Source organism: Ornithorhynchus anatinus, chromosome 3, assembly GCF_004115215.2.
Source record: "Ornithorhynchus anatinus isolate Pmale09 chromosome 3, mOrnAna1.pri.v4, whole genome shotgun sequence".
Taxonomy (NCBI): domain Eukaryota; kingdom Metazoa; phylum Chordata; class Mammalia; order Monotremata; family Ornithorhynchidae; genus Ornithorhynchus; species Ornithorhynchus anatinus.
The window spans coordinates 122,060,379-122,171,240 of NC_041730.1; the positions used below are offsets into that span (position 1 = coordinate 122,060,379).

Below are 110,862 nucleotides of genomic sequence, written 5' to 3' on the forward strand. Positions count from 1 at the left end.
TTTAAAATGACATTTTGCTAAGCACTTCGGTTGTGTCAAACACTGGTCCAAGTACTGGGGGAGATACAAGTTAATAATAATAAAATGTTGGTATCTGTTAAGCGCTTACTATGAGTAGAGCACTGTTCTAAGCACTGGGGTAAATATAGGGTAATCAGATTGTCCCACGTGAGGCTCACGGTCTTAATCCCCATTTTACAGATGAGGTCACTGAGGCACAGAGAAGTGAAGTGACTTGCCCACAGTCACACAGCTGACAAGTGGCTCTGCTTTCCCTCTGCTCCTCCCCCTCTCCCTTTCCCTCCCCTCAGCACTGTGCTCGTCCGCTCATTTGTATATATTTTTTATTACCCTCTTTATTTTGTTAATGAGATGTACTTCACCTTGATTCTATTTATCGCTATTGTTTTTGTCCGCCCGTCTCCCCCCATTAGACCGTAAGCCCGTCAGTGGGCAGGGACCGTCTCTATCTGTTGCCGATCTGTACATTCCAAGCGCTTCGTCCAGTGCTCTGCACATAGTAAGCGCTCAATAAATACTACTGAATGAATGAAAGTGGCAGAGCTGGAATTCAAACCCATGACCTCTGACTCCCAAGCCCGTGCTCTTTCCACTGAGCCACGCTGCTTCTCTAATCAGGTTGAATACAGTCCCTGTCCCACATGGGGCTCCCAGTCTTAATACGCATTTTACAGATGAGGGAACTGAGGCCCAGAGAAAGATAATACTGATAATAACTGTGGTATTTGTTAAGTGCTTATTATGTGCCAGGCCCTTTACTGAGTGCCAGGGTGGATACAAGCAAATCGGGTTGGATGCAGTCCCTGTCCCATAAGGGGCTCACAGCCTCAATCCCCATTTTACAGATGAGGTAACTGAGGCTCCGAGAAGTGAAGTGACTTGCCCAAGGTCACACAGCAGATATGTGGCAGACGGGGAATTAGAACCTGGGTCCTCCGACTCCCAGGCCCGTGCTTCTATCTATCTGTAATTTATTATAATTTAGATATTGTATATATTATATAACATTATATTATATGTAATGTAATTATAATTTATTCATGGCTGCCTCCCCCTCTAGACTGTAAGTTCTCTGTGGGGCTGGGATCATATCAACCAACTCTATTGTGCTCTTCCAAAAGCATAGTAGAGTGCTCTACACACAGTAAGCACTCAGTAAATACCACTGTTTGACTGAATGAACGGCCGTGACTGCATTCTGGATTGTTTCTCCAAAAACCATCAGCAGTCCTACCAGTCCCCTCCTCTCTTATCCCACGGTGGGCTGCAGTGGGTAAGGGATGGAGAAGGAGAATGTGAAATCTTAAAGGATTAGCAGCCCCACTCTGTGCTACTGTTTTAACGGCGCTAACAGAAACGGGGAATTAGTCGGCAAATGTGGTTCATTACTCAGAAAGCCACAGTCTGTGAAAACTATCTCGGGTGACCTTCGTCCTTATGTCTCAAAACTCCACATTGGAGGAGAGCAGATATGATGACTTTTATTCATACCTCTTTTCTTAGAAGCCACCACCGGCAGAAAGAGGAGAAGGACGCTTTCAGATGGAAAGCTAACATTTGTGGGACTAGATAAATACAAGGGACAGTTTGATCAAAACCTTGGGCAAATTACTTCACGCTTCTGTGCTCAGTTACCTCATCTGTAAAATGGGGGTTAAGACTGTCAGCACCATAAGGGACATGGACTGTGTTCAATCCGATTTGCTTGTATCTGCCCCACTGCTTAGTACAGCAGTGTGGCTCAGTGGAAAGAGCCTGGGCTTGGGAGTCAGAGGTCATGGGTTCAAATCCCGGCTCTGCCACTTGTCAGCTGTGTGACTGTGGGCAAGTCACTTCACTTCTCTGTACCTCAGGTACCTCGTCTGTAAAATAGGGATTAAAACTGTAAGCCTCAGGTGGGACAACCTGATTACCCTGTATCTACCCCAGCGCTTAGAACAGTGCTCTGCACATAGTAAGCGCTTAACAAACAAATACCAACATTATCACTACAGTGCCTGGCCCATAGTAAGCACTTAACAAATACCATTAATCAACACACCGAAAAAATTCCACCCCATTCCTCCCAAGACCCCCATCTAACTGATCTTCCTCAACTCTTCCACCTGGAAGCCCTAATTCAGTGTGCTCCTGATTTGGAACTCTTTCACCCTCCTACCGTGTCAAATCCACCAGATCCCAGCTCTCCCCATCTTAAAAGTCCTCCTTGAATTCCCATCGCTTCCAAGAAACTTTCCCCAATGACCCTGTTGTATCGACTATTCAATCAATCAATTGTATTTACTGAGTGCAGAGCACTGTATTATGTGTTTGGGAGAGTACAACACAACAATATAAAGACATATTTCCTGCTCATAGTGAGCTTACAGTGTTGAAGGAGAGACAGACATTAACAAGAATAAATAAATTATGGATATGTACATAAGTGCTGTGGGGCTTAGGGGGAAGTGGTGGTGAACAAGGGGAACAAGTCAGGGTGACAGAGAAGGGAGTGGGAAAAGAGGAAATGAGGGTTTAGCCAAGGAAGGCCTCGTGGAGATGTGCCTTCAGTAAGGCTTTGAAGAGAGGGGAGAGTAACTGTCAGTCCGATATGAAAAGGGAGGGCACTCTAGGCCAGAGGCAGGTTGTGGGTGAGAGGTGGGCAGCATGATAGACATGATCAATGTACAGTGATTAGGTTGGCATTAGGGGGGCAAAATATGCAGCCTGGGTTGTATTAGGAAAGTAACAAGGTGAGGAAGGAGGTGGCAAGGTGATGGAGTGCTTTAAAGCGATGGAAAGGAATTTTTGTTCCATGCAGAGGTGGATGGGCAACCACTGGAGGTTCTTGAAGCGTGGGGAAACATGGCCTGAACGTTTTTCTAGGAAAATGATCCGGGCAGCAGAGTGAAGCATGGACTGGAGTGGGGTGAGACAGGAGGTAGGGAGATTCTCAAGGAGGCTGATACGGTAATCAAGGAAGACTAGCCTAAGTACTTGGGTTGATGAGATAACAGTTTGGATGGAGAGGAAAGGGAGGATTTTAGCCATGTTGTGAAGGTCGATCCGACAGGATCGGGTGATAAATTGAATATGTAGGTTGAATGAGAGAGTGGAGCCGAGGAAAGGGCCAAGGTTACAGCCCTGTGAGACAGGAAGGATGGTGGAGCTGTTAACAGTGATGGGAAAGTCAGAGACGGGGACAAGGTTTGGGTAGGAAAATAAGGCGTCCTGTTTTGGACAAATTAAGTTAGAGGTGATGGCAGGACAACCAAATGGAGATGCTTTGAAGGCAGAAGAAAATGTGAAACCGTAGAGAGGGAGAGAGATCAGGGCTGAAGATGTAGATTCCAGAACCATCCAAATAGAGGTGCTAATTGAAGCCATGGGAGCGAATGAGTCCTCCAAAGGAGTGGGTGTAGATGGAGATTAGAAGAGGACCCAGCCGTGAACAGTTATGGGGTCGGAGGCGGAGGAGAAGCCCGTGAAAGAGACTGAGAATGAGGGGCCCGAGAGGAGGGGAATGAGGAAAGGACTGTTTCAGAGAAGCGGAGGTTGGAGAATGTTTCCACGAGAAGGGGGTGGTCACCAGTGTCTAAGGCAGCTGAGTAGTAAAGGAGGATTAGGATGGAGTAGAGGCTGTTGGATTTGACAAGAAGGAGATCCTTTGTGACTTCTAAGAGGGAAATTTCTTTGGAATAAAGGGGATGGAAGTCAGACAGGAGGGAGTCAAGGAGAGAATTGGAGGAGAGAAACTTGAGACAGGGGATTTAGATAACTCTCTCAAGGAGTTGAGAGAGGATTGGTAGGTGGGAGATGGGGCAATAACTGGAGGGAGCTGTGGGATCAAGGACGGGTTTATTTAGGATAGGGGAGACGTGAGTATGTTCGAAAGCAGTGGGGAAGGAGCCATTGGAGAACGAACAGTTGAAGATGGTGGCCAGGGAAGGAAGAAGGGAGGGGGCAAATGTTTTGATAAGGCGCGAAGGGATGGGGTCGGATGAGCAGGTGGAGGGGGTGGATTTTGAAAGAAGGAAGGAGGTCTCCTCGAGATACTGCTGGGAAGGACGGGCGAGATGAAAGAGGGGCAGGAGGAGGGAGGGATTCGAGAGAAGAAGGGGAGATCATAGGGAGATTTTAGGAAGATCATGCCTGAGAGTTTCAATTTTCTCAATACATTAGGTAGCCAGGTCATTAGGGGAGGGGGATGGAGGAGGCAGGGGAGACAGGGGGTTTGAGGACGGAGTTAAATGTCAAAACAATTCCCATCCTTCACACGTATTTTCTAGAATTGTTTCCTCAGCACTGGTATAAATATATATTTTCACTTATTGATACAGTATATACAAATTATTATTTCAGTTGTTAGGCGTGTTTGTAGTTGATGCTTCCTGATGTGTTTTTACTGCTTCCTGATTATACTTGTTCTTCCTTCTACTTCTGCCATCTGTAAATATTTTTGTCTGTCTGCTTCATTAGATTGTAAGCTGGGGAGGGAGGAGTAAATGTGCCTTGCTAATGTACTTTCCCAAGAGCACAGTATTTGCCTAGCACTCAGTAGGTGTTAAAAAATTCATTCATTCATTCAATAGTATTTATCGAGCGCTTACTATGTGCACTAAATATCACTTAATAATCAATTGATTGGTTGGTAGTTCTTCACAATCACATATAACGAGGAGAAGAATAGGCAAGGTTTTCTCCAGGAGCCTGGTCTGGATTTCAGCGGCATAACTGACATTGGTTTTAGCAGTTGGCATACTGAAGACTTAGACCTGTTCAGGCTACCTTTCCCCTCCCCCATGTAGCCCCACTCTCCCCCTCCAAAAACACACGCGGACTTTGCTGCTTTGTTTTCCCATATCTTAGACTTCTTGGCAGCAGCCAGAATGATTTTTCCCTCAGTTGTTACACCCTCCTAAGTAGAAAGAGATAAGAACGTGAAGAATGGCCTGTGAAGGAAAGGGCCTTCCTACTTGCATACAGCAGTTTAGCAGATTCTGCCTGGGTCTCGATAAAGGAACCAGATTTTTGGCAGTTCGATTTCCCCACCCTTCCCCCTCCAACCCCTAAAGAAGGTATTTTATCATCAATTGGTGACGGAACAAGTTTGGTAGGATTGGTTGGTTTTTGCTTATAGCATTTTAAACCTCTAGTGCCCTCCTACCATAGGCTAAAAGATGGGTTCGGGACTCCAAAGGAGCATTTTTTGGAAATCCTTTTATCTTTACCTTCTTATTTAATTTTGTACATTTGTTTTATATTTCTTGAAAAAAACTGAGTCACTGGCAAGGCTGTTCTGCTCGCTTTTTCTAGTTGGAGAAGCAGTGAGGCCTAGTGGAAAGAACATAGGTCTTGGAGTCAGAGGACCTGGGCTCTAATCCCAGCTTCTCCCTCTGCCAGCTGTATGACCTGGGGCAAATGACCAACTTCTCTGGGCCTCAGTTTCCTCAACTGTAAAATGGAGTTTAAATAATCTAGACTGTAAACTCCACGTGGGACGGGGACTGTATCCCACCTGATTATCTGGGCCCTACCCCATTGCTAAGTTCAGTGCTTGACATGTAGTAAGTGCTTAAAAAATACCACCATTATTATTATTAGTTTGGAGATGTGCCCAGGTGGCTTAGCCCACATTGGCCCTGGCTGCTGTTCCGAGTTCCAGAGGAACAGGACTGCAGGAAAAATTACTTCAGGGGAGGGTCAATAGCCGGTTTTTCTGCTCTCTCCTCCCCAGTCACATGGCTGCCAGCCCACTGGCTACCCCCACCTCAAGCCCTGGTATGGGACAACAGGTCAAATGCCAGGGCAGAGAAACCGGTCATCTGTGTCCCTCTGTCTGTCCACTTATGAGGCCTCCGTGGCATCTTTGGCCCCTCCTCTCATAGGAGTGGAACCTGACAGTTAGTTAAGACCCGCAGGAACCAGAAAAGTTCTGCTTTTGGCTTCTTCTAGCCCATTTTGTGGCAAAGGCCCCAGGGAATGCAGAGTAAAGCATGGAAGTAGAGGGGCGGCAGGATAAGGGCCTATTTCGATTCCTGTCCTTGTTCCCTTCTTCCTCTAATGGACCCCTCTTCTGTCCTTCTACTAATCGACAGGTATGAGGTTTAGCAGCTAGGGAAGACTTAAGGGCCTGAGAGAATGTCAGGAGCATTGTAAGACTCAATAGGTATTTGTAATACAATTTAAAAAAAGAAATTGGGAGATTCGACTAGACTGTAAGGTCACTGTGGATAGGGAACGTCTCCCAACTCTGTTGTACTGTACTCTCCCGAGCATCTAGTTCAGTGCTCTGCCCACATTAAGCACTCAATAAATACAATAGAATGATGGATTGATCTGATGGTGGAACTTTGTGCAAATCAGCAGAGGAAGATCGACAATTATCGAACCGAGGTCAGGCAAACAGGATATTTTTCTGTGAGCTTGCGTCTTTGTGGTTCCTTTTCATTGGCTTAAAGACCCACTCAGTTGACTGCCGGGACCTCTGCCCTCCCTTCTCTGGGCTTTCTGCCCCATCACCGGACCGCCTGGTGTCTGGAGATTACTTTGACACCTCCCCGAGGTGGCAGCGAGGTGGTGATAAGAACCGGGGAGTTTTGCAGGCCTATCCCAGTTTGATGTGGTGCCAGACATTGGGCCCTGGGGGCTAGAGCGGAGATAGAACCACGGCTCCAAGAGTGATGGTCTGCCCACGGGCCGCCATCTCAACATTAAGTAGGCTTTTGAGAAGAGATTTCTGCAGGGAAATCCTCTTCATCTCGTCTCTTTGACAAACAGTCGATCAATCAGTAGGATTTATTGAGTGCTTACTGTGTGCAGAGCACTGAACTAAGTGTTTGGGAGAATAGGACATAACAGTAGAGCAGACACATTCCCTGCCCCGACCGAGCTTACACCAACCTGGCACCTTGACATGCACCAGAGAATCGATGGTGGCCTCACCAGCTCTAGGATCAAAGTTCCAGAAGTGGAATTATGCAGACTGTAAGCCTGTCAAAGGGCAGGGACTGTCTCTATCCGTTACCGATTTGTACATTCCAAGCGCTTAGTACAGTGCTCTGCACATAGTAAGCGCTCAATAAATACTATTGAATGAATAAATCCTATTGAATAGCCCAGTGGAATGGAGAGCAAACGTTTTGCTTGGTTCAGAACAGAAATCATATTTGCAATTCCACAAGGTTTCAGGATGTGAAAGAATAAGAATTTTTTAAGGGAGGTTTTTGTTCATGGAATCTGGCTTGGTTTCCTAACACAAATCTGCGTGACATTCCCGGGGGGGAGGAAGGGGCCAGGGTAAGTCATTCTCTTGATTTCACAGATTGCTCACCTGATGATGCTTGATAGATAGAGACTTCCCTCCAAGGTGGTTATGAGGAGTCCATTTCCCCCTTTTCTCCTTAATTTGGGTCAAGGTCTCAGCCAACTTGCTGTGTTTTGTTTGTTTCTTAAGGTATTTATTAAGCACTTACTATAATAATGGTGGTATTTGTTAAGCGCTTACTATGTTCAAAGCACTGTTCTAAGCGCTGGGGGGATACAAGGTGAACAGGTTGTTCCACGTGGGGCTCACAGTTTTTAATCCCCATTTTACAGATGAGGTCACTGAGGCACAGAGAAGTGAAATGACTTGCCCAAAGTCATACAGCTGGCAAGCGGCGGAGCCGAGATGCGAACCCATGACCTCTGACTCCCAAGCCCGGGCTCTTTCCACTGAGCCACGCTGCTTCGCTATGTTCACTATGTACACTATGTGCCAGGGGTACCAGGTACTATGTTTACTAAGCTCTAGGGTAGATACAAGCTAATCACGTGGGATACAGCCCCATTTTACAGGTGAGATAACTGAGCCACAGAAAAGTTAAGTGACTTGCCCAAGGTTATACAGCAGATAAGTGGCGGAGTCAGAATTAGAACCCAGGTCCTACTGAGTCACAGGCCTGTGCCATACCCCTAGGCCGCAACGCTTCTTAGAACTTGTTCAAAAGAAACATCGTGGCCTTGTGGGAAGAGCACAAGTCTGGGAGTCAGAGGACCTGGGTTCTAATTCTGGCTTCGCCACCTGCCAGCTGTGTAACCTTGGACAAATCACTTAACCTCTCTATGCTTTGGTTGCCTTGTCTGTAAAATGGAGATTAAATGTCAATCCTCCCTCTTACTTAGGCTGTGAGTTCCACATAGGTCAGGCCATGACTGACCTGATTATCTTATATTTATACCTGGGCTTAGTACAGTGTTTGGAACATAGTAAACGCTTAACAAATGTCCTAATTGTTATTATTAGAGTTCATCCATTCAGTCAATCATATTTATTGAGTACTTACTGTGTGCAGAGCAGTGTACTACGTGCTTGGGAGAGTACAATACAACCATAAACAGACACATCCCCTGCGCACGAGTTTACAGTCTGGGGCAGGTTGTGGGGGCGACACGCATCAGTACAAATAAGATCTGCCTGCCCTTGGCTGGGATCCTAACAACAGGAGCATGGCCTAGTGGCAAAAGCACGGGCTTGGGAGTCAGAGGTCTTGGGTTCTAATCCTGGCTCCGCTAGTACAATGCTAGGCACATAGTAAGTGCTTAATAATAATAATAATAATGTTGGTATTTGTTAAGCGCTTACTATGTGCCGAGCATTCTTCTAAGCGCTGGGGTAGAAACGGGGGAATCAGGTTGTCCCACGTGGGGCTCACAGTCTTAATCCCCATTTTACAGATGAGGTAACTGAGGCACCGAGAAGTTCAGTGACTTGCCCAAAGTCACACAGCTGACAAGTGCAAATAGCTTAATCATTATTATTATTATTATTTACTCAGAAGGCTGTTTTTTTTCTTGCCACAGCTTTACCCCCTCTTGTCCCATGGTGGAATCCAGCCATCGGCGGTGATGTGGGGGGCAAGCAAATGGAAACGGCTTTCTGCCTTCCAGAACCGTTTCCCTCTCACTCTCAGCCTTCCCGGTCCTTCAGAGTGTCGACAGTGAGCTGGCTTCGAAGACTAATGAAAGAAAAATGCTTTTTTTCCCCCTTATAGCTAAATAAGTAAGTTCTTGAAGGAAGAAACAACATTCAGCCTCCTGGGACCTCCCAGAAGAAAAAGCAGAGAACTATTCATAGTTTGGTATTCCCGAATACAGGAAACTGCAAATCCAGGGAAGCCTACTTGGAGTTCCAGGGAAAGGAGTCGCTGTCGTTGCGAGCCAGTGTCTTGTTTTCCCAAAGGAAAAGGCTGGGGGTGACCCCAGGTTCCTGGGATCCTCCTGAATCCTGCGTCTCTCTGCAAGTCCCGCCCACCAGAGAGGACCGTTATATAGCCGGCCTCTGAGCACCACTTACTTAAAGCAGCAACCCAGGCACTGCAGGAGCTGAGAATCGGAGAGGGAAAAAGAGGAAGAAAACAATCGCTGCCACTTATGGAGGACCTTAGGGGTAAGAACCCGAACCAGCTCATCTGTATTCTTTCAAAACGAGAACGACAAAAAAAGGAAAAGAAAACCTCTCAAAACGAACTCTCCCATCCTCCTCTTCTCTGAGCAAGGCAGAGAGCGAAGTTTTGAGAAAGTTTTCGGGAAGGAAAAACCTATGTTGTTGTCCGTGGGGCTCTTCAGCAAATTAGAGAAGTGCACGAATATTCATGTGCGATTTGTATTCGGATTTGTCTCTGGGGGAAGTGGGGGGAGGGGGGGATACACATGCAGTTTGGGGAAGATTAAACGCGTGTGGATCATTTAACGCGGGCATCTCTGTGGAATCTCGGAGAGATGCTGTGCTTGCTTCCCAACAGAGCTATTTGTGTCTCCCGGGGCACAGAATTCTCCTGCATTCTTTCCCCATTATGAAATTAGCACAAGTTTCTCAGCTGAGAATTTGGCTGGGACGTTGATGTACCGAAAGCCTGCTGTCACAGTGGGACCTGGGAATTGTATGTCTTGCAAAAGTCCGAAAGGGGCAGGAGGAGAGGAAAAGCGAACAACCAGGGTTTAGATTTCGCCGGGAGACTGGAGAAGTCCCAGCATGGGCTGCATGTGGGACCACCAGAAAGGAGGGGCGGGCGACAGTGAGGCGAGCCAGGTGGGCCTGGGCAAGTGAACTAAACACCTAGTGGGGGCCGTCGAGGCTTTTGACTTGATAGAGGAGGGAAAAGTGTCATCCTTGCTTCCGTCTGGTGATACCTGCCAAGCCGGGATGCTGTCATCCCCAGTGACAGGAGCTGCAAATGGTGTTGGGATGTTTTGGGGCTGGCTGGGGGAGAAAAGACCTCTTTGTCAGAAGGATTTCATTCGTTCAGATGTATTTATTGAGGCCTTATGTGTGCAGATCACTGTACAAAGTGCCTCGAAAGTATAATTCGATTTGTGGCTGGATTTGGGGAGCGGAGAAGAGGGTCCCAACTGCGGAGGATAGAAGTTTGAAGAGGAGAAGGAGGAAAGGAGAGCTGAAAGGGATGATGAGCAGACTCAGATATTAAACAGCGAGAAGTGGCGTGGCTCAGTGGAAAGACCACGGGCTTGGGAGTCAGAGGTCATGAGTTCGAATCCTTGCTCCGCCACTTGTCAGCTGTGTGACTGTGGGCGAGTCACTTAACTTCTCTGTGCCTCAGTTATCTCATCTGTAAAATGGGGATTAATTGTGAGCCTCACGTGGGACAACCTGATTACCCTGTACCTACCCCAGCGCTTAGAACAGTGCTCGGCACGTCGTAAGCGCTTAACAAATACCAACATTATTATTATTATTATTATGATATTTGTTAAGCGCTTACGATGTGCCGATCACTGTTCTAAGCGCTGGGGTGGATACAAGGTTATCAGATGGTCTCACGTGGGGCTCAGAAGCGTAATCCCCATTTTACAGATGAGGGAACTGAGGCCCAGAGAAGTGAAGTGACTTGCCCAAAGTCACACAGCTGGCAAGTGGCGGAGCTAGGATTAGAACCCACGACCTCTGACTCCCAAGCCCGGGCTCTTTCCATGAAGCCACCCTGCTTCTCTAAGCAGGGAGAGTTGTGTTGAGCTACTAAGATTCAGGGGAGAAAAGGTAATGGACTACAAGCTCTCTAGATAAGTGTGCTCAGAGAGCAGACTCAGATATTAAACAGCGAGAAGCAGCGTGGCTTAGTGGAAAGAGCAGGGGCTTGGGAGTCAGAGGACTTGGGTTCTAATCCTGGCTTTGCTACTTGTCTGCTGTGAGACCTTTGGCAAATCATTTAACTTCCATCTGCCTCAGTTCCCTCATCTGCAAATGGGGATTAAAAGTGTGAGCCCCTCGTGGGACAACCTGATTACCCTGTATCCACCCCAGTGCTTAGAACAGCGCTTGGCACATAGTAAGTGCTTAACAAATACAATTAATATGGAAATAGCTTTAGACTCCACTATTTACCTATATGTAATTGATTTTAATGTCTGTCTCCTGTAAATTATGAGCTCCTCGAGGGCAGGGATCTCACCTAAGTACTCTATTGTATTGTACTTTCCCAACAAGGACAGTGTCCAATTCCATTTGCTTGTATCCACCCAAGCGCTTAGTGCCTGGCACATAGTAAGCGTTTAACAAATATCAGTTATCTTCTTATTCTTTTGGGGTACTCAACCAATTATCTGGCTTCAGCTACCACCTCTATGCAGATAACCCCCAAATCTCTTACTAGACTCAATGACCTTGCTTTTCTCTTGCCTTCAGGACATCATCACTAGAGAAAATAACCCTTGCCACACCCCTGTCCTCACCTACCCTACTGTGAGGAAAAAAATGTTTGGATCAGTGATTATGTTGTCTTATTTTTGTCCGTCTGTCTCCCCCGATTAGACTGTGAGCCCCTCTTTCGGCAGGGATTGTCTCTATCTGTTGCTGAATAGTACATTCTAAGCGCTTAGTACAGTGCTTTGCACATAGTAAGCACTCAATAAATACTATTGAATGAATGAATGGCTTATACTCCGGTATTTATCTGTCTGTAATTCATTCAATAGTATTTACTGAGCGCTTACTGGGTGCAGAAGCCTGTACTAAGCACTTGGGAAAGCACAATACAACAATAAACAGTGACGCTCCCTGCCCACAACGAGCTTATAGTCTAGGGGTGGGGGAGACAGACATCAATACAAATAAATAAAAGTACAGATATGTACATGTAATTGATTTTAATGTCTGTCTCCCCCCCCGAAGATTATGAGGTCTCTGTGGGCAGGGGTGGCGTCCAACAAGTGTATTGTGGTGTACTTTCCCAAGTGCTCAGTACAGCGCTCAGTAAGTACCATTGATTAAGATATTGATTTAAAGAAAAATAGAAAGCCATCACTACACTAATCAATCAACCAATGGTATATATCGAGCACCTACTCTGTGCTAAGCACTGTAGTAAACGGAAAGAGCAACAGAAGGAAGATATTTCGTCCCTCCTCTCGAGGAGCTTCCCATCTAATGGTGGAGGCAGGTGACATCCAAAATTATGTGCAAATAGCAAGAGGAGGATGAAAAGCAAAGATCAGATATGACAGGATGAAGTGTCAGACCAAATCACTGAAAATACAATCGAATGGAGTCCACTGGCGATTCTGCCTTCTATCTCTGGCCGGAGAAGCGTGATTTTCATTCATTCATTCAGTGGTATTTATTGGGTGCTTAATAATAACGTTGGTATTTGTTAAGCGCTTACTATGTGCAGAGCACTGTTCTAAGCGCTGGGGTAGATACAGGGGAATCAGGTTGTCCCACGTGGGACTCACAGTCTTAATCCCCATTTTACAGATGAGGTAACTGAGGCACAGAGAAGTTAAGTGACTTGCCAGAGTCACACAGCTGCCAAGTGGCAGAGCCAGGATTCGAACCCGTGACCTCTGACTCCCAAGCCTGGGCTCTTTCCACTGAGCCGCGATACGTCCTGTGTGTAGAGTGATCTGGGGACCATCCTCTCCTGACATTACTTTATGGTATTAACAGAGAGAGTCTAGAGACTCTAAGGTCACCGTGGGCAGGAAACATACCTACGTATTCTGTTCTACTTTCCCAAGTGCTTAGTACAGTGCTCTGCACACAGTAAGCACTCCATGAATACCATTGACTGATTGATTAATTGAATGTGTAAAAGTGCTGAGGAGGGCTATGAGTACCCCAGTGGTTAGGGGAACATTTGGCTGATGTGACCTGGGGCGGGTGGGGAAGGGGTTTGGCAGGATGTTATGGAGTCAGAAGAGGGAGAAAAGACCTCTCCGTCAGAAGGAATAGTGCCCTCCTGGCAAAGGCAGGAACGGTGAGCCGATCCGGGGAGTGGGGAGAGGTCCGAATCTTCAGTACTCTCCCAAGTGCTTAGTACAGTGCTCTGTACATGGGTTCGAATCCCGGCTCTGCCACTTGTCAGCTGTGTGACTGTGGGTGAGGCACTTCACTTCTCTGTGCCTCAGTTCCCTCATCTGTAAAACGGGGATGAAGACTGTGAGCCTCACGTGGGCCAACCTGATTACCCTGTGTCTACCCCAGCGCTTAGAACAGTGCTCTGCACATAGTAAGCGCTTAACAAATACCAACATTATTATTATTATTATTGTTACAGCAACCCCTCAATAAATACCGTCCGTTGACTGTATTGTTCATTCCTTCATTCAATCATATTTATTGAGTGCTTAGGGTGTGCAGAGCACTGGGCGAAGCACTTGGAAAGCACAATTCAGCAGTAAAGAGAGACAGTCCCTGCCCACGCCCGACTTACAGTCTAGAAGTGGGGAGACAGAGATCAAAACAAATGAATAGGCATCAATATAAATAAATGGAATTAAAGACATATACACATCAAAACAAGTACAAAGGCATCAATATAGATAAATAGAATTAGAGATATGTACATATAGACACATATTTACACAAGTGCTATGGGGCGAGGATGGGGGGTAGAGTGAAGGGATTGAGTCGGGGCGATGAGGAGGGGAGGGGAAGCTGAGGAAAAAGGGGGCTTAGTCTCTTAGGGACTTAGTACCATCCCCAAGTGCATAGGACAGTGCTCTGCACACAATAAATGCTCAATAAATGCCAATGATTGATCGATTGATTGATTAGTAATCAGGGAGAATTTCTGGGTAGATTCCCCATCTGCTGCCAGGGAGCCAGAGCTATTCTCCTGGCTTGGTAGTCCCCGCTCCCTGCAGAGAGGGGCCAAGGGGCTGGGCCGGGAGAATCCCCTGGTCCGACTCCAGATCCCCAGAACGGGTTGTCCGGGGCACCCCTCAGTGCCCCGCCCCGAGCCCAATAAAGCCAGCACTTAAGCCGGGGCAAAGCGTCCACAGCGACCGGCCAGAGCTGGCGCCGGCAGCCCCGTTAAAGAGCCCCGCCAAGTCCGTCCCACAGGCCGACAAAGATTGTTTATGGATGGTGGAAATAGGAGGAATAACAAAGATGTAGCAGGGAGTACTATAACCATAATAGGATAAATAAATAAAAGTTACGTTTCTACACAGGTGCAAAGGTGAAGAATAAAAAACTCTAAGGGTCGTGTTGTGTTGTGAATTCATGGGGGAAGACTTCCTGGAGGAGGTGGGCTTTTAAGAGGCCTGTGAAAATGAGGAGAGGTGAGGTGTAGAGGGAGAGGCCTAGGCAGGGGAACAGCATGAGTGAAGGTTCAGAAGGGTCACTCATTCGATTGCATTTATTGAACGCTTATTGTGTGCAGAGCACCGTACTAAGCGCTTGAGAGAGTACAATCCAGTAATGAAGAAAAAAACCCTACTCACAACGAGCTCACAGTCTAGAAGTGGCGGGGGGGGGGAGACAGGCATCGATACAAGTAAACAGACATCAATATAAATAAATACAATTACAGATCTATTCATAAGTGCTGTGGGGCGGGGAGAAGGGGGAAGAGCCAAGAGGGAGAGTCAGGATGTCACGGAAGGGATTGGGAGTGTCCACTTGCTACTCGCTTTTTCAGCTCCGGTCCATAGAAGGTGCTTGGGGATAGCAGAGGGAATCTTGCCCATCCCAGTTGCAATTATAGGATCGAACACAGACCCGAGGTCTGACAAGCCTTTAGTTTGTGCTTCCAATCTTTCAGAGAGTGTGGCCGGGACAATGGAGGTGGCTTTTTTTCCCCGATACAGAAGTTCTGCTGATCTGCACCCGCAAATTTTTCTTTCCCTATAGCTCATGGTGGGAACCAAGAGGCCTTCCTGAAGCAGTTTGGCTCTGTGGAAAGAGCACGGGCTTTGGAGTCAGAGGTCATGGGTTCGAATCCCCGCTCGGCCACTTGTCAGCTGTGTGACTTTGGGCAAGTCACTTCACTTCTCGGTGCCTCAGTTACCTCGTCTGTAAAATGGGGATTAAGACTGTGAGCCCCACGTGGGACAACCTGATGACCCTGTGTCTACCCCAGCGCTTAGAACAGTGCTCGGCACATAGTAAGCGCTTAACAAATACCAACATTATAATTATTATTATTGTTGTACTCGGATGTTGCACTCTCCCAAGTGCTTAGTACAGTGGTCTAAACATAGCAAGCCCTAAACAGATATCATTCATTGATTGATTGCACTGTTCATCCATTCAATCATATTTATTGAGCGCTCATTTCCTTTCAACCCTAATTTCCTTTTCTCTCATTCCCTTACACGTCACCCTGATTTGTCTCTTTATTCAACACCCCCCCCCCCAGCCCCACAACCCTTATGCACATATCTGTAATTGGTTTATTTATATAAGTGTCTGTCTCCATCTCTACGCTGCAAGCTCACTGTGTGCAGGGAATGTGTCTGTTATTTCATTATACTGTACTCTCCCAAACACTTAGTAGAGTGCTCTACACACAGTAAGCACTCAATAAATCCAACTGATTGACTGTTTGATTGAGCAGCTAGGGGAGTTTGTGCTTTTCAGGTGTATTTTCCTGAGGAACTGTTGCTATGGAGTCAGGGATCCCTGTGGAAATATGACCAGGATGCCTCAGACTTGGGCATAAACAGGAAATGCCTTGTGTGGTATTTTTAATACTATTCTTTAAGGGCTTACTATGTGCCAGGCACTGTACTAAGCATTGGAGTAGAAACAAACTAATCAGCTTGCTCACAGTCCATGTCCCACACGAGGCTCACAGTTTTCATCCCCATTTTACAGATGATGTACAGAGGCACAGAGGAGTTAAGTGACTTACCCAAAGTCAAATAACAGACAAGTGGGAAAATGTGTCCAACCTGATTAACTTGTATCTACCTCAGCACTTAGTACAATACCTGGAACATAGTAAATGCTTAATAAATACCATTATTATTATTATTCTTCTTCTCATTATTACTTTAAAATTAAAAGGTGGAGCCAGGATTAGAACCTAGGTCTTCTTGACTCCCATTCATTCATTCATTCAATCATATTTATTGAGCGCTTACTATGTGCAGAGCACTGTTCTAAGCGCTTGGAATGTACAAATCGGCAACAGATAGAGACAGTCCCTGCCCACTGACGGGCTCACAGTCCAATCAGGGGAGACAGACAAAAACAATAGCAATAAGTAGAATCAAGGGGATGAACATCTCATTAAAACAATAGCAATAAATAGAATCAAGGTGATGGACATCTCATTAACAAAATAAACAGGGTAATGAAAATATATACAGTTGAGCGGACGAGCACAGGGCTGAGGGGAGGGGAAGGGAGAGGGGGAGGAACAGAGGGAAAGGGGGGGGGGAAAGGGGGCTTACATCTTGCAGTGATCTCTCTTATCCCAACCCCCTAATTCAGGCTGACCTCCTTCTTATTCCTTCTGAAGCCCCCAGGGGAGTCATCACTGGGAGAGCTCAGGTCAGACCAGATATTTTACCCATCAATCAATGGTATTTATAGAGTGCTTACCATGTGAAGAGCACTGTCCTAAGCACCTGGGTGAGTACAGTACACTAGCGTCGGTAGACATGATCCCTGCCAGATGTGTTCAGTCCAGTCTGAGCCGTGAGACCCGGGCCTGGCCCAAGGGAGTCCGACGTCACTTTGCGGGGAAAAACGGGTAGGAGAGGAGGTGTCTGTTGCACATGCAAGGTTGTCCTAGAGGCTGCTGGGATATTCATATGTGAACGTACGAGGGAGGGGCAGCGGTGCCCCTCAGCCTCGAAGCTAGAGGCTGGCATGAAGGAAGGAGAGGAGGGAAGGCTTGAGGGTCATTCTGCTTGTTGCCCTGGCTGGACTTGGCCCCTTGGCTAGTCAGTCAATCAGTCAGTCAGTCATATTTATTGAATATTTACTGTATGCAGAGCACTGTACTAAGCGCTTGGGAGAGTACAATACAATAACAGACACATTCCCCGCCCACAACAAGCTTACAGTCTAGAGTTTAGCTGAGATCTGATGGCCAGTTTAAGCCAAGCCCATCATCCCTCGGTCATCGACCCTGACACCTCTCTCCGGCCCCCCTCTTTTAATGGTATTTGTTCAGCGCTTACTATGTGTCAGGCACTGTACTAAGCACTGAGTTAGATACGTGATAATGGGGTTGGACACGGTGCATATTATGGGGCTCACGGTCTTAATCCCCATATTACAGATGAGGTGTACATCCCCTTGATTCTATTTACCGTGATTAAGTTGTCTCGTTTTTGCCCGTCTGCCTCCCCGGATTAGACTGTAAGCCCGTCAGTGGGCAGGGATCGTCTCTATCTGTTGCCGAATTGTACATTCCAAGCGCTTAGTACAGTCTAATAGTTTGAATGAAATGTTCTCGATTTCCTATTCATTTCAGAGGTCTACCCATTTGTTCTCTCTCTGGATCACTTTATCAATTGATGGTAATTATAGAGCATTTTCTGCATGCATTCATTCATCCATTCATTCAATCGTACTTACTGAACTTTTACTATGTGCGGAGCACTGTACTAAGCGCTTGGAATGTACAATTCGGCAACAGATGGAGACAATCCGTGCCCAACAACGGGCTCACAGTCTAAATGGGGGAAACAGACAACAAAATAAAACAAAGCAAAACAAGTAGTCTGGTGTCAATATCATCAAGATAAATAGATTTATACAGAGCACTATACTAAGCATTTGGGAAAGAACAAAAACAATAGGGTTGGTAGATTATCCCTCCTTACAAGAGTCTAGAGGGGGAGACGGACATTGAGATGCATTCTAGTTAGGGGAAATGAGGAATACATACCTAAGTGCTATGGAGCTGAGGGTGGGGTGAACGTCAAATGTTACTTCCCAGAATAATCTCGGGTTCAAACACAGTGTAAGTAACTTAGGGGAGGGTCTGGGATGAGAGAAAGCTGGATAACTGAGGGAATCCTCCAGCACCAGGGCAAGATTGGCTCAGCTTCAAGTTGCCCTTGGGTCAGGAGCCTCTCTGTCACCCAAAACCAGTTTTATTTTTAGTGGCATTTGCTATTTTCCAGGCACTGTATTAAGCGCTGGGGTAGATGCAAGCTAATCCTATTGGACACAGTCCCTGTCTTACATGGGGTTTTCTCTTTCTCTCTCTCTCTTTCTCTGAGGTACAGAGAAGTTAAGTGACCTGCTCGAGGTCACACAGCAGACAAGAGGTGGAGCTGGGATTAGAAGCTAGGTCCTTCTTGACTCCCAGGCCCGTCTTTTATCCACTAGGTCATGCTGCTTCCTACTAGGCTATGCTGCTGCTTCATTGCATGCTGCCTTTGGGCGGGGGATAGGGAGGTGACAGAATCTCAGCATTGGTAGGATTGTCAATCAATCAATGGCAATAGTATTTATTGATTACTTGGTAGAGTAAAAGGCAGAGTCCCTTCCTGGAAAGAGTTTACAGTGTAAGGGAGAAGCAGATCCAGATTAGAGACAGTAGGCAGGGAACCTCTCTAACAACTCTGTTGCATTGTACTCTTTCAAGTGCTTAGAATAGTGCTCTGTATGCAGTAAGTGCTCAATAAATATAATTGATTGATTGATAGAAATAGGAAGAAAAAGAGACTGAAACCTGCCTGCTGGGTAAACTTGGACAAATCACTTCACTTCTCGGTACCTCATTTTCTTCACCTGTAAAATGGTCATTAAATTCTTGTTCTTCCTCCCCTTTAGACTGAGAAACAGGCATTGTGTCCAATCTAAAAATCTTGTAACTGCCCCAGAACGTCATATAGTGCTTTGCACCTAGTAAGTGCTAAACAACCACAATTTTATTATCATTATTATTATCATATAATTTTATTATATTATGGTATTTATTATCATATATTACACTATTATTGTTATTATATCAATATGTTTCCATCATTATTCTATTAACATAATCAATAATATCCTAGTGGATATTATTATTGAATGATTAACTGTGGGGAAGAGGTCATCTTCATATATACATGAGGGATTTATCTACATTTTCCTTTGCCTTTAAATCCCTCAGTTTCCCTTTCACCATCATCACCACTAAAACATTAGGTGAGCACTGACAGCCTCTTTAAACTTCCCAACGGCCTTTAAATGGAGAATCTTGTCCTCGACTTAGGGAGGGGAGGAGAGGCCACGCTACTCTTGACTCTGAATGAAAATCTTTGTCCCCCTGATCACCAGGAGCTTATAGTCTAGAGTGGGAGACAGACATTAATACATTACAGATTTATACATAAGTTCTGTGGGGCTGAGAGTGGGGTGAATACCAAGTGCTTAAAGGTCACAGACCCTAGTATGTAGATTCATTCATACATTCAATCGTATTTATTGAGCGCTTACTGTGTGCAGAGCTTTGAACTAAGCGATTGGAAAGTACAGTTCAGCAACAAATAGAGACAATCCCTACCCAACAACGGGTTCACAGTCTAGAAGGGGGGAGACAGACAACAAAACAAAACAAGTAGACAGGCATCAATATAAACATCATTAATAAAATTAATAGAATAATAACTATGTACATATTTGCACAAGTGCTGTGGGGTGGGGAGGGGGTAGAACAGAGGGAGGGAATCAGGGTGATGGGGAGGGGAGGAGGAGCAGAGGAAAAGGGGGGCTCAGGGAAGGACACTTGGAGGAGGTGAGCTTTCGGGAGAGAGAGTTGGGGAAAAGGGCTTAACTGGGGAAGCCCTCTCGGAGGAAATGTGATTTTTAACAAGTCTTTGAAGACGGGGAGAGTGTGGTCCGTGGCATATATGGAGGGGGAGGGAGTTCCAGACCAGAGAGAGGACTTGGGAAAGGGGTCAGCAGCGAAATCAGGGGACACAGAACAAACTGGTGCTGGAGAGTGTGTGGGTTGGGCAGAAGAAGGAGATCAGTGAGGTAATGTAGGAGGGGAGGAGGTGAATGAGTGTTTTAAAGTGTTGGCGGGGAGTTTCTTTTTGATGCAGAGCTGGGTAATAATACTACTACTAATAATGAGATTTGTTAAGCACTTACGATGTGCCAAGCATGCTTCTAAATGCTGGAGTAGTTACCAGGTAATCAGGTTGGACACAATCCCTGTCCCACATGGGGCTCACAGCCTTAATCCCCATTTTACAGATGAGGGAACTGAGGCCCAGAGAAGTGAAGTGACTAGCCCAAGGTCATACAGCAGACAGGTGGCAAAGTCGGGATTAGAACCCATGATTTTCTGACTCCCAGGCCCGTGCTCTATCCACTACGTCATGCTGCTTCTGGTTGGAAAACTGCTGTGAGGTTCATGAGGCGTGTCAAAGAGGCATGGCCTTGATTAGAGTTTCCTAAAGCTAACAGCGTATTCCTCTCCCTATGATTCTTTAAGAAATAAGAAAAGCCGTCCACATGGAGAGTAGCACTTTCAGCTCGACTCTATTCTTTGAGCAGGTATCCCATTTTTGAAGATGATCTTTTTTCTTCGGATTTTTGAAATTTATTGAAAAATGCCCCCTGAGATTTTTTTCAATGCAATATCGTATCTTTTTCCATTGAATAAGCATAGTCATCTGATAAAATGGGGATTTTCTTTTTTGATGTGGGTAGTGGATAAAGATTTGCAATTTCTTTCTGCTTTTCATTTTGTTGCTCAAGAGAATAAATCCCTGAGGCTGGCAGAGAGAAGTCGTAAGGAAGAAAGAATAAAAAACGTCTGTCTGCCTGTGGGCTCAGCTGGTTGATATTACAGATCATGGAGAGGAGGATTAGGACATCAAAGGGATGAAATTCCCAGGAAATAGGAAATCCCAGAAAGGAGGAAGAGTGGGATTTTTTAAAATGTAAAATGGTGGTATTTGTTAAACACTTATCTTGTGCCAAGCACTGCACTGCGCCCTAGGGTAGATTCAAAATGATCAGATTGGACCTAGACTCTCATGAGACTCACAATCTATGGAGAAGGAAAACAAGCACTTAATCATTACTTTACAGACGAGGAAATTGAGGCTCAGACAAGTTAAGTGACTTGCTCAAGGTCACACGGTAGGCAAGTGGCAGAGCCAGGGTTAGAACCCAGATCCTCCGACTCCCAGGCCCGTGCACTGCTAAGACAAAGACAACATGGCCAACCTGGTCGTTGCAATTGCCCCCTTCAGTAGATGTGAGTGGGTCCTGGTTTTCCCAGCACTCTCTGGTTATAGAGGGCTCTGATCTCTTGAGGGCCCTCTCTTCATGGGCATAACAATAATAACAATAATGATGGTATTTGTTAAGCGCTTACTATGTGCCAAGCCCTGTTCTGAGCACTGCGGGAGACACAAGGTAATCAGGTTGGCCCATGTGGGGCTCACAGTCTTAATCCCCATTTTACAGATGAAGTAACTGAGGCACAGAGAAGTGAAGTGACTTGCCTAAGGTCACACAGCAGACAAGTGGCGGAGATGGGATTAGAACCCATGACCTCTGACTCTCAAGCCCGTGCTCTTTCTGCTAAGCCACGCTGCTTCCCCGAGGTACAGGAGGGGAACTTTAAAAAGGAGGGTCAGTGTCTTCCTCCAGTGACCTTGGACAGACGGAATGACTGAAGAAGGAGCCCATTCCTATGGGGTCCGCCTCTAAATGGACATGGACACTGATTGGATGGAGGCCCCATTGTCATTCAATAGTATTTATTGAGCACTTACTATGTGCACGGCACCGTACTAAGCGCTTGGAATGTACAAATCGGTAACAGATAGAGACAGCCCCTGCCCTTTGACGGGCTTACGGTCTAATCGGGGGAGACGGACAGACGAGAACAATGGCAATAAATAGAATCAAGGGGAAGAACACCTCATTAAAACAATAGCAAATAAATAGAATCAGGGTGATGTACATCTCATTAGCAAAATAAAGAGGGTGATGAAGATATATACATTTGAGGGGCCGAGTAAAGTGCTGAGGGGATGGGACGGGAGAGGGGGAGGAGCAGAGGGAAACGTGTCTGGCAACTCTATTGTACTGAACTCTGCCAAGCGTTTAGCGTTTAGTAGAATCTCTGCACTTGGTAAGTGCTCAGTAAATGCCACTGATGATGATGATGATGGGGCCTCTGGCAGAGGTTATAGCGTTCCTCGTACTTTTCCGTCCCCAGCTTTGGAAAAAGGGAAGGTGGGACTTAAAGGGGATGGCTTGGGTTGGTGCCTTTCGTGTTGTGTTGCCATTTAATTTGATCTGTGATTTAACTGTTGACATCAATTTACTGGAATCGTGGCTGTCTAACCAGCAGTTGTTTTCTTTTCCACCGTACTGTTGTAGTAACCCAGTGAAATTCCCCATTGTCCTTTTTTCCTGTTGCTGTGAGGCCTCCCTCTGGTTCCAATTATATGTGCTCTGCCTTCCAGCCGGATGAATTCTATGAACAAAATGATTCTCTCAACTTTTTATTACCCTATTTATTTTGTTAATGAGGTGTACATCCCCTTGATTCTATTTATTGCTATTGTTTTTGTCTGTCTCCCCCGATTAGACCGTAAGCCTGTCAGTGGGCAGGGATTGTCTCTAGCTGTTGCCGAATTGTACATTCCAAGCGCTTAGTACAGTGGTCTGCACATAGTAAGCTCTCAATAAATAAATACTATTGAACTTCTCACTTTCTACTTCACGGGAACTTTCAAGGCCGCAGGCTTATAAATGGAGCGTGCACTTATATGAGGAGCAGCCCGAAGATGTCCCACTGGAGTTGAGACATCTAGTTTTCATTCATTTCATTTCATTCCTGTTGCCTCCACTTCTTACTCTCCTTCGACTCCCTCTGTGACCTACGATCTGATTTCCACCCTCTTCACTCCACTGAGGTCATTCTCTCCGAGGTCACCAATGACCTTCTCCTTGCCAAATCTACTAGATCCTACTCTATCCTAAACCTCCTTGGCTACTCAATGCCTTTCATCACTGTAGGCCACTTCCTTCTCCTGGAAACACTATATTACCTTGGGTTTTCAGTTACAATTTTCTCCAGATTTTCCTCCTATTTATCTGACCGGTCCGCTCGGCCACCACTGCTTTCCCTGCCTCTGCCACCCACTCCCAAATTGTGGGATTCCCTCAGCGGTCTGTTTTAGGTGCCTCTCTCTTCTCACTTTACTATCACTCCTTTCGGAGAGCTCATTCAGACACCACTTTTACAAGGGTGATGCCCAAATCTACCTCACTAGCCCCGACTTCTCTCTCTGCAGTGTCTCATTTCTTCCTGCCTCCAGGATATCTCTATATGGGTGTCCTATCACTGGCTAAAACTGAACCTCCTCCTCTTTACTCTCAAAACTTCTCTTCCTCATCACAGTTGGCAATCCTCCACAAAAGGACTGTGTATCCCTGAACCCACAATCTTGGCATTATCCATCATTCCTCCCTCACTTTCAAAACCCATATTCAATTGAATGCCAGATCTCATCTGTCTTTCCTCCATGACATCCCCATAATCCACTCCTTCTGCTACAGCCATATGGCTGCCATATTCTTCTAGACACTTGTTTTATCCCAGCCTATTTCATCAGGCTCCTCACAAGTCTCCTCACCTCCTATCCATTCTTCATGCTCCTGCCATGATCATTTTCCTAAAGCATCATTCTTCAGTAGTCTCCCCACTCCTCAAAAACCTTCAAAGTCTTCCTGTTCCTCTCTGCATCAAAAAGAAACTCCTGATCATGGGCTCTAAGGCGCTCAGCTGCCTTTTTCCCTCCTGCCTATCTACGCTCCTTTCCCACTACACTTAAGCTTTACATTTCATTCCTTTCAAGCTAACATAACCACCTTACCTCATCCTCATCTCTCCCACTGCTGACCTCTTGTTCACATCTTTGCCCCTGCCTGGAACTCGCATTTCAAATCCTCCAGACCTCAGCTCTCTCCATCTTCAAAATCCTTCTGAAATCTCAATTCCTCCAAGAGGCCTACCCTAATTAATCTCTAATCTGCCCAGGGCATATTCTTCCATTTCCCCCCCAGACTGTAAACTCATTATAGACAGGGAACATATCTACTAACTCTGTTGGATTGTACTCTCCCAAGTGCTCAATAAATGCCATTGGTTGCATGATTTGCCACACACAACCTCCTGTGGTCCTTAGGCACTTATTTTATAGCCCAGAGGATGACCCACTGGAGTTAAAAGATCTAGTTTTCATTCACTTCACACTATTCCTCTCTGATGTAGTGGATAGAGTACAGGCCTGAGAGTCAGAAAGTCTTGGATTCTAATCCCGGCTCTGCCATTTATCTGCTGTGTGGCCTTAGGCGAGTTACTTCACTTCTCTGTGCCTCAGTTACCTCATCTGTAAAATAGGGATTAAGACTGTGAGCTCCACGTGGGACAGGGACTGTCCAACCAGTGTTACCCCAGTGCTCAATAGAGTGTCTGGAACATGTAAGTGAGCCTCTACCATCCAGTTTCCTCCCTCTTCACTCCAGACCCTATTCCTTAAGCATTGACTCCGGGTTTATATGCTTTTCCCCCTCTTCCTCTTGTTTCTAAATGGTGTTAATGTCTATCTCCTCCATAAGACTATCAACCTTTTGAGGGCAGGGATCCTGTGAACTAACTCTATTGTTCCCGCCCAAGTACTTAGTATAGTGTTCCACGCAATTAGGCACTTAGTAAATATGACCGACTGATTGATTGAGAAGCAGTGTTGCCTAGTGGATAGAGCACGGGCCTGGGAGTCAGAAGGACCTGGGTTCTAATCTCGATTCCACCACTTGTCTGCTGTGTGACCTTGGGCAAATCACTTCACTTCTCTGGGCCTCAGTTACCTCATCTGTAAAATGAGGATTAAGACTGTGAGCCCCATGTGGGAGAGGGACTATGTCCAAACTGATTAGCTTGTATTTACCTCAGTACCTAGTATATTGCCTAGCAAACAGTAAGTGCTTAACAAATGCCATAAAAAATAATCTCAGTAAGAATTAGGTCATTATTCGGCAGGACCTCCTATGGCTTCTAGGAACCTCACCTATAGCCAGAAGGCTGCTGGGTGGATCCCAGTATTTCAAGAGCTCAGCTGCTCCTGAGCAGAAGAAGGTCAATATGGGGCTCTGTACTTCTCACTTGACTCCTTCCTATTTCGCCATCAATCCACACCAGAGGAACAACCTCAATTTCTCTGGGAAACCTGAGGACTGAGAATGTTTGGATTCATTCATTCATTCATTCAATCATATTTATTGAGTGCTTACTGTGTGCAGAGCACTGTACTAAGCACTTGGAAAGTACAGTTCGGCAACAGATGGAGACAATCCCTACCCAACAACGGGCTCACAGTCTAGAAGGGGGAGACAGACAATAAAACAAGTAGACAGGCATCAATACCATCAAAATAGATACATAGAATCATAGATATATACATATCATTAATTAAATAGAGTAATAAATATGTACAAATATACACAAGTGCTGTGGGGAAGGGGGTATCTTCCCTCCTCTATTAAGTTTACCCAAATGCTTATAATGCTGTGTGCACGCTAGGAAATCAGTAACTACTAGGAGGCTGTGTTGCCTAGTGGAAAGAGCATGAGAATCAGGAAGCCCTGCTTCTGATCCCAACTTTGCCATTGACCTACTCTGTGACCTTGGACCAGGCAGATAACTTCTCTGAGCCTGAAGCTTCTTCAACGGTAAGATGGGGATAATAGTATTCATTAGAGCACAGGCCTGGGAGTCAGAGGTCATGGGTTCTAATCCCATCTCCTTCACTTGTCTGCTGTGTGATCTTGGGCAAATCACTTCACTTCATTGTGCCTCAGTTCGCTTATCTGTAAAACAGGGATTGAGACTGTGAGCCCCACGTGGCACAAGGATTGTGTCCAACCCAGTCTTTAATACAGTGCCTGGAACATAGTAAGTGCTTAACAAATACATCCTTATTATTCAATCATATTTACTGAGTGCTTACTGTGTGCAGAGCACTGTACTAAGAGCTTGGGAGAGTACAGTGCAATAAGAAACAGACACATTCCCTGCCCACAGCGAGCTGACAGTATAGAGCGGGGGAGACAGACATCAATACAAATAAATAAATTACAGGTATGTACGTAAGTGTTGTGAGGCTGTCAGGGAAAGAACAAAGGGAACAAGTCAGGACAACGCAGAAAGGAGTGGGAGAAGAGGAAAGCGGAGGCTTCGTCTGGGAAGACCTTTTGGAGATGTGCCTTCAATAAGGCTTTGAAGGGGTGAAGAGCAATTGTCTGTCAGATTTGAAGAGGGAGGATATTCCTGGCCCCAGGTAGGCTGTGGGCTAGGTGTCGGTGACGAGATAGGTGAGACCGAGGGACAGTGAGAAGGCTAGCACTAGAGGAGTGCAGTGTGCGGGCGGGGTGTAGCAGGAGAGTAGCCGGGGGAGGTAGAAGGCAGCAAGGTGGTGGACTGCTTTGAAGCCAATGGTGAGGAGTTTTCATTTGCAGAGGTGGATGGGAAGCCACTGGAGTTTCCTGTGGCTTGGGGTGATGTCCTGAATGTTTTTTGTAGAAAAATGATCTGGGAAGCAGAGTGAAGTGTGGACTGGAGTGGGGAGAGACAGAAGGATGGAAGGTGAGCAAGAATGCTGATGCAGTAATCTAGAGGGGATAGGATGAGTGATTGTATTAACATGGTAACAGTTTGGATGGAGAGGACAGGGCAGATTTTAGTGATGTTGGGAAGGTGGGACCGACAGGATTTAGTGATGGTTTGAATATGTGGGGTGAATGAGAGGACTCTTCTATAGAAACACTCTGGGCCTGTCACTCCCTTCTTCAAAAACCTCCAGTGGTTGCCTATCAACCTTCACATGAAGCAAAAACTCCTCACTCTTGGCTTCAAAGCTCTCCATCCCCTTGCCCCCTCCTACCTCTCCTCCCTTCTCTCTTTCTACAGCCCACCCCACACACTCCGCTTCTCTGTCGCTAACCTCCTCACGGTGCCTCGTTCTCTCCCGTCCCACCGTCGACTCCTGGCCCACGTCCTCCCGCTGTCCTGGATTGCCCTCCCTTCTCACCTCTGCCAAACTAACTCTCTTCCCCTCTTCAAAGCCCTACTGAGAGTTCACCTCCTCCAGGAGGCCTTCCCAGACTGAGCCCTCCCTTTCCCTCTACCGCTCCTCCCCTCCCCTTTCCGCCCACTCCCTCCCTCTGTTCTATCCCATTCCCCTCCCCACAGCACTGTTGTATATATATATAATTTATTACTCTGTTTTATTCATTCATTCATTCATTTGATAGTATTTTTTGAGTGCTTACTATGTGCAGAACACTGTACTAAGTGCTTGGAAAGTACAATTTGGCAACAGATAGAGACAATCCCTGCCCAATAACCGGCTAACGGTCTAAACTTATTTATTAGTGATGTGTATATTTCTATGATTCTATTTATCTATGTTGACGGTATTGATGCCCGACTACTTATTTTGTTTTGTTTTGCTGTCTGTCTCCCCGTTTTAGACTGTGAGCCCGTCGTTGGGCAGGGATTGTCTCTATTTGTTGCCGAATTGTACATTCCAGACTCTTAGTACGGTGCTCTGCACACAGTAAGTGCTCAATAAATATGACTGACAATGAATGAATGGAAGGATAGCCCCAAGATTATGGACTTCTGAGACAGGAAGGATGGTGGTGCTGTCTACAGTGATGGGAAAGTCATGGGGAGGACAGGGGTTGAATGGGAAAATAAGGAGCTCTGTTTTGGACATGTTAAGTTTGAGGTGATGGTAGGACAACCAAGTAGAGATGTCTTGAAGGCAGGAGGAAATACAAGACTTTAGGGAGGGAGAGAGAACAGGGCTGGAGATGTAGATTTGGGTATCATCCACATAGAGGTGGTAGTTGAAGCCATGGGAGTGTTTGAGTTCTCCAAGGGAGTGAGTGTAGATGGAGAAAGAAAGGGACCCAGAACTGAACCTTGAGGGACCCCCATAGTTAGGGTGTGGAAGGCAAAGGAGGAGCCTGTGAGGGAGACTGAGAATGAACGGCCAGAGAGATAAGAAGAGAACAAGGAGAGGATGGAGTCAGGGAAGCCAAGGTTGGGTAACGTTCCCTCCCTCACACGGATGTTGTGAGGATAAAATGGGGCGATTACTGTGAAAGTACTCTGGGAAAAATTTACAAGCACTATAAATAAACAAGATATTATCATTGTTGATTTAGTGATTGGGAGGAATCCCAGTGGACAACTGGGTGGCAGTGAGTCCCATGAGCCACTGCTGAGTCAGTCCCAGAGATTTCCTCAGCTCTAGCCTCTTGCTGTAGAAGGTCATGAAGCAGCGTGGCCTAATGGAAAGAGCACGGGCCTGGGAGTCAGAGAACCTGGGTTCTCATCTCTCCTCCACCGCTTACTTGCTGTGTGACCTGGGAGGAGTCACTTACCTTCTCTGTGCCTAGTTGCCTCATCTACACATTGGGGATTAAGACCGGGAGCTCAATGTGGCACACAGGCTGTGTCCAACCTGATTGTCCTGTATCTACCCTAGTGCTTAATACAGTTCCTGGCTCAGAGTAAGCACCTAACAAAAACCATTTAAAAGAAAAAACCCAACAGAATAATATTTGCTGAACAAAATGAACCAGCTGGTTAGAAAAGTATGTTGTGAGTGGATCTGTGTTTATTTGGAATGCTCTTCAACTCGGTTAAGGGAAAAAACATTAAAAAGGTTTTCAAGGCCAAAATATTGAAGCCAAAACTCTGGAAGGCTCAAAGCTTACCTAAGTAGAGTTTTAAGCCCTTAGTCAGAGATGGGATCAGTCCTGAGTCCCACCCACTGCTCGCTCGGTTTTTGTGTCTACATCTCCACATCTTCAGAGCAAAGACAGAGTAAAGGCCATGACCCCATTTATGCCAGTGTTTCATAAACGATCTGTAGGGATGACAGTGGAAGCACCTGGGCAGGGTGGTTCACGTCTGATGAGCCAAACTCTCCATTGATGCCATGGAAAGGCAGTTCCAACCTTTGGATTTCCTTCCTCTCATGCCTGGAAATCTGGGTGGTCGTAGCTTAGGATAGGTGGCAGGGTCACAGGGGACATCGTGTCAGGATAGGTTGAACCTTGATAGACAGGAAGCCAAATAGCATTCATCCTGTTTTTGATTACCTGGGCACAACCCAAATGGTTGAGGGAATCAAAGTCACTCCAGGACTCTTAGGAAACTTGAAAGAGCTCCATTGGCGTGGGAAGGATGGTGTCGGTGGATGGGGTGGGGCGGGAAGAGGATCACAATGGAGTTTCCATAAGTTTCCATGAGTTCAGAGAAGCAGCGTGGCTTACTGGAAAGAGCACGGGCTTGGGAGTCCGAGGACGTGGCTCTGCCACTTGTCTGCTGTGTGACCTTGAGCAAGCCACTTAACTTCTCTGTGCCTCAGTTACCTCATCTATAAAATGAGGATTAAAGACTGAGCCTCATGTGGGACTACTTGATTACCTTGAATCTACCCCAGCGCATAGTAAGCACTTAACAGATACCATCATAAGTTAAAAGAGTGATTGTTGAGGGGAGAAAGCCCTGAAAGGAGGCCCCTCTCCAGAAATGGAGTTTGAGGACCACAGATATTAGAAAGAGAGCCTCTCCTTGGGAACGAATCATGGAATTGCAACCTCATTAAGGGAGTCTCCTTGTCCCTCTCCCCATCTGTGTTCCCTTGCACTCCTGGAAGCAGGGAGAGCAGCCCACACAGTTTAAAAGCAGAGTCGAATATGGTCCCAAGCAGTATGACAGAGAGGTAGTTTCAGGGAGACCACTGTAAAATACTGACCAGCCTGGTGGGCAGCAATCAGGAAGGAGGTTGCTGTCCCCAGTCAATCAGTCAATCCTATTAATCGAGCCCTTACTATGTGCAGAGCACTGGACTAATACATCAGAATTAGCAGACACGTTCCCTGCCAATAATGAACTCCCCAAGCGGAGATTTAAGAAACACCAGGAGTCCAAAAGGCAGCCTCAGAAATAGAGCTGTAAATGGCAAATGTATAAGCAGAGCAAGGACAATCTCTACACGCACACAGTGGGGAGTGAAGTGCCAGTCTCATATATCAATCAATCAATCAATTAATGGCATTTATTGAGTGCTTATTCGATGCAGAGCTCTGTACTAAGCCCTCTGGAAAGTACAATGCAATAGAGTTAGTAGACATGATCCTTGTCCTTACTGACCAGAGAGAGTGAATAAGCCCATCGTAGGCCTCGCTCTTCCCTCTGTCAATCAGTCAGTCAGCCATATTTATTGAGCGTCTACTGTGTGCACAGCACTGTAACAAGCACTTGGGAGAGTACAAAGTAACAATGAAACAGACACATTCCCTGCCCACAAGGAGTTTACAATCCATCTTCGGTCTGGTCTACACTGATCCCGTGGCTTCCGGGGCTAATGACAGTTTCAGGGATTCAGGGTTGGGACCAGGTAGCCTTTAGGCCTCCCACAGTCTTGGCTGATTTTTAGACCCATGTGGAGTGGGCAGAGAGGGTTGTGAAGGCTGAAGTGAACGGGGGTCCATGTCCTAAGGGTGAGCATCTCCTTCCTCCCAAGACTCAGTACTAATGTTCGGGGCTGGAGCCATCCCTACAAATGGCAGAGGGAAATGTACTCATCTCCCATTGGACCTACTCTGTACTAAGCACTAAGAGAGGACAGTAGAGTAAATAAAGCTGACTCCCACCCTCAAGGAGCTTACAAGCTAGCACGGCCCTTCAGGCCTCCGTATCCCGGAGTTTGATTTTCGCCGTTGGAGCTTAGGAGCGGTGACGTCGGCCAGTGTCTTAGATAATCATGAACTGTCCCCTTGGGGGCTCACTCTGCTTCCTTAATCTGTGCCACCATTTCCCTGTCCCTTGTCTGGATTCCTCAGTCCTAGCCCAGAGCAGGGACATAAAGGTTGGAGGAACGGGATTCTTTAAGAGGAGATCACTTTTCATTAAGTGACTGAGATCGTCTACCTATCTCACTTCTAGTCTCTTGGGGAACTCGCTCCCGTCCGGCTGATCCAACATGAACAAATGAGCCAGCATTCGTCCATCCATCCACTGTCAAAGCAAAAACCAACAGCTTTGTCCAACTTTTCCAAGTTTTCCCGGCAAAGGTGGTTGGAGAAAGAAGGGCTAATGAGTCTTTTTTAAAGAATGCTGCTCCTTTTCCCTTGATTGACACCATCATTAGGGTAACCAATCATCGGGTTTTATATTGGGCAGTTTGGTTTTCAGCTCATCTGTCATCTGTCTGGTATGGATCTAAAACCAGTAGTAGTAATAATAAGCGCTTACGATGTGCAGAGCACTGTACTAAGCACTGGGAGAGAATACATGGATAGGGTTTAGAAATGGTCCCTGTTCCTTAAGGGCCATGCAGTCTGAAAGTAAGAAGGGGAAGAAGGGACTGGCAACAGATACATAAGGAGAGATGAAACAAAACACTAACACAACACAAAGACAAAAACAAAAATCAGTAGGATGCTGTGGACTTTCTGGCTCCTCACAGCTCAAAGTCCACAGCACAACCACAGCCCCAGGGATCATTTCTTATTTTTTATGGTATTTATGAAGCACTTACTCTGTTCCAGGCCCTGTACTAAGCACTGGGGTAGATGAAAGTTAATCAGGTTGGACACAGTCCTTGTCCCTCATGGGGCTCACAGTCTTAATCCCCGTTTTACAGATGAGGTAACTGAGGCCCAGAGAAGTTAAGTGACTTGTCCAAGAAGACAAGTGGTGGAGTCGGGATTAGAACCCAGGTCCTTCTGACAACCAGACCTCTACAGCAGTGGTTGTCCCAGTCTTTCCAAAGTGACTTTTCCCTGTCCTGCCAGGGTGGGGCCAAGCAGACTGGGATGGAGGTTCCTTTGACATGGAGGAAGGCTTTAATGTCCAGTTTTGTTTTTTTTTTATTTTAAGCATCCAATCTCTCTCCACCGTGGCTCGTGCTGCCAAGTCCCTCAGTTCCAACTGGGCGTCCGTGTTTATGGGGACTCAGGAGGGGAACGCAATGACGTTGGAACAAGAGATGAGGTCAAGGGTTCCCCCAAGGGAACTCGGCATATTTCCACAAAATGACACAAATGCCATTGTTATATTATGCTGCAAAACAAGCATAATCCATGGGACATCAGGCATGTCTCGATGTCTGCTATTTTCGAGTGAGGTCAGCAATCCCCATGGCGATCGTCCCCAAAATACAACTCTCAAAGCCCACAGTGCGCATGGCAATCTAGCAGCCAACTTCCCCTCTGCCCCAACTTCTCCCTGCCTTGAAAAACCTTTGGGCGGTGAAAAGAGCTTTCACTGGACAAAAAGAGTCCTTCTCCCCTGTCTTGCATTTGCAGTACACATTGGGAATCCATAAATATGTGGAAAAGAGCATTCACTGTCAGGATAAGGGAACTCCATGTAAAAAGGAGACTTGCCCTATGCTCAGCTACACTGGACAGGAAGGGGAGGAGGCTTTGGTATTTGTTCCTCATTCTTCTTCCCCCCACCTCACTTTCACAAAGCTGCTGAGGTCCCAACCTCTGTTTCTTCTGCTGCCTCCCCCTTGGTCTCTTCAGCTTTCTTGGCCCCTTTTCCATAATGATTCTCCAATCTTTGCATCTGGTGAGCCTTTAGGATGCCTTCCAGCTCACAAAAGATGGTTGAGTCTTCATGCCACTGAGCAAAGGAGGGAACAGGGAGAACCAGGGCTTTTAATAAAGATAATATTAATAATGATGGTATTTATAAGCGCTTACTATGTGCCAAGCACATAGTAATCAGAGTAATCAGGTTGGACATGGTCCCTGTCCTACATGGGGCTCACGATCATAATCCCCATTTTACAGTTGCAGTAACTGAGGCCCAGAGAAGTGAAGTGACTTGCCCAAGATCGTACAGCAGACATAGCAGCATGGCGTAGTGCTTTGAGCACGGGCCTGGGAGTCAGAAGGTCAAGGGTTTGTCCAATCCTGGCTGGGCCACCTGTCTGCTGTGTGACTTTGAGCAAGTCACTTCACTTCTCTAGGCCTCAGTTCCCTCATCGGTAAAATCGGGAATGAGTCTCACTTGGGACAGGGTCTCTGTCCAACCCGATTTGCTTGTATCCACCCCAGCATTCAGTACAGTGCCTGACACATAGTAGGTACTTACAAATACAATATTTATTATTATTAATTATTAAGTTGCAGAGCCAGGATTAGAACCCATGTCCTCTGACTCCCAAGCCCATCTCCTGCCACTAGGCCATGCTGCTTCTCAAAAGCCTTTCCTCTTTTGTAGTTCAAGAGCATGGAAACCTAGTTCCGGAATCTCTGTTCCCGAGCAAGGTGCTCAATAAAATGTCCACAGTCCCAAGAGACCCCCTCAACTCAGCTAGAAAAAACCAAGAAGAGAGAGGAGGTTTTGCTTTCAAGAACCGCTCTGCCTCTTTCACTACCAAGCAGCTGTTCAGACTTCCAATCCAGAGCTCTCACCTCTGATCTTGGGCTTCAACTTGGAATAATAATAATTACAGTACTTGTTCCAAGCACTGTACTGAAGGCTGAGGTAAATACAAGATAATCCAGCTGAACCAAGTTGGACACAGTCCCTATCCCACACTGGGCTCACAGTCAAAATAGGAGGGAGTACGATTTAATCCCCCTTTGACAAAAGAGGGAACTGAGATATAGAGAAGTTATGATTTGCCCAAGGTCACACAGCAGACAAGTAACAGAACTGGGATTAGAATCTAGGTCTTCTGACTCCCAGGCCCGTGTTATTTCCACTAGGCCATGCTTTTCCCTCTGCCTTACCCTTGTTCACTTTCCTTCAGCTTTTTTACTACTCTTTAGCTAAGCTGTTGAGGTGGAAGGGGGGAAATTCAGTGGATGTGATGACTCAAGGCTAATTTGATCCCCCCTGCCCCCAATGTGACCCTACGCTTATATGCATCCTTAACTCTCACACCTGCTCCTCTTCTTCCTGGTTGGTTCTTCCTTCCCAATCTCTTGGGTCTAGAGGCAGTGATCGGGTTGGCGATGAGGGGAAGGGGAAAAAGAGGGTGCAACTCTCTTTTATTCCCATCTAGAAGAGAACCAGTTTGAAGGAAACGGCTAGAGGGGTATGAGGAGCTAAGGGTGTTAATGGAATATGAGGTGATGAGGGAAGGAGTCATTTATATTAATGTCTGTCTCCCCGCCTCTAGACTGTAAGCTCAGTGCGGGCAGGGAATGTATCTGTTACGTTGTTATATAGTACTCTCCCAAGTGCTCAGTAAGGTGTTCTCACACAGTAAGCGCTCAAGCTCATTGTGGACAGGAAATGTGTCTTTACCATTCTCTTGTAATAATAATAATAATGTTGGTATTTGTTAAGCACTTACTATGTGCAGAGCACTGTTCTAAGCACTGGGGTAGATACAGGGTCATCAGCTGGTCCCACGTGAGGCTCACAGTCTTAATCCCCATTGACAGATGAGGTAACTGAGGCACAGAGAAGTTAAGTGACTTGCCCACAGTCACATAGCTGCCAAGTGGCAGAGCCGGGATTCGAACCCATGATCTCTGACTCCCAAGCCCGTGCTCTTTCCACTGAGCCACGCTGCTTCTCTGTACTCTCCCAAGTGCTTAGTACAATGCTCTGCACACAGCAGGCGCTCAATAGATATTATCTAATGAATGAATGATTTCAACTGACTAACTGACCTACTGACTGGGCAAGAGGAAGTCATATTACAGAACTGAATTTCCGCCACCACCAAGCAACTGGCCGTTCAAAGATAAAGTACCCTGCACAAATCTGCCACTCTTTGGAAGCCTCCACAACCCGCTTACAACATTCTTGCCACCGCATTCTGAGAAATTCATCTCTGGTGCCTCTCTGATTCCTCTCCTACGTTAAATGCTAGCAAGCACATGATTGCTCCTCATGTGTCCCTGCTTGGGTCATGGCTTCCCCCTCTGTTGTCGCCATTGCTGTCCCAGATTAGCTGTCTTGGCCAAGTTCCTGTGAAAAAGAGCATGTGTCAGGGACAATGACTCTTCCCACCTTCAAAGCCTTACTGGAGTCCCATCTCCTCCAAGAGGTCTTCCCAGACAAAGCCCTCCTTTCCTTTTCCCCCCACCCCCTTACTGTGTCGCCCTGACTTGCTCCCTTTGTTTTTTCCCGCCCCAGTCCCACAGCGCTTATGTACACATCTGTAATTTATGTACTTATTTATATTAATGTCTGTCTCCCCCTCTGTTGGTATTCGTTAAGCGTTTACCGTGGGCCGAGCACTGTTCTAAGCGCTGGGGTAGATACAGGGTAATCAGGTTGTCTCACGTGAGGCTCACAGTCCTCATCCCCATTTTACAGCTGAGGGAACTGAGGCCCAGAGAAGTTAAGTGACTTGCCCACAGTCACACAGCTGACAAGTGGCAGAGCCGGGATTCGAACCCATGACCTCTGACTCCCAAGCCTGGGCTTTTTTCCACTGAGCCACGCTGTGTAAGCTCGTTGTGGGCAGGGAATGTGCCTGCTTATTGCTGTATCGTACTCTCCCAAGCACTTAGCACTCCGCACCCAGTAAGCGCTCAATAAATGTGATTGAATGAATGAATAACGCTTTGTATAGAAACTACTGAACATTGCTGCTCAGGGGTGGGTTTGGACTGAATCCGGTGGATGTGGGCAGAGAGGGGGGCCTTTAGATGTCAGGATTGCCTTCGGCGTTCTCTCTCCACAGAGCACCCACCGTGTTGAGAGAATGGACTCGATGTGAAAGAACCACAGTGGTGGGTTGTGAGTCACCCCCACCCACCCTCTTCCCATCCCCTGTTGTCCCACATGTGGGTTATTGTGCTGTCGGAAGCAGGTCGGACGGTTGAGAATTACAAGGGGCTCAGAGGAGGGCCGGATGAGGAGAACGCATCTCTGAGAAGAATGGAAGCTGCCGCTGCTGAGCTGACTAAACCCCGCCATTGCCCGGAAGACACCCGGACCTGATGCTGCCCCTTGTCATTCCCACCCTCTCGAGGGAGCCAGAGCTGAATGGCGAAACACGAACATGGCCGAGTCCGCCCTCCTGAGATGTCGAAGCTAGCCAGATGAGTGGGACCCTCTCCAATGAAAGGGAATGTACTTTGGGGTGAGGCGGTGAATGAGGGAGATTGTCAGAATCGGTTGGTGGGGTGAGAGGGAATTCCTGTCTGTAACCTCCTTGACATCACTGAGCCGGATACAAATCCCCCGGTCCCTGCCAACAGAAACGTAAACCATGGGATTCCACCCTGCACACAAAGTCCCATTGTGTCACTTCAGGGTTGTGCGCTGGGGAAGTCAGAGAAAGAAAAAGACATGGAAAGGAACCTCCTATTTCCTGATTTCACACACAGGAACTCAGTTGGTGCTTGGGTTTTTGTAATCATTCTCGTTCTGAAGCTTGGGGGTTGCTCACTGCTCTCCAGGGTAGGGGTGTGCCTCCCTCAGCTAAGAGCAGCAAGATCTTCCAGGAAGACCTGAATGCCCCTGGCTTCCTCTGACTCCTCAGCTTCCGCTTTCCCCCCCACCAAACCGCCTCAGCCTTGCGTCTTTGACCCGCTCTCGGTGCCGGTTCTTTTTCTACTGACTATTCAATTGTCATTCTATGAGGTTTTCTCGAGTTCAAATTGGTCTGGTTTGGATTTTTCACCCCCTAAAATATGCTTGTCTGACCTCATGAAATGCTCTGGGGAATGACATGTTGAGGACTAGGTGAATCAGGGTCCCAAGAGTTTAGTACAGTGCTCTGCACATAGTAAGCACCCAATAAATACCTTTGATGATGTTGATGATGATGATATCCCTGTCTTCGATTCCAGAATTTGGGGCCCTATTTATGGGTAGAGCAGCAAGCTGCATTTTTTGGATGCAGATGTCCAGAAAAAAGCCATGTTTCCTTTCCATAACGAAAGAGAAATGAGGGGCTAAAGGAAGTAGTATCATAGGCTTGCTCATGCTTTTCCTTTAAGACCATTAGAATTTAAGTTTCTCCACTGGAATGTAACCTCCTTATGTTCAGAGGATGCATCCCTTTCTTGTGTTGTAGTTCCAAAATGCTATAGAGAAGCAGCATGGCTCAGTGGAATGAGCACGGGCTTGGGAGTCAGAGGTCATGGGTTCAAATCCAGGCTCAGCCGCTCGTCAGCTGAGTGACTTTGGGCAAGTCATTTCACTTCTCTGTGCCTCAGTTCCCTCATCTGTAAAATGGGGATTAAGACAACCTGATTACCTTGGATCCTCTCCAAGGTAGAACAGTGCTTTGCACATAGAAAGCAACTAACAGGACCAGATTAAATGCTCCACAGCTGTGTTATTTTTACTCAACAGTCATATTTTGCTAGATCGGATTAAGCACTAGCCATGGATGTCTAGCCATATCTGAGCGATGGTGTTTGCAAATTCCATCATCAGTGGTCACTGCATATAGTTTATACAGGGAGAAGAATGACCTTCTACCCTTGGCTTTCTTAGAGAAGAGCGATGATCCTATTATATGAGATACGCTTGCTTGAGTTTGAACACTCTCGCACAGCCGTCGAACTCTTTCATTGGAAAAAAAGGGGCGTTCCTAACACTCCAAACTCATTTATGCAGCATCATCGTTTAGTCACCTCATTCCAAAGGCTTTGTACTTCCCTGAAAAACAGTTATCTGAGCCCTCTCTCTGGGAAACGGAAGAAGTATCAAATACATGGATAATAATGAGTTATGCCATGCTCTGTCAATGGTACATGTAAGCTCTTATTTGCTTCTGTTGTACTATTCCAAGTTTTTATTACAGCTCTTTGCACTCAGTAGTCATACAGTAGACTCTAGACTCTAAGCTTCTACCAACTCTCATACTTTCCGAAGCACGTAGTACAGTACCGTGCACACAATAAGTGCTCAGTAAATACCACTGATTGAGGGTTTACTTTGGGCTGGGTACTGAACCCCAAACTGGGCAAGGTAGGAGGTTGGATACTTCAGGTCTCTCAGAGTTTTTTGAGGGGGAGGTGTTTAGTGGTATTTGTTGCCAGGCACTGTACTAAGCACTAGGGTAAATACAGGCTAAATGACTTGGACACAATCTGGGTCCCACATGGGGCTCACAGTCTTAATCCTCGTTTTACAAATGAGGAAACTGAGGTCCAAAAAAGTGAAATGACTTGCTCAGGGACACACAGCAGACAAGTAGTGGAGCTGGGACTAGAATGCAAGTCCTCTGACTCCCAGGCCCTATGCTCTTTCCACTATGCCATGCTGCTTCTCAGCCTTCAAGGTCAGAACAGCACTTTAAATTATCACCACCACTCCTAGAAAAGGACATCATGAGCTTATCCCAAATGAAATAACCTACATCAGTAGTGGCCCAAAACATCAGTCTCTTGCTAGCTGAAGAGGCAGCAGTAATTCTTCTCCATCCCAGCTCTCTGCATTCCAAGTTGGACTGCCAGCCTTTGAGGATTCCAAGAGTGCGTTCGGCAGGAACTACAGTCCGGGATTAGAAATGGACTTTCATCCAGCCTGCTCTGTCTCCAGATTCCCAACTTCAGCTAACCATTCTCCAGACCCTCCTGCCATTCTGCTGCCCATCACCCACCTGAACCAGTGGAATCGTCCTGGTGGGCTGGCTCATTTTGGGTAGGATGGTCACCCAAAAGATTCAGAAGTTGAGGACTATGAGGCAGGAATGTGCTGGTACCCCTAAGCATTCCTAAGACAGGTGTTTATATAAAAAATAGCCTTTTGGTTTTGATTGTGATGTCAATGATAGAGAGCTCCTGCAGTGTAAGTGAGCTTGGCTGAAAAGACCAGTGCATAATGGACGTATCCTCCATCACTGTTTATGCTTGAGGATTTGTCCCAATCAAGCCCCGACTCAGTTTCTGAGCCGGGCTTTTGGCATCCTTGAGGAAAACAACTTCTCTCACAGTCACTTAATCCGCTCTCCTGGCTTGCTTGAGCCCCACTTCAGGACACATTCCAGCAGCTGCTTGGGTATCCTGCTGTCATCCATTTGACTTAAACCGCTGCTAGGCACTCGCTCGCTGTGAATCTCTCCCTGCCAGGTGACCGTGTGACTCCTCCCGCTATCTGCCGAGCCATATCGTGGCTCCCTGCTCCAGGTGAGCCCTGTACACCACCAGCTGCTGGACTTAAGCCACTTCTGGGCATTCACTGCCAGTTCTCTCCCTACTAGATAGCCATGCGATCCCTCCGTCTCTCCCACATCACTATTACCTCGGCCTCTCCCTCTAGTGGACCACTAAACGACCTCCTCAGGATCCCGCCCTGGCTCTCCTCCGCAACACCGAGGAGCCTCCATCCTGCCCCGACTCCCACCACCCTAGGGGGATAGAGGAAAGCAGCCGCAGCCTGGAGCCGCCTCCACAAAACCTTGGGAATACCTGGCAGCTGCTGCTGGAGCACTCCCTGGGACTGCGCTGGTGACGGTGGACTCTGAACCGTGAGGAGCCAGAAATCCTGCTCCTCTAGCCACAGAGTCCGACAGATCCAATTTGGTCCTATTTATTTTTTTTTTAGTGTTTTTTGTTTCATCTCTCCCTACGTGTCTGTCACCGGTCCTCTCTTCTCCTTTTTATTATGAGATTTTGAGACTCCCCAAGAGTTAAGGACTGTGCCTAATTCCCACTTGTGTATTGTTCCCCGGTGCTTAAGACAGTTACCATACCCAGTAAACTACCACTGCTCTTATTCCTCCTCGTACCTTCTTCCCTGCATTACTTCACTTCGGGGAAGCTGACTACGTTCCAAGACCTTAGCATTGGTAACCTCGTCTTACCATTTGATGTTGAGCCTGGTGGATAGGTGAAATGGTTTCTGAAGCTGGATGTGTTTTCTGAAATTGGGTCCAGTTCTCTCAGTTACATAGGTTAGCCTTCACAGCAGCCGTATGAACCTTCAGCTTTGAATGAAGCCTGTTATCATGTTCTATCTTTCCAATCAGGCAAAAGCCATCCTAGCATTTACTATTCTAGTTTCTATCCCTTCATCTATTTGTGCACTTTCGGGTAGTGTATTGCCCCGGGAGCAGAATGTTTTAAATTCTGGCTTGTGGATGAAAACCTTTGGTGATTATTGGGTTTTTAGGATGTAGGCTGGTACATCCATTCAGTTTTCTTCAGGCCTATCGTCCGTCCTTCCCCTCTCAGGGTCTCAGCTGGAGAGTTTCCAGTACTCTACCAGTCTCGACTATGGCAGGGAGAGTCGAGCAGAGGCCTTTCCATTCCATTCCTAGCTTGGACAGTGGCTAGCTAGTGGAAGGCAATTTGCTACAAGTCAAAACTCACCTGTGCTGGGCAGCAGTGACATGGGAGTGAGTTGAGGGCGGAGACTCAGGTTTACTGTGCGGAAGGAGAAATGGTAAGCCACTTCCATATTTTTACCAAGAAAACTCTATGGATACACTACCAGAGTGATTACAGGTGAAGGTGGGACGTTCCAGGAGAGATGTGTCCATGGCGTCGCTAAGGGTCGGAGACGACTCGACGGCATAAGACAAGACAATCGTCCACCCCTAATGCTGAGATGGATCTGGAAAGGGAATTACAATCATTAGTCCGCCTTCTTGTGTCTCATCTCTAGAGAATAGTCAATATTTATATCAGTGCTTGACCCACCACCTCAAACACTTTTGAGAAAGCTTCAAGTTGGAATAATTTCCTGGTGGATCTGAAGTGCATTCTGACTTCAGGTTCCAGATCTTTCCCTCCAACCTTGAGCCTGGTGACAGAGAATAGGTTTAACGGTACTGGGCTAACCAGACAACCCTGCTTCGTTCCAAAGTTGGGAAGCAGTGTGGCCTAGTGGAAAGAGCATGGGCCTGGGAGTCAGAGGACCTGGCTTCTAACCCCAGCTCTGCCACTTGTCTGCTGGGTCACCTTGGGCAAGGCAATTAATTTCTTTGTGCTTCAGTTCCTTCTTCTGGAAAATGGGGATTAGACTGGAAGCCTCATGTAGGACATGGATAGTGTCCAACTTGATTAGTTTGTATCTACCGCAGCGCTTAGTACAGTGTCTGACACATAGTTAGCACTTAACAAATCCTATAAATAAGGTGATGGAGAGTCTTGATAATTTCTCAGGTCAACCCAATTTGTTTAGATAATGGCATCAAAAGCTTTTATAAGGTCAGTGAACACTAATAGGGTCTTGGTGTTGCTCTCTACACTAATAATAATAATGGTATTTGTTAAGCACTTACTATGTACCAATCACTGTCCTAAGTGCTGGGGTAGATACAAGGTAATCAGGTTGACCCACAGGGGGCTCACAGTCTTAATCCCCATTTTACAGATGCGGGAACTGAGGCACAGAGAAGTTAAGTGGTTTGCCCCAGGTCACACAGCAGATAAGTGGTGGAACCGGGATTAGAACCCTCATCCTCTGACTCCCAAGCCCATGCTCTTTCAACTACGCCACACTGCTTCTCTAAATCCGGTGTCTGTCACATTATTAAGACCGCATCTGCCGTGTTGCATTTTGGTCTTCATTCGTTCATTCACTAGTATTTATTGAGCGCTTCCGATATGTAGAGCACTGTACTAAGTGCTTTGGAGAGTACAATACAACAATAAACAGACACAGACCCTGCTCACAACAAGCTTACGGTTTAGAGGGGGAGACAGACAATAACATGAATAAATAAATTACGGATACGTACATAAATGTTGTGGGGCTGCGAGAGCATGAATAAAGGGAGCAAGTCAGGAGGATGCAGAAGGTATTGGGAAAAGAAGGAAGGAGGGTTTAGTCAGGGAAGGCCTCTTGGAGGAGATGTGCCTTCAATAAGGCATTAAAGAGGAGTCCAGCAATAGTTATTGTTAGCACAAAGTTGACTACATTCTTCAGTAGTGTATTCAGAAGGATTCCGGGGCAGATCTTGCCTGTAATGGAGAACAGGGAGATTCTCTAATACTTTCCACAGTCAGCTCTCTCTTTTTCCTTCTGGAAGATGGTGATTACGGTGGCCCCTTTGAAGTCTTGTGGCATTCCTTTAGGGTGCCTTATGTTGAGGTAAAGCTTTTGCAGACATCTGAGGATTCCCTCCCTGCCTGTGGGCTTCTGTAGGAATGCCATTAGGTATGGATGTTTCTTCAGGGTTTTTATTGCAGGGGGTACTTCCTCAAAAGTTGGAGCCAGATCATGCCTTCAAATGTATGTAATGGTTCCGTGTGCTCCCGTCCACTTCTCGGGATGTCTTACTAAGACTGTGTCTTAGTAGTCCTCGTAGACAATTATTCTCTTTCTCTCTTCAAAGCCTTACTGAAGGCACATCTCCTCCAAGAGGAGATGACTAAGCCCTCCTTTCCTCTTCTCCCTCTCCCTTCTGGCTGCCCTGACTTGCTCCCTTCATTCATCACCCCAGTCCCAGCCCCACAGCACTTATGTACATCAGAAACTTATTTATACTAATGTCTGTCTCGCCCCTCTAGACTGTAAGATCGTTGTGGGCAGGGAATGTGTCTGTTTATTGTTATATTTTACTCTCCCAAGCCCTTAATACAGCGATCTGCACACAGTAAGGGCTCAATAAATACGATTGAATGAATGAATGAAAGACTTAGTAGTCCCCAAAGGGATATTCACACAAAACAAATGGTCTACGAAAGATGGTCTTAGTAGCCCAGGCTGGCAATTGGGGAAGTATAGATACGAGGGACCCCAACAACCCACCTCACTGCCACTGAGGGCATTTCCCTGCTTCAGAGAAGAAACAGAAGGCAGGGTGGAAGGGTCTCTCTCCCAGTTTGACTTGAGCTGACTGAACCACCTTTGCTCCCAACAGGGATCTTGCTTTTCCACTCGTTACTCAAATGGTGACTTTTGGAGCAGCTAGTCAAGTGGCGGAACTGCTCAAGAAGCTGAATATCATCAGGAAGCACAGCCATTCACTAGAATTGGGGCAGATTGGCGCTTAATGGCACAATGCCCCACTACTCTGCCCGCAGGTCTCCTGAAAGCGGGGATTAGAGGGGCTCCCGGGCTGGACTGTTATGTCATGGTTAGACCAAGAGGGCAGAAGTCTTGAGAACATACAAATTGGGAGATTCCTCCTGCAAATAATCCAGAACTCTGAGATCTGTGCATGTCCTAGGGAAGGCACTCAGGAACAAAGCCACCCAAGAACAGCAGGCAAGGAAGATCAATTAATCAATGGTATTTATTGAGTGCTTACTATGGGCAGAGCACTCCACTAAGCACTTGGGAGAGTACATTATAACAATAAACAGACATAAGGAGCTTACAGTCTAGAGGCCTGTACTAAGCACTTGGGAAAATATAATACAACAGAATTGGGGGACACGTTCCCTGTCCACAAGGAGCTTCAAGTCTAGAGGACTCTCATGCCAATCCTCTTAGAGTAGAAACCCAAGAGTCCCAACCTTATCTGATTGTCTTGACACAAACACCACAGAAGTTTAGATATTCTATTAGCCTGGGTTTCAGTTTTAGTTTCTGGCTAAAAGTCAAATCTTTTGGAACTTTCACAAAAAAATCGATACCAAAAAAAATAAAAAGCTCAGGTTGCTCTCCTGAGCAGGAGGTTCCCTCAGAGGGAACAAGATTTGGTAGAAAGCTTTATATTTCAGAAAAGAACCCCAGATTTTCCATTAGGATTATGTTTTCCATTACGCTGATGGGTGTCTCCATTTTTCCTTCAAGTGGGGTCTTCTCAGAACTTGAAGGAAAATGAAATAGTCCTTCAGTGGAAATCCAGCAAGGATTTCAGAGCTGGTCAGAAGTTTCATTTTCAGAAGGAATCTGTTTGTTGTAAAGGAATCTGTTTATTTTATGGCAACCCAACACCCACTCCTAAAACTTAGATATTTAACCCCTCGCCTCAGCATGCACCTACATATATCTACCTTTATTTGAATGTTCAATAAGTGACATTTATTTTACAATGTCACAATTTCACAATTTCTTTCAAATGTCAAAAAGTGACATTTATTTAGCTATCTCATCCTGATATATGTGTATTATTTCCTATCATATCTCTGTTCTCTCCTTCTGCTTTAATTATAAATACTTTTGTTTGCTTCCCCTATTAAAGTGTAAGCTTCTTGGAGGAAGGAAATATTCGTCTTGCTAATGCTGTAGTATTTTAAGGGCTTAGTACAATGCTTAGCACTCAATAGGTAATCAAATCATTCTTTGACTTAAAGTTGTCCTAAAGTAAAACTGCAAGGAATAGGAACTGAAAAGCAGGAGTTTAGTAGAGAAACCTTCTGGAGAATACAAAAGTAGATATTTGTTTTCAACTTCCTTATAAGATGTGGACTCTCAGTGTTCCTGACTATTAAAGTGAATTATTACCAGAGAGCATTTGGATGACAAATCCCAGAAATGCTTATCCAGCTAATGCTGCCTGCAGCTGATCAGGTCGCTGAAGGGATTTATCACCCTCAGTCAATCAATCATATTTATTGAGTGGTCTCTGTGTGCAGACTACTGTTCTAAGTGCTTGGAAAAGTACAATGTAACAGCGTTGATAGGCATGTTCTCTGCCCACTAGGATCTTAAGGTTTCGAGGGGGAGACAGACGTTAAAATTAGTTCCGGATACGTACGTAAATGCTGTCCAGCAATGCAGAAGGGAATTAGGGGAAATGAGGACTTAGCTGGGGAAAGTGTCTTGGAGGAGATGTGATTTTAATAAGGCTTTGAAGGTGGGGAGGGAGATGGTCCGTCAGATATAAAGGGGGAGCGAGTTCCAGGCCAGTGGCAGGATGTGGGCGAGGAGTGAGTAACAAGATAGACGCGATCGAAGTTCAGAGAGTAGGTTGACATCGGAGGAGCAAAGCATATGGGCTGGGTTGTAGTAGGAAATCAGCTAAGTAACTTAGGAGGAGGCTAGCTGATTGATTGCTTTGAAGTTGATGGTAAGGAGTTCCCGTTTGAAGTGGAGGTAAATGGACAACAACTGGAGGAGTGTCTTGAGGAGTGAGGAGATATGGAATGCATATTTTTTTTTTAGGAAAATGTTCCTGGCAGCAAAGTGAAGTTAAGACTAGAGTGGGTAGACACAGAAGGCAGGGATAATGATAACTGTGGTATTGTTTAATGCTGACTTTGTGCCAAGCACAGAGAAGTAGCATGGTGTAATGGATAGAGCATGGGCCTGGGCGTTAAGGACAAGGACTGTGTCCCAAGCTTGCATCTTTCCCCAGTGCTTTGAACAGTGTTTGGCACATAGTAAGTGCTGAACAAGAACTATTATTATTATTATTATAATGATTATTAAGTGACAGATTGAGGCAATTTTCTGGGCACATAGGATTTAGAGTCTACTAAATTCAAAAAGGGGGCTTATTTTTCTGTCCTGGTTACATGGCAAGCCTCTCCACTTCACATCCTCTAGACTGTAAGCTCGTTGTGGGCAGGGAATGTGTCTGTTATTATGTTGTGTTGTACTCTCCCAAACACTTAGTACAGTGCTCTGCACACAGAAATGCACTCACTAAATACAATTGAAGACGAATGAATGAATTCTTGGCGTAGGCCCTCCTTTTTGGGCCCTGACATGTGGAAAAGGGAGAAATCTATGACAAGAAGATGCCTGGGAATGGATTGTTAACAATAGAGCTGCAGTGTAGCAATGGAGAAGGGCTGAGCCCCAGGCATAATCTCCGTGCAGCCACTTGCTGATGGTTGACTGGGAGGAGAGGAGAAGAGAGGTGTGATAGAGGGGGAAGGAGCTGACCGGGGGTGTAGTCTTGCCCTCCCAACACTCTTCCCCCGTCTCTGCTCCTTTAATAATGTTGGCATTTATTAAGCGCTTACTATGTGCAGAGCGCTGTTCTAAGTGCTGGAGTAGATAACGGGGTAATCAGGTTGTCCCACGTGAGGCTCACAGTTAATCCCCATTTTACAGATGAGGTAACTGAGACCCAGAGAAGTTAAGTGACTTGCCCACAGTCACACAGCTGACAAGAGGCAGAGCTGAGATTCGAACCCATGACCTCTGACTCCCAAGCCCAGGCTCTTTCCACTGAGACACGCTGCTTCTCCAAGCTTTCCAGCTGAGCAACAGTGGCAAGGAAAGGGAATGGTGATTCATTCATTCAATCGTATTTATTGAGTGCTTACTGTGTGCAGAGCACTTTACTGCGAAGTGCTTGGAAAATTCAATTAGGCAACAGATAGAGAAAATCCATAATAATAATAATAATAATGATGTTGGTATTTGTTAAGCACTTACTATATGTTCTAAGCACTGGGGTACATACAAGATCATCAGGTTGTCCCACTTAGGGCTCACAGTCTTCATCCCTATTTTAAGGATGAGGTAACCGAGGCACAGAGAAGTTAAGTGACTTACCCAAGGTCACATAGCTGACAAGCAGTGGAGCCGGAATTAGAACCCGTGACCTCTAACACCCAAGCCCAGGCTCTTGCAACTAAGCTACGCTGCACTTCTTCCCAACAACGGGCTCACAGTCTAGAAAGGGGAGACAAATAACAAAACAAAGCAAGTAGACAGGCATCAATAGCATTAAAATAGATAAATAGAATTATAGCTTTATACACATCATTAATAAAATAGAGTAATAAATATGTACAAATATACACGTGCTGTGGGGAGGGGAAGGGGTAGAGCAGAGGGGGAGAGTAGGGGCGATGGGGAGGGGAGGAGGGGTGGAGGGAAAGGGAGAGCTCAGTCTGGGAAGGCCTCCTGGAGGAGGTGAGTTCTCAGGAGGGCTTTGAGGAGGGGAAGAGAACTAGTTTGGCGGATGCGAGGAGGGAGGACATTCCAGGCTAGAGGTAGGATATGGGCCAGGGGTCGACGGCGGGACAGACACAGTGAGGAGGTTAGTGGCCGAGGAGCAGAGTGAGCAGGTTGGGCTGCAGAAGGAGAGGAGGGAGGTAAGGTAAGAGGGGGCAAGGTGATGGAGAGCTTTGAAGCTATTAGTGAGGAGTTTTTGCTTCATGCGAAGGTTGATAGGCAACCACTGGAGATTTTTGAGGAGGGGAGTGACAGGCCCAGAGATTTTCTGTAGAAAGATAATCCGGGCAGCAGAGTGAAGTATAGACTGAAGCGGGGAGAGACAGGAGGATGGGAGATCAGAAAGGTGATGGGACAGATTCAAAGTATGCCAGGGACATAGAGAGAGTTAGGCAGCGCCCCTGCAACCATCCATCACCCACCCAACATGCACAGGAAACTGGAGGACTCACAGGAAGTGTGTGTGGCCCCCGAGTCAAACCATTCCTGCCATTATTGTCCTGGACTGGTGAGCCAACCTCCCAAAGTTTTCAGTACGTTGCCAAGTTCTTTAGGGTTTCCCGCTTCTGGTGGTGTAACAAAAGGCCATTAAGAAGTTCCTGTCATGTTTCAGGGGTGGAAAGAGGGTGTGCCCTAACAAATCTCCCAAAGAAAGGTCAGTCTTCATTGAAATCACGGTCTATTTTGAGGGTTTTGCTCTTTTGGACAATTTCTACACTGTTCTGCCTGAGGGAAGCAGAGCTAATCTCCAGAACCCTCCTTCTCTGCCTCCTCAATTTAGTGGAAGATGAGATCATTTGCGAGGGCCAAAAGTCCGCATTAAAGTAGTCTTGGTGTTCCAATTATTAAAGCCAGGTAGGCAGCGTAGGATGCAAGATTTCAGGGGCAGGGACACAAAGGCACCCATCTCTCTTCCCCTCTCTTCTAATGCACATTTTCAGTCCCTCCCTCCTTGGTCACCAATTTTAGCTTGTAGACTCTGGAATCCAATCAATCAGTCAGTCGTATTTACTGAGTATTTACTGTGTACACAGCACTCTACTAAGCACTTGGGAGTACGATATAACGATAAGTGGACCCACTCCCTGCCGATCCATCGACTGTTTTTATTGAGCTCCTACTCTTTGAAGAGTACTAAGGAAAGCTCTTGGGAAAGTATGCTAGAGTTACAAGATTTGATTCCTGTCCTCAAGGAGCTTACAGTTTTAGCGGGGAGATGGTCGTAAAATAATTTTCAGAAAGGAAAATATAAGTGAGGTTGATCTAGAAACCTTTTTAATACCCTGAAGGATCTGTCTCAGTGGGGCCTGGGGGGAACACAGAGGGAGGCAGATATGCTATAGAGTCCCTTTAGGAATAATAATATTAATAATAATAATATTTAAGCACTAACTATGTGCCAAGCTCTATACTAAGCGTTGAGATAAATACAAGATAATCGGGCTGAAAGGATCTAGCTTTTTTCAGTGACAACAAGATGAAATCACCCCAAGAATGTGGTGAGAAGCAGTATGGCCTAAGGGATATGGCATGAGCCTTCAAATCAGAAGGACCTGGGTTCTAATTCTGCCACTTGTCTGCTGTGTGAACTTGGGGAAGTCAACTTCTCAGAGCCTCAGTTACCTGATCTAGAAAATGGGGATTAAGATTGTGAGCCCCATGTGTGACCTGAACTGGGTCCAACCTGTCTAGCTTTTTTCTACCTCAGTGCTCAGTACGGTGCCTAACACAGAGTAAGTGCTCCACAAATACCATTTAAAAAATTCAGTTTTTAACTCCTTGCGTCCTTTTTTGCTCTCTAGTTTGGTATTTTAGCAGTGGAATTTTTATGGTTTGCATTTTGTATTTGTGTCCGTGCTTAAGGTGGAGAGCCGTAGGCACAGAAACGAAGAAAATGGTGACGTCCGGGGATCCTGGTAAATATGAGAACAGAGAATGGCCACAGGGTGACAGGCAGGCAAACCGAGAACTTTTCCAAGCCGTCCTAAATCTTCCGGCAGGTTTAGAAACTTGTGAGGTGTTTCTGCCTCTCCCTCTTGCTGGCTCAGTGAGAATTTTACTGATAATTGCGGTATTTGTAGAGTGCTTATGATATGTCAAGCATTATAAGAAGAGCTGGGGTAGATAGAGTATACGCGGCCCAATCCCAATCTTTGCTCTGGAAAAGTCTCTTCCGGCCGGACCCTGGCTTATGCTGTTGGAGAGTTCCACAAATCACCCATTCTGGCTCAGCTCCCTTGGCTCTCTGTGCTGAGACTACTACTGCGAGAAGCAGCATGGTGCAGTGGATAGAGCACAGGCCAGGGAGTCAGAAGGTCACAGGTTCTAATCCTAGCTCTGCCACTTGTTTCCTGTGTGACCTTGGGCAACTCATTTTACTTCTCTGGGCCTCAGTTCCCTCATCTGTAAAATGGGGATTGAGACTGTGAGCCCCTCGTGGGACAAGGATTTTGTGAAGTCCAATCTTCTTGTATCCACCCCAGTGATTAGTTCAGTGCCTGGCACATAACGCATAATAAATATTGTCATCATTAGTATTATTAATAACATTGGTATTTGTTAAGTGCTTACTATATGTCAAGCATTTTTCTAAGTCCTGGGCTAGATTCAAGGTAATCAGGTTGTTCACAGAGGGCTCACAGTCTTCATCCCCATTTTACAGATGAGGTAACTGAGGCACAGAGAACTTGAGTGACTTGCCCAAGGTCACACAGCTGTCAAGCGGGGGAGCCAGGATTAGAACCTATGACCTCTGACTCCCAAGCCCGGGCTCTTTCCACTGAGCCATGCTGCCTCTCACTCTCTGGGCCTCAGTTAACTCATCTATAAAATGAGGATTGAGACTCTCAGCCCCACATGGGACAGGGACTTTGTCCAACCTGATTTACTTGTACCCACCCCAGTTCTTAGTACAGTGCTTGGCACATAGATAGTGCTTAACAAATACCACAGTTATTTTTATTATTAGTGGATGATATTGAAAGGATGGGAAATTGAATCTAAATAGGGCAACTCCTGAAAGGACGGGAAATTGAGTCTAAATAAGGCAACTCCTTGCCAGTGATCAAGGGCGATTCTTTTGTTCTTCACATAGAAGCCTTTCCCAGCCTACACAGATATTTAACATGAATGTCCACTCGCTCCTGGTAAAATGAATAAAGTCAGTAGATGCTGGAATAGTTGGGGGGCAGCTGGTTTAAAGTGTTAAAAAGATCCATAAATCGCACTTTTGCTTAGGAAACTTATGCAGGACTGAGAAGCTACTCCTTTGCCTTGTTCTTGCGCAGGTCAATCACAATATTAAATTGATATAATTTAATATTTAACATATATGGCGATTTGTTTAACAGAGTACCTGGCGGTCCTCATGTACAATGTCCAGATAAGTAACACTAGTAATCTTTATTTGAAGCAGGAGTCAAATAGAAGCAAAGTGGTTTCTAAGTTGTAAGGAAATCAATGGAAGAGCGGAGACAAACACCTTACTCCTCAGTAATCCCAGTTTATAGATGGACACTGCCCCAGTATGCCCATCAAGATTCATTCAATCATTCAATCATGTTGCTGGTCTGGCTGACCACATCTGCCAATAGGTCAGAGGGGAAATGGGTGTTTCTACAGGTTGACCCCCTTAGCATAAGGTGCAAGACACTGGGGGGTTTCCTCCTGAGCTTTAATCATCTTGCAGTTATTATTAGAAATGAGTCACTAGGGAGATTTGTGTTTGCGCAACTCCCATTGGCGAAGGTGGACATAATTTCTTTGTTCTTGGGACCTCTCCGCCTATTTTGCTAGGAGTGGCCAGCCAACAGGACATGCTCCCCCACCTCTCATCTCTTTATCTTCCTTTTTCTCTCTCCATTCACACTCTCGAATGACCGCCCCCCATCCATTCCTCCGTCCTCCCATTTTTGTGGCATTTATTAAGCACTTACCTCATGTCAAGCACTGTTCTAAGAGCTGGAGTAAATGCAAGTTAATCAGGTTGGACACAGTCCTTGTCCCACATGGGGCTCACGGTCTAACGAGGAGGGAGAACAGGCATTGAATCCCCATTCTGCAGTTGAGGAAACTGAGGCACAGGGAAGTGAAGTGACTGGCCCAAGGTCACAGCAGGTAAATGGTAGAATTAGGATTAGTACCCAGATCCTCTGGCTCCCAGGCCCATGCATTAGAACCCAGGTCCTCTGGCTCCCAGGCCCATGCTGCTTCCTTTGGTCAGGGACCATTTTTCCCTTCAGGCTGCCCTAGGCAGGAACTCCAGGAAAGCAGTGAGGAGACTAAGGACAGAGGGGTGAAGTATTGTCTCCACCCCCTCCAAACAAAGCAGCGTGACTTAATGGCAAGAGCCCGGGCTTGGGAGTCAGAGATTGTGGGTTCTAATCCCGGCTCTGCCACTTGTCTGCTGTGTGACCTTGGGCCAGTCACTTCACTTCCCTGTGCCTCAGTTTCCTCATCTGTAAAATGGTGCTTAAGACTGTGAGCCCCATGTGGAACTACTTGATTACCTTGTGTCTACCCTGGGGCTTAGAACAGTGCTTGGCACATAGTAAGCGCTTAGCAAATACCATAATAATTATTATTATTATCTGTCAGACCCCATTACACACCACCCTTCATCACCCCTGTCCTCTTGCTCCCACCCCTCACACTCCAGGAGTTTACTGCCTTCAGCAACCACTTGGTTTATCCTAGCAAGTTGTCTTGTCTTACGCCGTCAAGTCGTTTCTGAGCCAAAGCGACTCCGTGGACGCCTCTCTCCCAAAACGTTCCACTTCCATCTGCAATTGTTCTGGTTGTGTATCCATAGAGTTTTCTTGGTAAAAATACAGAAGGGGTTTACCACTGCCTTCTCCCGCCTAGTAAACCTGAGTCTCCTCCCTTGACTCCCCCATGCCGTTGCTGCCCAGCACAGGTGAGTTTTGACTTATAACAGATTGCCTTCCACTCGCTAGCCACTGCCCAAGCTAGGAATGGAATGGGTATGCTTCTGCTTGACCGCCCCTCCGCAAGCCGAGACTGGTAGAGTACTGGACGCTCTCCAGGTGCCCTTTGGGAAATACATTATGTTCCAACAAGCCTCTGGCCTGGCCTCTTTCTCAACCTCTTCCAGGACTAAATGTAATCAATCAGCTGCCTCACCAGCCTTGTCTGAGGCTATTAGTAGCAGCTGGGCAAGTAGTTTCTGATAGCCTAAAGAAGTTGAGTCTTGAAGTAGGCCTGATGGGAGTGTTGCATTCTTAGCCACGAAGAGGAGGGAAAAATGATCAGGATGACTTTTGGTTTCTCCACAGTCCTAAATTCTAGACTTTACAGGGGGAACAGGATCATTCACTATCAAACAGGACAGGCACTGAAATTCAAAGTCCATCAATTTCCAGATCACTCCTTCCTCCATATCCAACTGTAGCTGCTGACATCTGAGGGGTCGACCCCCCCCGCCCCCCCCCCCCCGGCCGCCATATGAGATTATGGCAATCAACCAATTGTGTTTACTAAGCACTCACTGTGTGCAGAGCACTGTACTAAGCACTTGGGAGAGTACACTATAACAGAGTTCGTAGATGTGTTCACTGCCCACGAGGGTTGACAGTCTAGAGGGGGTTAAAAGCTGAAGGTGCCAAAACATCTGATGTGATTATCTGTGTAGTAAATACCATAATTTTTAATTATCTTCCCACTAGCGTGGGCCTCTACTGACTCTCTCTCTCTGTTGCAACAGAACTGCTGCTCTGCCGATTACTATGTGAACAGCTGCTGATGGTAACGTCTCCTTTCCTTTCGATCACAGGGGCTAAACCGAAGAGAAGATTGTCCAGAAATGTCCTGGTCATCCTGGGATTCTTCTTTGCCATTGCTATCATCGCCTTAATCACTGTGGGGGTGACCCAAAACAAATCACTGCCAGAAAATGTGAAGGTAACGGAAGCGACTGAATTTAGTGAAATGGGCTCCGTCTATGGCACTCGGCTCTTTCTGCAGAGGAGCTAAGGATCTTTTTTCATTATTTTTTAATTCGAGGGCAGTCCCAATAGGCCCTCAATACATATTCATTCAGTGGTATTTATAGAGCACTTACTATGTCCATAGCATGGTTGGGAGAGTAAGTAGCAAGTGCTTGAGAGAGAGTACAACAGAATTAGCAGACATGTTCCCTGCCCTTGAAGAGATAACCGCCTAGAGGGAATGAATATAACAAGCTTCTGGATCCAGGATTTTCAATGATGTGGTTAAATAATGGCATTTATTAAGTACTCACTGCACTATGGTCTGGGGTAGCACAGGGTGACTGGATTGGAAAGAGTCCCTGTCCCCCAGCGAGCTCAGAAAGTGGTAAGAAGAACAGATATATTTTTCTCATTTTACAGGTGAGGAAATTGAGAAGGAATTGCTCAAGATTACCTCGCAGGCCAGAGCTGGGACTAGAAATAGAGTTATCTGACTCCCAGTGTCATGCTCTTTCTGCTAGGCCTTATTGTCATAACTAGTCATTATGGAGTAGACTAAGGTCTTGGTGAAGTTTTCAGGGAAGTTCATCGTGTTGAGTAATTGATAGACCTTACATTTACTGATCATGTCAGCTGTATCATGTCGCAACCAAAGCCAGATTGTGAGTCCAGGAATACAGAAAGTTCTTGAGCTAGAAGGATTCTGGATAGAATCTTGCCTCAGAGGAGAGTAATGAGGTGCTGTGGTAATAGACACCATTACCTTCCTCGTCTCTTGGAAATGAAGATGGGGATGGAAGCTTCCTTGAAATCCCGGGACATGTTTCTATCTCTCCGTATTTTGATGAAAAGACCTGGCAGTGCTTAGCAATCTCAGCACCATATCCCTCCTTCCCCATCGTGTATGAAAATTAGTGCTGGTGTGCCAACCTCAGAACTGATTTCCCTAAAGGAATCACAATTAATTATTGTGGTTGCTGCCTCGTTGCAGGTTGTCTAGGAAGCAGCATAGTCTACTGGCTATGGGACACAGGCCTGGGATTCAAAAGGACTTGGGTTCTAGTCTCTGCTCATCACTTGTCTGCTGCGTGACCTTGGACAAGAAGCTTCACTTCTCTGGGCCTCAGTTCCATCATCTGTAAAATGAGAATAAAGACTGTGAGCCCCATGTGGCACAGGGACTGTGTCTAACCGAATTACCTTGTATCTAGCCCAGCACTTAGAACAGTGCCTGGAATATAGTAAGCACTTAGCAAATATCATAAATAATAATAATTATTATACTGGAAAGAGGGGAGCGCCAGACTTTCCAGTCCCTATTATATCAGAAAGGTCATTAAAGAAAGTCACAGAAAGGACCATCTGTACCCTCAGAAGGCCCCTCCCCTATTCCAGGATGAAGGCAGAGCCATAAATCCCTTCTCAAATATATTCACTGCACAGTTAGAACCCCAAAATGTTGATGGTTTGTATTGGGACTCACGATGGAATGGGGTTAAAGACGGATTTCCCATTCGCATAGAGAGGCTGCTTGGAGGAGAAATGAGATTTTTTTTTTTGAGTCAGAAAGGCACAAATTTGGCCAAGAGGGGCAGGGAGGTCCTTTCAGGATTGTGAGATGTCTTGTGCCAAGAACTGGAGGGACTTTCTCTTTCTGGAAGCTGCCAGGAGAGGACAGTAGACTGTCTGGTCCCTGGAATGGGGCTGGTCTGTTTGGTTGGAATGTTTGAGTGGATGGATTAAGTTTGGGGACCATTCCAGGAGGATGTGTCTTGGCGGGAAACGTTCAGGCCTGAGGCGGGCGCTTTGTCTTCTTTTTCGTTTTAATTTTCTTTTCTTTTTTTTTTAACCATGCTCGGCTTGCATGTTTCTTTTATCAGATCACTGGTGGGGTGACTAATGGGTCTTTTTTTGGTCATGTTTTGCCTTTATCTCTGGTAGAAGTGTTTCAAATGCAGTCCTAAACACCATATTGAATAAATTCCTTTTAAAGAAAACTCCATAAGTCAGACAACTACCTTCTCCCACTTTCCCTGTGATTCTTTAATGTGATTAATTAATAGGAAGGATGTGGTCTGTGGCTGGTTTTCCAGAGAAAAATTCAAATCGACTGAGAGGTTGATACCACAACCCCATTTACTAGGGGGATTGTAAACACAGACCTCTCTGTGTTTGAGTTAAGTTCAACTCTGCTTTTATGTTCACTAGAGGAGTAATTATTGCTGGGATTAGTGACCTGTTGTTCCAACTCTTTTGGTATGTTATGGAGGCTCGGGCATTACCTAGCCTTTTATGGGGCAGATTCTTTCTGTGGTGACGTTTCTTAGTCGATTCACCCTTTGTTGCAGATGGTTTGAGGCCGGGTTCTTCGAGAAGATTTTGTGTTTTGAAACTCGGTGGAGAATTTGGAAGGCTCTGGCATCCTGGCCTGTTTGTACTGATTGCCTGCGACCCTGCCTGGAGGGGGGTGGGTGGAGGAGGAGGCACGTGGCAGAAATGGAGCGGGGGGCATGTAACATTAGTTCCCCCCCCCCGACTTGGAGAGTACGTGCTCTGGCCGCCTCCCTCATACATAGGGAAAACCTACTGCTGGCAGATGTCAGCTTTCAAGAGAGCCCCTCCCTGGAGCAGACAGCCTAACGCATTCTCCCTCTCCTTTCCTGGACCAAATCCTGAGACACGGGGAGACCGTGGGAGTGGAAAATCTGCCGCTCCCCTTTTATTCATTCATTCATTCATTCATTCAATCATGCTTATTGAGTGCTTACTGTATGCAGAGCACTGTACTAAGCGTTTGGGAGAATACAACGTAGCAGTAAATAGACAAACTCCCTGCCCACAACGAGCTTAGGGGCTCAGTGGAAAGAGCACAGACCTTGTAGTCACAGGTCGTACGTTCCGTGGCTTAGTGGAAAGAGCCTGGGCTTGGGAGTCAGAGGTCATGAGTTTGAATCCCAGCTCTGCCACTTGTCAGCTGTGTGACTGTGGGCGAGTCACTTAACTTCTCTGTGCCTCAGTTACCTCATCGTGGCTCAGTGGAAAGAGCACGGGCTTGGGAGTCAGAGGTCATGAGTTCGAATCCCAGCTCTGCCACTTGACAGCTGTGTGACTGTGGGCAAGTCACTTAACGTCTCTGTGCCTCAGTTACCTCATCTGTAAAATGGGGATTAACTGTGAGCCTCACGTGGGACAACCTGATTACCCTGTATCTACCCCAGCGCTTAGAACAGTGCTCGGCACATAGTAAGCACTTAACAAAATACCAACATTATTATTAAAATGGGGATTAGCTGTGAGCCTCACGTGGGGCAACCTGATGATCCTGTATCTCCCCCAGCGCTTACAACAGTGCTCTGCACATAGTAAGCACTTAACAAATACCAACATTATTATTAATCCCGACTCCACCACTGTCACCTGTGTGACTTTGGGCAAGTCACTTAACTTCTCTGTGCCTCAGTTACCTCATCTGTAAAATGGGGATTAAGACTGTGAGCCTTACAGCCTTACATCTGACAACCTCATTACCTTGTATCTACCCCAGCACTTAGAACAGTACTTGGCACATAAGAAGCGCTTAACAAATACCATTATTAGAGGGGGAGTCAGGCATAAATAGAAATAAATAAATTACAGATATGGACGTAAGTGCTGTGGGGCTGGGAGGGAGGGGGTGGTAAGCCTGTGGTTCTCAAGATTTAGGTCGAGTATCTATTGTATCCAACTCTCCCAAGAGCTTAATACAGTGGTCTGCACACAGTAGCATTCCATAAATACCATGGATTGATCGATTGTATTTTTGTGCTTGAGGGAGGAGAATCCATTGCATTATTTGGTGATGGCACGGTACCAGGCTGTGGAGGGGTGCCACCCAACCGGTAGTGATCCGATCAGTTTGGAATACGAAGCTGCTACTCAATCCCCCTTATCCCTCTCCGTCTGTTCCCTGGCATTCAAGACATTTTGGGGGAATAAGGCCATCCAGGAGATGGCTCAAACATCTGGACACGGTGTTTCCATTTCTCATCTGCTCAACATTTGTCTGTTGAAATCTTTACCAAAATACCATTCACCAGACTGTGCTGCTTGGGAGAACAGAAGGCTGAAGGAAGTTTGCGGAGGGGAGGTTTCTCTTCAGATTACAAAGGAAAGAGAAATCTGCACTCTGAATGCCCAGAGAACTGTGGGAGGTTGGCCTGGTGGTTGACAACGATTGTATCCTCTTTAAAGTCCCCTTCACCTCCCTCCCTAAAAATAATAATAATAATGTTGGTATTTGGTAAGCGCGTACTTTGTGCAGAGCACTGTTCTAAGCACTGGGGTAGAGACAGGGTAATCAGGTTGTCCCATGAGGCTCACAGTCTTAATCCCCATTTGACAGATGAGGTAACTGAGGCACAGAGAAGTTATACAGTTACACAGCTGAGAAGTGGCAGAGCCGGGATTCGAACACATGACCTCTGACTCCCAAGCCCATGTTCTTTCCACTGAGCCACACTGCTTCTCTAATAACGCAGTAAAAGGGGTGGAAGCCAGATTGCAGGGGTCAAGGAGAGAACTGGAGGAGAAGAAGTGGAGGAGCGGAAGTAGACAACTCACTCGGGGCCTTTGGAGAGGAATGGTGGGAAGGCGACAGGGAGATAATGTAAGGGCGCCAAGGGGGTCAAGGGAAGTTTTTGTATTTTACATTTCAATAATAGAGTATAGAAAGTACAAAAGAGTTCTCAGTAAAAAAAAGGCAGCTTGCTTCAAACTGCCAACAGTGTCCAGAGAAATACAGGAAATTTCTCACTCTCCCCATCTAACATATAGAGTATTCCTTAGTGAGCAGCAAACTCCTCAGGAAATAGTGTCAGACCACTCCTTAAAAAAGAGGGTACACACGTTCTTCAAAGGAACAGTGGGAGGAAATGACCAAAGAAATAGTCACAACAGTATCATTTGATATGAAACCAAGCGCCTCTTTTTTAACAGAATCGAGCACTCTTTTTCAGACATTATCTCATTTCAGGATATGAGGCGGCATGTGTTTTTCTCCCTGTTTTACTAGTGAAAAAATTGGGGTACCAAGGAAATGGAGAAAAATGGGGGCTGGAATTTGGAGGAGAATATAAATAACCCCCCACATTTTTTCTTCAGTAAAGCAGGGATAAAACACTCACCACAATAGATACACATGTACCTTCAGGTTCCAGGTAGTTGGCTATTTTTCACAACTGTCTAAAAACTTTGACATAATAATAATGACGATGGTATTTGTTAAGCACTTACTATGTGTCAAGCACTGTTCTAAGGGTTGGCATCTTTAATAGTTGGTGCTAGAGCCGAGTCTTAGCACACTGGTCATTTTTTTTCCGGTTCGTGGGATCTTATTTTGATAATAGAAGACAGGTGCAGGAGAATACTGAAATATTGCCATCTCTTCAAGAGTCCCTCTTTGTCTGTGATCAATACAGCTATTTATCTCCACTCTTTAGATGGACTGGGATAGAGTGTAGCTAGGCTCTAGCTTCTAGATGTCCTTGCCTGGGTGGTGATTAGTATTGCCTTGGTTCTCTTCCACTTTGACAGTCTTTCACATGATACTCGTTGTGGGCAGGACACAGGTCTATTCATTCATTCAATAGTATTTATTGAGCGCTTACTATGCGCAGAGCACTGTACTAAGCACTTGGAATGTACAAATCGGCAACAGATAGAGACAGTCCCTGCCCTTTGACGGGCTTACAGTCTAATCGATTCTACCAAGAGTCTACCAATTCTTTTGTACTATACTCTTCTGAGTGTTAGGTACAGTGCTCTGCACCCAGTAAATCAAAATACAGGCTTCTAGAAACCTCTTTTGTCAGAGCTGAGAGAGACTGTATCGTCCATGCAGTACTTGTTTTACAGAAAGTAGTGTTTTTATCTCCGAATTGGTTTCTTCAAACCACTCTCTCCATAGGTTCGGCTAGTCAAGCCTGCTGGGCAGTTTGGTGGCGAAATGCCTTTTTGCTGTTTGCACGAGAGATGAGTGCAGAGCTGTCTGCCATCATCCTCACTCTCCAGGAGACAAACACTGAGCCACTGTCATGATTTTAGGTCAGCTTTTGTCAATATGATGACTGTATTGTCAGCGCAAGCTTGCAACTTATCCAACAATAGTCGGTCCAGCTTTCTGTTCCACACATGGCTCTCGTGTTCTAGACGTCCTTCAGGTCCCTTTGATGCACGATGCTGTAGTGTGATGTCATTGTTTGAAATATAAGAGAACCAGAATGTTTTTTCCTTAGTTTGGTTGGCAAACGATGGAGTTAGTAATCATGAGGTGGTCTGGCATATCTACGGAGTAATAGTAGTCTACTACTTTGTTATTTAATTTGACAGTCCCATGTGGTTTTATGACTTCCTTCCATATTTGCTCAATGTGGGCAGGGAATGTGTCCGTTTATTGTTGTATTGTATTCTCCCAAGTGCTTAATACAGTGCTCTGCACACAGTAGGTGCTCAGTAAATACTATTGAATGAAGGAATGAACGAATATTTTGGCATGACTACTACTACTACTAATAATGGTATTCATTAAGCACTTACAGCGTGTCAGGCACTGTAATAAGCACTGGTGGTGGATTCAAGCAAATAGACCCTGTCCCACATGAGGCTCACAGTTTCAATACCCATTTTACAGATAAGGAAACTGAGGCACAGAGAAGTGAAGTGATTTGCCCAAGATCACACCGCAGACAAGCGATGGAGACGGGATTAGAAGCCATGACCTTCTGATTCCCAGGCCCGTGATCTATACACTACTCCACGCTGCTCCTACTACTAACTCAAGCATGGCTTTCTTTTAGGACGACCAGCTTCTCGAATGTGAGACTTTTTGCAGGAGTACCATCTAAATCTTGACAGATTTTGTTGCTGTTGCTATTATTATTATATTAAGCACTTATTCTATTCATTCATTCATTCAATCATATTTATTGAGGGCTTACTGCATGGAAAGCTTTTCTAAGCACTTGTGAGAGTACAAAATAACAACAGACACATTCCCTGACGGGACAGATAGATACCGCCTGACAAAAGGGAAGACACACATGGGCCCAGAACTAATTTCTTGGCCTCATGGCCGTGGCAAATCCAAATCTGGATCCACCTGAAATGACCAATACGCTGTGGAGTTCATTTGACCGAATCATATTTTTGAGGATGTGTACCTGAGTGATTATTAAAGCTCCCATTCCAGATCTGGTTTTTAAAAAATAGTATTTGTTAAGTACTTTCTGTGGGTCAAGTACTGTTTTAAGCGCGGGGAAAGGGACTAGCCGATTAGGTCGGACACAGTCTCTTGTCCCACACGAGGCTCACAGTCTAAGTAGGAGGGAGGACAAGTATTCCCATTTTACAGTTGAGGAAGCTGAGGCAAGGAGATGTGAAGTGACTTGCCCAAAGTCACACAGCTGACAGGTGGCAGTTGCGGGATTAGAACCCACAACCTCTGACTCCCAAGCCCCTGCTCTTTCCACTAAGCTACGCTGCTTCAGTGTCTTTCACCTGCTTCTGAGGATGGAGTGGAAAAATGGATGTGATCACTGATCACGTCTAGTGTGTGTTTTAAGATTAGCCACTTGCTGTTCGCAACATCTGGTGCTGCTCTCAATCCTTCCTCATAAAATGACCATCATCCCAGACCTTCTGCTGGGAAAGACCCACCCTGTTCCCGCATCCCACTTGGCAGACCAGATCATCTGGCACCATAGCTCTCAGTAGTCCCCAGTTTCACAGAATCTTTGGAGTTGGGCCACACTCCATCTTTAAGACACTTCCTCCGCCCATCCTAGGTGCTGCAGAGGCAGTTAGGCAAGTGCTGATCTGACGCCTGGTGTGCTTTGTCCTCAGTTCGGGATTGTCTTGGATGCCGGTTCTTCTCACACAAACCTGTACGTGTACAAATGGCCAGCGGAGAAGGAGAATGATACTGGAGTGGTGCATCAGGTGGATGTGTGTAAGGTGCAAGGTAAGCAGAGGAGGAGGGACAAGGAAAGAAGTTGGGAAGGCCTCTCTTCCAAGAGACCTTCCCCTACTGTATCCTCATTTTCCACTTCTTTCACTCCTTTCTGCATCATCCTCATACTTGGATTTGCACCCTTTATTCACCTCTCCCTCAGCCCCACACCACTTACACACATATCCACAACTTATCTGTTGATATGAATGTCTCTCTCCCCCTCCAGACTGTAAGCTCATTGTGGGAACGGAAAGTGTCTACCAACTCTGCTATAGAATACTCTCCCAAGCACTAGTTCAGTGGTCTGCACACAGTAAGAGCTCAATAAATATGATTCATTGATTGATTGGGAGCCAAAGCCTAGATCTTAGAATTATATAAATTTGCAGCATCCACAGAGAGTAGTTAATTATTCATTAGGGCATTTTTTAAGCACTTACTATTTGACAAGCACTGTACTAAGCTCTGGGGTGAATACAAGATCCTCAGGTTGGACATAATCCCTGTCTTACATGGGATGCATAATGCAAGTAGGAGGGAAAACAGGTATTTCATCCCAATTTTACAAAGTGTCTTGCCCAAGATCATATAGCAGGCATATGGTGAATCTGGGATTAGAACCCAGGCCTTCTGACTTCCAGGCCTGTTTTCTTTTCATGGGGGTCTCGCTGAAGTATTTATTGAGCTGTCACTAGGTGCAGTGCGCTGGGATAAGCACTTGGGAAATCGATCGTCGGTTTTTACTGGCCACAATACAATCAAGTTGGTAGACATGTTCCCTACCCACAAAGAGCTTACAGGTTAGAGGGAAAATGCAACAGGTGCAGGGGATACTGTCTTTCCAGAGAATAGCATGAAGAAGTTTAGATGGTCGAGGGAGGGGTAAACTCAGAATGATCCAAGTGATGATCCAGGAACCTCCACTGGCTGCCCACCTGCCTCCGTATCAAAAAGAAACTCCTTACCATAGGCTTTAAAGCACTCAATCAGCTCGCCCCATCCTACTTCACCTCAGGGATCTCCTCCTACAACTCAGCCCGCGCACTCTGCTCTTCTAGCTCCAGATTACTCACTCTGCCCCAGTCTCATCTATCTCACTGCCGACCCCTTTCCCACATCCTCCCCCGAGGCTGGAACTCCCTCCCCCTCCATATACACCATACTACCACTCTCTCCATCTTCAAAGCATTATTAAAGTCACATCTCCTCTAAGAGGCCTTCCCCACTTAAGCCCTCTTAATAATAATAATAATAATAATAATGTTGGTATTTGTTAAGCGCTTACTATGTGCAGAGCACTGTTCTAAGCGCTGGGGTAGACACAGGGGAATCAGGTTGTCCCATGTGGGGCTCACAGTCTTAATCCCCATTTTACAGATGAGGTAACTGAGGCACAGAGAAGTTAAGTGACTTGCCCACAGTCACACAGCTGACAAGTGGCAGAGCTGGGATGTGAACTCATGACCTCTGACTCCGAAGCCCGTGCTCTTTCCACTGAGCCACGCTGCTTCTCTTCCCCTGCTCGCTCTCTTTTCTGCATGGTCTATGGACTTGGATCTGTGATCTTTGAACATTTGATATATGTCCCAACCCCACAGCACTTACGTACATATCTTTAAACTGTATATTGTAAATTACTTATTTTTCCATATTAATATCTATCTCCCCCTCTAGACCGTAAACTCATTATGGAGAGGGCAAGTTTCTGCTAATTCTGTTGCACTGTATTCTCCCATGCGCTTAGTACAGTTCTCGGCACACAGCAAGCACTCAATAAATTCTGTGACTAATCATTTGATAAATCCTTAGATAAAGAAAGAGATCATTTTTAACTTTGAATTTTTTTAGATAATTGACTCAAATCTCTGCTTCTCTGAGCCCGAATGGATCTGGAGTTGGAAGGCCGGGTAGGTTGCAGAGATGGTGGCTACCCATTCCCCACTTCCTGTTGAGGGTCACCAACCAATCTGGAGCCACCATGCCCGTATCCATTTTAGCTCAGCTTTGCCCAGCGAGGGACCTAGAAAACCCAGGAATCATCAGGAAGATATGCACATGTAAAACATCGAACATCCCCGCCTCGAGAGGATAGTTTTGACCTCCAGATTCCTTTTTCTCCTTCCCCAGGTCCCGGGATCTCCGGATACGCTCAGAAAGTTGATAAGGTGGGCGCTCCCCTTGGCCAATGCATGGAAAAGGCCAAGGAGGTGATCCCTGAACAACAATACCCAGACACCCCTGTCTATCTGGGGGCAACAGCCGGTATGCGGCTACTCAGGTATGATATCATCTGTAGACCCTCGGACTGGGAGTCCCACTGGGAAAGGGCCTGTCTGATCTGACTGTGAAACTACCCCTGCACTGACCGCAGTACTTGGCACACAAGTGATTAACAAGTACAGTGATTCTTTTTACTCCCTGGGGCAGAAAGTCCTATTCAAGATGCTAAGAGTCACATATCTTTTTCGGTTCCAGGCAAGTTCTCCATAACCCAAATTCCCAAAGCCATCTAAAGAGATTTGGGAGCTGGGAGGCTGATTGAGAAACCATCCCACAGATTATTTGAGAAACCAGAGGATCCCAAAAGCTCTGAGACCCCCAGGACAGGTGTGCTCCTCCAGGGCTTGAGTATGAAAGAGGTCAAATTCATTCATTCATTCTATTGTATTTATTGAGCACTTACTGTGTGCAGAGCACTATACTAAGCTTTGGGAAAGTACAACATAACAACAAACAGTGACATTCCCTGCCCTCAACAAGCTTACAGTTTTGGGCGGGAGGGACCACAGACATCAGTACGAATAAATACAATTACAAATATGTACATAAATGCTGTGGGGCTGGGAGGGGGGAAGAGTTAAAGGAGCAAGTCAGGGTGATGCAGAAAGGAGCGGGAGATGAGGAAAAGTGGGGCTTAGTCTGGGAAGGCCTCTCGGAGGAGATGTGCCTTCAATAAGGCTTTGAAGGAGGGGAGAGTGATTGTCGGATTTGAGGAGGGAAGGCCTTCCAGGCCAGAGGCAGGACGTGGGCTAGGCAGTAGGGGCTCCCCCGCTTCCCAGCAATACTCTGTATAGTATTGCATCAACTATAGGGCAATCAGCTCAGCCCCTCTTACCTTACCTCTCTGCTTTCCTACGACTACTACTACTAATAACTGTAGTATTTGTTAAGGGCTTACTATGTGCAGGCACTGTACTAAGCCCTGGGCTGGATTCAAGCAAATTGTGTTGGACAAAGTCCCTGTACCATATGGGGCTCACAGTCTCAATCCCCATTTTACAGAAGAGGTAACTGAGTGAAATGACTTGCCCAAGGTCACACAGCAGACAAGTGGTGGAGCCAGGATTCTTGTCCTCAGACTTCGCTCCTCTAACGCCAACTTATTCACTGTACTTCAGTGTCATTAATCTCACTGCTGATCCCTTGCCCACCCCCACCCTCTGACCTGGCACTCCTTCCCCCTCCATGTATGACAGACCACAACTCTCTCCTCCTTCAGAACGCCATTAAAATCACATCTCCTCTAAGAAGACTTCCCTGACCAAGCCCTCATTTCCCCTGCTTCCTCTCCCTTCTGCAACACCCTTGGATTTTTGCTTTCTAAGCACTTGATATTCACTTCAGCCTCAGCCCCACAGAACTTAAATACATCCCCCCTAGTCTGTAAGCATTTTATGGGCAGAGAAAATGTCTACCATCTCCGCTATACTGTACTCTCTCGAGTACTTAGTACAGTGCTCCGCCCACAGTAAGGACTCAATAAATACAACTGATCGATTAATGTCTGTCTCCCGTCTAGTGTGTAAACTTCTTATGGGTAGGGAATGGGTCTACCAACTCTATTATGCTGTACCCTCTCAACTGCTTCGTACAGTACTCTGCACACAGTAAGCACTCAATAAATATGATTGATTGATAGAGATCACTTACCTTCCCCACCTTCTCAGAGCCAAGGTGAAAGCATGGACCCCCCAGGTGTCCATTTTCCGCTCCCTTTAAGACCGACCGCCTACATCCCTTACATCCAGTCAGAGCAATTAATCAATCGATCGATCGGTGGTATTTATGGAGCACTTACTGTGTACAGAGCACCGTACTAAGCGCTTAGGAGTGTATAATAGAACAGAGTCAGCAGACACATTCCCTGCCCGCAACGAACTTGAAGTCTTAGAGGGGCACCGTGAGGCATATGTGGCAGTTATAAGGGTCTCCTAGCCCGAGGCTCCGCAGCCTGACACCTCCAGCACCTCTGAACCGGCTTCCAGATCTCAGGCTCTTGCTGCCCAGAACTCAGATGGCCAGAAGCTCTCATCCTCTGGTCAGTTATCTCCGTTGGCAGCAGCAGCAGTTCACACAGGCTCTTCTTCCTCTGTGCTGGGTGAACAGGTTGGAGAACAGCACTCTGGCTGAAGAAGTCCTGTCCGCAGTGGAGAAGAGCCTCGGCTCTTACCCCTTTGACTTCCAGGGGGCCCGGATCATCACCGGCAAGGAAGAAGGGGCTTATGGCTGGATCACCGTTAATTATCTGCTGGGAAATTTCAATCGGGTAACCTAAACCACAGGGGGTGTGGTGGGGATGAGGGAGCTCCTGGGAGCAAGGGCTGGTCAGGTCGTGGGAAAAGCACCCTCTCTCATCTTTCCAGCCCCTAGTCAAGTGTGACCCTATATAAATACCTTCAGAAGGAAATCTAGACCCCCTGCTCCCCGGGCTCTGGTCCCACCCTGGTGGGAAACGTTCCTCTGCTGTATAGAGTCAGATGTAAAATTGAAAAGTGGCAGAGTATTTTGATTCAGGTTTCTCCAAGTTCTGACTGGCTGCTACCAAGGCTCTGCCTTAATCTTTTTTTCAATAGAATCTGTCGAATATCAGAGTGCTAGGCCCCATACTAAGCACTTGGGTAAGCATAACTGTAGCAAGTCACACGCTACCTGCTCTCAAGGAACTCACTGTCTAATTAATTTTAATGTATGTCTCCCCACTAGATTATAAGCTACATAATCATAATAATAACAATAGTGGTATTTGTTTAGCATTTACTATTTGCCAGGCACTGAACTAAACGCTGGGGACATACAAGCAGAAAAGGTGGGACACAGTCCCTGACCCATGTGGGGCTCACAGTCTCAATCCCCATTTTACAGATGAGGTATCTGAGACACAGAAAAGTGAAGTGACTTACCCAAGGTCAAACAACAGACAAGTGGCAGAGCGGGAATTCGAACCCATGGCCTTCTGACTCCCAGGCCTGTGCTCTATCCATCCTGTCTGTCACTCGCCCAAGTGCTTAGTACACTGTAATGGACTGATGGTTCCATTCAGGTCCCTTCCAGACCTAGCTCTGCCGCTTCTTCCGCGCTGTGTGGCTTCCTCTAGAACCCACCGTATCTCTGATCGCCTCCCCTCTCCTCCCTTCCCCCAACACCCTAGACCAGGTAGTTTTGTGTCTTTCAGAGTTCCTCCTGGCTGAAATTCCTGCCCAAATCCTGGGGCACCCAGGAAACATCGGGAGCCCTGGACCTGGGAGGAGCCTCCACCCAGATCACCTTTGTGCCGCAAAAGGAGGAGAACGAGTCCAGCGACAGCTCGCTGCACTTCCGCCTCTATGGCAAGAACTACAGTATCTACACACACAGCTTCCTGTGCTACGGGAAGGACCAGGCTCTACGTTTGAAGCTGACCAAGAGCATCCAGGCAAGTAATGCCCATCCCAGACTTGGCCTCCCCTTCGCCGATGAGTGTCCGGAATTCTCGTCTGTCTCCCTGTTGTTTTCTGGCCGGACACAGGGCTGGGCTCGAGAGGTCACTTACAGGTTTTGGAAATCCTCTCTAGTGCCTGGCTTCATTTCCTGGATCCTTCCATTTGGAAACTCTGGGTCCAGTGGTTGCCCATCCACCTCCACACGAAGCAAATACTCCTCACCATTGCCTTTAAAGCACTCAATCACTTTGTCCCCTCCTACCTCACCTCACTAATCTCCCACTACAACCCATTCCTCACACTTCACTCATTTAATGCTAGCTTTCTCACTCTATCTCAATCTCGTCTATCTAGACACCAACCTCTTGCCCACATCCTACCTCTGGCCTGAAATGCCCTCCCTCCTCAAATCTGACAATTACTCTCTCCCCCTTCACAGCCTTATCCAAGGTACATCTCCTCCAAGAGGCCTTTCCTGACTAAGCCTTCCTTTCCTCTTCTCCCTCTTCCTTCTGCATCACCCTGACGTTCCCCCTTAATTCACCGCCCCCTCCTGCCCCCAAGCCCCAAAGCATTTATGTATGTATCTGTAATTTACTTCTTTATATTAATGCCCGTCTCCCCTCTAGACCGTAAGATCGTTGTGGGCGGAGAATGAGTCTATTTATTCTTATATTGTACTTTCCCAACTTCTTAGTACAGTACTATGCATACAGTAAGTGCTCAATAAATATGATTGAATGAATGACATCTCCCCTCGTCTCTCTCTGTTCTTCTTCCCGACAACAGTTTCTCCTGGGGACTTTTGATAATAATAATAATAATGTTGGTATTTGTTTAGCGCTTACTATGTGCAGAGCACTGTTCTAAGCGCTGGGGTAGATACAGGGTCATCAGGTTGTCCCACGTGAGGCTCACAATCTTAATGCCCATTTTACAGATGAGGTAACTGAGGCACAGAGAAGTTAAGTGACTTGCCCACGGCTGACAAGTGGCAGAGCTGGGATTCGAACCCATGACTTCTGACTCCCAAGCCCGGGCTCTTTCCACTGAGCCACGCTGCTTCTCTGAAGAGGGGGCACTTTTCCTGCCCCCTCTCTCTCCTGCTCCCCGAAGAGGGCCAGGTCTCCACTCCTTTTCATTCAAAAACCTTCCCCTACCTTTAATATCTTCCTCTTAGGTCATATCCCGGCTCTGCCACTTGTCAGCTGTGAGACTGTGGGCAAGTCACTTCACTTCTCTGTGCCTCAGTTACCTCATCTGTAAAATGAGCATTAAGATTGTGAGCCTCACGTGGGACAACCTGATGACCCTGTATCTACCCCAGCACTTAAAACAGTGGTCTGCACATAGTAAGCACTTAACAGACACCAACATTATTATATCCCATGGCTCTGAAGACGCCCAAGTTCATGGGGTCCGAGCCACATTTAGAAAAATGCTGATCCATTGTTCCGGTAAAATGCATTAGGAAGATCTGCATTGAGCTAAATAGTGAGAGACAAAATATCTCCGAAGGGCCGGCCCATGTTGACAAAAGTGAGATGGGAAAACAGGTGAGCACTGTGCCATCCTGGACCGGAGAGAGGGCAGAGGCAGAGGACGGGAAAGAGAGGGGTCCCTTGAAGGCACACCTGGGTAGAGTGGCTGGAGTTGGACCCAAAGCCTTGGTTAAGCAGTGTAGCCTAGTATGTAGAGTCAGAAGGACCTGGGTTCTAATTTGGCCCTGCCACTTTTCCACTGTGTGACCATGGGCAAGTCCGTTTCTCTGTGCCTCAGTTCCTTCAACTGTAAAATGGGGACTGTGAGCCCTATGTGGGACAGAGACTGTGTCCAACCTGATTAGCTTGTATATCCCTGCACTTAGTACAGTGCCTGGCACGTAGTTAGCACTGAACAAATACCATTAAAAAAGAAAAAAAAATCCAAATGAGCTAGGCGCGGCTGAGCCTAAACCCACAGGTCAGGTAAGTTGTGGGGCTGGGAAGCCCACTGGGTGAGCCTGTTGCTAGGTAGGGATTCTCTATTTGTTACTGAATTGCCCTTTCCAAGCGCTTAGTACAGTGCTTTGCACAGTAAGTGCTCAATAAATACGATTGAATGGATAAATGACATGTGCCCAGAAGTGAGGAGCCACTGGTACCATGCTCTGAGTCCCACTCCACCCACTTCCAATCGCTCCACAGCCTGGAGACAGGCAGGGCTAGGTCCACTGACTTGCTCCGGGTTCAGTCCAGACGGAGGCAGAGTCAGACCCGACTCTTCTTTTCCAGCCCAAGAAGGGCTCCAGGGGCCACTGAAGGGAAGAGAAAACTAGCCAAGCAGCTTGGTCAGGTCAGGAGGTAGAGAAGGGGAGGTAAGAGGATGTGGGTTCCCTAGAGAGGAGGAGAGGAAATGACCAAGAGGATGCCATTTCCTAAGGGAAAAGAGAGGAAGGAAAGAGCCATTTTAGGGTTATGTCTTGGTATTGGTATTTGTTAAGCGCTTACTATGTGCAAAGCACTGTTCTAAGCACTGGGGGGATACAAGGTGATCAGGTTGTCCCTCATGGGGCTCACAGTCTTCATCCCCATTTTACAGATGAGGCAACTGAGGCCCAGAGAAGTTAAGTGACTTGCCCAAAGTCACACAGCTGACAAGTGGCAGAGCTGGGATTAGAACCCATGACCTCTGACTCCCAAGCCCAGGATCTTTGCACTGAGCCACGCTGCCTCTCATGTTTTGGGGAGGAGATGGGAAAGAGCAGTAGAGACTGTAATTTAGGGGCTTTGCTACACTGTCAGGACATAGGAAAGGGAAGACTAGTGGAGTTGATTTGGCACGGCAGTAAAACATTGGGAATGGGCCATTCAATGGGCAGCAAAGGGGATGTACTGGGGCCAGTTAGGCACGGGCAGAGGGACCAAGCTGGCATTTCCCGAGGCGTTACAGGTGGGGCTGGGGGTATCGTAAGGCAGAGCCTTGGGCTAGGAGACGATTCCAACTGTCACACACAAGTCTCCCGGCACTCTGGCTGGATGGAATGAATTTATATGGTTTTCCCTGTAGGAGGCAGAAAATGGACAGCTGAAAGACCCGTGCTTTCACCCTGGCTACAAGAAGGTAGTGAAGATGAGTGATCTCTACAATAGTCCCTGCACTAAGAAGACGGAGACTGTCCTTCCTCTGGATGAGCTTCACATCCAGGGCACTGGAAACTTTGCACAGTGCCAGAAGAGTCTCGAGAACATTTTCAACACTTCCTTCTGCCCTTACTCGCGGTGTTCTTTCAATGGGATTTTCCTACCATCCTTACGGGGAGATTTCAGGGTAAGTTCATGATATCTTGAAGCTAGATTCTTGGAGGAAACAGTGCAAACCAAACTATTTTTTTTTGGGGGGGGGATCAGTAATTTCTGGATAATTTCCTAGGTGCTAATTAAGATAATAATAATAATAATGATGGTATTTATTAAGCGCTTACTACGTGCCAAGCACTGTTCTAAACGCTGTAGTAGATAGAAGGTAATCAGGTTGTCCCACGTGGGGCTCACACTCTTAATCCCCATTTTACAGATGAGGTAAATGAGACACAGAGAAGTGAAGCGACTTGCCCAAAGTCACACAGCTGACAAGTGGCGAAGCTGGGATTAGAACCCACGACCTCTGACTCCCAAGCCCACGCTCTTGCCCTTAAACCACACTGTGAAGATGACACTTCACCAATCTAAGCCACGCTCCCAATACACCAGACATTCACTAAATGAGATTCCAAGCTTCAGGACCACAGTTACCGGGGGGAGATGGGGGAGTCCATCTAGACTGTGAGGTGCCTCTAGATTGTAAGCTGGTTGCGGGCAGGGGACGTGTCTACCAAACTCTTCCAAGAATTTTGTACAGTTCTCTGCACATAGTAAGTGCTCAATAAGTACCACTGATCGATTGATTATTTGAGTGAGCAATGTATTTTATGGGCAGATTCAACTGACCTCTTCCTCTCTTCTACTCCTCCCATTTTAGCCATCGAGGGGAGTACGGGCAGAAACTTGTATCGATCGCAGCTGGGTCGGGCCTTGAAAATCACCTGAGAAAGCAATGGCCAGGCATCTTTCTGAAGTTCCCCTTTGAATTAGTACCACGGTGCCTAGCCTTCTCCAGCTTTCCACGATTGGACTTCAGCTGAGAAGGGGAGCTAAGAGAATATATGGAAGCAGGGATGATTCCAAGTACCATTTGGTCCTGGTCACCTAATGCGCAGCTTATGAAATCTGGAGGTTTTTTATGGTATTTGTTAAGCGCTTACTATGTGCCTGGCACTGTACTAAGTGCTGGGGTAGAAACAAGGTTGAACACAGTCCATGTTCCACAAGGGGCTCACACTCTAAATTCCCATTTCTTTGAGACACAAAGAAGTTAAGTAACTTGCACAAGATCACACAGCAGACAAGTGGCGAAGTCAGAATTCGAACCCAAGTCATTCATTCATTCAATAGTATTTATTGAGCGCTTACTATGTGCAGAGCACTGTACTAAGCGCTTGGAATGTACAAATCGGCAACAGATAGAGACGGTCCCTGCCCTCTGACGGGCTTACGGTCGGATCGGGGGCGACAGACAGACAAGAACAGTGGCAATAAATGGAATCAAGGGGAAAAACATCTCATTAAAATAATAGAAAATAAATAGAATCAGGCGATGTACATCTCATTAAACAAAATAAATAGGGTGATGAAGATATATACAGTTGAGGGGACGAGTACAGTGCTGAGGGGATGGGACGGGAGAGGGGCAGGAGGAGAGGGAAAGTGGGGAGAAGAGGGTTTAGCTGCGGAGAGGTGAAGGGGGGCGGGTAGAGGGAGCAGAGGGAAAAGGGGGGAGCTCAATCTGGGAAGGCCTCTTGGAGGAGGTGAGCTTTAACTCCTTCTGACTCCCAGACCCATGCTCTAATCCACTAGGCCACACTGCTTCTCAGCAGTAGAAATATAAGCAAATTAGTTCCTACTTCGAGCCAGCTGACAACATTTTGACTTAAATGCAGTTTGTAAGAACCTACTGGACTGTACGTCTAAGGACTGCCTACGCTACTACCAATGAAAACGGAGGTATTTGCTAAGAGCTTATTTTCTGCCATGCCCTCTGCTAAGCAAGATGATTAGATCTGACACAGCCCCTATCCCACATCGGGTTCATAGTCTAAGAGGGAGAGACAACAGATATTTTATCCCCATTTTACAGATGAGGAAATTGATGCCTTGATGCAAGTTTAGGCACTTTTTTATGATATTTGTTAGACGCTTGCTATGTGTGAGGCACAGTTCTTAAGCACTGGGGGAGATGGAAGGTAATCAGGTTGGACACATTCCATGTCCCTCATGGGGCTCACAGTTGAAATCCCCATTTTACAGATGAGACCCAGAGAAGGGAAGTGACTTGACCAAGGGCACACAGCAGACAAGTGGCAGAGCCAGAACTAGAGCCGATGTCCTTCTGACTCAAAGACCTGGGCTCTATCCACTAGGCCCCGCTGCCCAAGGACACACAGCAGACAGTTGGCAGAGCCGGGTTTAGAACCCAGGTCTACCGGCTCCCTGCCCTTGATCTTTCCACTTGGCTCGGCTGAACTAGACATTCGGAAGAGTTTAATAAAAATAGAAGCATTGGGTCCTGCCCTCGAGAACCTCACAGTCTAAGGAAGCAACAGGTCATAGTGGCTAGAGCGTGGGTCTGGGAATCAGGTCATGGGTTCTAATCCTGGCTCTGCCACTTATCTGTTGTTTGACCTTGGGCAAGTCACTTCACTTCTCTGGGTCTCAGTTACCTCATCTGTAAAATGGGGATTGAGACTGTGAGCCCCAAGTAGGACAGGGACTGTGTCCAACCCGATTTACTTGTATCCACTCCAGCACTTAGTATAGTGCTTGACACATAGTAAGCACTTAACAAATGCCATTATCAGCAGCAGCAGCAGCAGTTTATACACTTGGATTGACCCAGTCCAAGCCTCTGCCTGACTGACTTGGTCAAACCCCAGAAGTGGAATCAATTTTTTTTTAAGGTACTTGGTAAGTGCTTACTATATGTCAGGCACTGTACTAAGTGCTGGGGTAGATAAAGCTAATCAGCTTGGAGACATTAGGACTCACAGTCTTCATCCCCATTTTACAGATGAGAGAAATGAGGCAGAGAAGTTAAGAAACTTGCCCCAAATCCCACAGCAGACAAGCGGCAGAACGAGGATTAGAACCCAGGTCTTTTGGACTCCAAGATTGGTGCTGGGATATCCACTAGGCCATGTTGCTTCTCTTAATTCTGGTCAGAGGCCCAAAACCCAAGTGCACTGAGACTTTCTCACAAGCATATCTTCAGTTCTGCACAGTGGCTCCCGGGACCACAGCTCCTGGGCTTTGATAATCATCATGTTGGTATTTGTTAAGCGCTTACTATGTGCAGAGCACTGTTCTAAGCGCTGGGGTAGATACAGGCTAATCAGGTTGTCCCATGTGAGGCTCACAGTCTTAATCCCCATTTTACAGATGAGGGAACTGATGAGTGTCACCCGGCAGGCCTTCCAGCCTGAAGAGACTTGAAAGGAAGGGTCACAGGCTACCCCAGCCTGTCTCCCCCTTCCCGTCCTTTTTCTCAGCCAAGCCAAGCCCAGGCCTTTGCAGAAATCTAACATGGAGGAAAATCCACTGGGTAACTGTTCACTTCTCCACCTCACCTGAGGGTGCTGTACCAACCACCGCGCAACCTTTCACTCATTCCTTCCTTCCTTCGGTCATATTTATTGAGCACTTACTGTGTGCAGAGCATTGTACTAAGTGCTTGGGAGAGTACAGCACAACAATAAACAGACATATTCCCCGACCACAACGAGCTTACAGTCGAGCGGGGGAGACGGACGTTATTATAAATAAATAAATTTCAGATATGTACGTTAAGTTCTGTGGGGCTGGAAGGGGGGATGAATAAAGAAAGTCTGGGCAATGACGCAGAAGGGAGTAGGATAAGAGGAAGGGAGGGCTTAGTCTGGGGAAGGCCTCTTGGAGGCCAGCTTGCCAGGAGAACTAGGCAAGTGGAAAGGACTAGGAAAGGATTAGGACTAGTGTGGCCTAGTGGAGAGTACAGGGGGCTGGGAAGTTAGAGGACCTAGGTTCTAATCTCAGCTCCGTCACCTGCCTGCTGTGTGTGGCACTGGGCTCAACTTAACTTCTCTAGGCCTCATTTACCCCATTTGTAAAACAGGGATATGAACCCGTTTAGGGTGTATCTACCCCGACGCTTACTATAGTGCTTGGCGTATAACAAGTGTTTAACGAATACTACAGTTATCGTTTTCAAATCCACTTCGGCCCCTTCCTGCAGGAAGATACACTTGGGGGCCACTGGCCTGTCCATAGGCCAAAGACCTCAGTGAGAGTAAAGACTCTGTTGGCTGCTTGTTCTTCTGGCTCTGAGACCCAGAGTTCCTTGATGGGACAGGACAGAGGCTGAAGCAAAGGGAAAGGGCATAAGAGCAGGGAGAGGCCCATGGTGACCTCATTCTCAACAAGGAAAGAGTTCCTTAAAAATTTCTGTTTCTTATGTCCAATTGGTCACGGTATTCTCTCGGGTTACTAGATTGAGTCCAGTATCGCAGACAAATATAGAAACAATTTGGAGAAGCCGGAAAAGGATGATTAAAGGCCCGTGGGGAAGTGCTTGTAAGGGAATTGCTTTTCCTTTTGTAAATGCATCTGTGGAGTTTGGCCCAGCAATGAAACAATGAATGTCTGCCTCCAAGGAGCAGGTGGAACTGATTAGAGAACATGGCAAGGAGGGATAGGTCGAAATCAAATCCCGATCCTTGTGTTGACTAACAGGACGGTCTGGGGGAGGTTTCTTTAGGGCGGGCTTCCTGGGAGGATTTGGCAGAAGTCCCACAATGTGGGGCAGACCGGAAGAATATCCTGAACCAAGTGGTCCTGCCCTGGCCTCTAGAGTGGGAGGAAAGGTGTTGATGACCTAATCCGCTTTCTTCCATCTCCAATTCCATGGTTTCATAATTCTAGACTTGGCTTGGAAACAGCGAGAGTCAGAGTGAGGGGCTGCAAGCCATTTCGGGGGAAAGGATTAGCAGATGTAGCCACAGTTCGGCTCGGATTAGTTTCTCACTTTAACCCTTTATTCCAGGCAGACCTTGGCTAACCTGCTGTTGCAAAGAAAAGTGCCTTCAAAATGTCACTCCAAAGAAGGAGTTGCCTCCAAAAGGATTTATCCCAGTTGCTGAAACAGAAGGCCCAAACTCAAATGGACATGTAGATTGCACTTTAGGGCAAAATTTTGAGGATATATTTGATCACTTCTGCCCTCTAAAGTTGGATGGTCTAATGGTTAGAGCAGGGGCCGGGGAGTCAGAAGGTCATGGGTTCTAATTCCGGCTCCGCCACTTGTCTCCTGTGTGACCTTGGGCAAGTCACTTACTTCTCTGGGCCTCAGTTCCCTCATCTGTAAAATAGGGACAAGGGTTGTGTCCAATGCGACTATCTTGTATCTACCTCAGAGCTTAGAACAATGCCTGGCACATAGTAAGAGCTTGACAAATACCACTGTTATTATTATTATTATCGCCTTTGTTCAGTTTCACTCAACATTATCCAGGCTCCAGGCTTCTCTCCAGATCAGAAATGTGTACCAGGAAGGAGGGAGAGACATAAAACCAGGAGAAATTGGTGGAGTAGGGGTGAGGGGGACAAGTGGGTGAGAGTCATCAAAGTCCCTCGTCTGACCCAATGGCCTACTGAGTCTCTATTTGGAAAATAATGCTTAAAGAGCTTAAAAAATAGCAGGGTATCCTCTTTTCTGCTTTTCCCTCTGCCTACTGAGAGTGGCATGATTCAAAGTGTTGTAGGCACTGAAACAGTGGATGGGAAGCTTCCCAGGATTCTTCTTATTATTAGTAGTAGTAGTAATAATAATAGTAATTGTTAAATGCTTTCTATATGCCAAGCACTGGGTTAGGAACGAGACAATCAGACCCACATGGGGCTCAAAGTCTAAGCAGGAGAAAGAATAGATATTGAATCTCCTTTTTGCAGATGGAATCGATGCACAGAAAAGTCAGGTGACTTGCCCAAGGTCACACAGCAGGTATCTGGCAGCCTTGGAATTAGAACCCAAGTCCTCTGATTCCCAGACCCATGCTCTTCCCACTAGGCCACGCTGCTTCTCTGCGTTTCTAACCATTATTAATCACTGGTGGTATTTATCAAGCATGGCTGTGACAGAGCACTGAACTAAGCGCTTGAGAGAGTACAATGCAATAGTTGGTGGACATGATCCCTGCTCTCAAGGATCTTTCAATCTAGTGAGTGGGACATAAAATAAATCTCAGATAGGAGAAATGGGAGAGTATAAAGGTATTTATTTAAGTGCTTGGGAGCCAGGGGTAAGGCGAGTATCAAATTGCTTAAGCCGACTCATGAGGGAGGGCAGATAGGATGGAGAAATGAGAGCTTAGTCTGGGAATACCTTTTGGAGAAGATTTAAATTTAAGAAGGTTTTGAAGGTGGGGAGAGTGGTAGACTGTCAGATATCGTGGCTTAGTGGAAAGAATACGGGCTTGGGAGCCAGAGGAGGTGGGTTCCAATCCTACCTCCACCACTTGTCTGCTATGTGACCTTGGGCAAATCACTTAACTTCTCTGTGCCTCAGTTACCTCATCTGTAAAATGGGGATTAAAAGTGTGAGCCCCACATGGGACAACCTGATTACCCTGTATCTACCCCAGCGCTGAGAACACATAGCAAACGCTTAACAAATACCATAATTATTATTATTATACAAAGGGGGAGGGAGTTCCAGGACAGAGAGTGGATGTGGGCGAGGGGTCGATGGTGAGGCAGACAAGATCAAAGTACAGGTGAGTTGTTGGGCATTAGAGGAGTGAAGCATGTGGGCTGCGTTGTAGTAGGAGACCTCTGGTACACCATTTCACCATCCATCAAATGGGGCTAGTAATTCCTGCCCTTCCCTTTCTTCCTATAAGGATGCAGTGAGAATTGATGAGTTAACACCAGAAAAGCTTTTTGGACATGTTGGAAAGAGGAAGCATAATAATGCGAGACAAGATAGAAAGCCTGTCATCTGAACTGATAGGTTTATTTCAAACTGAGGTACACTGGGATCATAAGTTGGCTAAAAAATGTTTGGTCAATCAAAACCCCCCAAAACTGGCCTAGTGTTTGTCAAGGAAATCAAGGTCATTTCATTTGGTAATCTGAAATACCTCTTTGCTGATTAAACAACTCACTAGCTATTATTTTGACCATTCACTTCCCTGCGCTCTCCCTCTCTGATTCCTTCCTCCTAAATAATAATAATAATAATGATGGTATTTGTTAAGCGTTTACTATGTGCAAAGCACTGTTCTAAGCAATTGGGGGATACAAGGTGATCAGGTTGTCCCATGTGGGGCTCACAGTATTAATCCCCATTTTCCAGATGAGGTAACTGAAGCACAGAGAAGTTAAGTGACTTGCCCAAAGTCACACAGCTGACCTCTGACTCCCAAGCCCATGCTCTTTCCACTAAGCCACGCTGCTCCTCTCTCCCCTTCTTCCCCCACCCCCCAATTTTATCCCTAGGGTACTCATTCCTGCAAAGAGGACAGGAAGAAAGTATTTTCACGCCTTGGGTTGGATATTGCTCTCTTACTGTGAAGTCTGTGGGGGGGGCGGAGGGGCTGGGGTGATTTACTGTCCGCTCTCAGTTGAATAGGTCCAAGCTACTTTGAATCTTTCTCTTCCAGGCATTTTCCGCTTTCTACTTTGTGATGAACTTTTTAAACCTGACAGCTAAGGAGGGCTCGTCTCTGAAAAACGTGACCAAAAAAATAGAAGACTTCTGTTCCCGGCCCTGGGAGGAGGTAAGGGAATAAAAGAAGTCACAGCTACGGGTTTAGCTACAGGTTTTCCATTAAGGTGTTCATCACATCTGACCACTCACCCCAAAATGTTTGACGATTAGTCAATTAGTAGTATTTGTTGAGTTCTTACCGCTTTCAAAATACTACACTCAGTGCTTGGGACAGTATAAAACAACAGTCTTGGGAGGCACAAACCCTGCCCACAGGAAACAGGAGGAGATAGACATTAAAATAGATCCCAACTTCCAAAATCAGTATTTTTCTTGCTCAGAGCATTTTTTATCCTGCCATCGCCATTATTTGTGCTATGATATAAATTCGATCTCCAACTGATCACAATTATCATTATGATTATTGGATTGGTAATAACTGTGGGATATGTTAAGCACTTAGTATGGTCCTAGCTCTGTCCAAACCACTGTAGTAGATACAATACAGAAATCAATCTGTCGTATTTACTGAGCAGTTCTCTAGACTGGAAGATATTCCTCTAGACTGTAAGCTCATTGTGGGTAGGGACTGTGCCTACCAACACTGTTATACTGTAACAATAATAATAAAAAAAGGTGGTATTTGTTAAGCGCTTACTATGTGCAAAGCACTGTTCTAAGCACTGGGGGGATCTCGGTGTCATCTTTGACTCGTCTCTCTCATTCAGCCCACACATCTAATCCTTTACCGAGACCTGCCGGTTTCACCTTTACAATATCGCCAAGATCCGCCCTTTCCTCTCCACCCAAATGGCTACCTTACTGCTACGGGCTCTCATTATATCCCGGCTAGACTACCGTGTCGGCCTTCTCTCTGACCTCCCTTCCTCCTCTCTCGCCCCGCTCCGGTCTATTCTTCACTCCACTGCCCGGCTCATCTTCCTGCAGAAACGCTCTGGGTCTGTCACTCCCCTTCTTAAAAACCTCCAGGGGTTGCCCATTGACCTCCACACGAAACAAAAACTTTTCACTCTAGGCTTCAAGGCTGTCCACCACTTTGCCCCTTCCTACCTCTCCTCCCTTCTCTCTTTCCACCGCCCACCCCGCACGCTCCGCTCCTCTGCCGCCCACCTCCTCACCGTCCCTTGGTCTCGCCTATCCTGCCGACGACCCCTGGGCCACGTCCTCCCGCAGTCCCGGAACGCCCTCCCTCCTCGCCTCCGCCAAACTGATTCTCTTTCCCTTTTCAAATCTCTACTTAAAACACCTCCTCCAAGAGGCCTTCCCAGACTGAGCTCTCCCCTTTTTCCCTCTGCTCCCTCTACCCCCCCTCACCTCTCCGCAGCTAAACCCTCTTCTCCCCCTTTCCCTCTCCTCCTACCCCCTCCCATCCCACCCCCTCAGCACTGTACTTGTCCGCTCGACTGTATATATCTTTACCACCCTATTTATTTTGTTTATTTTGTTTAATCAAATGTACATCACCCTGATTCTATTTAGCTGCCTTTTTTTTTATGAGATGTTCTTCCCCTTGACTCTATTTATTGCCATTGTTCTCGTCTGCCCGTCTCCCCCGATTAGACTGTGCCCCCGTCAAACGGCAGGGACTGTCTCTATCTGTTGCCGATTTGTTCATTCCAAGCGCTTAGTGCAGTGCTCTGCACATAGTAAGCGCTTAATAAATGCTATTGAATGAATGAATGAACAAAGTAATCAGGTTGTTCCACATGAGGCTCACAGTTTTAATCCCCATTTTACAGATGAGGTAACTGAGGCACAGAGAGGTTAAGTGACTTGCCCAAAGTCACACAGCTGGCAAGTGGCGGAGCCGGGATTCGAACCCATGAACTCTGACTCCCAAGCCCACGCTCTTTCCACTGTACCACGCTGCTTCTCGGCACTGTACTAAGCGCTGGGGTGGATACAAGCAAATCGGGTTGGACGTAGTCCCACTCCCACGTGGGATTCACAGTCTCAATCCCCATTTTACACATGAGGTAAATGAGGCCCAGAGAAATGAAATGACTTGCCCAGGGTCACACAGCAAACATGTGGCAGAGCTGGGATTAGAACCCATGACCTTCTGACTCCCAAGAGTTTAGTACAAGTTGTTCCGCTCACAGTAAGCACTCAATAAATATGGGTTCACAGTCTCAATCCCCATTTTACAGATGTGGTAACTGAGGCCCAGAGAGATAACGTGACTTGCCAAAGGTCACACAGCAAACATGTGGCAGAGCCGGGATTAGAACCCATGAACTTCTGACTCCCAAGCGCTTAGCACTGTGCTCAGTACACAGCAAGCACTCAATAAATATGATGGATTGCTTGAGCTTTTCCTGTGTGCAGAGCACTGTACTAAGCACTTGGAAGAGTACGCTATTACAGAGTTGATAGATCCATTCCCTGCCCCGCACGAGCTGATGGTCTCAAGGAGATATGTGAGACTGAAGAGAATGTAAAGGCTTTTCCAACCATCCTGCTCAAAAGAACAAATTTGGGCCCAGAAGACAGGGCCATAATACAGCAGGAGTAAACTGTACTTCAGTGGAAAAACAAAGGCCCCCAAATCAATCAGTTGTATTTACTGAGTGCTTACTGGGTGTAGAGCACTGTACTAAGCGCTTGGAAGTGTACAACGATGCCTTTAACGCCATTCGTGCCTTTTGACCTGTTTGTTGGAGGTTTTGACTTGTCTGCACCTCATACAAACATCCACGGCCTCCCCTCTGTAGGCACCGGCTGGAACCGCAAATTCTGCGTCCAGTTCAAGGAGGGAGGGGACACTGGAGGAGCTAAAAAAGGGGAAGTTTTGCTTTTAAAATCCCCCCTTCCCCTTCTGCCGAGGCTGATGTAGGGCGGCAGCAGTGCCCAGCAGACCCTTTGGCTGCCAGCTCCCTGCCCATCCCAGCGAGCAGGTCTCTGCTGAGATAATCAGTTAATCCAGGGGATTCATTGAGCGCTCACTAAATGCAAAGCACTGTACTGTGCACATGGGAGAGGACAGCAGAATTAACGAATCAATGACGGGTATATTCATTCATTCAGTAGTATTTATTGAGCGCTTACTATGTGCAGAGCGCTGTACTAAGCGCTTGGAACGTACAAATCGGCCACAGATACAGTCTCTGCCCTTTGACGGGCTCCCAGTCTAATCGGGGGAGACGGACAGACGAGAACAATGGCAATAAATAGAGTCAAGGGGAAGAACATCTCATGAAAACAATAGCAAATAAATAGAATCAGGGCGATGTACATCTCATTAAACAAAATAAATAGGGTGATGAAGACATATACAGTCGGGCGGACGAGTACAGTGCTGAGCTAACTGTGGGCAGAGTCCTGTACTGAGTGCTTGGGACGAATGAATGCAAATAGAGTTGGTAGAAGCAAGATTCACACTGTCCCTTCCTAAAGGCTAAATTACCCGAGATGCTCCAGAGCTGTCCAAGGAGGCAGTGTGGCCTAGTGGAAAGGGCTGGGAATCAGGAGACCTGGGTTCCAGCACCAGCACTCGACTGTTCTGCGTCGTCCTGACTTACTCCCTTTCTTCATCCCCCCTCCCAGCCCCACGGCACTTACGTACATAGCTGTATTTATATTAATGTCTGTATTCCCCTCTGGAGTATAAACTCACTGTGGGCAGGGAAAGTGTCTGTTATCATGATATATCGTATTCCCCCAAGCGCTTAGCACAGTGCTCGGCACACAGTAGGCACTCAATAAATACAATTGACTAAGTGACCATGAGCCAGTCACTTAATCCCGTTTTAACAGGTGAGGAAACTGAGTCATGAAGAAGTTAAGATACCTACTCTTCCTACCTCTTATAATTTGTGTGAGTCTCTGTGTGAGTCAGAGACTCTCAACCAATCAATCAGTGGTATTTATTGAGTACCTTCTGTGGGCAGAGCACTGTACTAAGTGCTTGGGAAAGTAATAATAATAATAATAATGTTGGTATTTGTTAAGCGCTTACTATGTGCCAAGCACTGTTCTAAGCGCTGGGGGAGATACAAGGTAATCAGGTTGTCCAACATAGGGCTCACAGTCTTCATCCCCATTTTACAGATGAGGTAACTGAGGCCCAGAGAAGTGAAGTGACTTGCCCTAGGTCACACAGCTGGCAAGGGGAGGCGCGAGGATTAGAACCCGTGACCTCCCAAGCCCGGGCTCTGGCCACTAGGCCATAAGTACGATGCAACAGAGTTGGAAGACTTGTTCCCTGCTCGCATATTCCCTGTTGCCTCTCTGAAAATCTCATATCTACCTCAGTGCTTAGTATAATGTTTTAAAATGTAGTAAAATCTTAACGAATACCATGCTGATTGATTTTATGATTATTAGTCAGTATTATTAATAGAAATAATAGCCTAGATGGGTCAGGTTGGGAGTTAGATCAATGACGAGGTTCCAGGAAGAATTGCTTTTGGAATGAAATCTCTTTTCCTCCATTTTCCAGGTAAAGACCTCCTTCTCTGATATAAAGGAGAAGTACCTGAGTGAATATTGTTTCTCCGGCACCTACATTGTCACGCTTCTGCATCTCAGATACGGCTTCACTGATGTAAACTGGAAAGACATCCAGTTCATGGGCAAGGTAATGGCTCTCTTGGGAGGGAGGGAGGGAGGGCTGCAGGGAGAGGAGGAAGCGCAGTGTCGATCTTTTTATTGAGTGCTTATGGTGTGCAGACCACTCTACTAAGCACTCGGGAGAGTATGATATAATGGTGATCATCGGGATAATGATGATGATAATAATAACACTAATACTTAAGTGCCTACTCTGTGCCGAACACTGTTCTAAGCACTGGGATAGACACAAATTCATAGTAATGATAATTATTATTATTATGGTATTTGTTAAGCGCTTACTATATGCCAGACACTGTACTAAGTGCTGGGGTGGATACAAGCAAATCAGGCTGGACACAGTCCCACGTGGGGTCACAGACTTGATCGGTCACAGACTCGATTCTCATTTTGCAGATAAGGTAAGGCACAGAGAAGTGAAGTTTCTTGCCCAGGGTCACGCAGCACACAACAGACGAGTGGCAGGTCAGGGATTAGAACCCATGACCTTCTGACTCCCCGGCCCATGCTCTTTCCACTACTCCATGCTGCTTCTCCATGGGTGTTGGAGTCTCAAAAGGAGGGAGTCGGATTTAGTCCCCATCTTGGGGGGAGGTAACCGAGGCCCAGAGAAGTGAAGTGACTTGCCCAAGGTCACACAGCCGACAAGGGTCGGAGTCAGAAGACCTGGGCTTCTCCCAGGCCTGTGCTCTTTCCACTAGGCCATGCTGCTTCTCTGGGGGGTTGGGCCAGGGGTCCCCTTCTGGGGCAAGAATGGGACTGGCCCTGCCGCGGCTCCGTCTTGCATCGGGGCTTGGGCTCATCCCAGGAGGCGGATAGTGAGTTAACACTTCCCCCTGGCCAAATCAGGAGGAGAGTGTCTGTCGGGAGGAAAGTGACAGATGGACCCGGGCATGAAAACGTACTCAGTGGCCTTTAGCATTTAGTATAGAATTAATTAAGCCCTTACTATGTGCCAGGCACTGTACTAAGCACTGGGGCAGATACAAGGAAATCAGCTTGGACACAGTCCCTGTCCCACATGGGGCTCACAGTTTTAACCCCCATTTTACGGATGAGGTTACTGAGGCCCAGAGAAATGAAATGATTTGCCCAAGGTCACACAGCAGACAAGTCATGGAGTCCGGATTAGAACCCGGGTCCGTCTGACTAGTAGGCCAGTGCTCGTTTAGCACGGGGTAGCCGTGGTGAAGAGGAGAAGAAAGGAGACAAAAGGCCAGAGCTGCAATTAGTGCCTGTTTTCCCCTGGTGGTTTCTGGTGTGGGAAGTCGCCCCGGCTGCGACAGGGGAGGCGGAGGAGAATCCGCAACATCGACCGCCCTCCTCTTTCCATTTCCTCTCTGCTGCTGCTCAGTGCTGGATTTCTGCCACTGCCATAACCGGCCCCGCCACCCAAGTTTCACTCGTTTAATCAATCATTCAATTGTATTTCTTGAGCATTTACTGTGTGCAGAGCACTGTATTAAGCGCTTGGGAAAGTTCAATACAACAGAGTTAGTTGTCAGAATCCCTGCCCACGTGAATCTTGCCGTCTACAGAGGGAAACAGACTCTTGAGCAGATTGGGGCTAGAGGAAATAGTAGTTTTAGGGGTAATAGGAGTAGACCAGTGTGGCTGGTCAGGGGCATGAAATTTATAATAACTGTGGTATTTGTTAAGCGCTTACTATGTGCCAGGCATTGCACTAATCGCTAGGGTGGATACTAGCAAATCGGGTTGGACCCAGTCCCTGTCCCACAAGGACCTCACATTTGGAATCCCCATTTTACAGATGAGGTAACTGAGGCACAGGGAAGTTAATTGATATGCCCACGGTCACACAGCCAGACAAGTGGCAGAGCCGGGATTAGAATCCCTGACCTTCTGACTCCCAGGCCCGTGCTCTATCCACTACACCATTCATTCATTCAGTAGTATTTATTGAGCGCTCACTATGTGCAGAGCACTGTACTAAGCGCTTGGAATATACAAATCGGTAACAGATAGAGACAGTCCCTGCCCTTCGACCGGCGCACAGTCTAATCGGGGGAGACGGACAGACAAGAACAGTAGCAATAGCAATAAATAGAATCAAGAATCAATAAATAGAATCAAGCAATAAATAGAATCGACACCGTGCTGCTTGCCCAGACCTAATACATGGTGTCTAATCGTATTCTATTTGACTCTCGCTGCTTTTGTCCACATCAGTTTGCAAGCTCCACGAAGGCGGGAAATGTGTCTTTGCTTACGGTACTCTTGGAGTCAGGCATCTAGCTCAGGACCATGCTCACTGATGTTAACTATCGATCAATCGATCGATCATATCTACTGAGGTCTTTCCGTGTACCGACCGCTTGAGAGAGTTCAACGCAACAGAAATGGTAGAAACATTCCCTGCCCCCAAGGAACTTGACTAGAGAAGCAGCGTGGCTCAGTGGAAAGAGCCGGGATTGGGAGTCAGAGGTCATGGGTTTGAATCCCGGCTCTGCCGCTTGTCGGCTGTGTGACTGTGGGCAAGTCACTTAACTTATCTGTGCTTCAGTTACCCCATCTGTAAAATAGGGAGTAACTGTGAGCCTCATGTGGGACAACCTGATTACCCTGTAGAGAAGCAGCATGGCTCAGTGGAAAGAGCACGGGCTTGGGAGTCAAAGGTCATGAGTTCGAATCCCTTCTCTTCCACTTGGCAGCTGTGTGACTGTGGGCAAGTCACTTAACTTCTCTGTGCCTCAGTTACCTCATCTGTAAAATGGGGATTAAGACTGTGAGCCTCATGTGGGACAACCTGATGACCCTGTATACCCCAGCGCTTAGAACAGTGCTCTGCACACAGTAAGCGCTTAACAAATACCAACATTATCTACCCCAGCGCTTAGAACAGTGCTCTGCACATAGCGCTCAACGAATACCAACATTATTATTATTATCATTAGGTGTCGGTCGATGTGGATAATGAATAATAACTGCCGAGGAGGGGCTCAATCCCACCTTGAATGGTGACAGACCTCTTCTCCCTTTTTATTTGCAGATTGGGGACAGTGATGCAGGCTGGACTTTGGGGTACATGCTGAATCAGACGAACATGATCCCAGCCGAGCAGGCTCCCTCCCCGCCCCTCTCCCATCCGGTCTACATCTTACTCATGGTGGCCTTCTCGCTGGTCCTGGTTGCGGTGTTCCTGATGGGCTGGCTCATCTTCCGGCAGGCTTCTTGCCTCCAGAAGGGAGTGGTGTAGCACGGGGGCCCACCCAGCGAATCTGCTGGGCCGGGGCAGCGGAGAAATCATTGGAGGAAGAAGTCTCCCTCAGGAAACGTCCTACGCTCTTCTTCACTGACCCTGAGAATCACCTGAAGCTTTCCCCATCTGCTGCTCGAAGACTTCCCAGGAGGACGCTCTCTGCTTTACGTCTCGTGTGCTTCCTGGCAGAAGAACTCAGTCGCTCCAGCTGATTTTTTTTTAATTCTGTCCGTCTCCATCTCCGTCTTTCTCCATCTCCGTCTGTCCACCTCCATCCCTTTCTGTCCTCCTCCATCTCTTTCCTTCGGTCTCTCTCGGGTGGTCTGTGCCCACACGAGTCAGAAAAACCAGGCCTTTTTCCGGAATTCTGCTTTGTCTTTTGGATTTGGGCTGGAGAAAGGAAACCCCAGAGACTGTGGATAAACAGCTGTGTCCCATGAAGACCACCAGACGACGCCGGAAGAGTAGAAGGGGCAGGGTCCCCTAGTCCATGAATTCCTTCTAAAGAGTTGTGTTCTCAGAGAGGCCTTGTTTTCCTTCACTCCCTCTTATTAAGAAACCCTTAAGCTGCCCCTGCTTGGAGCATGATCAGCTGCACTTTACCCACAGTACCCTGAGTCAGTTTCAGAGAGGGCCAAAGAACCCTTCAAGACCAACATATATTCCAGGACTTACTTCACTTCCATTTTTTTGACAGAGATGGGCGACTCACACTGTAAGAGGAGGACAAAGGAACCAGTTCGGAGCTAGGGAATCGAACTGAACCCGACATCCCTGTGATTAAAACCCACCTCAAAGTGAGGTGTGCGTTTTTTTAATGGTATTTGTTTAGTGCTTTCTATGTGCCAGGCACTGTACTAAGCGCTAAGATAGGTACAAGCTAATCAGGTTGGACCCAGTCCCTCTCCCACATGGGGCTTACCGTCTTAACCCCCATTATACAGTTGAGGAAACCGAGCCCTGGAGAAGGGAAGTGACTTGACCAAGGTCACACAGCAGACATGTAGCGGAGCTGGGGTTACAGCCCAGGTCCTCTGACCTCCAGGCCCGTGCTCTATCCACTAGGCCTTGCTGCTTCACAACTAGTGTGCATCTAGTAAGACTAAGAACTGTCACAACTCAGGGTTGGGAAGCCCTACCACTACAAAGCCATGTCTCAGAGCAGTGAGAGTTCTTTCCTGCCAGTGCTAATTCAGGCCCTGGGATGGCCTGTGAGAGCATTTGAAGGGGGAGTCCCCAGGGTGAGTTGGGCATAGTTATCCCGGCAACATTCCACGCGGAGGGAATCCTCTAGAGGCCAAGAGGCTGGGCATTCTGGCCACCCACGCCTAATATTTATGCACCCTCACTCACTGCCATCCAATTTCTTTGAGATGGAACCTATTCATTTAAAGCAATATTCACGGGAACTGAAACTTCCCTGGAAAGATGGGCAATTTGGCGAAATTTATGGAAATAACAGAAAACCATGACCCTTGTATTACTTTTAAATGGTAAAAATGAATGTTTTATTACTTTTTAATCACTGTTTCTCCTCTGTGGTTTCCTTAGGAATTGTAGTTTGTGATCTGTATCGACTCCTAACTATTCCATCTCCGGTCTCCTGAGGCTTCCAGGTGGAAGACACTGGCCTAGCTTCACTCCTTGCTGGGAACAGATTTTTTTTTCCTCCTTAGCCAGCAGAGGTAGAAGCAAGAATGAACTCAGTGGTCCTGCTGCCCCACTAATCCCCACCCACTGGTACATCAGATCAGCAGACGTGAAGGCCTCTGGTTTTCACCCCAGCTCACCCTTCAGGATTTACTGAGGGGACAGGCAAAAGGCAGAAGGACTCTCTGTAAAGGCATCGTGGGGGCAGGGGATCCCTCTCTAATTATGGATGAGAGGATTGCAGACATAGAGTTGGGGGTAGAGGGTAACCCTCTGCCCTACGTGACACACTGCGAAGAGATCATTGTTCCCAGTTCAGATTTCCCCAGGCATTTTACCAACACAAAGCTGGCCTTTTGAGAGTGTTGGTCGGGAGTGCCAAGTCATCAAGATGGTGGGAGGTGTGAGAGAATGTGTGCTCTAGGACACGGTCACCCCTGACTGTCAATAGCGTTGACGGTTCACGTGGAGTTCTTAACATCCCTTAGGACAACACAAAAAAGTGCTCCACACACAGTGAGCACTCAATAAATATCGATAATTGATGAACTGCTCGACTGATTGATCCCTTTGGGTCTGGCCCTAGATGAGGATTCTTTCATTCTTCCGACAGGAAGGAAAGAATGTGCCACCCCATCCTGTACTGAATGGCACTTATCCTGGCATTAATATGGTGCTTGGCAACTGGTAAAAACTTACTAATCACCATGGTTATTATTTACATTATGCTGCAGGCTCATGTACATTCCATATGATGTCATTATGTTACGTCACATGTAATAATCATCGCAGTTTTTGTTAAACACTCACTAGAAGCCAAGCACTGTACCAAGCTTGGGTAGACACAAGATAAGCAGGTCGGACATAATCCCTGTCCTGGGCAAGGTTTACAATCTAAGAGTGCATGAAATAATAATAATAATAATAACTGTGGTATTTCTTAAGCGCTTACTATATGCCCGGCACTGTACTGGGTGAATACAAGCAAATCGGGTTGGACAGAGTCCCTGTCCCACGTGGGGCTCGCAGTCTCAAACCCCATTTTACAGATGAGGTAACTGCACCGCAGAAAAGTGAAGTGACTTGCCCAAGGTCACACAGCAGACGAATGTTGGACCCGGGAGTAGAACCCATGGCGTTCTGATTCCCAGACCCATGTTCTATCCACTACTCCATGCTAAATGTAAGGTAGCGAAATCATTCGTAGAGAAGCAGCATAACCTAGTGGAAAGAACAAGGGCCTGGGATTCAGAGGATGTGGGTTCTAATCCTGACTCTGCCACATGTCTGTTGTGTGACCTTGGGCAAGTCATTTCACTTCTCTGTGCCCCAGATACCCCAACTGTAAAATGGGGATTAAATCCTACTCCCTCCTACTTAGACTGTGAACCCCATACGGGATAGGGACTGGGTCCAACCCGATTCACTACCAGAACGATTGCAGGTGGAGGCGGGGCGTTCTGGGAGAGATGCGTCCATGGAATCACTATGGGTGGGAGATAACTTGACAGCATATGACAAGATCCCAGCACTTAGAACAATGCTTGGCACATAATAAGTGCTAAACAAGTACTGGTATTATTATTATTTTCATCATCATTGCTATTCAGAAGCCAGTTCAAATTCTTGAATCTAGAGGGCTTCTCTAGAGAGACACCTGACGCCCACCCACCCATCTTGTTCCAGAGCCACTGCGATCCACTCCCAGCTTCCTGGGCACACAGGAACCACATCCGGAGGCCAGAAGCTCATATGGTTTTAGCCATCATCACTCTCCTGCCTGTCCTGAGGTAATCGCTCCACTCGTTTGAAGCCAGCCTGTAGACCGTAAGCTCCTTGTGGGCAGGGAGCTTGTCTACCAACTGTGCTTAATACAGTGATCCCAACACAGTAAGCGCTTAATAAATACCATCCATGATGATGATGATGATGAATGTGCCCACCAAGTATAACTTACCTGGGCCTCTGCTTCTGGGGACACAAACGTGTGAACACTTTGGAGCCCCGTCCTCCCCCAGACTGTGAGCTTGTTGTGGACAGGGAATGTTATTGTTTATTGTTGTATTGTACTTTATTAAGTGCTTAGTACAGTGCTCTGCACACGGGTGCTCAATAAATACGATTGAGTGAATGAATGAATGAATGAATGAATGAAAATGCACAGCCTCGGGAAAACGCTTCCACTGCTGTGAAATTTCCCCAAACTCCCATTGCTCCCCAGTTTTGATTAGACGTAGAGAAAAACAGAATGTTTAGAAAGACCTTTGTATCTATCCATTATGACTCTCACATAGGCCTTCCTGACCCAAAAGCAATAAAGTCCCTGTGTAGGACCCCTCTTTTCTACTCCTTAAGCTATTCCAGTGTCCAAAAACCCTGCTAAACAGACGAGCTCCCAACCGAATGCAGGGGAGCAGGAGGAGAAGATGAGGGAAGCTGGGAATCAGGGTAATTCCCATCAGGCTCTGGGAAGTCCAACTCCAGTGCCACTTTCTAGCTGCAAAGATTCCCTTGGAAACCTTGCTTTTCCATTCAGGGCGGGCCAGGGGAGAAAAGTTAGGGATGTTGGATGGCACATTCATGTAAGCCCGCTGTGGGCAGGGAACATGTCTACCACCTCTGCTATATTATACTCTCCCAAGCACTTAGAACAGTGCCTTGCATACAGGAAGCACTCAATAAGTACGATTGATTGACTTATTGATAACCAAGCAAAGAGATGTCAAAGACGGCAGCCATCAAACAGTTCCTCCAAACAACTTACCTATTGTAAGTTGCCTAAACAACAGACCCCAAACAACCTGGGGTCTGAAGGAGAAAGGTGAGCTCAAGGTGGTGTCCCTGCACATCTAGGAGGTAGCGAGGACCCTTAGGATAGGACAAGAAGGAGGACCCGTCGTGGTCAATGGAGAAATCAAGAGTAATGCTGAGGCTTCTGCCTTGTGACTGACAGAGTCAGGAGCTCCCAGAGTGTCCAGCTTTATGAAATACAATATTATTTCTACCAGACTAATTATATTCTCTCTCAGAGGGATTGGGGCATAACAACCAGTGAGGTAAATCATAGGACTCTTGCAGATAGCTTTTACCGAGGCGGTTATTTCATACTCCCCATGTCTACTTTAAGCATTTATGAAGCTGTAACTGCCCCAGGTTAATGACTGTTCACGCCCTCCTCCTTTCCCTCAGGAAGGGAGCCCTTTAATTAACCTACCTATTAAATGGTGAAAACCTAGGTCGTGTTCTCACACACTCTCAGGACAGCCAAAGAGTGACTTCAACAAGCAATCATTGAGCTCTTCAGCCAAGTGACAGATATTCTCCTCAAAACGGCATCCATCTCAGCCCTCACCCCGAGAAATCCTTCTGGTTCTGATCTAGCTCATCAACAACAACAACAACAATGTGCAGCAGCAGCAGCATGTTCATTGAATACCTATTTTGGGCAAAACATCTAATTAGACCTTCGAAGAATATGCAAGAGAAGTGACCTGGGCAGCCAATGCTCTTGGAGAGCTGACTGTAATGGAGGAGAAACCAAATATACAGTAGGTAAAAGGGTGGGTGACAGATATAATTAAGTAATTAGTAGATAGATAAAAAATAGATGTAACAGATAAATGCTAAATTGGTCCATGAGGTGAATAGCCAGAAATTTAGGGAGTTTCAGCCAGGCAGTAAGGTTTGAAGACCTTGGCCTTTTTGGAAGGTGTTGAAGGAGGAGTGGGGCCTGGTTTGGAAGAATAAGATGAGATAAGTTTGGGCTGGGGCATAGTAAGATAGGGTAGATTTTGAAAGCAGACTACAAATTTCCACTTGAGAAATGGCTGAGAAGGTTGAGAGAGTGGAAGAGGGAGTGGAAGGAAGTTAGGGAAGTCATCAGAAGAATTTGGATATCTCAGGCCTGATGACATAAGTTTTGTCACTAACTGCCAAAGTTGTCAGGCTCACGGAAGAGGGTGGTGGGACACTGGGGGCTTCAGAAGTTAGCTAAAAGTCTGGAATAATTGGTGGGGACAGTGGACATGGGAGTCAATGAGGGAGGAGACATAATGTTGCTGAGACGTGGGGAGACTCTTTTTTGAGATCAAGCGGCCAAGGGGAGGGTTCAAAGCAGCACCACACACTCTGCCAAATGGCACCCATAACCACCTTAATTTGTGCGGGGGATGGCTGTGGTCTTCCCAGTCTCTCCTCTCTGAGAGGGAGTTCTTGTCCTTGGGATACAAAAGACACACAAACACACACACAATATATACAATTCCAGGGATGGCAGTTCTAGCTGCCCCTTGGCCACAACAACCGCAAGGCTAAAAGGGTTTCCAGAGATGACCCCGTTTCCCAGTCCATCAATCTGTGTGCAGAGCACTGTACTAAGCGCTTGGGAGAGTAGAATATAACAACATAATAGACACATTCCCTGCCCCCACACTCTAGAGGGGGATCTTGTCTGCCCATCTTGTCTGGTGCTCTGCCAGAGGATAACTCCAAGGAAGCCTTGGGGTAGATGGAGCTGAAGCTACTGATCGGCTATTGCTACCCTTGACCTTAAAAATAATATTAATGATAATAATAATGGTATTTGTTAAGTGTTTACTGTGTGCCAGGCACTCTATTAAGCCACAGGATGGGTACAAGCAAATCGAGTTAGACACAGTCCTTGTCCCACCTGGGACTCACTGTCTTAATCCCCCTTTCACAGGTTAGGTAACTGAGGCCCAGAGAAGTGAAATGACTTGCCCAAGGTCACACAACAAACAAATAGCAGATCTGGATTAGAACCCAGATCCTTCTGAGTCCACTAGGCCTGCCCCCAATATCTATTTATTTATTTATGTTCATTTTAATTATATTTATATTAATGTCTGCCTTCCGCTCTAGACTGTGAGCTCTTTACGAGCAGAGAATGTATCTATCAGCTCTGTTTTATGGTACTCTTCTAAATGCTTAGTATAGTTTTCTGCACACAGTAAGCGCTCAGTAAATATGATTGACTGATTGACTGATTAACTGGAGAACTTTCATGCTTTCAGCATTAGCTTCACTGGCTACTCAGTGGCCCGCCCGCCTTTCGTTTCCTGTTGATTCAGTGTGTGCTAACAGTGTCCTCCGCTGACCCCCACCAAGAGGCCGCTACGGTTCAACCAGTGGCATGACAAAGCAGGTCTACCCAGGGCAATCAATCAACCAATCAATCAATCAATCAAGTGTATTGAGCACTTACTATATCCAGAGCACTGTCCTAAATGCTTGGGAGAATACAACAGAGTTAGCACAATCATTCCCTGAGCACTTTGTGGGCAGGGAATGTGTCTGTTTATTGTTGTATTATACTAATCCAAACAATAATAACAATAAATAATAGTATTTGTTAAGCACTTACTGTATGCCAAGCACTGTTCTAAGCGCTGGGTAATCAGGTTGCCCCACGTGGGGCTCACAGCCTTACCCCCCATTTTACAGATGAGGTAACTGAGGCCCAGAAAAGTTAAGGGATTTGTCCAAAGTCACACAGCTGACAAGTGGCAGAGCTGACATCAGAACCCATGCCCTTGCTCTTTCCACTTAGCCACGCTGCTCTTCTAATAAGCACTCAGTAAATATGGTTGACCTACTGACTGACTGAAACAAGGAGCTTACAGCTAGAAGGAGAGAAGGCAAGGTTAGGGGAAGCAGCGTGGCTCAGTGGAAAGAGCCCGGGCTTGGGAGTCAGAGGTCATGGGTTCGACTCCCGGCTCGGCCACTTGTCAGCTGTGTGACTGGGCAAGTCACTTCACTTCTCCGTGCCTCAGTGACCTCATCTGTAAAATGGGGATTAACTGTGAGCCGCACGTGGGACAACCTGATTCCGCTGTATCTACCCCAGCGCTTAGAACAGTGCTCTGCACATAGTAAGCGCTTAATAAATGCCAACATTATTATTATCCTTAGAGGAACAGGGGAGTTGGAGGGGGGAAGAAGAGTGGCTTGGGGTACAGTTCAAACCACTCACTTGTTTCCTTCTCTTCACGACTCCCTCCTGACCCTTCTCTCCTTGGTGACTGTCTCCCTCTTGAGGTAATTGCCCTACTTGAAGGGCACCACTGCCGCCGCTTGCTTCCCCTCTCCCCTCCCTCATGCCTCTCCGAAGACTTCAGGGATGGCATCATCATCATCAGTGATACTTATTGAACGCTCACTTGTCTGCAGAACACTGGACTGAGCACTTGGGAGAGTACAGTGGATTTACTAAACACGGTACATGCCCACAGTGAACTTACAGTCTAGAAGGGGCAGTGATTGTTCACGTTTACAGGCCATTACTCTTCATGATTGAGGGGAGATTCATCTCTTACCCCATGACTGGAGGAAGGTGGGTGGGTAGGTAATGACAGAAAAGACAAGCGCGGGCTTTGAGAGGAGGGCAAGAGCCTAACCTCAGGAAAGCTAGCGGTTTCAAATCCACTGCTGTGGACTCAATCCTGAGGAGAAATTCTGCTCTAACCACCATTCCCCGTTGATTTTTGTTTTGATTTTGCATACTGTACATTTGTCTTTTTTCCTTTAGCGTTTTATTGCTCCTGATGTGTCTGTATCCAATCTTCCCTCACCTTTCATATTCAAAGACCGTGAGCCTTTCAAGACACGGGGTCCGTGTCTAATTCCCACCTGTATACTCTTTCCTAGTGCTTAGAACAGTTCTCTGCCCAAAGTAAGCACTTAATAAACACCATTACGATTATTCTACTACTAATATTCCTATTATTAGCACTACCACACCCAGCACACCCTCAGCACAACGTTGGTTCCCTCTTGCTTTGGCCAAAATTCTGGACACCCCAACCTCCACCACTAAAAAATACTTATAGAACCTGTTTCTGATCGTTGCGTCTCCTTGAGAAGCAGCGTGGCTCAGTGGAAAGAGCACGGGCCTTGGAGTCAGAGGTCATGGGTTCGAATCCCGGCTAGGCCACTTGTCAGCTGTGTGACTGTGGGCAAGTCACTTCACTTCTCTGCGCCTCAGTTCCCTCATCTGTAAAATGGGGATGAAGACTGTGAGCCCCACGTGGGACAACCTGATTCCCCTGAGTCTACCTCAGCGCTTAGAACAGTGCTCGGCACATAGTAAGCGCTTAACAAATACCAACGTTATTATTATTATTAGTTGAGGAAACCTGACCCCGGGGCTGATCTGGGGTGGGATTGGATCTGTGTTCGGTGAGAACACGAAAGCATCCTCTCGTGGAATTCCATCATAAAGCCATTTAGAGTCGAAAATGTAAACAGAAGGTCTTGTTCTCAGGACATCGGCACAATGTTTCAAGGATTTTGAGGGTAAGGGAAGACCTTAGTGCTTCTCCCCTCCCTCAAGGGTCTCTGGTCTCCCGTTTCCCCCCACCCTCAGTGCACTAGAGGCCCAGCATTCATCTGTTGCCTTGACAATCCCTTGTTCCCATGCAGAGCCCCGGTTGACTTCCTGGATCGGGGAGTCAAGCGGAGAGGCTACTGCGGTTCTGAATAGATCAGGGAGTTACGACAGCTGCCTCAAACGGGTGGGAAAATCTTCAATCTACCCCCTCTTCCTGGACAGCCCTCTGAGTGAAAATCAGAACTATTCAAAGAATCTTAAAGTTGGGCTTACGCACTTGACTGCGTACCCCTTAAGGACTTTGGTATTCACCCCCGTCCCACAGCCCTTCGTACATATCCTTCTGTCTACTCTTTCCCAATCTGTAATTAATTTTAATGTCTGTCTTAACATCTGTCTGTCTTTAACAGTAGACCGTTAAGTCCTTCTGGATACAGATCATGTCTACCAATTTTATTGTATCCTAAGCACTTAGGATAAAGCTCCGCACCAGTAAGCGCTGAATAAATACCAGTGATCGATCGATTGGGTGACGCTCATCAAGGGCTACTCAGAACTCTCCTACAAGCAAGAGAACTACAGTTCGAGTCATCGAGAGAGAGAGAGAGAGAGATGACTACAGTCATCGAGAGATGACTTCTGCTTCAGAACACGATTCTGGTCATTAGGGGTAGACGGCTTGGAGTTGAAGAGGGGGGTCAGCTCAGTTTGTTTGCTCTTCAACTAGGGAAGTCAAGTCATTTCTGCCCATCAAATCCCAACCGTAAGAACATAAGAAATTCCATTACTAGGTCAAACCAAAGACCTATCCAGCCAAACCCAACATATCTTCCAAACCTAACACCATCCAGTCACAGATCCCAATTTCTCAGTGTTTCATTTTGCCAGATTCTGTTTTCCATCAGCCGCACTTCACTCTCCATTAGTCTTGCTGGTTTCTATTCCAGGCCACTCATAGCTAGTGCCAACTTTGTGCTAATGAAGGACCCGGGCCAAACCAACAGCTGGGCATCATCAAAGAGGGATCTGTTGTCCACAGGCATAGCAAAATTGGGAGTAGATTCAGTTCCTGGCAGAAAGGATGGGTGGGGTGGAAGTCGGGATTTGGCGGGGCTGGGGGACCCAAGGCAAAATGTCCACCTTTCCACCCCACAAAACTACATTTGGTGGGGAAAGGAGCCCAGAAAACTGTAGTTCTCTTGCTTCTTTCTGCCAGGGTAGGTTGGGAAGTATTAAAGTACTGAGAAGCAGTATGGCGTAGTGGATAGAGCATGGGCCTGGAAGTCAGGAGGTCATGGTTTTTACTCCTGGTTCTGCCACTTGTCTACTGTGTGACCCTGGGCAAGTCACTTCACTTCTCTGTGCCTCAGTTACTTTACCTGTAAAATGGGGATTGAGACTGTGAGCCCCATGTAGGACAGAGACTGTGTCCAACCCGATTTGCTTGAATCTACCCCAGCACTTAGTAGAGTGCCTGACACACAGTACCAGCTTAACAAATACCACAATTATTATTACTATCATTATTATGTTTATTAATAAAACTACTGGCAGTCCATACAAATAGACAAGCAGACCAACAGTCTCCTTCTGAGTTGCTGCCAAAATAATGAAACAGTGCAGACTTCTGAGACTGATATCAACTTTTATCTTTCTCAGTTCACAAATGCAGTTATTCTCGTTATGGTGTCCAACTGTTGTTTTTTGGTTGGTTTTTTTTATGGTGTTTAAGTGCTTATTATGTACCAGACACTGCACTAAGTTCTGAGTTAATCAGGTACAAGTTAATCAGGTAAGACACAGCCCATATCCCACATGGGGCTCACAGTCTTAATTCCCATTTTGCAGATGAGGCAACTGAGGCCCAGAGAAGTGAAGTGATTTGCCCAAAGTCACACAGCAGACAAATGATGGAGCTGGGATTAGAACTCAGGTCCTTCTGATGTCTGGCATGGCAGTCTGTCTCTGTTTTTCTAGACACAATCCTTATCCCTCCTGTTGCATTTATCATCTTCCTTGTCTCATATTATTTTGGTGTTTTTATTGTCTCATCTTTCCTTCCATACCTGTCATCTACCCCAATTACCTCCTTTCCTTCTATTACACTGCCACTATAATTCTATTACCACTATGGTATTTATTGAGCACTTATTAAGTACTTATTGAGTACTTACTTGAGCACTATATTTATTGGCCACTTGTGCAGAGCACTGTCCTAAGCACTCAGAAGGGTACACTAGAGTAAATAGACATGGCCCCTGCTCTCAAGGAGCTTACAGTCTAGTGCCGGGGACAGACATTAAAATAAATAACTTGTAAGGGAAAGAACCAAGTATAAGGTTTTATACTTAAGTGCTGTAGGGGTACAGGTGGGATCAATACCTAAGTGCTTCGGGGGTGCAGCCTCAAGTGTATAGTAGGGAGGGAAAATAGGGTGAGAAGATGAGATATTAGTCAGGGAAGGCTTCCTGGAGGAGATGTGATTTTAATGGGGCTTTGAAGATGGGGAAAGTGGCAATCTCTTAGACCTGATGGGGGAAGAAGCTCCAGGCTGAAAAGAGAGCATGTGGAAGCTAATTACGGGCAGGGAACGAATCCACTAATTCTGTTGTATCGTACTCTCCCAAGAGCTTAGTAGAGTGCTCTGCACATAATATGTGCTCAATAAATATGATTGATTGATTGATTGACTGAGCAAGGGGTGGATGGAGAGAGGTGAGAAGTGAGGCACAGTGAGTGCCATCGCTAAAATCTCCTCCTATATCTCCATCCAAACTGCTATCACATTAATGCCAGCACTTATTCTATCCCACCTTGATTATTGTCAGCCTCCTTGCTGACCTCCCTGCCTCCTGTCTCTTCCCACTTCAGTCCCTACTCCATTCTCCTGCCCAGATCATTTTCTTTCAAAACGTTCCGACCACGTTTCTTCACTCCTCAAGAAACTCCAGTGGTTGCCCATCTACCTCCGCGTCAATCAAAAACTCTTCACCATTGGCTTTAAAGCCCTCAACCACCTTGCCTCCCCACTGCCCACACACAACTCGCCTCACTACTCTCCTACTACAACCCAGCCCGCACACTTCTTTCCTCTAATAATAACCTTCTCACTGTACCTCAGTCTCGTCTATCTCACCACCGACTTTTCACCCACATGCTACTCTGGCCTGGAAGTCCTCCCTCTTCATACCAGACAGATAATTGCTCTCCCCCATTTCAAAGCCTTATTGAAGGCACATCTCCTCCCAGAAGCCTACCCTAACTAAACCCTCCTCTCCTCTTCTCCCACTCCCTTCTGCATCACCCTGACTTCATCCTCCCTCCCATCCCCACAGCATATATGTATCTATCGGTATATATCTGGAATTTATTGAATGATTGATTGATTTATATTAATGTCTGTCTCTCCCTCTAGACTGTGAGCTCATTGTGGGCAGGAATGTGACTGTTTCTTGTTATATAGTACTCTCCCAAGAGCTTAGGACAGTGCTTTGCACACAGTAAGCCCTCACTAAATACGATTGAATGAATGAATGAATGAATGAATAGGTTGTTATTAGAGAAGGGAAGTACATGGGCTGTGTTGTAGAGAGAGAGAGGACAGGTAGAAAGTGGAGAGAGTGAACGCTATGGTCAGGAGTTTCTGCTTGATGTGGAGATGGATGGACAGCCATTAGAGGTTTTTGAGGAGTAAGAAGACGCGCACAGAATTTTTTTGAGATAAAATATATGGGTAGTGTCCACAAGGAACCTAGAAACTTACAGTCTAACTGTGAACCCAAACTTAAAAATATTTACAAACATAATTCAGCCCTTCTACACTGAGCATCTATCAAGACTGTTCTTTGGCTTCCTGCTAGAGCCACTATTCATACAACATGTATATCTTTGCTCAAAAAGAGCCACCCACATGGCGTCTAATTGCTGCATGCCAAATGAGCCTGACTGATGCTGTTGTTTCCCAGCATTCCGCGGCTATGACGCAGTGCTCGAAGCCATGCTTCAGTATGTCTTTATGGTTTTTCCTCTGCCTACCCTGCTTGGGGTTATCCACATCAGCATTCAGCTGCTACTTGGGTATCCTGTTTACATTCCTCCTCCTCACACATCCTGGCCAGTAGGGTTGGTTTGCCTCAAGCACCACTCTTTGCTGGTGGTCTGGCCACATTTTGCTTACCCCGTTCATTGATAAGTCTGACCAATAAGCGATCTTGAACAGAATACCTAAAGCCACCTGGATTGCATTCTAAGTGTTTATGTTAGTGTGGCCTGGGGGAAAGACAATGAGCGTCAGAGGACATGCGTTCTAATCCCATTCACCCTTATGCCTGAGTGTGACCTTGAGAAAGTCACTTACCTACTCCATGTCTCAGTTGCTTCATCTGTAAATTGTAGATAAAATACTTATTTTCTCTCTCCCCCTTAAACTGGGACAGAGACTGTGACTGACCTGACTATATTTACTCCAGCATTTAGAGAAGCAGCATGGCGTAGTGGCTAGAGCACAGGCCTGGGAGTCATGGGTTCTAATCCTGGCTCTACCGCTTGTCTGCTGTGTGACCTTGGGCAAATCACTTTTCTTCTCTGTGCCTCATCTGTAAAATGGGGATAAAGACTGTGACCCCCACATGGGGCAGTGACCGTATCTAACCTTATTTGCTTGTACCCACCCCAGCACTTAGTAGAGTGCCAGGCACACAGTAAGCACTTAACAAACACCACAATTATTATTATTGTTAATACTGTACTTGGCACATAGTAAATGCTTAATAATCACCACAATTATTATTATTAAGGGGAGATGAGAAACCCTTCTTTTTTGTTTTTAAGGAGAGCCTGTCTATGAAATTCTCATCACCATCAATATTATTCTATTTAATAATATAAAATATTGCAACCATTGTACTAAGCCCTGGGGTAGATACAAGATAATCAGATTGAACAGAGTCCCTGTCCCACATGGAGCTCACAGACTAAATAAGAGAGAGAACAGCTATTTATTTCCCATTTTACAGATGAGAATACTGAGGGACAGAAAAGTTAAGGGACTTCATTCATTCATTCATTCGATAGTATTTATTGAGTGCTTACTGTGTGCAGATTACTAAACTAAGAGCTTGGAATGTACAGTTCAGCAACAGACAGAGACAATTCCTGCCCAGTGACGGGCTCACAGTCTAAATAATAATGTTGGTATTTGTTAAGCGCTTACTATGTGCAGAGCACTGTTCTAAGCACTGGGGTAGACACAAGGGAATCAGGTCGTCCCATGTGGGGTTCACAGTCTTAATCCCCATTTTACAGATGAGGTCACTGAGGCACAGAGAAGTTAAGTGACTTGCCCACAGTCACACAGCTGACAAGTGGTGGAGCTGGGATTCAAACCCATGACCTCTGACTCCAAAGCCCGTGCTCTTTCCACTGACCCATGCTAATGGGGGAGACAGGCAGCAAAGCAAAACAGAACAAAACGACATCATCAAGATAAATAGAATCATGGAGATATACACTTCATTAACAAAATAAATAGGGTAATAAGTAATATATACAAATAGGCACAGTGGTGAGGGGAGGAGAAGGAGGAAGAGCAGAGGGCGGGAGATGGGGGAAAGGGGAGGGGAGGAGGAGCAGAGGGAAAGAGGAGCTCAGTCTGGGAAGGCCTCCTGGAGGAGGTGGGCTCTTAGTAGGAGCTTGAAGAGGGGAAGAGAGTCAGTTTGGGGGATGTGAGGAGGGAGGGCATTCCAGGCCAGAGGTGGGACGTGGGCCAGGGGACGACGGCGGGACAGGTGCGAATGGGGGACCGTGAGGAGGTGAGCGGCAGAGGAGCAGAGCGTACGGGTGGGCAGTAGAAAGAGAGAAGGGAGTTGAGGTAGGAGGGGGCAAGGGGATGGACAGCTTTGAAGTCAAGAGTGAGGAGTTTTTGTTTCATGCGAAGGTTGATAGGCAAACCCCGGAGGTTTTTGAGTTGAGGAGTGACATGCCCAGAGTGTTTCTTTAGGAAGATGATCAAGGCAGCAGAATGAAGAATAGACTGGAGTGGGGAGAGACAGGAGGAAGGGAGATCAGAGAGAAGGCTGACACTATAATCCAGTCGGGATATTATGAGAGCTTGTACCAGCACGATAGCTGTTTGGACGGAGAGGAAAGGGCAGATCTTGGCGTTATTGTGAAGGCGAGACATCCATTCATTCAGTCATATTTATTGAGCACTTACTGTGTGTAGAGCACTGTATTAAGCACTTAGAAAGTGCAATGCAGCATAAAGAGAGCTAACCCCTGCCCACAACAGGCTCACAGTCTAGAGGGGAGAGACAGACGTCAATACAAGTAAACAGGCTTCAATATACATAAATGGAATTATAGGTTATATACATATATACATAAGTGCTGTGGGGCGGGAAGAGGAGGGAAGAGCAAAGGGAGCGAGTCGTGGTGACACTGAAGGGAGCGGGAGCTGAGGAAAAGTGGGGATTAGACTGGGAAGGCCTCTTTGAGGAGGTGCACCTTCATTAGGGCTTTGAAAGGGGGAAGAGTGATTGCCTGGCAGATTTGAGGAGGGAGGCCATTCCAGGCCAGAGGTAGGACACGGGTCGGAGGTCGGCGGAGAGGCAGGTGAGATCGAGGCACAGTGAGAAGGTTAACACTAGAGGAGCGGAGTGCGCAGGGTGGGATGTAGAAGGAGAGAAGAGAGGTGAGGTACGAGGGGGCAAGATGATGGAGAGCTTTCAAGCTAATAGTGAGGAGTTTTTGCTTATAAACAAGCTTATCCACGGTTTCACGGCTTGCAAGTGGCAGAGCTGGAATTAGAACCCATGCTGTCGACTCCCAGGTCCAGGTTCTTTCCTGATCAACAGTCATGATGATGGTAATAATACACCTTGAATCTGCATGGGGCTTTTAGTTTTCCCAAACTCTGACAGTGATATCTTACTATCAGTCGGGCTTTTGCTTGATTTGTTTTTCCCACAGTGGTGATGGATTGTCCTGAACCACCCACCTTCTCTCTCCTCATCCCCGGGTGGCCAGCAACACTAAATTCCCCCACCCCACGCTACACAGTATACCCACAGTCACATATACGCACAAATAGGTTGACACGGGAATTAAACTTTTCTAGGCTTGCTCAGCTGCAGTGCTACATATGCAACCTCAGTGAGCCCAAAGCGGAGGGAAAGACAGAAGGCAAATAGTTTACAAACACCATAATTTCTGGGATGCTCTTTCTGACTCATTCATTCATTCAATCGTATTTAATAGGCACTTACTCTGTGCAGAGACCTGTACTAAGCGTGTGGGAAAGTACAATAGAACAATAAACAGTGACATTCCCTGTCTACAACGAGATCCTCGGGAAAGCAGCCTCTGCCCCATGGATAGGACTTGTACTGAACCCATAAGCTCCCAGCGGGCAGGGATCTCAGTTTACCAGCTCTATTGTATTGCACTTCACCAAGTGCTTAGTAATAATAATAACGTTGGTATTTGTTAAGCGCTTACTATGTGCAGAGCACTGTTCTAAGCGCTGGGGTAGATACAGGGTAATCAGGCTGTCCCACGTGAGGCTCACAGTTAATCCCCATTTTACAGATGAGGTCATCACTGAGGCACAGAGAAGTGAAGTGACTTGCCCACAGTCACACAGCTGACCGGTGGCAGATCCGGGAATCGAACCCATGACCTCTGACTCCGAAGCCCAGGCTCTTTCCACTGAGCCACGCTGCTTCGCTCTGCACTCAGTAGGCTGTAAACTCTAGACTGTAAATTCCAAACTGTAAGCTTATTGTGGGCAGGGAATGTGTCAGTTTAATGTTGTATTGTACTCTTGCAAGCACTTAGTTCACTGCTTGGCACACAGTAAGGGCTCAGTAATTACGAATATCATTTATTGATCGATCCATTCAAGCGCGCGCACGAGAAATCGTCTGTGTTGATTGCCGCCAGGCAGCTGGCAAATGACCCCTCTGTTTGGATGGAATCCTTGGTGGCGGGGACGGAGGAAAAAGTGCTGCTCCCTTCCAGACCTGAGGAATAAACTTATTCCTCACCCTGACACCGCCTGGCTCAGAGGGCCGTTCCTTGTCTCCTCTGAGAAGGCTGTTCATGTGGGCCAGATGACTTCAGTCTTCATGTTGAGCCTGACGTGGAACTGGATGATGACGATGATGATCAAAAAGAACTCTGAACGGTTGCTTTCCTTTTCCGTTAAAAATCGATCCCACTCTATTCAACTTGTCAGCAAGAAGAAGCCAAACAACTAGACTGTAAGCCCGTCAAACGGCAGGGACCGTCTCTATCTGTTGCCGACTTGTTCATCCCAAGCGCTTAGTACAGTGCTCTGCACATAGTAAGCGCTCAATAAATACTATTGAATGAAGGAATGAACCGAGAGAGTGGGAGCACCGGTTCGACAGAGACAGATTCATTCATTCATTCAGTTGTATTTATTGAGTGCTTACTGTGAGCGATGAGGAGAGAGTCATGAAAAGAGGAGGCTCTGCCACTTGTCTGCTATGCGATGCTGGACAAGTCACTTTGCTGGACAAGTCAGCTGTGTGACTGTGGGCAAGTCACTTCACTTCTCTGTGCCTCAGTTGCCTCATCTGTAAAATGGGGATTAAGACTGTGAGCCCCATGTGGGACAACCTGATTCCCCTGTGTCTACCCCAGCGCTTAGAACAGTGCTCGGCACATAGTAAGCGCTTAACAAATACCGACGTTATTATTATTTGGTTCTCTGTGTTTCTCTTAGCTCAGCTGTAAAATAGGGATTAAGACTGTGAGGCTCATGTGGGACAGGGACTGTGCCCATCCCAATTTGCTTGAATTCCCCTGACTGCTTAGAACTGTGCCTGGCACACAGTAAGTGCTTAACATTTACCACAGTTATTACTGTGAGAAGCAGCGTGGCTCAGTGGAAAGAGCCCAGGCTTGGGAGTCAGAGGTCATGGGTTTGAATCCTGGTTCTGCCGCTTGTCAGTTGTGTGACTGTGGACAAGTCATTTCACTTTTCTGTGCCTCAGTTACCTCATCTGGAAAATGGGGATTAACTGTGAGGCTCACGTGGGACAACCTGATTACCTTGTATCTACCCCAGTGCTTAGACCAATGCTCTGCACATAGTAAGCGCTTAACAAATACCAACATTACTATTAGGAGTCCCAGAAGTTCTAACCTCCTGGGGACAACATTGGATGTGAAGGGGAGGGAAGAACAACTAGGGTTGTGGTCAGAGTTGTTTCCCCTTTCTGAAGAGAGAAGCGGTGTGGTCTAATGAATAGAGCACAGGCCCAGGAGTCAGAAGGACCCGGGTTCTAATCCCAACTCCACCAGTTGTCTGCTCTGTGACCTTGAGCAAGCCACTCACTTCTCTGGGCCTCAGTTACCCCATCTGTAAAATGGGGATTAAGACTGTGAGCCTCATGTGGGGCAGAGACCATGTCTAACCTGGTTATCTTGTCTACCCCAGAATTTAGAACAGTGTCTGGCACGTAGTGTTTAACAAATGCCATAAAAAAGAGAGGGTCCCTGAACCCCTGAGAAAGATTCCCGTAATATGGCAAGGCACTTCCCACCTCGGAACCTGGAGTTCAGTTAGATGGTATTGCCTCCAGAGATGGGGATATTTGCAGCTAATATATTCTTTATGATGAACAATGGTCTGATCCAAAGGACAACATGGGTGCATTTCCATTGGCAGCTCCAGAATGCCTCACTTCCTCTCTCCCGCTCTCTTTTTCTGTGCCCTCTGCCCTCCCTTCTTCTCTCCCTCCTTCCCTCCCTCTCTTCCTCCTTCCCTTTCTCTCTAGCCCATTGGCACCCCTCCAAATAGCACGGATCAATCTGTCCTCTGAAGGCATTTCATCAGAGTAGTTCTGCTCTCCTTTAAGTTGTCACTGTCTCCTTTTCCTTCTTGATCCCTTTCTCCTTTATTTTTTCAGTGCCACAAAGCTAATCCTACTGCCCGGATGGAGATCCTCCTGCTTGCCGAATTTCCTAAGATTGAGTGTTTCAGAGGTGGCTTTACAAAGCGACTCTTCCCTTTCTCCAGGCTGCTAAGGTTAGTTCCGCAATGGCTAGCGAAAAGGGGGTGTTCGGGAAGGAGGCAGGGTGACATTCCTTCCACCGCTGAGTCCCCAGTTTTCACAGGTACAGGTTCCATCCCTTGACCTCTAATTTTCTTGGATCTGGAAACTGGATTTCCAGGCTGTTCACTTTCCCCATCCCAAACTCTGAAAGCGATATCTTACTATCAGTAGGGATTAAGCTTCATTTGTTTTTCCCATAGTGGTGACGGATTGTCCTGAATCGCCCACCCTCTCTCGTCCCTCCCCCGTGCCCTTCCCCTTCTCCCATTGCCAGTACCGCTCCCAGCCAGGGAAACAGCTTTGGGTTTTTTGGTGAGTTTTCACAGGCAAGCAGTAGAAAAGTTGCCAGCTCCAAACCTTGGGCACGGACAGGACAGCAATTTCTGCTTTCCCTCCTACTTGTCTGTGGTTTATTGTTAGATTTCAAAAGAGAATTTAACTCAGCCAGGCTCTCTCGCTTCTACCCCAAACTCCAGCTATCATGATGCAGTGGATAATAAAACCCAGGCCTGAGAGTCAGAGGTTGTGGGTTCTAATCCCAGCTCTACCACTTAATAATAAGGATGATGATGGCGTTTGTTAAGCGGTTACTATGTGCCAAGCACTGTTCTAAGCGCTGGAGGGCTACAAGGTGATCGGGTTGTCCCACGTGGGGCTCATAGTTTTAATCCCCATTTTACTGATGAGGTAACTGAGGCACAGAGAAGTTAAGTGACTTGCCCAAAGTCACACAGCTGACAGGCATCCCAGGCAGGGATGCTTGGAGGGGGATCGAGCCCTAACTGTGGAGGTAATGATAATAATGTTGGTATTTGTTAAGAGCTTACTATGTGCCAAGCACTGTTCTAAGCACTGGGGTGGACACAAGGTAATTAGATTGGACCCAGTCCCTGTCCCCCATAGGGCTCACCGTCTTAATCCCCATTTTACAGATGGGGGATCTGAGGCCCGGAGAAGTGAAGTGACTTGCCCAAGGTCACACAGCAGACAAGTGGCGGAGTCCGGGATTAGAACCCAGGTCCTTTTGGTTTCCAGACCCGAGTTCTATCCACCCGCAGAGCGCTCCCCCAGGCAGGGATGCTTGGAGTGGGATCGAGCCCTAACTGTGGCGGTAATAATAATAATGTTGGTATTTGTTAAGAGCTTACTACGTGCCGAGCACTGTTCTAAGCACTGGGGTAGATACAAGGTAATCAGGTTGTCCCACGTAGGGCTCACAGTCTTCATCCCCGTTTTCAGATGAGGTAACCGAGGCACAGAGAAGTTAAGTGACTTGCCCACGGTCACAGAGCTGACAAGCCGCAGAGCCGGGTTTAGAACCCACGACCTCTGACTCCCAAGCCCGTGCTCTTTCCACTGAGCCATGCTGCTGCCCCCGCTGTCTGCTGTGTGGCCTTAGCCAAGTCACTTCACCTCTCTGTGCTTCAGTTACCACATCTGCTAAATGGGGATTGAGACTATGAGCCCCATGTGGGACTTGAACTACGTCCAACCCGATCTGCTTATACCCACCCCAGCGCTTCATACAGAGTCTGACACGTAATAAGCGCTCAGCAAATACCACAGTTATTATTATCCCTGTTACATCCAAACTGCTCTGCTTCTGCTACCCCTTTCCCCAGAATTTTTGCTATGGAAGGAACATAGAACTGATACGATTTAAATAGGATTGAATGAATGAATGACTGATAATCAGGAGTCCTGTGAAACACAATTCCTGCTGCCATGAGAAGAAAGATGCAGTGGGTTCAGAGTGCCCATCACATTCACCCTCTCAAATTCAAAGCTGGAGGGCATCATGTCAATGGCATGGAGGACTAAAATGATCTTGTCTTATGCCGTCCAGTCGTCTCTGACCCATAGCTACTCGTAGAATTGTAGTAATAGCGATGAGTATTTATTAAGCGCTTACTGCGTGCAGAGCACTGTACCAAGTGCTGGGAGAGAGTAGACAGGTAGGAATTAGACCCGGTCCTTGTCCTCCGAGGGGCTCGCAATGTAAGATTTACCCACCAGTTAGATCCTGCCAATCAGAGGAGGGATCGGGAGGGGTGGACCGTAAACCAGTGGTTCGATTTGAAGAATCCTAACAACGAAGGTTTCCCAGAAGCCTTTCATTTGTCAGGGAAGTCATAGATTCACAGGCTGCAAATCTTTCGTATACCTGTTTTCTTCCACCTGCCCTTTATAATAATGTTGGTATTCGTTAAGCGCTTACTATGTGCCGAGCACCGTTCTAAGCGCTGGGGTAGATCCAGGGGAATCAGGATGTCCCACGTGGGGCTCACAGTTTTAATCCCCATTTTCCAGATGAGGTCACTGAGGCACAGAGAAGTGAAGTGACTTGCCCACAGTCACACAGCTGACAAGTGGCAGAGCTGGGATTCGAACTCATGACCTCTGACTCCAAAGCCCGTGCTCTTTCCACTGAGCCATGCTGCTTATCAGTCCTCCTGTTCCTTTCCTAGGGCTTGGTCCTTCCATCCAAGCATGATGCCACGCCACATGATGGAGGCATTTTTTCAAGTTGGCTATTTTGGTGTTACGAAGCAACGCGTGCCAAATGGCCAAGTCGGGGTGACGGAGAAGGGAGCTGAAGGAAAGGAAAGGGGGCTGATCCCCAAAATCTCAGCCCAAAATCTCCTCGTCCTGGTGAACAAGCTTGGGTCCCTTCTGATCCCAGCTCTGCCACTTGCCTGCTTGGCCTTGTCCAAGTCACTTAACTTCTCTTTGCCTCAGTTCCCTCATCTCTAAAATGGAGACTCAATTCTCCCTCCTACTTAGACTGTGAGCCCTATGTGGGACCCAATTATCTTGTATACCTGCCCCAGCTCTTACTACAGCTCTTGGCACACAGTAACCGCCTAACAAATACCGCAATTATTATTATTATTACAGCAGGCACATTCCCTGTCCACAAGGAGTTTACAGTCTAGGGGGGGAGACAGACACTAATATAATTAAATAAAAAATATATATGTACACAAGTGCTGTGGGGCTTGGATGGGGGATGACTGAAGGGAGCAAGTCAGGGTGGTGCAGAAGGGAGCTGAAGAAAAGGAAAGAGGGCTGAGCCCCCAAATCTCAGCCCAAGCAGGGCTTCCCAGCAGAGAACACAAGTACTCAAATCTGTTCCCCAAACTCAATCCCACTCCTGCAAATTCCTGCGTTTCCTCTCTTCTGCAGAACATCCACAAACGGATGCTTCACTGGCACTTCAATCTTTTCATCTTCTAAACCAGAACTTCTCATCTTTCCTCCTAAATCCCTTCCTCCTAACTTTTCTCACCTCTGTACCAACCTCACCATCCTCCCTGTCCCAGAGGCCAGCACAGAAATCCATGTTGTCGAGTTAGTTAAAATGAAGAAATTTCAGTTTTGAAAATAAACGAATTAATGGTATTTACTGAGGACTAAAGAGTGCAAACCAATCAACTGATCAGTAATTCGTTTATCAAGAAATTATTGTGCCCAGAGCACTAAGAGCTAGTCTATCAATACCACCGAGTTGGTAGACAAGATACCTGCCCATAAGGAGTATACACTAAGTGCCAGTCACTGTACTAAGCGCTGGGGTAGATACAAGCAAATCGGGTTGAACACAGTCCCTGTCCCAAGTAGGGCTCACAGCCTCATTTCCCATTTTACAGATGGGGTAACTGAGGCATAGAGAAGTGAAGTGATTTTCCCAAGGTCGCGTGGCTGAGCCGGGTTTAGAACTAGTATCCTCCTGACTCCCAGGCCTGTGCTCTATCCACTAGGCCTCACTGCTTCTCAGTTGTAAGGACAACCGCATAAATGGAGATAAAACACCTGTTATCCCCACTCCTCCTGTCACCTTCTTAAACCGTCAGCTCCACATGAAATAGGGACTGTGTCCAATCTGCTTCTACCGTATCTATCCCAGTGCTTGGCACCCAGTAAAGAATTAACAAATATCCCAATCATTATTAGTATTTGGTCTGAGTCGGCCTCTACCATGCCTTGTTTATATTATTCCCCTAAGGGCAACATGACATAGATCCAAACTCCCATCTTTCCTGCACACCAGGATACCAGATACAGATGTGTATGTGTTGTCCGGGCGGGGGGTATGGTGTGACACCCTCTTCCTCCTTCCTCTGCCTCCCCCACACCCATCTCACTGAACCTCCATCTCGTCTATCTTTCCCCTGGCCTATTTCGCAGCTGATCTCTCACCCATGTCCTTCCTCTGGCCAAGAATGCCCTCCCTCCCCTCTTTTCCCCCCTTTCCCTCTGCTCCTCCCCCTCTTCCTTCCCCTCCCCTCGGCACTGTACTCCTCCGCTCAACTGTATGTATTTCCATTACCCTATTTATTTTGTTAATGAGATGTACATCACCTTGATTCTATTTATTTGCTATTGTTTTAATGAGATGTTCACCCCCTTGATTCTATTTATTGCTATTCTTCTTGTCCATCCGTCTCCCCCGATTAGACTGTAAGCCCGTCAGAGGGCAGGGACTGTCTCTATCTGTTACCGATTTGTACATTCCAAGCGGCATGGCTCAGTGTAAAGAGCCCAGGCTTGGGAGTCAGAGGTCATGGGTTCGTATCCCGACTCCGCCGCTTGTCAGCTGTGTGACTTTGGGCAAGTCACTTAACTTCTCTGTGCCTCAGTTACCTCATCTGTAAATTAGACCGTAAGCCCGTCAAACGGCAGGGACTGTCTCTATCTGTTGCCGACTTGTTCATTCCAAGCGCTCAGTACAGTGCTCTGCACATAGTAAGCGCTCAATAAATAAATACTATTGAATAAATGGGGATTAAAACTGTGAGCCCCATGTTGGACAACCTGATGACCTTGTATCCCCCTGGCGCTTAGAACAGTGCTTTGCACATAGTAAGAGCTTAACAAATATCCATTATTATTATTAGTAAGTGCTCAGTAAATACTCTTGAATGAATGAATATAGTAAGTGCTGAATAAACCCTACTGTTATTACTGTCATTATTATCATCTAGTACCTGCTTCAACAATCAGTACAATGATTGACACATGATAAGAACTTAATACACACGGTCATCATTAACCAATAGTCTGGGTTCAGTGATTTGCTACCTTTAATGCTAACCAAGGAAAAGCAGCTCCAGAAAAAAGCAAATAAGAATGCATTTAACTTCTTGCAGAGGAATTCAACATCCGGACGCACATGGTTTGTATTTTGTCGTTGGCATTTAGCCAACCTTTCTTGGCAGTATCAGACTGAACTGGCTTAGGCAGAGGTCCACCAGAGAAATCTTTTCAGTGACTCTCCAGGAAATTTGGAACTAAATTTCCCTGCTCCTCTCTCATATAATCCCTACCGGTAGATCATCTCTCTATTAGAAATGCAATGGGAAATCTATAAGGTCTTTGCGGGTAGGGAATGTCTCTCTTCTACCGTTATAGTGTATTCTCCCAAGCACTTAGTACAGTGTTCTGCACACAGTAAGTGCTCGTTACATACGATGGATTGATCGACTGACTGCCCGACTGACTGATGTTATTATTAGTATTTGGTCTGAGTCAAATGCTAATGAGCAGTTGGCTTTGGCAAGGCAATAGCCTACAGCGTTTTCCACACTCGCTAATGAATGACTCCCTTAGTTCTAGAAAAGGCGGGACCATAGTACCTTTAGGGCCTTTAGGGAGCGACCCATTTAGTGAGGTCTCCACCTGAATTGATTACCTAATTAAGGACTTTATTAGCTCTAGCTCCAAGTGTCAGGCAATGGGGTGAGCTGGTGTACTGCAGTACAAATGAGTTCAGATCCCGATCTTCCCTGGGGATGGTCTGTCTCCTATCTGGTATGGCTACAGCACCCATCACGTGGCATATCCGGTGTTTTTTATTTATTATCATTATTATTGAACTGTGGTATTATTTAAGTACTTATTATGTAGCAGACACTGTACTAAGCGCTGGAGGGGATACAAGCAAATTGGGTTGGACACAGTCCCTGTCCCGGGGGAAGCTCACAGTCACAATCCCCACTTTAGAGATGAGATAACTGAGGCATAGAGGGATGAAGTGACTTTCTCAGGGTCACTCAGCAGACAAATGGCAGAGCCAGGACTAGAACTTCTGACCTTCTGACTACACAACATGTGCTCTTTCCGTTAGGCCATGCTGCTTGCAGCCCCCAGCCTCTCCCTCCTCCAACTCCTCAGCCAGCACCCAGGGCCGCCATTAGAAAACCACACCTGTGGTCTGTCAGACCTGAGAGGGGAACCCTATGACTGTGGAGGAAAGTTAGTTGTTCTGCTGGAGAAGGGCAGCATAGCCCAGTGGGTAAAGCACAGGCCTGGGAGTCAGAGGACCTGGGTTCTAATCCCAGCTCCTCCACCTGTCTGCTGCGTGCCTTTGGTCAAGTCACTTAACTTCCCTGGGCCTCAGTGGCCTTATCTGGAAAATGGGGATTACAGCTGTGGGACATGGACTGTGTCCAATCTGATCAGCTTGGATCTACTCCAGAGCTAAATACAGTACCTGGCACACAGAACGAACATAACAAATACCACTCTCTAGACTGTA

The 110,862-nt window shown here is 46.7% G+C and overlaps 1 protein-coding gene and 1 non-coding gene across 2 annotated transcripts; both read left to right on the plus strand.

Annotated features, from left to right (window-relative positions):
- The first annotated feature begins 9,253 nt into the window (after positions 1–9,253).
- Positions 9,254–85,606, plus strand: ENTPD1 (ectonucleoside triphosphate diphosphohydrolase 1). The gene is made up of 10 exons (XM_029059122.2): positions 9,254–9,430; positions 52,771–52,898; positions 60,806–60,923; positions 63,042–63,192; positions 65,301–65,460; positions 66,367–66,606; positions 69,662–69,922; positions 77,382–77,498; positions 81,891–82,028; positions 85,032–85,606. Exons 1-10 carry the CDS (start codon positions 9,415–9,417, stop codon positions 85,236–85,238), a joined length of 1,536 nt encoding a protein of 511 aa, XP_028914955.1. The 5' UTR covers positions 9,254–9,414; the 3' UTR covers positions 85,239–85,606.
- Positions 40,393–40,530, plus strand: LOC114810972. The gene has a single exon (XR_003758660.1). It is a non-coding gene; the product is annotated as a small nucleolar RNA SNORA7 (small nucleolar RNA).
- Positions 85,607–110,862: the final 25,256 nt, after the last annotated feature.

Excerpts from the sequence above, each read along its gene's own strand:
- ENTPD1 (XM_029059122.2), top strand. Across the intron at positions 77,499-81,890 it reads GTTCCCGGCCCTGGGAGGAG|GTAAAGACCTCCTTCTCTGA; the intron begins GTAAGGGAATAA and ends TCCATTTTCCAG. Across the intron at positions 82,029-85,031 it reads ACATCCAGTTCATGGGCAAG|ATTGGGGACAGTGATGCAGG; the intron begins GTAATGGCTCTC and ends TTTTATTTGCAG.